The 144,179-nt window shown below is 41.3% G+C and overlaps 3 protein-coding genes across 13 annotated transcripts; 1 reads left to right on the top strand and 2 right to left on the bottom strand.

The window, feature by feature from the left end:
* Positions 1 to 1,773: 1,773 nt before the first annotated feature.
* On the bottom strand, positions 1,774 to 50,100 carry ablim3 (actin binding LIM protein family, member 3). 9 transcript variants are annotated; one of them, XM_074648149.1, is made up of 23 exons: positions 49,667 to 50,100; positions 40,141 to 40,275; positions 26,564 to 26,747; positions 21,422 to 21,537; positions 18,384 to 18,510; positions 18,162 to 18,255; positions 14,438 to 14,525; positions 14,261 to 14,319; positions 14,082 to 14,153; positions 11,840 to 12,001; positions 10,748 to 10,777; positions 10,478 to 10,604; positions 9,694 to 9,789; positions 9,339 to 9,389; positions 6,908 to 7,042; positions 6,633 to 6,703; positions 6,255 to 6,423; positions 5,051 to 5,080; positions 4,621 to 4,676; positions 4,316 to 4,382; positions 4,201 to 4,211; positions 3,988 to 4,068; positions 1,774 to 3,102 (listed from the first exon to the last, which is right to left on the bottom strand). In XM_074648149.1, the coding sequence occupies exons 1-23, from the start codon at positions 49,677 to 49,679 to the stop codon at positions 2,989 to 2,991; spliced, it is 2,088 nt and encodes a 695-aa protein (XP_074504250.1). In that variant the 5' UTR covers positions 49,680 to 50,100; the 3' UTR covers positions 1,774 to 2,988. The 9 variants fall into 9 exon arrangements, with proteins under 9 accessions (XP_074504250.1, XP_074504251.1, XP_074504249.1 ...); XM_074648150.1 differs by having other exon boundaries at positions 6,908 to 7,024; positions 40,141 to 40,278; XM_074648148.1 differs by having other exon boundaries at positions 40,141 to 40,278.
* A 5,034-nt stretch (positions 50,101 to 55,134) lies between these two features.
* On the top strand, positions 55,135 to 77,559 carry sh3tc2 (SH3 domain and tetratricopeptide repeats 2). Of its 3 annotated transcripts, XM_074648160.1 has the most exons (23): positions 55,503 to 55,641; positions 60,436 to 60,550; positions 61,636 to 61,734; positions 63,354 to 63,470; positions 64,070 to 64,197; positions 64,403 to 64,508; positions 65,385 to 65,528; positions 66,433 to 66,634; positions 66,794 to 66,867; positions 68,458 to 68,653; positions 68,889 to 69,025; positions 69,135 to 69,185; positions 69,285 to 69,589; positions 70,075 to 70,269; positions 70,699 to 71,559; positions 71,651 to 71,871; positions 72,634 to 72,800; positions 73,238 to 73,415; positions 73,507 to 73,657; positions 73,899 to 74,021; positions 74,170 to 74,320; positions 75,255 to 75,451; positions 76,450 to 77,559. In XM_074648160.1, exons 2-23 carry the CDS (start codon positions 60,526 to 60,528, stop codon positions 77,161 to 77,163), a joined length of 4,542 nt encoding a protein of 1,513 aa, XP_074504261.1. In that variant the 5' UTR covers positions 55,503 to 55,641; positions 60,436 to 60,525; the 3' UTR covers positions 77,164 to 77,559. The 3 variants fall into 3 exon arrangements, with proteins under 3 accessions (XP_074504260.1, XP_074504261.1, XP_074504259.1); XM_074648159.1 differs by lacking the exon at positions 60,436 to 60,550 and having other exon boundaries at positions 55,135 to 55,641; XM_074648158.1 differs by lacking the exons at positions 55,503 to 55,641; positions 60,436 to 60,550 and adding an exon at positions 60,193 to 60,435.
* A 14,959-nt stretch (positions 77,560 to 92,518) lies between these two features.
* adrb2a (adrenoceptor beta 2, surface a) lies at positions 92,519 to 98,741 on the bottom strand. The gene is made up of 2 exons (XM_074648162.1): positions 98,574 to 98,741; positions 92,519 to 98,272 (listed from the first exon to the last, which is right to left on the bottom strand). Exon 2 carries the CDS (start codon positions 98,270 to 98,272, stop codon positions 97,013 to 97,015), a length of 1,260 nt encoding a protein of 419 aa, XP_074504263.1. The 5' UTR covers positions 98,574 to 98,741; the 3' UTR covers positions 92,519 to 97,012.
* Between the last annotated feature and the right edge of the window lie 45,438 nt (positions 98,742 to 144,179).

The raw sequence follows: 144,179 nt of genomic DNA on the forward strand, positions 1-144,179 counted from the left end.
TGTAAAGAATAATGCAAATTTAAAATTCAAAATCAAATTTAGAATAATGTATTCATGGTCAGATGCTGTGTATTGTATATATATATAAATATATATATATACATATATGTATATGTGTATGTGGTGTGCAGTGTGCGCATGTAGTGCAATATGCAACGTACACATATATATATATATATATATATATGTGTGTGTGTGTGTATGTGTATTGCATGTTGTATTGCATGTGCATATTGTATATTATAAATTGTATATTATCAATAATAATATGCGCATATACGAAAAGATAACTAGTCAATATGATTAAGTTAAATATATAAGTAAGTAATTGGTATCGTGATTAAGTTATATTATAAGTAATGAATTGGTATTCTGGATTGATAACAAATTTATAGTTTGATAAGGATAATTATATCAGTAATTAATTCATATTTCTGTATGACAGAGATAAAAGGTAATTATAGTAGACAAATTTAAGAACATTTAATTAGAGTATATGTATGGCTCAATAAGGAAGCTGGTTAATTATTAATGAATGAGTTATGGAGAAGGGGTGGGATTAAATAAGTTTGTACTTCTTCTTACTCCTTTTCGAATATATAAATCAAGGCATCAAGTGTTTGACAATTTGCTTTTCTTTTGCTTTTCATTGTATGTAAATACTACTTCTTTCTGGTTGTCCACTTGTTGGTATGATCATTCTCTTTTTCTTTATTTTTTTTGTATTCTACATGTTCTAAATACATTTTTAAATGAAATGAAAAGAAGCTTTGTAATTTGAGGTACCAAACTGTGAGAACAGTCTTGAACTACTGCACCATTTGTGTTTGAGTGAAAAATACAAGGATGGTGCAGATAAATAAAAACATAAATAATCAAAACAGCGACTGCTCTGTTTAATACAAATCTGTAAAGTGAGGTTATTAATTTGGCTGCTTGGTGAAAACGAGGCTGACACTGAAGAAAGATCCACGACTATGAAGCTGGACCGGCCCGCCTCCATGCTGCTGCCTGCACATGCTCGACCTGCATTTCCACCAGATCCGTGATGGAGGGTGTCTCAATGCAGGAGAAGCAGTCGCCAGGAGATTCAGCAGTGGCATCGCCTATTTCTTGCTTAAAGTGTTGTCAGAAGTAGATTTGTTTAACATGTTCTAGTAGAAACACAAAATACAAGAATGATCCTGAAAATGAGCACGATATGGGACCTTTAAGAATATGCTAAATACGTTTTCCTGCCAAGTTTAATGGGAAGTCTGTACGGTAAATACACAATTTAGCTAGCGTTAGCTTAGCTTAGAATAAATACTGTAAATAAGGGGAAACAGCTAGCCTGGCTCCGTCCAAATGTCACAAAATACGCCTAGCAGCTTCCCTAAAGCTCACTAATTAACGCGTATTATCTAGTTTGCTTAATTCACAGCCTACAAAACATCAAAATGGTGTAAAAACAACGACGCTGTTTTCCCGGGGTCATGTTCGGCGACGGACCGCATCTTGGCCGGAAGCAGTCTCCCACTGGTTGCCTGGCAACTGGCTGCAGGGCAAAGAAATGGCGGAACTTTGTCTCTTGTGTTTTTGTTCAGATAAAATATGTCAACAGGAGAATTTTTAGAGGTGCTGGTTACCTATGGACAGAGCCAGGTGAGCTTTACCCCGTTTACAGTCTTTATGACAAGCCTTCAAGCTCGCAAATGCGCCAATAATTCGCAAAATGTCAAACTTTAAAAGTGCATGGTTCCCAACGACAAATAAAAAAACATAGACTGAATTTGTTTCAAGTTTAATTTTTAGTGACAAAATCAAAAATAACAGTATTCAAAGGAAGTAAAGTCTTCAACAACCCTGGATCTTTGTCAGTGTGTTAAATACCTTGCAGAGCATTTCATCGTGAGTGAATATAATCTCTGTAGCTACAAAATTATTGGATTATCATTCTAAAAGAATATCAACAATAGTGAATGGATGACTACAGTCCTCATCCTAAAACATTTAGTCATCATTCTATTGCAATGAGCTGGAAAACATGGAACAGGAGGACTGAATTGGTGTTTTTACTCACAGATCCATGTGTTTTACTATTTAATCTACTGGATTGCACATTCTTTTAGGTTACCACACAGCTGCACAGTGAACTGTATCTATTGGTGGTGACCTTTTAACTATTTAACCAGAACATTACATGGAAGTGATCTGCTAATCTGTATATTTGCATTCTCACTTTGGTTTTCATTTGCACACAAATCAATGCAGGTCACAGATACAATTGGAAAAAAAGTTGTGTGTCCACCTCAGATTGTTACTTGTTTCATTCTATATCAATTAGTGTAAACCAGAGTGACACAGTATTTCAGGTGAAAGAGCAAAAACAGGGGAAACAGGTAAACAAAATGCATCCTTATAAACCAAAGCAAAGTGTCGCTGTATGCTCACACACTCAACTCTTTTCATCTAATCATTCACGCTGATAAAGTGTCATAAATGATAGACTGCATCTACATTCTACTCATTCAGATTGCTGGTGCTGCACACTCATAACTAAGAGAGCATAACAAATAAGGCAAAGCCAAAATTCTCCTCTTCTATGTTTTAGTACTGCGGTCTCTGGTCACAGACATCCCCACATGTGGCTTTATAGGGGCACAGTAATGCCTTCCTCCCTCCTTCAGACTTAAGAAAAGCACATCGCTAATGTACTACGGTCTCTATTGCTTACACACCACTCCAGCACACAGCCACAGTTGCACTGGCAGCCACGTAACAGTTTATCAGTCCATCTGTGCATAATATCCCTGTGACCTTTCCTCTCGATATCTCCAGTCCACGCTGGTGTGACCAGGATTTGGTTCGTCTTTACGAGGAGGTCTAGAACAGGTTTCTCAGCCATGGCAGTGAAACTGAGCAGAAGACTACCTATCACTCTCTTCCCCTCCTACAGTCTCTCGCTCTAGTAAATATGGCAGTATTCAACAGACGTCCCATATGTTATTAAAACAGTCGGGCCTGTTTCTTGAGCTCATTTCTCTTCCACAGAGCCAGCCGGTCGAAATCCTCCACAGTCATGCCAAACACTTGGAGGAACTCCTCTGGTGACAGGTGACGCTGAGAACACAAAGGATATAGAGATGAAACACAGTTATCACATTGTCATTTTTTAACAGTACCCAATTAAGTGACACATTCCACTAATATACTATTCTTTTCAAATAGGCCTTAGTTACCATTAAAGATACCAATGTTATAATGACAAACATTATTTTCTTTTGGATTAAAGTCAATATTTTAGGCAAAAAAAACAACTAAATGCATGAATGTATGGCTGCAACTGAAAACAATTTCAATGTTGATGAATCTGTCAATTATTTTGATCGATTAATCGATTATTTGTTTGGTCTATAAATTGTGAAAAATTATAAAAATGTCAATCAGTGTTTCCCAAAGCCCAAGATGACGTCCTCAAATGTCTTGTTTTGTCCACAACTCAAAGATATTCAGTTTACTGTCATAGAGGAGTAAAGAAACCAGAAAATATTCACATTTAAGAATCTGGAATCAGAAAATTTTAATTTTTTTTTCTTAAAAGAATTACTCAAACCGATTAATTGATTATAGTTATAAATAGTTGTAAATTAATTTAATAGTTGAAAACTAACTGATTAGTTGTTTAGTTGTTGCAGCTCTACATGAATGAATAGGAATGTAGCATTTTCAACCAGAATTACATAACCAGCACCGGACCATAATGTACAAACATAATATTGAGGGAAAATATAATTGTACAGTTCAATGAATATAGAGTTTTTTAAATACTAAGAATATTGTACAGAGTTTGGTTGGTGGCTTGTCAGAAGTCTCTTAGGTAGGTGGGATTCTGCTGTGGGTATAGCCTTTGTATTTCTAAAATCCTCTCTACACCATTAGTTTTAAACTAGACCAGGGATAACTTATTCCCAGCACAGTTTTCCTAATAGCCCATTCATAATTTACCTCCAGTCTGGCTCTGTCGGCCTCTTTGGGCAGCCTGTTGCGACCTCTGGTGGTGACGATGAGCGCCTCATAGGGGTAAATCTGCAGAGAGAGAAAGAGGCAGCCATGCTTTATCAAACTTTGGACACCGAGTTACAGTAACACTGGGATTATTTGACATAAAGGCTAACTCACATGGAATGAATTATTCAAATGATTAATTAAAAACCTTACCTTGTACTCTGCTGGGAGGAAAGAAAGAAAATGAAGTCAGTACAACAGAAAAAAACGGTGAATTAATTGCTTCAATCTAATAAGGGGTAGGTGTTTTAAATTCAAATTAAATTACCTCTGCTTCCCCAGTTGACCTCGCTGCCACTGTCATACTGGTACTGGTAGCAGTCTGCACTCTGAGGCTGCAGAGAGGGGACAGAGACTTAAACATCAACAGATACTGGCACATTTTCGCCTGAGATATGTAAACATAATAAGATAAGGGAATAACAACAGCACTAACAATACCCTAATTCCAGTGCCTCGAGGTTAATGACAATTTCACATAACAGATGCAATTTCAAAGATGTTGGACCCATCAGAAATGAGCCCTAGGCCTGAATAATTAATACAGCTAATCACGCTGTGTTGTGGTCTCACCCTCTGGATGCCGTTGCGTCCGTATCCTGGTAGCGAGGCGGACTTACAGACAAAATCTAAAATACAGAAAGCAGTAGTAAATATAACCTTAGTCAAGCCAACAGTTTCTTAAATTTACAATTATTTTCATGTAGTTTGGCATCTGGAAATCATACGATCAATACCAGGTCAGTGCCAGAAGATGGCGCTCATGGCTAACCAAAAAAAATCCTAAAATTCCAGATGTGTGCACACAATGCTGGAGCTTTGTTGATGTAAGGTCACTGAATCCAGCACAAACACATCATTTATGACCCAATACAATCTTCCATTCAAAAGCTAAATATAAAAGATAACATTTCAACAAACCAGAACCCCCTCAGAACTGAGGTGGTCTGCATTAAGCTTAAATCCTGATAGAATATTTCTGAAATATAAATGATAAACTCACCACTATCAGCGCTGTACTGAGATCTGGGAGCTGTGAAATAAAGAGATCATAGTTACAAGACATTTCAATTATTGCCCAAAAAAACCCACAAATGCTGCAGCATTTTAATCTGCCCTGCTCTAAATTTGGATTAAATTCCTCCAAAAATATTCAGGGGGAGATGGCTGTAGAGATTTGACAGCCATCTGTCTAGTTAGAGGCGTTAACAAAGAAACAGAAAAAGGAGCAAGTTGGGTACCCATCAAGCCCTGGGAGGAACACACAACATCAAAGGGGCAACAAGGCAGAAAGAGGCCAGGCAGGACTGGTTCAGGGGAAAAAAATATAAAAACAAAGACACACTGCATGCTCCACCATCTAATCGCAAAACACAGCTTGTATGGTTACAAGCCGCCTTTGTTGCCTTTCAACCGTAGCCAACAGAGTCCCGTTCAGTTGAGTCCCCTCCCATCAGAGAACCAGCTTTAATGAGAGATCTTACTGCTCATAAATAAACCAGGATATGGGACACCAGCTGTGAGAGCGAGAGAGTGAGATAGATACTCAGATAGATGGATGGATAGATAAGAGAGATGAGAGAGAGTTAACAGAGTAGAATATAGAGAGCGATATCAGGAGAGAGAGGAGGAGGAGAAACAAGTGAGGAGACAGAGCGAGGAAGTGAAAAAGAAGGGAACTGTTGGATAGTGATGGAGAAAGGCTGGTGTCTGAACGTCAGGGGCTAAAATAACAGTCCCACTGTGTGATCAGTGAAGCTTGGTCCTTACAAACAGAACCAACTGGTAGCTTCAGGTCCGGCTTTATCACATCTGGCACACCTAGTTGAGCGCTCTTCTCTCGGTAGCTTCAGGATCAGTGTGATCAGACATCCCCACAACAATGACAGGCCACATCTGCTGCTGCTGCTGCTGCTGGCCTACCGCAGGTTCGGCAGCAGCTGTTCAGCTATCTTTCCATCTCAATAAACCGCCCCGCCTGCAGCAGCCTTGACCCTCTCTGACCTGCATCCACAACCTCACTGCCCTCCTGCTCCAAACCCTGATGACAGCAGATACCGAGGATCATAAAAAAGCCCTTGTGGCAGAACATACGACACATCTGGGAGGGCCAAAATACATGGCTGCACAGGCATGAACTCGCAGAAGCAGAAAGCAGATGAGACAAAGAGGGAGATGCATAGATAGGGGGCAGGGTGGATCCTTACATCCGTTGACAGTGTTGTTGTACGCCGTGCTGCCGTAGCCTGTAGTGTTGAGTGTTTCCTTGCTCCCACTACGAGAATTCCTCGCACTGCCCCAGGGGTCGTTGTCATAGGAACCAGATCTGGCTTTCATCTCCTCCTTTAGGATCATCCTCCCGATGCCACTCCCGATCTGAGAGGGAGCGAGGAAAGAGGGCAGAAGGGGGGGTAGAAAAAAAGAAAGTGCTAATTTAATGTACAGTGAATACAAAATGGAGAAAGAGGGAGGAGGAGGAGGATAGTTTAGGCACCATACCATAAGAAGTGCATTATTTATGGGTGTTTCAGAGGAGGTGACTTTCTTCAACATCAGGTTGAGAAAGAAAATAACGAAGCTCTTACTCTTTGAAGACCCTGACTCCAAGTCTCTTCATCTCCTCCTGTCGAGAAGCGTCTTCTCGGCACTCTATAGGCTGGGAGAGAAACCAGATAAAAGAGATCCCCTTGTATGAATATAGAGCTCAGAGTGGAACGCAGTGGGTGAGTGAATAAATATGACAACAACACAGTCACAAAAGGAGCTGTACTACTTCTACGTCCTTGTTTGGTCCAGCCTAAAATAAAAAAAATGCAGCTTACTATGCAGCTAAACTCAGTGAAATGAGACTGTTTCATACCCCGGGGGGAGCTGGTGTACGGGCAGTAGTCAGACTCGGACTGGCTGTATGGCTCAGGAGAGTAGGTGGACAGTCTGGAGGATCTGAGGATGTCCTCGCTGGTCCTGCTTTTGGTGGCTGCGTCCACATGATTGTCTGTGAAGAAACGGAGAGGTTAGGAGAGAGAAAAAACAGACAGAACCAAAGCAATCGTGTTAAAGAAATAGTTTGACATCTTGGGAAATATATTCATTCACTTGTTTCATGTTAAGCTAATCTAACTGTCTCCTGGCTCCAGCCTCGTGGTGTCAATCTTCCCATCTAGCTCTTGACAAGAACAAGAATAAGCTATTTCCCAAGATGTCAGACTATCCCTCTAAGGAGGAAAATGTGTTAATGAATATCACAAAGATGTACAGCCAAGAGTACATTTAGGCTATATATCATCATATCCACCATTCCTGTCAGAAGAGATCAATATTTCAGCCAGCAGCATGAAAATAACCAGCATTAGAGTGAGTTCGGTTACTGCTCGGCCTGAGGCACAGGCCGTCGCTTTGTGAGTGGTGTGAGGCGATGATGTTGATGCCACTCTGCACTAAAGCACAGTCAATGGGAGTCAATGGATGCGACATGCAGCGTACTGTCAGATAGATCGCTCTTCACTCTGTTAGCCATTAGCCATGCCGGCCCCCCGATCCATGATCCATTGAATTCCTATACACATGATACACGACACCGACGGCAGACATTCTCATCTTTGGGACACTTTCAGCTTGACGACACACACACGCACACACACACACATATTCGGAGCAAAGTTTGACAGCAGATTCTGTCAGAGGAAGTATGGCTGTAGAGTATCGACACAGGATGACAAGCACAGACACATACTGTACCCACCCACACACAGACAAGAAGACATATGGAATATCTATCTAGCGACAGTGAGTGATACAGCGAAAGGAGGGAGATACTTACAGTGGCAAGGTCGCCAGGTAAAGTGAAGCAGAAGGTGGAAGGAAGTGAATAAAAGTGATTGGATGCGATAAAAAAGAGGTGAAAAGAAAAGGGAAACATTATTGGAGCGTCTCCAAAGAGAGATGTGACAATGTGAGAGCTTTTTCTACCCATACGGAGAACAGTGACAAAGCCAAAAACACAGGCATCTGATCTTTTCTATACAGGTAGCAAACTTGTTAACTGAGTAGTACATAACAGGCCTTTTATACACACAGCACGTGGCTTTGGATTTACATCAATCCTGTTAAGTGCTGAGGCAAGAGAAAATAATAATCAATAGCTGTTTAGGAGGACATAAAGTATGAGAAGGATCAATGTGACTTAAGTGTGTGCAGAATGTCCGTATTCTAACAAGCTTAAAGGTCTTTGAACTTGCCATTTACTTAGCTTTTCATAAGCAAAAATGTGTCATGGGAACATTATGGCCAGTTATGTACTAATTATAGCTGAGAAACATAGAAGGGTGAAAGTGTCTAAACACGGGTCGACACTAACTACCCCACAAATATCAACACGTACAGTACAGAAGAACATGCAGGACAACAACAAAGATAAACTATCCTCCATCAAGAGGTCTTGTGATTCTCAGCTGAAAAGCATTTTCCGGTGTTGATGTGACAAGCTTGGCTGAAGTGCATTTCAGTTTAATGGCTTGTAAAAAAGGCAAAAATAGCATCTGGTGTTAACCGCGCTGCTGTGTTATTTGACTGAACGACAACATAAATCCACACAATTAGGAAATCAGACTTCCCTCTCACACACTCCCTCTGTTTTCCACCAGAGAAACGAAGAGAACAGCTGTCTCCGGATTCAAACAATTACCATTAAAGTACTGCCTCCTTAAATCCCACACTGACCACTGGTTAACTACTGTAGGTTAGGCTGTGTCTCCACAGCACATATAAATTCCAGTTGTAATACACTTTTCCACTGTGCTTTGTCCCATTGTTCTGCTCTATTCTGGTGAATTGTGTGTCCTCAGAGTCCCATGTACTCAACACTTGTCACGCCTGAGCAGCCTTCACTTCATCCAGGGTCTATTCCATAACCCCATTTTGCAGACGAGAACCTGTCGTGCTGCGTGAGCTGCACGCAGAAGCGGGCATGTGCTTGAAAACATTGCTCTTTTGCATTCAGCCACTTACTAATGCAATAAATCTATCTTTGAAAAGAGCTGCACAAGTCAAACTCTATTTTCCTTTGTGCATTTTTAAACACAGTGTCAATCTTTTCCATTTATCTGGTTTTGTTATCGACGGCTTCAATCTCATTAATGACTGGAGTATCAATACTAATCAATGCTAAATCACATGGGGCCGTTGAAAAACATCAATAGGTGAGTAGAAGCATCTACATCGAGTACTCAAACACAGCATGACTAAACTGACAGGAGGACAGGCAGGCTAAGGCGGGGCCTACTGCACTGTACCCGTTTTCGTATAGATGGGAGGCTTCCTGTAGATGTTGGGGTCCCCTGTGGCTGAGGAGAGAGAGAGGAGATGGAGAGGTGAAACGTGGAGGTGTAAAGGAGGAGAGGGTGTGAGTGTGTGTCGGGATGATCGGAAGGGTCGAGGTGGAGGTAGAAGGGTGTGGTTGTAAAGGAAGGTAAAGACGCAGTATGACGGGGGATAATGTGCCAGAGAAATTATGTGCGGTATAAAAATACGACTTAGTCACATTTTCACACACTCTGATTCCCGCGGAACTTGAAATGAATGATTTGCATTAGTGAATAATGATGTATGAGGTCGTGAGTAGTGCAATGAGGCGATGGGGAGTCCTACCTGGTACATGAAAATGTCTAGGGGGCTGGTTTGTGGTGGGTGTGCTTGACCGCCCATCTTGGCCGTAACAAGGTGAACTCCTGCCACTCTCAGAGCCTGCAGCCAGCCACAGCCAATCACAGCAAAGGAAACATGAGCATGAAGGAAGGCCTCAGCACAAGTTTCATCCATGCAAGGTGAAAACCAAACAGCCTAAACATTCATTCAAATTACAAAGTGATATTGGAATAACTATTCCACTTGTGCAATCACAAAGGTTATTATTGACTTGTCTTCCTGTGACAGTAATTACAGTGTCAAAGCACATGTGTAAGAGTTAAATGAGATGACAGCCAAGGAGCAACTGCAGCATATGAGATAGTCAAACAACTATTTGTTAATACTGTATATAAGAGTGGTGATGACGTTTAAATGAAAATGACAAGCAATTTGATATCTCTTAAAGGAATAGTGCGACATTTTGGGGATAATTTGTTTTCTTTAAGATTTAGATGAGAAGATTGATACCACTCTCATGAAAGAGAGTGGTATCAATCTTCTCATCTCAACATCAGCATGAGAGCAAAAAGGCATATTCCCCAAATTGTTGAACTATTCATTTAAACAACTTTAGTAGAATCATTCCAAAAATTTAAAATGACTCAGCTCAGAAACTCTATTGTGCTTGTTCAAATTGCATTTCACATTAAGAAAAGCACGATTGACTTCATTAAAAAAATAATCAATAGACTGATATTAAACTCTGAGGTTATGGCAGACAACTAGTGAATACCATCTGACTCACCAGGGTAGGCATAGTGCTGAGGAGAGCGAGGCATGATGGGTGACATGCCCTGACGACTAAACGTAGGCGAGTCAATATAACCTGGACTGGAGCACCGCCTCTGCTTTATATCCAGGCTGTCGAAGTCCTGAAAAGATAAACAGAGACAAGGTACAAGTGAGAAAAGGGCAGAGGGCAACAAGTAGACAAATAGCTTAGTGACAGGTCAAAATTACAACAGTTCAACTTGTTTAAACTCGTCTTAAGTGCTCTGCTAGGAAGAATGCTTACCTGAGAATAGGGAGAGAGTGTCCCAAGTGACTGGAGAATCAGTGGAGAGACAAGAGTTAGCGTTTATAACAATATATCACATATCATGTATTTACAGGATCACAAGATGAGACAGTCTTTTCAAATTCAATCTATGCTTTGTTTTATCCTACATGGATGATTGTTGGGGTTTTCTGCATGGGACAAAGTGATGACTAGAAGCCACATCTTTATTTTAATGTCAGTTAAAGGAATAGTTCGGCATTTTGAGAAAAAAGCTTATTCATGTTCTTGCCAAGAGTTTGATGAGAAGGATACCACTCTCATGTCTGTCTAAAGCTTACCAATTAACTATCTATATATATTTGGGTTTATTCATACACAAACCAAAATGTAAAAATGTCAAGTTGTTGTTTGTTTGAACCATTTCTTGGTTTGGCTTTATTAGTGAGCTTTAAAGGTGCTGGTACTGATTTTTTAAACTTTGGACATGGACAGGCTAGCAGTTTCCCCCTGTTCCCAGTCTTTATGCTAAGCTAAGCTAATCGCCTGCTGGCTCTAGCGAAGTGAATAAGTGTATTTCCCAAAAATGTCGAATTGTCAGGCTTTTAGTATGGTGCATAATATGTAAAAAAGAAACTGATATGGATTGTCTGCATGTTGTAAAATCCACCAATCTGAACAAATGCTACAAAATATTCATAAGTACCTCCGGCTCACCATTTTCAAAATTAAATTTCACTGAAAATTCCCAGGATTTTAAAATTAAGTTTGGTTAAAAATCATTTTATCTCAAAGAAGTTGTAAGTAAAAAAAAACATCAATTAACTTGTCAAACTAACAAGTGTTTGCTCTGAAAGCGGTATTTTTAAATCCAATTTTCTATTAAAATTTCAATTTCACATTTGACCAAATCAAAATAATCCATTCAATAAATTTTTCCCAAATAAAAAATGAAAATAATGAGCCCTACAAATACTATATGACTGAGTTGTAATGATGATACACATTTCCTATCAGCACAGCTCCATCTAAAAACTACACAAACGTTTTTCCTGAACACCAACAATGAGACCAATGCTAAGGTTGGCCTGGAGTGTGTAGCAGTAGTACCTCCCCATAGCTGTAAGTTTCTAGCCTGTCATCAGAGGTGTATCTGTGGTAGGGCTGGTATGAGGAGGATATGAGGTCTGGCTGTTGGACCTCGTATATGGCCTTGACCTTTGGCAGGGCAGCTAGGTCCTTATAATCTAGGATCTGATTCTCCACTCTGGCCTGGAGAGAGGACACACACATACACCCACCAAACACAGAGACAACAGCAACAAGACCCAACATCAACCACCATGGACAATGCACAGTAACAAAGTAGAATGGAGACACCACCAGTGACGGTGAGCAGATCATGCAGCGGTAAGAGGAATGAGAAAGAGCTGATGAAGCACACACAAGCCTGCACATGCACACACGTGTGTGCGCTCATCAAAAAGTACACATGTACGCTGCAGAACTTGACAGCAGTGTCAGCCATTGACCTTCAGGAGCTCAGCATGTGCGAGAAAGAGAGTGGAGGAAGCAAAGACAGCTAGAGAGAGAGAGAGAGAGAGAAGACAGTATGGACGACAAGCATGCTTACACTGCACTTCTCCCTCATCCATCACCTTAAACAGAAAGGTCATTGATTATGAGGCGAGAGCAGCGCAGGGCAGGGCTGAGCAGAGAGCGGTGACTCCTGCTTGCATGCAGACAACCCTTGACATGCTAATACCGCCGACATGCAGCAGCAGCACTCAGCAGGCTGCCAAGCAGCACAGTTGGACACGGTTCCATTTCTGGCTGAGGCCTCGTTTTGAAATGGAACGGGTCCAACTCTGCAATGCACAGAGTGACAACCTTCAAATAAACCTGGTATGTTCCCTAATTAGCCTCTCTCTATGTACGTATATACTGTATATGTAGGAAGCACTGATTTGGTGATTTGTCACATCAAAACATGTTTAGGTTTCTAGTTTAAAACTGGAATAAATTTGGTTGGAATATGACAGGACATTTAACCATTTTTTCAAATTTAATTTCACTTTAATATGCCTTGACTTTTTGAAATTTCATTCCCTTTCTTGTGGACAGTATTTAGCTTACAGGTGGGATACCTGCTTTGTAACCTAGAGAGTCTACAGTTATGCTAAGTGGCTCTGTAAGGCTGTACTTACGCGGACGTGCCAAAAACTACAGTTCTTCAAATGGCCACTAGAGGCTGGCTCCAAAAGGGAGTCAATCTCCCTAGACCCCCATGTTAAAATGCCCAACTTCAAAGCAGAAATAAACATGTTAACAGCGTGGTACAAAAAACAGTTTTGGTCTCTATAGCTAATTTCCAGACAGCTGTATGGGGGGTGAATTTTGATTTTTGGATTAGCCGGGAATTCGGCTGTCGTCACTGCCAAGATGGTTACGACCAGAGCCACCTACTTTGAACTTCACAACGGCTCTTCAGAAACCTATAGGAGACTACGTCCATCTTTTGTACAGTCCTATGACTCTATGACAGTAGGTACAGCGGTACTGTGAGTTAAATGCCAACATCAGCATGCTAACATGCTCACAGTGTAAATGTTAACATGCCCCGATGGTGGCTCTAGAAGAAAAGTCAATGGATCACCAAAGTCACCAAAGTGAATATCTGTGAAAAACTTCAGAGGTGGTAGAATATATTGACTTGGTGACATGAATGTCCGTTAAAAATTTTGCACCAATCCATCTTCTAGATGTTGATCTATTTCACTGGACGTTTGATAAAATTTGACCTGATTGTTGGAAACTCAAGGGCTCACCAATGTCATTCAGATTCTTCCTCTGGGGACCATGAATGTCCCATCCATTAAATAGCTGTTGAGAATTTCATTCTGGACCAAAGTGCTGGACCGCCTGACTCTGCCATTCCCAGAGCCACAATGCTAAGGTTGATGAACATTTTTAGTTTTCTCCCAAATTGATCCCAGTTGTAACCTATACGTAACCTAACCTACATGTGTTTTTCAACCTACAAATCAGTATATAATCAGTACTCTCTGGGAGCTGATGACTGAAGATGGTCATCACAGATATAAACCACGTTGTGACAAGAAGATACTTTATAATTTTCTCACTGCTTCTTAACTCGTGCCACATCACTGACAACAGAGGTTAGGGCACAGACAAGTGAACAGGCCAAGGGGAGTGAGCAGCCTCTCAGGTTGGTGCTTAACCATTCAAGCCTCTGGGTAGTGCGTGTGTTTCCGTTGTAAAAAATTGTGCTTTCAGGGTGAGCTCGGTGGCAGTGGCAGCTAAAAGTGAATAAAAGCTGTGGGCTACTCACGCATATAACCCTACTGGGAGAGCCTATGGAGGAGCCCGGTGGGGAGATGGAGGCTTCTGACAGGCGTCTGTGCTGTGAGGTACAAACAGACGAAGACAAAAAGGGGAGCAGAGGACGCACACAGTGAGCAAATTATAGTTCATTTTATCTTAACATTTTCATTTCAAACTCCATCTCACCCTGAGTCTCCTCTCTGCCCTCGCTGCCTGCTTGCATAATGGGTGCCACACCTCGCAACCTGAAGAAGAAGAGAGAGATAAGAGGAGATTGGCTTTGTGTGCTCCCACATGCAATGCGTTGATCTGGATGGGAAAGTGCTCTACTTTATGTGTGTGTGTGTGATGTATCGGCATCACCTGTCAGGTACATTTCCTCTCCCTCTTTGAACATCGTGTTACAGCGGGAGCATCGAGCGCAGGTCGGATGGTAGTGTTTCCCTCCCGCCTGTGAGGAGGAGAGGAGCGAAGAGGAGGTGTGACTGAACATAAATTATCATCATAGTTTCACAGAGCGAGGGCTAATCTACAAATGAGCAGGTCATTATCTCCATATGTTTTCTCCTTGTATATCACCTGGCCACCAATGGCCTCATAATGTACTGATTGCATGGCCTGTAGTTGTTCATCAGCATACAGCAACCACATGATAGCCACCACCTATTATCCCCCACGCCATAATTAGAGCATAAAGATCCCTGTAGGTCTTAAGTGTGTGTGTGTATATGTGTGTGTGTGCAGGACAGAGAGAAAGAGGGAAGTAGGTGGCCATGTTAAGTGAAGGACACAAGAGTGCGATACATGTCCTTGGACGTTCAGAGCGCCCCCGAGGGAGCACATCCAAACAGGTGAAATGGACACATGAAATGATGCAGTGTGATGTCACCGCGTCGGCTCCGTCCATTAATCCAGTCCGGCTCGTGGTCCTGATGTTTCTCACATGCGTCTCTGCGGAGGCTGACGGCCGAGGCGTGGCCCCCGTCCCGTCACCTCTGCCTTCCTGACACGCCATTAGAGAATTTCTATTTATAGAAGCACCGCTGACATGTGGCCGGTGTCGAGGAGACCTGAACCGTTTCATCTGAACACACCCAGCACGTGTGTTTGAGTGTGTGTGTGTGGGTTAGTGTATTATGTCATTTTCTGCTGCATTGACTTTCCCCGCTTTTCAGAAAACTGATACTTCCATGTGATGTGCAGGAAACCAGGTCTCTTTGACGAATGTCTCCAAAGAATTGTTCAGTATGGTTCTTAATCGTATCGAAGCTGCATTTTAACCAATCCCTGATCTCCTTGTCTGTCTCAGGTTACTCTGAAAGGAAAGCCAGGAGAGGATGCAGCACTTCCATCCTGTGCTTTCCGAGCAACAGAGCGTTTACCGTCTCTGGTTGTACGGTATCAGTTCAACAACTGCTGTTACCGCTTCTAATGAGGCCCCCATTTTCTCCGGTGGCATTAATAGGCTGCTATATTTATTGCCGGACTAAGCTGCCGAGGAAGGAAGGAGAGGGAAAGAAGTGACACCAGAGAAAGGAGGTTTTATGCTCCTCTTTCTTTCGCTTCCTGTCTTTATTTCTCCCCTTCTCCATCTCATCTAAACTGCTCATTAAATTAACAACCACCGGCTCTGGAAAGTTGGACTGAAGGGGGGCTCTGTGGAACAAGCCTAATCATCAACACAGACACAAACACAGACAGATCAGTCTGGGTTTTCAATGGAGGAGAGAAGAAGGAGTCAGTGCAGCAAACTCCAAAAAACATTATGATGAAATGTTACTTTACTTACAGATAAGTAATTATCATGTATTGTTATCTGTGCAGCGTTATTTTTGGAGACAAAAACTATGATAAAAAAAAAATTTTCACAACAAAAAACATAAAAAATAAATACAAAAAATAGTTGTTGAAAACAAGAACTATGATGAAATGTCCATTCCATCCATCTGCAACCGCTTATCCCGTTAGGGGTCGCGGGGGGGCTGGAGCCGATCCCAGCCGACATTGGGCGAAGGCAGGGTACACCCTGGACAGGTCGCCAGTCCATCGCAGGGCTGACACATAGAGACAGACAACCATTCACGCTCACATTCACACCTACGGGCAATTTAGAGTCAACAATTAACCTAACCTGCATGTCTTTGGACTGTGGGAGGAAACCGGAGTACCCGGAGAAAACCCACGCTAACACGGGGAGAACATGCAAACTCCACACAGAAGGGTCCCAAGCCGGATTCGAACCTGCAACCCTCTAGCTGTGAGGCGCCAGTGCTAACCACTGCACCACCGTGCAGCCTATGATGAAATGAATAACATTTTTTGGCAACAAATAAAAACTAAGACTAACGACGAATAAGACGGACAAATGGAAGTCTTATTCAACTATATCCCCATGGCATGGTGCTACTTTCTGGCTTTACATTCGTTTGGACTCAGAAACAAGCTTTTGATTTTATTCATGTAAAAACCTCGTTATGAAGCTTACTCCGATATACGTTGTTTTGCGAGATTCCTCATTTCCCAGAATCTCTATAAAGGAGTCGGCGAGTGCAAAGTTAGCTTGACCTATAGAGTCACATTGGCCACATTTTTGGGAAATATGCCAGGTTGAAATACACTGTAATTTTCCTTTAAAGAGAACCCATCATGCTTTTGTGCTTTTCCCCTTTCCTTTAGTGTGTTATATAGTTTTTTTGTGCAGGTAAAAGCTTTAAAGTTACAAACCCCAAAGTCCACGCCAAAGCAGTTACTCTCCCCCACAGATACACTGCTCCTGAACAGCCTGAAACGCCTTGCTTGAAGTCCCACCTTTTCTTCCGTAACACGGTGATGTCACCAAGTAACACATAGCATAACGGCTAGTTTGGCCCGCGCTCAATTAAAGTTGGTTAGAGTGGAGTATGACAAAAATAAAGCGTTTTTTGAACATTAAAGCATGTAAACATGTTCTAGTATAAAACTCTAAATACAAGTATGCACCTGAAAATGAGCATAATAGGTCCTCTTTAAAATCAGGTGCCAGAATGAACACAACATCTGGAATATATTTGTTATTCTCATCCTAAATGAATACTGTATGTTTGGGGAGTTAGTGTTCCTGGATCTGACTTTCTGTGAGTCCAATAGTTGCATCTTAAAGATCATTATGATATCAAATTTTGACAGGAGAAAAGAATGAATGTCATGCGTGCCAGCACACACAAGTGATCAGAGACAGAGAGAGATAGAGGGAAAAGAGAGAGAGAGAGTGAGGGAGTCTCACAGATAAAGGCTGACATGTCCCCATGTCTATAAATAGCCCAGAGAGGCTGACAGTCAGGAACAAAACACTTTACACCAGCCATTCTGACAAGCAAAGGAGCACAGGGACAACAAGGCCCCGCGTGTGTGTGTGTCTGTGCATGTGTCCGACAAAGTTTAGTTCCCTCTCCTCAGGTCCCGACAGATGAAACACATCCTCCAGAGACTCTTCCAAAACATTTAATTAGCATGTGCACTTTATCGCTTTCATTATTTTCAAACCTACTCCCCTCATTATTTTCCCTTCACTTCTTTCCTTCCTCTTCCTCTGCTCTCCTCTCTCCACTGTTGACTCCTTCCTCCATCTCTTTTTAAAGTGCTTCAGCACAACACAAAGCACCCATTTCTGTCACTGCAGAATTTGCTTTCTGTGTCTATCCTTCCCTTCACTCTTTACTCTCTGATCTTTTTATAACTCCTTTTTCCTCTCAGCTGCTTACACGTTGTTACGATTCAATCCAGCTTTTTTGCTTCCTGTTAGTGCAGGTAGGCCCGACTGTGCTGCTAAAACAGTGAAAAAGTGGATACGCACCAAATGTTTGACCAGGCTAACGCACAGCAGCTGAATGTGAAAGTTTTGGTTTAAAATTCTTTATCAGCCTCAAATCTTAAGTCGCTCAGTCCCTGCAGCACAGCGGGGCTTAAACAGAGGCGACTGCTCGATTCTGATAACGCTGATCACACTCAGTCATCATGGTCAACTCCCAATTTGGATTTCTGTATTACTGCAGAATTCTGTGGGGCTAAATCTCCGTTAACATGTGTTGAAATGTGGTCCAGTTCTTACCTCCAGAACCCTTCCACTGATGTATCTGCTGCAGGTTTCACATTTCACCCCGTACTGGGCGTGGTAATCTGCCTCACAGTATGGCACTCCATCCCTGCAACATAGAGAAAAAAAACGGCTGTAGCATGTCTGGAGATAAACTGGTTCTGAAAACTCCAGTATGTCCATTTGCATGTCTCTTCTGAGTGAGACGTGAGAATCACATGCTCTTTGCACACTCACTTGCTGATGTACTCTCCGGTGAGGACCATGTTGCAGGTCCGACATCTGAAGCAGCTGACGTGCCACTGCTTCTCCAGCGCCAGGAGAGACTGACCCTGCTTGATCTCGGCTCTACACCCGGCACAGTCTGGAGAAGGAACGTGTGTGAAAGAAAAAAGGAAGAAGAATGGGAAAAGAGACATGAAGAGGGGAAGAGAAAAGAAGTGGAGAGGAGGAAAAAAGGCAAAGGAAGAGAGAGACAAAGTGAGCTAAGGTATAATTGTACATCTTTAAACACCCGCCGTGCTCAGCCCCTTTGGCACAGCCACCTTCTTAATCAATAGCCGTACTAATGCGGGACATTGCAGAGCTGTGAGGCTTGTTCTCACAACTGTAAGCACTGTTAAACATGATTGAATGCAGGCAGGAAGCAAGTGTCGCTGAAATAGCCTCAGGGCAAAAGCAGATGCATAAAATCCCCCTCACATGAGACATGTATGAATCTCTGTGTCTGTTTCTCCCTTACACACACTAGCATACTAGCTAACACTCCATTTCCATCAGAAGGACGCCCCAGCAGGCGTTATTGACCACCACGAACAGGGCAAAGAAGAAGCAGGACAGCACGGAGGCTACAAATGATGCATGGCTGCAGAGTGACAAAATGCTGGAAAAAAAGGGTCAGCGCTCCATTTGTTTCTATTTGGAAGACGTTTGGCCCAGTTTGACCTTTACTGACCCGGTCTACTGCCCCCTGAGAGAAGCCTGGAGTCACAGGGGACCACTCCACTCTGTCCTGTCAGCCAAGAAGACAAACGGTGTTTTGCAGTAAAAAAAAAAAACTGCAGTGTATTGAGTTGGGTTTCTGCAGTCCAAATAAATCTCAGCTGTCATTTGGTGGTGATAGTGCTATAGAGTCAGGATTTCAGCCCCAGACTGTGGCTGCACACGGCTGATTTACCAAGTCACGATACATTTCCCCTTTTAAGCCACCGACTGAATTTGGTATTAGAACGTCAAAAAAATTATGTAACGGAGCTTGTGATAAGAAATTGTTATGGTTACACAGAAATTAACACTGAATGACTCAGGGAAAAAAACTGCTGTTGTTGCATCACTGGCTGCACCCCAGTCTGAGGGGTTTTCATCAGCTGTCAAAAGCAAAACATGACATCACTAATTGTGGCCTGCGCAACGTGTTTAAACATTTTAACTCAAAGACATCTCTGCAGCAGCTTCCTGCTCTCTGTGATTTAGTGTTTATTCATCCTTTAAAGGAATAGTTTTTGGGAAATACTTAATACGCTTCCTTGATGTGTTCAATGAGAAGATCAATTCCACTCTCATGTCTGTGCCGCTCAATGTGACGTCACTGCACAGCCAGCAGGCGGTTAGCTTAGCTTGGCATAAAGACTAAAAACGGGAACCTGGTTCTGTCGGAAGAACAAAAAAAAAAAAAATAGTCCAGCACATAAGCCCCTGTAAAACCACAAATTGTTGTTTTTATACTTTGTATTTGAGTGGATTAAACAAACAATATAGAACATTTAATTAGTGAGCATTAGAGGAGCTGGTTGGCAGATTTTGTTTCTGTTTGGACAGAGCCGTTTCTCCCCATTTCCACCCAGTTATGTTTGTGTGTATATATATGGGGTGGGGGGCATGTTTGCCTTTCATTGATAGTATATAGTTAAGAGGCAAGTAAATGGTGTAGGAAGAGACTGCAGGGAAATGACATGCAGCAAATCTCCCCGACCGGATTGAACTGGGAATGTTGCAGTTTACATGGCAGCCTACTCCTCTTAACCTCTCCGTCAATGTGAACTCTAGTTGTCATACATTGCAGATTTACTACATTCAACAAATTATTCACCCATAATGACAAATTCGGGGTGTCATCCACTCTGTCTGAAGGTCACAAAATCTGCCTACCATCACCTCTAAAGCTCACCAGTTCATACACTAAATCTTGTTTATTTAATCCGTAAAAGAAGTAGGTGCTGATAGGCAGATTTTGTTACCTTCGGACAGAGCTAGAAACTGTGCTAAACTAAGCTGCCAGCCTGCTGGTGGTAGCTTCATATTAACCAACGAGTCATGAGAGTGGCATCAATCTCTTCATCTAACTCGGCAAGAAAGCGAATAAGCGTGTTTCCAAAACGTTGAACTACTGCGTCAAGGAGACACAAAGAAGGATTAAGTAAAACGTTGATTAAGGTTAGAAAACTACATTTCTCAGGACAAGGGTTTGGTTCATTGATGCGTATACAAGCAAACGTCCACTGATAACACTTTCCACCATGTTATCTAAAGCCTTTTCCCACTAAAATAATCATTTTGTTCAGGCTAAATGGATTTCTACCACTTTTTTGCGCACAAAGCATATATTAGCATTCTTAAATAGTATCAAAACGACAGAGGAACAGGCTGTAAAAGCCAGTGCATTACATTTAGAGTCTGCACTCTGTGTCCCCTCTCATGCACTGCCTCCTCATAAGACAGAATGATGAACACGTACCTGGGGAGCCGTTTGGATTTCACTCTGCTGAATGGAGTGATCTGGGTGGGACAGTTATTCACTGCCTCTCCACCATCTGTTATTACCGCACAGTCAGTGAGCGGCAGCCTGCTGTCTGTATGCCACACTTTGCAAATGATTCACTATCAATCACTATTGCTCTGTTGTGGGAATCCTAATTTGTCATTTTCCTGCTTTATTCTGAAAGTGTGAGGACTATGGATACCTGTCTAATAACACACAGGATATTAATCTCATTATATACTTGTGTTCATGCAGGAATGTGTGACTGATGAAAAAAAAATCATCTATTCTCTGCATGTTTGGCGATGACAGTAATGAATGAATGATGTGTCTGTTTGTGTTGTATAATTCTCAGCTGGCAGATCAGCGCGACAGGTCGGACCACTGATTTGACAGACACTTGATTAGCTAAATGAGCTAAATAGGCCTTGTGGACACATCGTATTAGACTCAGCGCACTGTAAGCGCCCGGTGGCCCTAAGCGGAACGGACGGAGCGAGGCGGACGCCGGACTTACGGCTGGGCCCGTGGATCTTGATCGGTTCATTTGGCTTGACGAGAGTGCGGGAGCAATGCTGGCACACGCAGTCCTTTCCGCTGAACGTCACTCGGTCTCCGATGGGGAAGGGTTTACTGAGGAGGACAAGAAAAGAGAGAGAGAGAGAGAGAGAGAATTAGAAAACAAGCACACAATAGGAGATAAAAATGCCTGCGGTGATTCTGTGTGTTTGCATTACACCAAAGTGTACACACGGAAATAACAAATGGGTGCTGGCAGGAACATGATTGGGTGACAGGCAGGCCGTAATCCTGATGACACAAGCTAAATACAGTCTGACATTCTCTATGAGCCTGAAAATACATTTCCAAACAGTGGAGGCGACGGGTTAATAGGACGTTGATTGTTGCACGAGCACCTGGCTGCTCTGTGATTAAGGAGGCGATAATGTGACGCTGCCACGGGCTTCTAAAAGGCAAACGGTCTCTCTCAGTGAGAATGAAAACTTATTAGGGAGACCGTGCGGAGTGCATACTGATCTTAACCGCCTCTTTCTCTCTCGGTCTGTCCGCCCAGTTCGCTCTGCCTCCCTGCACAGCTGGAGCCACCAGGTCACAGTTTTCGTCACCGCTTTAACACTTAACTATTAAGAAGAGTACACACTAAAACAAGCAGAGTACATGACAGCAAAACGGCGCCTATGAAATTAAATTTACCACGTTATGAATGATGCGCCGTTTTGTCTCTCTTCTGTCGTATCATCGTAGAGACGGATTGATTTCTTTATGACTGGGGAGGATGTGTGAATGAATGGGGAGCTAAAAGGCTTAGGGAAGGCTGTTTAAAAGACATACACGGCAGTAATCCTTTTACTTCCCCGCCGAGGCCTAGAGCCGCAGCCAAGACCCAGAGGGAGGCTAGAGTCTCCAGCAGAGCTCCCAGTCAGCACAGTACATCCGTGTACGCACTTAGAGATGTACAGAGGCAAGCATGTAGAAAGGCTTGTGCAATATATACACGAAGCTGCGGACGTTGTGAGCCCTAGAACGAGTGTTTCTAGGGAGCTGTTTTACAACTGCCACTGTCTAAATACAGTATGTGTGTGTTTGTGTTGAGGGAACTAGCACATACAGTGTTCTAAGTTTGCTTCTTTGTGCTTTTATGTTATTCTAAAAAGGGCAACATGCATACAGAATGGACGGACAAGTGAGCAGAACAGAGACGTTTCATCACACAAATTATTCAACAAAGGGTCTGATTCATTTTTATTTCACCCTTTAGTTCATTCCAACGTGAACCATCTGTTTGTAAACTAAAGAACATTTTTGAATTTAACCGACAGGAGCAAGGAGGGCTACATGATTATGGCCAAAATGATAATCACGATATTTTGATCAATATTAAGATCACAAATATTTATCACGATTATTCATTGACTTTAGGGACAAGATCATTTTTATTGCACTTTCACATTTAAATAAACAGAGCACTGCTTTCTCTTCCATGTCCTACATTTCTGCTAATGTACAAATCTTTGCATCAAAATAAGACTTGTCCTTATTCACAGTGCATCTCCTAGAAGCAAAATAAAATTGTACCAAAACTTTTGGGCTTGGGAGTTATTCGTGTTTTGTCTTAGAACTTTAACCCTTTCACAGTGTGTTTTAATTTCATCAAAGTTTATAGTAACATCTTGATCACCTAAAAATGTCTTATTCAGCGTTCAGTTGTGCTTAGCTCCAACCTCTCGTGTCTCTGTTTGCCGAAAAACCACGATGGAGACGGCTAAAAAGCCAAACTCGAGGCTCCAAAACAGCCATCCACAAACCAATGGGTGACGTCTTGGTGACTAGGTCCACTTCTTATATACAGTCTATGGGCATGACAGCTCCCCAAAAGTAATGCCAAAATGGAGCACACATTTTAAACATCAACATCGCAGTCGATCATGTTCGCTTTATTGTGGGAAACCAAAATCGTGATTAATATTCGATTAATTGTGCAGCCCTATGAGCAAACACACTTAACAGAGAAAACTAGAGAAGTCTGTATTTGACACATGAAGCCTGATATCTAGGTTTGTATCCGTGTCCACTTCCAAGCATAAATCTTGCATGTATAAGCGCCCGAGCATATACGTCCCAGTCTATAGTCCAACTGAAGCGCAGGAAATGCTGCGACGTGATGTGTGTTAGTCTGTGTTTGACCTTGTCTTTACCTGTGTGTTGCGCTCACTCCCTCAAGACACTCTTGCCTTGTCAGCCTTTCTCAGCGCTTTAAAAATTTACTCTGTTTACATATTTAATGCATGTTTTTTTATCCCCCCCACCCACCAACCCCCCTCTTTTTTCCTAAACTGGCCACAGAAGTGAAGCTATTTCTGGCTTTAGCGATGTGCCCTCTGGCTTTGATCGTGGGCGCTTTCTCTAAAAACATCAGCTCGGAGAAGTGAAACTTGCGATCTGCCTTCATTAGAGCTGATGACAAAGAGAAAGAGAAGGATGATGATTAAGAGATAAAGGAAGACGATGGGATGCGGATGGTGATTAAGAGCAGGGAGATGATGACGGTAATGATGATGAGGAGGAGGAGGAGGAGGAGGAGGAGGAGGAGGAGGAGGAGGAGGAGGAGGAGGAGGAGGAGAAGGAAAATACTATGGGAAAAATAGAGGAGGTACAAGAAAGAAAGCAATGTGACAGAGGGCAGACGGAGCAGGAAAGAAGAGATTCACCCGTGGGCTTCTCGCTGTCTCTTCCAGTTGACTCCACACACACACACACACACACACACACACAGACATCCGCGTCACTGCCAGCAGGACTGCTCCACTGACTGTCTCCGGCCAGTTGGTGTCAGTTCAGTTTTTGTGCCGAGGGCTGCTGGGCATGACCGCATGGTTATCAGCCAATGTCAAGCAGATACACAACAACTGACAAACACTAATCTGCTGGAGGGAGGTAAAGGAAGATCACTCTTATGTAAACATTATAACAGAGCGAAACAAGCAGTGAGAAGGGCATTTTTTTTAAGAATGGGGCTTGAGAGAGAAAGAGAAGGGAGAGGGAAAATGGAGTGAAATGGTGAAAATAAAAATGAAAAGGGGGCCGACAGGGATGCTGCTGACTCTTACTTCGTTCAGGAGGAGCTTAACACGAACACTGATGGAGGTCAGAGGAGAGATGGCCTACTTTTACTAAATCTAACAGCGTGAAACACCAGGTCAGCTCTCTTTTTGGAATCGTGTCTCGACTAAGCAAAACGACAGACCGGCGCTTCAGTCTAATCAGACATTTATTGACATTCAGGAGCCGAGATAAGACTGAAGCATGAGCTGAATGGCATTATTAAACCCCCCCCCTATAAAGTCACCTTTGCATTTCTTATTTTGAAAGATGCAACTTGTGTAGGATGATTTGAGGAAGGATTTCATGGTCATGAGGTAGAAAACATACATTTCTTATTCAGCAGCTCCATAATTCATCTCCTGTTCTCTGTCCTCTACAGGCTACTTTCACTCATGAATCAGAACTTTTGCGCTTCATCCCAGTACAGAACAGATACAGACGTGATGAAATAAAAGAAAAAATGGATAAAATACAATATTATGTAGAGTGTTATGCTTAAGTAGCAATGTATACTACTAGGAGTAGGCAATATGGATAAAATCCTTTATCATATATTGTAATATCAATACATATTGTCACATTTTTTCTGGAAAAACATCAGCATGCAAAGAAAAAGTAGCTGTTAATGGATAAAATAATCAGATGGGATGTTTGTTTTTGTAATCCTGCATTTTAAAGCTGTGCTAATAAATATTTTCATATTAATGATGGATGACATGATGCCTATCGTGACAAACTCAGAGAGATATATCACCTAACTGTGCTTCCTCTCAGCTCAGTGATGCTTTTTAGGGTTTTTCCGTTCACTATTTTGGTTTTGCGGCCCATAACTGTACTGTTTTGGTCATCAACATTGTTTCCAGCCACAGCAGGCAGCAGATGGTGGAGTTGGTGGAGAATATTGCACTTACATTTTCTTGGTGGCCAGAATCACGACTCCATATATATATATATATATATCCATATATATACATGGAGTCGTGATTCTGGCTAACTAACACTTAACACTCAAAAACAATAATTAGGCTGAGAGGAAGAGCAGTTGGGTGATAAATCTCTGTGAGTTTGTCACGACAGACATAATTTTATCCATCATTAATATAAAAATATTCGTTAGTACAGCTTTGAAACACAGAATTACAAAAACAAACATCCCGTCTGGTTATTCTGCATTTGTCTGCCAGATGCGAAACTAACAGTTTGTACCATAAAGCAGTCATGCTCATTGATTTGATATTAAAGGACTAATGTTTAACAATTAGGGGGATCTATTGGCATAAATGGAATATCATATTAATAAGTATGTTTTTCTTAGTGTATAATCACCTGAAAGGAGTTGTTGTGTTTCCGTTACCTTAGAATGAGCAGTTTATATTTATATTATATTTATCTATATAGCGAGCGGATACCCTCCCCCGGAGTCTACCATGTTGCAACGCCATGTTTCAACAGTAGCCTAGAACGGACAAACCTAACACTGTTAACTTTTCCTCCTTAGGCCGGAGTCGATAACGTTACTCGCTCCCATTGCCGCCTCTCTCTCTTGCTTCACCACTCACTTCCCACGTACACACACACTCTTAGCACTCTACTAGGACCATCGTGTTTTCGCATCGGCCACTGTAGCAATCCTAAACGCCTGGCACACGGGAGAAGTTGTAATCTGCAACCTCACCACTAGATACCGCCAGATCCCACACACTGTTCCTTTAATGGGTAGCTATTACAGAATGAACACTAAATCATGTGACAGTTGACAATTTTGTATCGTCTTATAGCAACTGGTAGACAGAAACTAGCTGATGAACATAGTGGAGCATTTAGCAGCTTAAGAACCAGGTATCATTCTGTCACTGGTTGGTAGAGTCCAGAAAGCATAAAAGTAGGGTGAATATTGGACTTACTTTTGCCAGGCGTTCAGAAACACGACTCAAATGCAATAATGTTGGTATGTTATTGCCCAACCATACTGTATGTACTAATGCTGTAACCGTCTATATACAGTAGGAGATTGTGTGTGTATGTGTGTATGTACCTGCAGACACTGCAGACGAAGCACTTGGGGTGGTACGTGCGTCCCAGAGCGGAGACCACCTCTCCTGTGATGAAACTGTCACAGCGGTCGCAGCGTGTACCGTACAGACGCTGATAGTCTGCCGTGCAGATGTACTCGCCCTTCTTCTGGAAGAAGCCCGATCGTGCCAGATCACAGTTACACACTGTGGAGAGAGCGGGTGGGAGACAGAGAGAAATCAGGACACTCAAAACACTAAAGCATGTGGATGTCATGTGCTCTTAAAATCAAATTACATAACAAAACACTCAGCAGCATTAAGTGTTTCGTCGAAGTTTTTCTATGTTTCTTGCATTAGACTTTGACAGTCGGAGCACCCTGTTTTCTACCTGTCTGTGTGTGCATGCATGTGTGCTCGTTTGTGGTGTGTGTATGTTTGTCTTCACACTTGACTGCTAGGGAAGTTATTCCGCTCCAGACAGTGGTGAGCCAATTTTCTCTGATGGGAATATAATGATATAATCAGTGGAAAAGTCATTTTGTGCTAAACAATGTGAAGCCAGAGACAAAACAACAGACCGCAAGTTCCCAGCATCATCAGAACATCGACTGCAGGCTCATTAGATACCAATGGGGAAGGCACCGAAATCATTTGCTGTGTATGCACAAGGTGAATTCTCAGTTTGTGTGTGCGTGTCTCTATATTGTGTATCCTAAGCAGACCAATGTATGCTACAGCGCTTTGCCATGTAACTGAGAGTAAATTCCAGTGGGTGTAATAGTATAGCTAAGAGGCGTTTTCACGGATCAGTGGCCAGTGCGGTTGCTGGTCTCTGGTTTCTCTCAGTCTATGCGGTTTACCGACAGGAAGAGCTGACAGTTATTGTAACCTCCGGCTGGAAAAAAATACTATGACCTGAGACACGTGGCACTGATGAAGGTCACATGGTGCTATGTTAAACAAATCCAGATTTTCCGCAATAGAATATATACAAAAAAGTCACTACTTTCAAAAATGTTATTAAGCAAGTGCAGAATTTCTTGAAAGTAGCATCAAGAGAACGTAAACCTTCACCACTATTGAACTTCAGCCTCTGGGCATTATAGGCATGACCCTATGATTACTCCCCTGGCTCTATGATTATACAAGTTACCATGTAACACAACTTCAACCATTATGTAATGGCTCAGCTGGTAATGACACACGCACCAACGGCCAGTTCTGCCCAACAGAATGTCGGAGTGGGGGTCGACGTTTTGGAAATATAAATACCATAGCTTAGCATAAAGACTGGAAACGGGGACACAGCTAGCAAATGGTAAAAAAAAATCTACCTGGCTAATTGTAGATGAGATATATTGATGTTTCCCCCTACTTCTGTCCAAAGGTAACACAATCTGCCGACTACACTTCTAAACTAATTAACATGTTAAATCTTTGATTGCCGTTTTACGGGGGGTTTTGTGCCAGACTATTTCTTGGCTGGGACCAGCTGCCAGGCAATTAGCAGCGACTGGACTGCTAGCTCCTTACCGTACGGACATGAGAGAGTGGTGTCATCTCATCTAACTAAGCGCATTTCCCATAACTATTACTTTAATGCCAATGTCCTGTGTCAAGATCTGCTACAGGACAATAAAAGAAAAAGAAAAAGAAAACCCAACCATCCTGTATTCCCACCAGAAGGTGGTCCAACACAATACACTCTGTACTGAGTGGGGCTGACCCGAATGTTTTGAAGCTTCAACTGTTGCCATGGTAATCGAACTCCAAATCAGTATTTGGATGCTTCGTTTTTTTTTTTTTTTTAATATATAAGTATGTAATAATAATAAATCCCCAAATAGCCTATGAAATAAGGCATAATCCCACATTATCTAGAATATTGCTGTTTGTTATGTGTAGAGGTGCGTGTGTGTGTACAGTAGTGCCACAGCAGCACTGTCCCGAAGCTTGGAATACCTTTGAATATTTCTCACCGAAGTTTCGAAGCCCCAAAAAATTGTATTCAGGACAGCCCTTGTACTGAGTACATAGACTCTCACCTAAATGATTCCTAGATGAATGGACTTGTGGTTTTCTAAGACGTGAAGAGCAGATTCTGAGTGCAGAAAGCCTCAGATCCTCCCGATAAGCCTGCAGCTCATGTGAAACGGGTCATGAATTGGAAACAAGAGCTTTAAACGCCAGCTACTCAGGATGTTAGAGCCAGACAGCAGAGAGACGAATAACCTGAGTACAGTTTGGACTACCGGGAAAAACTCTCGTACCCGGTAGCAGTGGAGCACACATTTACTGTATCGCTAAAAATACAGACAACCTGAAGGAAGTATTCATATTTGACCAAAGCTGTGTGCGTTTTAAAACATCTCAAATTCTTCCCTGAAATTTGTAACTGATCGGTCTGTAGTGGGCTTTTTAAAGAAAATCACATACCATGAAAACATATAGTGTTTGTACACAGAAGCCAAACCACTGACCATTTTCACCGCATGAAGAAATGTAAACATAATCTACGTGGAAAATCATGAGGTTAACAATATCAGGTCCAAGTGACGGTGCTGAAAACTGCTTGTGAATGGAGGTGGATTGTAAATAAAGACATTTTAAACTTAACAACGCATCATTCTGCTCGTGGTGGAACGAAGCACCTCGAATACCAACAACTTGCTGCTAATAAACGGCTTCATCCTGGCAATGCTAGAGACTAAAGGTTGCTGCTACGGGCTAAACGTGGCTTCCATAGTCCCCCATTTTCAGTGTATGCCGGCAGGCTGAGAGTTCACAGACACACACACACATGCACATAAACCCTTCAAAGGGGCTCATTTAATCTCAAGCTGTTTATGAGTGGAGCGTATTGACTTAATGGTGTAATAAAAGATCAATGGGCCCCTCACTTAAAAACAAAACAATCTCGGCTCCCACAGGAGGATGGAGACACATAAATCCATCCCCGATGAGATGGCGCTGTGCGCGTGCAGAGATAGGATGATGAAATGGGACAGTGTGTGTGGCGAGATATGATGATGGAGCTTTATCACGGCAAAAGGTCACTGGCATCAAGGCAAGGCCGCTGCATAAGTGCAGAGGAAAGGGAAGAAAAAGGGGATGCATAAGGAAGACCAGAAGATTTAAAATAGCCTGTTTATAAAAAATGTGTGTGTGTGCATGTGCATGTGCAAACCACATTTCCAGAACCACTGAACAATGGCACAGGCCTTCAAAAAGTGTCCCCGCTGCATTTGAAACCAGACTAACTGAGGCTCTTACCAGAAACCCAAATCACAGGCTATCTTATGCCTTCATGGAAAAAGGGGAATGGGAGAGGAAATATTTCCACATCTACTATGTCATGGGAAACAAATCACTGTCTCTTGAAATGTTCTTTTGCATTAATTTAATAGAATATTTTTAATCTTCTAAAAAGCTAAATTGCAGCAATATACACTGCTATATTTTCCTCGGCCTCTCTCTCTTTCAGAATGATTTGCTTTCCAATCTGCGCCCAGATTGATTTTCAAATGACTGGAATCAGCTCAATTAGCCTAATGCACTTCATTAGCATATGGACGCCTGACCAAATCACAGCCGGCAGACTGGATCTGCTCAGACTGGATTGGATATGCTGGCTGGATGGTTCACCTGTTCTGGCTAATCGTATTGTTTTCTTCTGACTGGACGATTGGCTGGATGCTTCGCAAAGACGTCCCCCTTCCCCAGTTGCCATAGGAGACGTAAACCTTCCACAGTTGCCCTAGAGACAGCTAGGTCCCTGAGTCTGAATGATATGGTGGTGGTGGTGATGGTGGTGGCGGCACATTTGGTTTTGTTGTTGTTGAACTGGAGGCTGTTCAGTTTGAAACCTTCTGTGAAGGCAAAAACATTTCATTTAACCATCACATTACAATCACATTTTCACTTAAATGTGACAAAAACTAAATGGAATCATGTTTAATTTGTTAAGTTCTCACTTTACCAGCAAAGATTGAAATTGAAATTTTTCAAAGCTGGTTAAAGGTACCATACGTCAATAATAAGACCATGTATACTCTAAGTATATTCACATGCAGTTAAGTTTATTACACAGATTGTCCCTTTAACTAAGAAAATATGTCACAACTATAGTCCTCACTACAAGAGACCATCTTAAAGTTCAACAAGATATTCATAGACTAAAACACACACATCATCACTTAAATCTACATTTCAGGCGACTGTCCTTAATGGGTTGAGAAAATTAAAAGTCCGTCAGATTAGCTAAAAAACGTATGATCACAATGCAGAAAAAAGGGCTGTTTTTCTTGCATTTGCACCTGAAACAAGGCTACCTCGATAGACTCAGGTTACATCCACACTAATACATTTTTGTTTTGCAAATACATAATTTTTGCTACATTTATGCCTAGCGTTCACACTACTCCGGCATTTTCGAGCCCCTAAAACGGAGACGTTTGAAAATGCTGCTGACCCCATTGTGGTTTTATAACTCCGGTGTTGCGCTTTAGTCTGAAAACGATGACGCAGACACCCACGTTCGCTTCCTGATTGGGTCTTCTCAGTCATGAACGTGTCCTTCCCTGAATCGTCACGCCCCATCACGAGAACCTTTTTCCAGAAGAAAACAAATGACATCTGCCTTGACCACCAGTGGTTAATTTCAACATGGATAACGAGTTACAAGCATTGCTGACCATGTTGTCTATGTTAGCAGCTGTTGAGCAGGAGGCAAGCTATTATTTGAGCACTTTGCATCAATTCCCGTGTACAGCGCTGCTTCCTGTTTACACCGGCACATGCATGCCCAGTGTAAGTCAATGATCATGTAATATGCGTTTTCAGGTGTGGTAGTGTGGACGGAGATCAATTCTGAAACGGCTATAGAACTCTTGTCTGGACGGAGATCGTTTTCATCTTAAAACACCGTTTTAAAACAAAAACGTATCAGTGAGGATGTAGCCTCAAAGGTAAATGCAATTTATAGATGTTGGACCTTTCTTCAAACCTCCCTATTAGAGCTTCAATTTTCAAAGACTATTTGCGAGCAGGCCCTCTACTTTTCAAGATCTCTCATTTTAGCTGTAACCATTAAGCAGAAGTTTCAAACTTCTTCCTCCACATGTTGTAGTTGCCAGCACACAGTGGGTGGAGCTGGGTCGGAGCTTGGTGTCTCTTCTGCCGCAGAGACGTGGCTTAGCTTGGCTCCGGGAAGAAAGGCTTTGGTTACAGCCGCACAACCAGCTCCACATGGTGTGGACACCCACCCATAAAAACAACAGCCCAATACAACCAACGCAGAACCAGCTTGGTTTGTCTCACTGTCCTACGTATAGCCTGAGGGCATTTTAGACTGTTACTACTCGTGGGAAAGTGCACACAGTTTGAGTGGAAAATCATAATTATGTAGAATTCCCAAGTTTTGTTTATTATATGGGAACTTTGTATTATTTCATGGAGTCAGAATTGTCATCACTTAGCTAACTAAACTAATCATAATCAGCTTTGCACGACTACATCAAAGACTCAATTTCATCTATTTGCACATTTTATGATCTTCCCTGAATGGGGCTCTAATGAGGAGAGCTAAAAGATGCTGCTTCTCTCCTTCATATTGCTCTTTTTTGGCAACGCAGGAAGCTAGCGTCTAGATCATAAGTCTAGTGATTAGAGGTTAGCATGTAGGCCGGTGTCTGCAGCTGTGGTCATTAGAACCGCACTGATTAGGCACCCACAGGGGGTCCGCGTGATTGGGTATTTATCTCCAGCCAACAGACGCAATTAAAATTCCCTTCTCAAAGTCGGCCCAGGCCGGAACCCCAAAATAGTGCTGACAACCCCGCCTCCTCCCCTTCTCTTTCTCTGTCTTTCCGTTTCAAGACTGCATCCAAATCTTTGTGGCTCTGAGCACAAGGTCTCCACTTTATCTCAATTTGCACCCTCTTTTCTCTCTACAGGACTGCACCTCCGTGCAACCTTCCCTTTATTTCAGAGTCTCCCCTCTCTCACTGTGACTCTTCCCTGAGAGCTCATTATGCTACTGTTAGGTCTTCCTAATGTGCTATTAAGTAAATGGACATGCTTTGTACAGTACTTCAAAGTAGCCCCGCTGCACATTCTAATTGTTTTAGCACTGCTTTCCACGTTATGCTAATTTCCGAGGCTTTTTTTTTCCAAATGATAGGGGCAGCCACAGTTAAGCAGAGAGGCATGTATGTAGTGGGGCAGTGACAAGTTACAGCAGGGGAGCTACTCACCTATTCACCCCCACATCTGTGCTACCGACATGGTGCCCAGGCCTCTCTGCCCTCCCCCTATCCCCTGGATCTGAGCCCCTCTGACAGGAGGAAACACTTTAAGAGTAAATAATGTGTTTTCTCAAGTTGTGCCAAATCACAGGGTGGGAGAGGAGGCGGTCAGACAGACAGACAGGAAGAGGAGCGAGACAAAAGTCTACAAACACACTAGCAGCTTTGTGAGGCTGTGCTCGGGCATGGTGCTTTCAGCTAAATGCTCACAATGACAACGCTAACATTCTGATACTAAGCAGATTAATCATATCATTATTTAAATTTAGCATGTCAACCGATTCAACTGTTATCAGCTCATTAAATGTGCGTTATCACTCGCTATAAGCATCATAGATGTGAATCATTAGGGGCCTATTACGCTATCACTATGCTGTAAAGTGAAAGCGAGGTTGAAAAGCAACACGTACGTTCTAACACGTCGTAAAACTGCATGAAAGGTTACGTTGTGAACACAAACAGCTTCTTAAGGTTTAGGCAACAAAACCATTTAGTTTAGTTTTGGGAAAACCACAGTGTTTTGGCCTAAAATAACTAAGTTTTAAATGTGATATTGAAACTTAATGCTTGTGAACACTGGATAGGAACTTCGGTCCCCTGTCCCCGACCTCCACCCCATAAGCATGATGCAGAGTGCATTCAGAGTATTGACATATTTTAACCTGATGTTTTAACCTGATGATGGCAATAGATGAAAAGTCAGCAGATCACCAAAGTTATTATAAATCATCCTCTGGGGAACATGAATGTCCGTATAAAATTTTGTGACAAGCCATTCAATAGTTGTTGAGACATTGTACTATGTACCAAAATATCAACTTGCTGGTAGTCTCGCATAGCCAGACCTATCCCCACAGCACAGTGTAAGCACTAAAGAAAGTTCTGGCTCCACACATTATCATTCTGGTATTAGGGGAGAAAAACACTTGTTCGTATTTCTTTAAACCTATCACAATTGTCTTGGGCGTCACTAAGATCAGGATGCAGTGACGCTGTCCTTGCAAAATAGATAGCAAAGATAGCGGAAGGGGAGGAGAATGCCGCGTGAAATACGCAACCAGGCTTATACCCACAGTCTACATCCGGTGAGTCAGACTAACTTGCTGGTGGTACAAGCTGAAAAGTCGGGGATCAACGTCTGTACAAAAATTGGTGTCCATCCATCATTTTGATATTTCACTGAAGGAAAGAATCGCGAAAATCATTGTATTTCATCCTCTAGAGACCTTGAATATATGTACCAAATTTCATGGCAACCCACCTCAGTTTTAGGATATTTCACTCATAACCAAAACTGTCAACCCCATGATGGCGCTAGAGGAAAAGTGAGGCTATCACCAAAGTCCACAGTATTCATCCTCTGTGGACGGTGAGTGTCTGGACAAAATATAATGGCAAACCAGCCAATAGTAGTATTATTTCTATCTGGACCAAAGCGGCCGACTGACCGACTGACATTGCCATCCCTAGAGCCGCTAACTAGCGTGGCTATAAAAAAGAAAACCAGTAACAGAAAACAGACGGAGATGTGGTTTATAGAAAAGGGCAAGAGGGGAAAGAGAGAGAGAGAGAAAGGCAGCTAAAGGCTAAAGCAGAGAGAAATCGTGCATGAGTGACAGGGTTCCCCGAGCATTTGGCTGCGGTAGTTGATGGAGACAGATGGTTGCCCAGTGGAGTCCCTTCATACCAGCAGACCAGTCCTGCTGCTGAGGCCTTCAGCTGTTAACCCTCTGAGGGCTGATAAGACAACCAGCGGAGGGGAAAATAGGTGTCTCACACACACACACACACACACACACACACACAGGGATAACCAAACTGTTGGGTAAGATGGGGCCTCGTGATAAGCAATAAAAAAGCTCTACAGCTACAGCTCCATGTACAGATGTACTGGTTTAGTGAGTGTTTGTCTGACACAGCAGGGTTTGTCGCTTAATGATCCTCTTTATTATTCAGAAATCACTCCTTCACTGAGCCAGACACTTGCACACTTTAGCAGCTCCACTTCAACGTGGCGCACACACACAGTTTTACACACACATACACTTTTAAAGACAATAGGCAGGGCGTCAGTGAGTGAAAATCCCTCAAGACGGCTTTCGCTTGAGAGAGACAAGCGGAGGAATAATCCCCGTCATCTATCCCGGATCCTGGAGAGTCGTCGGGGAAAAGCGCTGCCACGCTCCCTTCTCCCTCCGCCGGAATCTCTCCCTAGCAACCAGGCTTTGGCGTGGTGATTGGACCAGCGTACCAGCGGTTGCTATAGCTACAGGAAGCTCCCCTTCCCTGTAACCCCCCACTTTTTTTTCTGTGCTGTGTCTCTTTTTCTATAACCTCTCTTTCTTTTTTCTCTTTATTCCTCTTGCTGTTTGTCTTCTCCTCTCCCTCCTTCCTCTCCGTTACGTTGCTCTCTGTCTCAGTCTGTCCCTCGCCTTCAGAGAACACAGCGGCGGTACAGTACAGTAGGTCGATGTTATTAACACAGGGGTTGAGTGATGGGGGCTAATGGCATCCAAAGGGAGGCTGAACTGACTGAAAAAGGTCCGCAGAGAAAAAGACAAAGATGCTGCAATTTCACGAGAGCCCTGGTGAGAACAGCGGCTATAAATGGAGCGATAGCAGAGCAGTCGAGTATTTATCTGACCTGTCTGTGTAAATCTGCTATTCCCTTTGGCGCTGTTTTATGAGAACAATCTGTTTTGCCTCCGAAAATAAATAACTACTGGGAGTAGCCTGGCAGTTTATGTGCGAATGTGTCTGTGTTTGCATCCGTCTCTGTCTGCAGTTCGTATATTTGTTTCTGTGCTTCTGTGTTCTCTGTTAGTCTGCACGGCAAACACATTTTGCCTTTGCCTGTGATTTGTGTTAGCTTTGCGCTCGTGCCACTGATGGGCCCCGCTGTTTCTGTTGGAATCCAAGAGTGCCAATTATGCTTCGGAGGCAAGGATAAATGTGGTCACTATGTCATTAGGCCAGTATGCACGAGTCAGCCCGTCTGTCGGTAATACAACACCACATCATCCATACTGTACAGCCCGCTGCTACACTGAGAAGTGACACACACAAAAACACACATACACCCCGACCGCCTTCTCTATGTCTGGAGTTGATGCATCAATCTGTGAGCTGGCTTCTGTCCTCAGCATTTTCCACAGACGTCTTTCTAGAGCTGATTGCGTGGCTGCCTCTTCGTGCTATAATCAGCTGCTGTATAATGGGTTTAAATGAGAGGTTAAATGCACATGATTGGTGATCTGTTCTCCTTCTGACTAATGCATGAGAGAGGAATTATGATAATGTGTCGTAAGGAAGGTAAAGTGGCTTGATAAAGGGTGGGGAAAGACAGGGGGAGGATAAAATGATGGACGGGATGGATGTACTGTATATCTACATTGTAAATTAATGTGTGTGCGCTCACAAAGTAACTCTGCGGGTGTCTGACTGTTTAAGACCGTATGATTGGGATCTATCCAGTGGGGCTCAGTCAGCCCTTTTGAGGAAAAAGGAGACATAAGTCTCAGGAGAAGGAGGAAAAAAGGGGGAAATAACTAAGATTTTATGTCATGGTTTTCCAGTGTAAATGAATGGACTGAGGCACACACAATATCATTTGTCAAGGTCAATAACCTGAGCACACATGCTGATTCTCTGAGAAGAAAAAAATTGCCCCACAAAGAACTGAATCAAATGTTGAAACACACCCCCCAGTCACATAGTTCATAAACACGTCCGACAGATAAGGCAATTGGCAGCTGACAGCGGATTGTCACTCTGGCGCAATGGTATAATACAGTTTAGCCATTAGCCTCCAAATCGCACGCCCCGCATGCCAATGTCATCCTGTCCCAAGATGAGAAATTGATTTCATGCTTGGGTGCCTGTCATCAGGAAAGAAAGGGAGAAAGCGAGAGAAAGGAACAGAGGGTGAGGGAGAAAAAACTGAAAGAAAAAGCAACAGATAGATGGAAGAAAATATAGAAATTCAATCTTAAATCCTGCTATTGCGTTCTCACGCGTTCAGGCTCGGTAAATATACATGGGGGAACTAATGAAAAGCAGAGAATAGAGACACAAACAATAGAGAATAGATTGTTTGTGAAGTTCAAAAGAACATGCAACATGTTTGTGAGTGAGGAGGGGTTATAGATACTGAACAATAAAAGCTTTAGAAAACTGCTGGCTCTGCAGAGGCCCATACAGGAGAGCATATTATAGGCAGGGATGTGGCCGCACAATAGTGCCCCATTGCCTCATGGGATGAGGAGAGCTCTCTGGAACATGAGAGGGGAGGGCTGTCTGATGGGTGTATTTAACATGATGCTCATCAGTGACAGTTTTCCATTACTGTACCACTGCTGCGAGGGAGAGGGAAATGAAAAAGGAGGAAGAACAAGTGAGAATCAGATTGGTATTACACTCAAGTGATGATGTAATGTTTAGGCAACACAAACAGCACCCCCATCCCCCCCACCCCACCTCTTCTTCTCTTTTTTTTCTGTTCGCTTCCTGTGTTCACCCCCCTTTTTTCTCTGGGGCACAGAATCGAGCCTTCCGATTGGTTAATAGCACCATAGAGATGCTGAGAATATCCACCAACCAGGGCCCGGGTGCCCCTTTACACCGTTGCCACAGCAACCCCTCACAACCACAGTGAGCGTGCACGCATGTATGGATGAGCACGCTGGTACGGTTGAGTGCATGTGTGTGTATGTGTGCACTCTATATATGTGTTTTTGAGTGTGTGTTTGTGTGTGACGGCTGCATGTACGGGAACATGTAACAACAGCCCTCCGATGAATAGCCTTCAGTGAGTTTATCTACTGTAAAGCTCTGGGCTGTGAAGTGCAGCTCACACAGTAATAAACACAACTTACTCTTCTCCTCAACAACAGCCGAAAAAGTAAAAAAACTGACGGTGTTGTGGACTTATTCCACTGTTTTTTTTTTGTATCCATCCATCCATCCATCTTCAACCGCTTATCCGGGATCGGGTCGCGGGGGCAACAGCTCCAGCAGGGGACCCCAAACTTCCCTTTCCCGGGCCACATTAACCAGCTCTGACTGGGGGATCCCGAGGCGTTCCCAGGCCAGAGTAGAGATATAATCTCTCCATCTAGTCCTGGGTCTTCCCCGTGGTCTCCTCCCAGCTGGTCGTGCCTGGAACACCTCCCAAGGGAGGCGCCCAGGAGGCATCCGTGCTAGATGCCCGAACCACCTCAACTGGCTCCTTTCCACTCTATTCTTCAAAACAGATACTCAAACAGAAACTCCTGCTAGCCATTAAGACCAAGAATTTTGGTTTTGTGTAGAGGTTCGACAGAAAAGAGTTTAAAAAAAAAAAGGAAAAAAATAAAAACATGTTTACTGTTGTGTAATATTTACCTAGCTCCATTTTTGTAGATATTTTTGTAGATATTTTTTGTATATGTTTATGGAACTGAATGATTTATTAAGATGGACATTTGAATGATGATGACTAACAACCCCTATGTTCACCATCCAATGTAACGGAGTGACCTCATGTTTATTGTGTTATAAAATGGAAAAAAATAAAGTATGAAAAAGATAAATGGGGCAGCAGTAGCTCAGTCCGTGCTTGCCCACTGCTCCTAATACGCTAGGATGGGTTAAATGCAGAAGCTTAATTTCACTGTGTACTGTGCTATGAACAATGTGTGATAATAAAAGTTGATTACATTTACATGACAAATTGTGCCTATTTGGGGAAATATGAAATCTCGATTAAACTGAAATTATTTAAATAACTATTAAATTATTCTATTGGCGGTGACAATTTGATGCAGAATAGAAGATTTAAACTTTCAAATTCTAAATGTTAACTCTGCTTCAGCCTTGTTTTCTTATTTCCATGGAGTAAATAAGTATGATGTTTACAGAGAACAGTGCCACATCTGGCCTGTTTTCACTAATGCAAATGCAAGTGGTCCAGTCATATACTGATGCATTTCTCACAACCTGTCTATTTAACGTACTGCAAGGTTTTACTTTATAAATGTTTAGTGTACTGTATTTAGATCAGAGATCCATAATTCTTCGGCCTTACACAACTAAGACAGTGCGACATAATGTCAACATAACTCATAACCCATGAGAAATATGATGGCTGGTGAACAAACTGGGGAGAGATTTGTCTCAGGTGTCAATTATGCCAAATTAGCTCATAATTATGCAAAAAAACAAGTGTGATTAGAAAGATGACTGTTGAGTACACATTTCTCCTTAATCTATCTGTCTGCTTTTTTTCAAACTCATCTGCAAATGACTGAAAGTAACCATGACTGACTGTCTTTGCTTTAGAAATGGCATTATTAACATAAAACTGAGTACACTTGCTCGGGGCTGTACAGTAGCATGACAAATACAATTCCTCGGTTCTTTGATTTCTGATTTGCACATGCACAAATACTTGACTGTCATAAACCCCTTTCAGACCTGCATTTAATTCTACAAATGTAGAGAAGTTGTTTTTTGCAATCTTTCTTAGCCAAAGCAAAAAAACATCCCATTCATCAGATCATCAGTATCCTAAATGTTATACTTTCATTAACTTGCTTGCTTGCAGCATGAAACTCCAGAAACATGTTTCGCCTGCATAGTCAACAACGTGTGAGCAAATAGGAACAATATATGGCCTAAATTCTACTATTCTACTAAACTATTTCTTGGCTGGGCGTGTATGTCCCAAAATGTCAAACTATTCCTTTAAATAAATAAACAAATTCCTTTTAAAACATCACAAAACACATGTCGCACTATCCCTGTTGTAAGAGGATGTGAGATGATGTCACCGCAGTATCTATTGTAGGTCACCAGTGCTCACCTATAGCACTGCAAAGCTATAGTTGACACAGTCTCATTAGACCACAGCGTACAACAGAAGGAGAAAATCCTCTCAAAGTTGGCAGCGCAATAACAAGCTACCTTAGCAGGAGCCTAAGTCCCCTGCAAGGCACCTCTGATCCGTTCCAATCCCCACCGTGGGCTAATAGTAGCACTCAGCATGTACACTAGGAGATGGATGAAGAGTGAGTGTGTATGTGTCAGCGTGTGTGTGTGTGTGGAAGGTAAGGATGTGACCAAGATAGATGTCTTGTTTCTAGTCTACTACTGGAATATGAGTCCCATCTTATTTAACTTTAACAACATTTATGACCAGGACCAACACGCCTGGAGACTTGGAAAGACACCACCTGTTTGTGTGATCACCACAGCTGTTGGTCTACTCTAATGCTTGCTGTGTTGTGTGTTGTTATTAGGGATCCATGTCTTACCGGTGCAGGTGAAACACTTGACGTGAAAGTGGATGTCTTGTACTCGTACCACCTCTCCTTTGCATACTTCCCGACAACGCTGGCACCGGATTGGTCCTGAACTTCGCTCGCCGCCCGCAGAGGCTTGGTGATAAGCTGCTGAAGACAAAAAAGACACAGATTTAATATTCCATTACTTATGTGTTCAACTTAACCATTTTGCCAGATGAATTGACTGTTTGCTAAGCCCCCCTTAGTTACTGTTGACTGTCAAGCTTCCTATTCTCGCACAGCACGTAGTTTACAATGATAATGGTGGTGATTAGTGGTAATAAGTTCTTTCTGATAGTGGTAGACAAAGGCAAGCTTCTCATTTCTAACAGGTGTACTGTTTCCCTGTCGATATGTGTTTCCCCCTACCTAAACCTAAAACCAACCCTTATCCCCAACCCTATTCACCGAGGGGGGCGCTGTCATTTTAACAGGAGGGAAACGCTATTTGACGTAGGAACAGACTTCACCATAACACTTAGCAACTTTTTGCTAGATGCAATGACAACTCTTGGTGCCACATTTTATAGTTAGCTAGCTAATAAAGCTTTGTTTTAAATGAGAACTCACGAAAAAAAAAAAATCTTAAACGTGCACTTCATGGCTAACTTTACATACAGTGACGTATTACTGTACACACACACACACACACACACACACACACAATTTATAGACTGTGGCTAAAGCTAACAGGTCCCAGTCAAAAGGTCAGCATGCTAACGGCAAAGAAACATCATCGTTCTCGTATTAAACGTTAAGTGTGATATGAGAAAAAGTAAGGTCTGGCTATAATGGCTTTGTGAGAAATACTACACACAGTGGATATGCTAGTCATGAATGGGGCTTATTTGTAACACAATCCATAACTTTGGGTAATGATGTAGAATGAAATGTAACGTTAGCCTACCCGGCATTGGAAGTAATGCTGGGTTAGGTTAGTTACTACTGTGGGTAGAAGGCTAGTAACTGGCTAGCGGCTACTTAGCTGGACATGCTAACGTCTGCAGCATGCGTTAGAGCCGAGCAGACAGACACATTGTTTAACCCATTCCTTACACCTTTTCTCTAGTCTTGTTGTTTTTTGAGAGTTTTAAAAGGAAAGGAAGAAAAGAAACCACTATCCAAACTCTCTATGCATTGAGTATCGCCTACTAGAGCCCCATGTGCACCGCTTCGACATGCAGAGAAATACAAAGTTTGCCTTGCTTATTAACAGGTGCTAAGTTATGATTGTACACAACTAGTTTCACCTGCTAGTTACTGTATAGAATGGAATTAAAATTGACTGATCCTGTAGCCTGAAACCAATATAGCCTATCGCCTATTAATTCAATTAGATTATGGCATTGTCAATCACATAGATGTGACCCCACAAAACAAACATGTCTATTTCCAGCCACAGCAAATGTACCATCCACTTTAATGGACATAATTACATTGTATTAATTCAAAACCATAATGGATTTCAGCATTAAGTTCAACAAAACTGCTTTTCATATTCAAAAGTTTCTCCTCTGAATGCCGCAAATCCACAGAACTGGGTCTCTGAGTAGCCTCCACTACACTACAGACTGTACTGTGTGCAGTTCTCACAATGAGATCAGTGTGTAGCTCTGTCAACACTTGTTCTGAAAATGTGCGGTCTGACACCTATGTAAGCTGGGTAAGCTCCAGGCTTTCTCTCCCACTGTCTCCATTTCTCACACACTCAGACGGGCTGACACACACACACACACACACACTGCTGCGTCAGGTTAGAAAGTGGATGGATCCTCTTACCTCATTATGCATTAGCTTACATGTCTGACTCCTGCAAGCCCGATAGCTGTTTAACATTGTCAGGAAAGCAAGTTCTCACAGCCTTAACGGTAAAATGCTCTCACAAGCAAAAAGGTCAAAATGATAGATTAATCTTAAATGAGTGAGGAAATGAATTTATAAGACCTCTTAGGCTATTAGAGGCTCTTTATTAAAGGTCCATCCTCTCCTCTTGGCTGTACAGAGATATTCTCTTGCATCCACAACCAGCCTCCCAATACTATAAGACTGTGCCAGAACAGCTGGGTTCGCAGTCGCTTATTTTGCTCCATCTTCCTTAAGGAGCATGTGAGTGGTCCTACACTCTGTGGAAGGGGTATAATGGCAGGGTAACCAGCTGGCTTTAATGTCTACCTGAGTAGCTGACTGAAGGACTTTGCTGCTTCAGTCAGAGCAGCACCAGCATATGGGCTGGCGTGACAGAGCTCGCTGATTCCATTTCGCTGGATGAATCCCGAAAGACCCGCAGCACTTAAAAAAAGTCTAACAGCCTTGCATGCTTCGTAGCCTGAGCACCTTTTGCACGCTCAAGAATTCCATGACACTATATATGCATATGTAGGCTACAGTATGTGCACACATACATATGGGTGCAACTACAGAATGAATGCATGGCTGTGGTTTATTTATTCTGTTCGGGACAGGAGTGTGGGCACTGGAAATATGCAATCCTGATTAAATCCCACTCCCAATTTCCCACACTCAAGTCTCTGTTAGTTCATTGTTTCCCTCACAATGCTGGCAGCACCACTGGGACCCACTACCCTGCCTGATAAGTGCCCAGCCACTGGTTCAAAAATAATGACCCGGCAAAGGGAGGCAGTCTTTTTTTGTCGTTGAACCAAATGAGCAACACTGACCCCATCAGGTGTTGATGAGAGATAATGGGAACTAATGGCAGTACATGTAAACCTGTGCCAACATCTACTGAAAACACACAGGGCATTTGTTTACAATGCTGACCTTCTGAAATATGGCCAAAACAAACCTCTGGCACAGGATAACCTCCTCTGCTTTCACATCCCAGCCTGGCAAAAAGGTGAATAAAAGAAACAATGAGTGCTGAATCAATGCTGAATGAAGATTATCATACCTAAATAAAACACGCAGAAGTGGGGCAAATTCCTGCATATTTTCAACAAGTATGTTTTAATGAATGAGATGCTTATTGTTGTGCATGCCAAAGAAACCGCACCTACGCAGAGAATCCAGGTACACAATCAGCTCAGGAGCTGAAACGTTACGTAACTCCATCTAATTGTGTCACTGAACACAGCCACGCTCTCCCCGTCTAAACCTATTATAGAGCTCTCTCGAACAACCCTCAGTCCTCTCCCATGCTGAGGTGTTGAGTCACTCCTCTAATGATAGCCACAGGACTACAGGTGTAATCCACTGATTCCAAATCAGTGGCGAGTGCCCCCGGGAGAAAAAAGCCTACAGCAGACAGGTGATGAAAACAGGGCCAGGGTCAGAGAGGCCGACAGCATCCCCAGGGACCGAGCGGCTGCTGCTATTTCTGCCCCTGACCTGACATCCCCGGGGAAGAACACGCTGGGAGCTCAGTCACAAGGGATGCTGGGAGATCAGTGGTGACGAGTGAGCGGAGTGGAGAGTGGGGCAAAGAATCAAAGAGAAGCAAAACAAAGACAACGTGGATTCAGGATAAATTATTAAAGGAACAATGCATTGTTTACTCTGTGGTTAGTTATATACCCATGCTTATTCGTTGTATCAGCTTATCAGGGATGACTTTAAATCAGCATCCAGTGTACACAGACCATAAACCTAAGCCAAACAAATCTAAGTCAACCACACTAAGCCACTTACATGTTCATGATACCTATCTATAGCGGAAATTTTCATGATGTCAACAATCCAGAGTATAATAATTCTGCTGCTAAGGCTAAATATGAATAGGACTATAACAAAGATGTGACTTCCGTGAAGAAAAGTTTAGAATAGGTGTTCTACTCAGTTTTGCAATAGCTCAGTGGCGCTTGGTAATCCAGTAGTAGTGTATTGAACGTAGTGTTGTCATGATACTGGAATTTATAACTTCGATACAATACCTTGAAAAATATCAATATTCCATAAAATGTTCGATCAAATTTGAGATTTTTACTAAAAGATAAATAGCAGTGTGGGTCAACTCGCTGTCGGAGAGAAGAGACAGCAGATAGTGCAGCTGGTACCTGTATCGATACTTCGGAAAATTAGAATTGAAACCATTTCAAATATTCAGTATCGATATGTATCGATACTTCGACATTTTTGACAACAGTAATCGCACGAAACCTTCACAAGTTGCACACATCTTGTCCACATTATTAGTTTTTCAAATTAAAATTCCTTGGATTTTTCTGAGCCAAAAATGAAATCCTATAATAGAACAGATCTGAAGTTCTTCAGTGGTGGTAGCCACACACACATCTTCAGTTGTCACCAAACCAACCAGCAATGCTAAAAGCTGAAGCCACTTCAGAGTCCAGAAGTACACCAATATGTAGTCCGGCTAATGGCAGCAGGATGCCAGCTTCAAGAAATCACTGTAAGTGATTGTGACTGGGATAAACCCCAACTCTTTAAATACTGTCAAATATTTCAGACCATGGGGTCTCAATAGCTAATATCACTTATTTGTTTTGGTGGCAAGTTTGAAGCATATTGTTTCATTAACAATCCCATAATAACCTCAGATCCATCTAGAGCTCAGCCATTGAAAATAAGGATTACTTGCTTCAGAAATTGAGGAACGCCAAATTCACACCAGAGCAGTGGCAGTGGCAGAGTGCGGAGTGCCGAGTGCGGAGTGCGGCCTGCGGCGAGCTGCCATACAATGTCTATGACAAGCTGCAGTGGCCGCTCCCGAGCTCAGAGAGCTGCGGCCGTTTGATTCTGCGGCGAAGTGCGACCAAACAAAAGTTGGGAAAAGTTTAACTTTTAGCGGCAAAGTGTGGCCAGAGAGGACCGGCAGCCAATCAGTGAACAGATCCTGTGACTCCTGTGACATGTTGACCTATGTTACAAAGAGTTTCTTCCCGCCTGAAAGACATGAATACACCTCCCGGCGTGTAATGTAATTATTGTGGCGAGCCGCAGTTCGCCACTGCCTAGTGTGATTTCGGCATAAGGAGTTAACCCAAATCCAAGCTTTAAAACATCGCTTCAGGTACCAAATAAAAAGAATCATGCCACTGTTTCTACATTCATGTTTTTCTACAGGTTAAAATACAGTGGAACTATCTGGTTAAAGTGTATCTAGCTAAGACAAAACTTCTTTGTATTTTAGAGTAACATACTCTGTGTACTATATATTGTCACAACAAGGCAACACCAAGCCTTTCCTGTCTGTAATCTAACACAGCCAATGATCAGGTGTCTCCTGCCATCCCCCATCCACCCTCTCTTTATCTCCCTTCGTCTCTGCCAGGACCTTGGCCAGGAACATTCATCAGAGCAATGATGGCGTCCAGTGATATCACAAACATACTGTCACTCTATGGAGAGAGAGAGAGAGAGAGAGAGAGAGAGAGAGAGAGAGAGAGAGAGAGAGAGAGAGAGAGAGAGAGAGGTCAGACTGCTACTGACAGTCTGAATGATCACTCAATCCCACCAGAAGCCAAGGTCATGGAGACAGAAACGTTGAAGACACAACACACAATGTAACCACCAGTGGTGTAGCTCTGAGCTGAATGAGTCTTGTTTTTATTCTATTCATTAAAATAAAAAAAGAGCTTAGAGCTAACAGATTAAATGGCAACTGAATGTTTCCATGCAGTCTCCAATGTCCTTTCCACAAGGGCTTTAACTGTTCTACACAAATCAAACTGAATACCAGTGTACGTAGTAACCACAATGACTGTAGCTGCAAATGAACAAGAAAAATATGCCTCATTTTATGTCGAACTGTAAATACATACTAGTTGTGCATGACTGTGTACTATGAATATTCATGTGTGCATCTGTGTTTGCATCTGCGCATCTTCGTCTCCCACCTTTGTTCTTTGTGTTATTGAACTAAAGCGTCTGGCAGGAGGAGTGATGAATGGCGTTTGGCTCCGGTTTGGACTGCTCACCAGATGAGGCAGAAGAGGAGGAATCATATATGATGTAGCCTCCCTGAGAAATATCCATCATTTAATGTAGTGCTGCCCTGTGTATCTATACATTTATTTATCTTTTCCCTTCTAGACGCGAGGCCCAAAGAGGACACCGTCTGTCAGTGGGTCATTGGAACAGTCTGTCTTTTCATACACTTTGGTCCAGAAAAAGTGTGACATGGATATTAATGATTCCCGTAGGAGGATTTCTTATGATTTATGGCTTTATGATGGTGAAAGGCAAAATGTCATAGAGAGTCTATGACATTTTGCCTTTCACCATCATAAAGCTAAAACTTCCCTTTGACAAAATGCTTTGATCCATGACAAGATACCTTGATCTCCATGAACTTAGCTACACATACTGGGGCCGGCGAAGAATAAATCCTTGCGCTATCGGCGATCCACTCTTTATTTTCTTCTATTGCCGCCATCAAGTCAAAGCAATCTTTTAAAGAATGACAATGAGTTCAGTTCAAAGAATTTCTACTCAGTCATTGATGCCAGAGCTGGCGCTGAAGCGGACTAAATCAGGTTTACAGCAAATCAGGTTGTTTCAAGACTTTTCTTGAAACAAGTGTTATTCCTTGACACAAGAGGATCAATCTGCTTGATTTTACCGGTATTGTCACATCTTTAGAAAGTTCTTCTTCTGTGCTGTGAGTATTTCCCAGTGAAACAGAACATTTGAGCGGTGTACAGTTACAGAGAGGGATTTAAACAAAATCCTTTGCATTTAATTGGACCGCTAAAAAGTGGGCGGGCTTAGAACATAGTGCAAGATGGAGCCTCCACACACACCTCCCTTGTTGTTGGCTAATTAGCACTAAAACAGTGCAGCTGAAGCTGATAGGAATGTCATTAGCTTTGCAGGTATTTGGCCATTTACCAGTATTGGACAATCAGGGAGGCTATAATGTCATAGTATAAGTCTTTAGGAGTCACAGTTTTGCAACCATGAACATCTACAATATTTTGTGCCAATCCATCAAGTAGATGTTGAGATATTTTACAAGAAAAGTGAAAGGTTTTGACCAACTGATGGCACTAGATGAAAAGTCAGAGGATCACCAAAGTCATTTGGATGCATCCTCTGGGTACAATGAATATCTGTAGCAAACTGCATAGCAATCCATCCCATAGTTGTTGAGATATTTCAGTCTGGACCTGGAAGTGGTAGACTGACCGACAGCTAAAGATACTACACATGAGACTAAAGCTCAGCGAATTGGACAACACTTCAATGGAGATTGCAACTATAGCTGGCGTTGATTTCCACACTTATCATGCATTCAAACCATATGTCTTAATCATTAGGTTGCATGACACGCAGACACGCGTTTTGAAGTTAAGACGCCCAAATGGGAATGCCTTTCGGGCGTTTTTTCGCCTGATACTTGAGAACTCTCTGCTACAATGGAGAGAAAGAGAGGGAGGGAGGTGTCAGTGCTGTCTGTCTGTGATGAATGGCTCTGCAGATCCCTTCAGGTCCCCGAGCTCAATGATCACTATATTGATCAACATGTGTTTTATCGCTCCCCTGAAACACACACACACACACACACACTGCATCTTTCTACATTTTTGCAAAACTGCGTCTTTACTCTGTGGACATGTTTCATAGTGTGCTTATATCTTAAGAATGTAAAACCAAGGTCCTCTCCACCAGAAACTATAACCTGCTACACTCACAGTCTCTGCCTCAGCTGCCAGCCAGGCGGAAAATAGGAGTCCGACCACACACACACACACACACAAAACCCAGTGACCATGAGAGATAGAAGGCCCAGAAGATGAAGACAGACAGTCAGAGCTGTGTGTAATTACTCCGTGTGTGTCGATGGCCTCTGGGTTATCACACCCAATGCAGCGGAAAACACTGCACACAACCCAGCCTAACAGGCCCATTCATGTCCAAAACCTTGAGAGTGTTGAGAGAGGAGGGGAGCATATGTTTGACTGACTGGAGGGGGTGGGAGCGAGGAGAGGAGAGGAAAGCAGAGAAGATGGTCTTTCCTCAGCTCTGATGCCTGCTGTGTTTTTTATGCCTAAAGCCAGACACATGTCACGACATCATCTGCCTGCTGTGACACACACACACGCGCGGTTAAATGCAGACATAAACAGGTTCACACACACACACTTACAACTGCAAAGGTTGACGTGTGTGTGCATTTCCTGTTTAAGCACATGCTTTGAGCTTTGTGACAGCTCCTCCACATGCTCCGTGGCGCTCCTCCCCCCTCTGTGTCAGCTGAGAGAAGCATTTTTTGAAGCTTAACAAAAGAAATTCTACACATTTTCTCAGGGTGCGAGGAGTGGCGACACCACTCCCGGCACGCACGGCACCGGTGGAACTGGCAGTCAGGCGAAGAAGCCATGGTACCAGAGAGGTTAAGAGCACTGGATGAATAATGCAGTGGCACACAATGACAGGCTAGATTATGAATGATGCAGTAACGCCCGGTTTGCTCCTGTATAGACACGGGAGGACAGGAAGACACCATCAGTTGCACCTGGTGGCACATCTACTGGTCCTCACTGACAGCTATAAGGGGACAAACTTATAAAAAAGTCTTTATGAATCAACCAGTGATAAACTTGTAAACAACAAAGTGGAGAGGCGAGCACATGCTCACACAGCTGACCAGCCTAGCCCTACAGGGGGAAAAGCCCTGATTCAGCTGACAGAGGATCAGGGTCACAGTCAGCTGATACAAGGTCAGCTTAGCATCATGGCAGGCCCCGGGCCGGTCTGGGGTATAAGCATGACAAGAAGCCCTCAGGCTGTCAGACTCATTTGTCATGTGCTGCAAACTCCAACAGCAGTCAGGTCAGAAAACCTCTCTCCAGCTCCAAGGTGGTTTTCCTGCTCCTGCAACGGATGAGTTAGAAGACAGGTGGGCTTTTACAAACGAACAGCTCAAAGAACTGGGTGGTCTCCCAAGAGAGGTCAAAGGGTACTGCTGGGTGGTGGGCGAAGAGGACGAGGAAGGAGAGACGAAGATGAAAGGCAGACATTGGGACTGACCAAGCAACAGCTGTGGATGAAGAATTCCCAAAATGCCCCTCTATGGATGAACTCAGGGCAAAGGCTACTTTGACCTCCAGATATACTTAGCCCTCCTATCCTCTCTGAACCTGCTCCATGTCTGTAACAGCCAGGGGCTTGGTTCACACTGTGAGCAGAGGCATGTTTCACATCATCTTTATCATTATTATTCCTGGATGTACATCAGCAATTACAATGAAATAATAATAATATTATGGCATATTGAGGTGAAGTGAAAATTACATTCCTTAATTTATGTTGCTACTTTCTCTTCCATCTCATATATAGACTAGTATTGTTAAATGGTAGTTCTTCTCTCACATATGACATGTAATATTATGGCATATTGAATGAAATGTAACATTATGGCATATTGAGGTGAAGTGAAATGACATTCCTTATTTATGTTGGCTACTTTCTCTTCTATCTCATATAGACTAGTATTGTTAAATGGTAGTTCTTCTTTCACATATTGTCCTTTGCGCTTCAAGTGGAGAGATAAAGCGCGCAAGAATGGACTTACCACTGGAACTCATGATGCCAAAATGTTGCTCCTATCTAAAACAAAGCGTCTCCGTCGAGAATAATCCCATAAAGCAAGAAGAAATCCTTCACGGAGCAGTTTTACTCCTCCTCTCCAAATTGTATAATTAAAAATCCAGTGAATGTTAAATGATGCTCTTTATCACTCTCCGCCACTGCTTCCAGTCCAATTTGTGAGGAGGTTGACAGAACCAGAGAGATGCGTAAAAATCAAATTGTAAGAGAAAAGAATAAATAAAGCGAGGATATATTTCCAGTGGTTGTAAAAATCCAGAAAAAAAGCTCTTGTTGTTGCTGTGTGTGAATGTCGGCTGTGTTGTTGTTTTTTCTCCAGTTATAACAACACGATGCTGATCAGTCTGTTTCCACCTTCACATTTTCGCTCCTGGATGATTCCAGCTCCGCCGCGCGCTCTCCCTGCTGCTGTCACCGCGCGCCTCTCACACGCTCCACACAGACACAGCACACCTATTCCGGCCTTCACTTTCAAAATAAAACTCATAAAGCGAGTCTTCTGCGTTTTTCTGTCTTTGCTAAGCGTTCGAATTACAGCAAAAATAATTAAATAAATACCCCTTAATTCATACGTAATTTGTGAAACACCTTAATCTAAGGTGTTAGACGTGGTTGCCAGAGATACCTTAATTTGTCCATTAATTTGAAAAGGCAAAAAAAAACAATACTCATTAAAACACAAAAAAATGCCTTTTTAGAAGCCCTTCATTAAAGGGACTGTTTATAACTTTCAGAAATGCTTGTTAACAGCGACACCTGTGGCCGTTAATTCAACGAAAATCAGCGTTGGGTTCGCGCTTGCTCGCTCTCTACATAGACATGAACGAGCATCGCTCAAAACAATATCACTCTATATTTCACCTGCTTGGCAGTAAACATCCATGTAGTTTGTGTTGGAGTCTGATGGTACGCGTCCACAGGGAGTCTGAACAGCATAGCCACACGCGAGCGCGCGTATGCGAGCGCGCGTATGCGAGCGCGCGTATGCGAGCGCGCGCATGGGAAACCGACCCGGTAGATTTATACATGTAAAAAGTTACGAACAGTCCCTTTAACCATTCATATAGATTTTAAGAGGCACATCACTTTCATACATGATTTTCCTTCCTTTAATTTGATATATTTGAAAAAAATAATCATCAGTTTCAGGGATCCCCAAAAGTCCTAAACCAAAACTCCTTAAAATATTTTAATTTCAAAAATTGAATTTAATAGGCCTATTCATAACTATGTTTTATTTTATGTATAATCACCTGAAACTAAGAATCGTTGTGTTTTCGTTAGCTTAGAATGAACCCTTCATATCTACACAGGGAGCGGGTCCTCTTCACGGAGTCCACCATGTTGCTTCGCCATGTTTCTACAGTAGCCCAGATCGGACAAACCAAACACTGACTCTATAGCGAGAGCCTTTCGACTTCTACTTTACCCAAAGGCCACCGTAGTTTTCTGTCACACTATACGAAAGGGAGGAGTGAGTGGAGGGGTATTCAGTTGGTTGCAATCTGCAACCACACCACTAGACACTTTAAACATAAATTGTGTATATTTTAAGGGCAACTTGCTTTCAGTTAATTTAAACACATTAGTTTGAAACATTTGGCCATCCATTCATTATTCATTTAAAGTGTTATTAAAGTAGGCTATATTCTCAAAAGGCCCAAAATAAACCTCCCAAAACACCCCATTCAAATTCTGCAGATTTAAAAGAGGCGCATGACATTCCTGGGCTAAATTATCAGTGAAATTAAATTCATTGTTAACACTAATGATGTTTCTTTCTCTTACACGCCAAATCTGCATTAAACACCAGCTCAATCTATTTGACGGATTTAATTTGTGAAATTGTAGCTTGAATATGTTCGTCCATCCAATAGGCTGCACTCCAATCTTTCTCATAGCTCACTGTAGCCATAATATGTCCTTGTATAAAAGTGTCAATAATCTGCATACTTGATGTCACTTGGATCTGGAGGCCAACACATTTGTATGATTTTATTGTGAAAGTGTAGTTGCCTTATTTCCGATATTGCTCTGCCTCTCTATGTGTGACTTGACTGCTCTCTCTCTCTCTCTGTCTCTCTGTGTCTCTCTCTCTCTCTTTCTCCTGGTTAAGCGACGTCACTGTGGGCTGCTGTGAAGGCTTTGGGGACACTACAGCCTACAGCACACTGCAAGAAGTGATAAGTGTTCAAAAGTCATTAGTCTCGGTCTTAATTCATTTTCCACACGAGGTGACATAGAGATCATCACTGTCTGAAGCATTTTAAATTCATTCAATAATTAGTTAAGCAGTGTCATTTGAAACTGGGCAATATGGATCACTATTAGTAACTTTTGAAGAAAAATACTTGAAACAAATTGATTTAAAGATAATGGAGAGCCTTTGTGAAAGTGAGACTTGTTGGTGTTTTTAGCAGTGCTATAGGCTCACTGGGGCTTGTTGCTAAAACTGTTATGACACCGCCCTCTTCTGGAAAGTCCACGTAAACAGATTAGTTAATTGGATTATTGACGGTGGAGCTGTTGTTGAGGAGAGGGGGTTAAATAGTGAAGCTGTTTACCATGCTGAGTTTGGTTGTAGAATCTCACAGTCATTATATGAACTGGTCCGTCAAGTTATGCCAGACACAGTCTGAGTTGGTTTGACATTGCATGATTAATAGATAGCAGAGCTGCTGTGTGTTTGCATTCAATAGGTTCAGCGGTATCAATGTGGAAAGATCTCCATCTAATGGTGAAACACCCATCCGCTGTTTAAACAATCATTAGTCAAGTCAAATCATGTTTTAAAGAACTTGAAATTGCAACAAAAGTCAATGACCCTACAAATTAAAAGACTACAACACTACAGACAGAACAACAGGCAAATGGACCTGAAAACAAGAAAATATATTACAATTTAAATAAACAGTTGGAAAAATGTGGTCTGCCCATGGCACTATGTGTGTGATGTGTTTTTATTAAAGTAACCAACTGCCTTGTCCCGTGTCCTGAGGAAGCCCTGGACAATGAGGGGATGTGAGAGGCGCCTCTTTCTCTCTCTCTTTGCCCTGCACAGTCTTACCTCTTTGGTTCTGCAGCTCAACGGTTGCACAAGATGTTCCCTTTTGTCCTTTAATCTGCTTTACTTCCTTCACTCAGTTTGATTCTCAGTTTCAACAGGGAGCTTTGTAAAAACTATAGTGTGGATTTCACCGAAAGAGAAATGGATTACAAATGTTTAAAAGACAATTCCTTCCTTTATTATAGGGAGAGAGCAAAAGTTTGTACCGTGTAACCTCAGTGTCCTAGTTTTGAATCATCTTCTTTGTTCTTCCATCCAATCACTGTCTGGCAAACCTAAGGCTGTATGTATCAGATTTTGTTTTAATCTAATTAATTCTGAATAATGCTTGGATGGTAAATCATAAATAACACATATATATATATTTTATATTTTATACTGTATGTAGGACTGTCAATTGATAAAAATATTTAATCATGATTATCTGATTGTCTATAGTTAATCGCGATTAATTGCAAATTAATTACACATTTTTTTATCTGTTCAAAATGTACCTTAAAGGGAGATTTGTCAATTTAATACTCTTATCAACATGGAAGTGGGCCAATATGCTTGCTTTATGCAAATGTGCGTATACATCCATTATTGGAAATTAATTAACAACACAAAACAATGACAAATACTGTCTAGAAACCCTCACAGGTACTGCATTTAGCATAAAACAATATGCTCCAATCGTAACATGGCAAACTGCAGCCCAACAGGCAACAACAGCTGTCAGTGTGTCAGTGTACTGACTTGACTATGACTTGCCCAAAACTGCATGTGATTATCATAAAGTGGGCATGTCTGTAAAGGGGAGACTCGTTGGTACCCATAAAACCCATTTTCATTCACGTATCTTGAGGTCAGAGGTCAAGGAATCCCTTGAAAATGCCCATGCCAGTTTTTCCTCGCCAAAATTTAGCGCAAATTTGGAGCGTTATTTAACCTCCTTCGCGACAAGCTAATATGACATGGTTGGTACCTAGCTTTAAAACTGAGCCCGCTACAAGGTAAAAATCCCAAGTTGCGTTAATGCGTTAAAGAAATTAGTGTCATTAAAACAACTCAACTTTGACAGCCCTAACTGCATGTACTACAGTATGTTTACTGACCTGGCCCATAATCAAACCTGATTATGATCAGTATGGATAATGATTTACTTAAATGAACCATCTTAATCAGGGTGTGTGTTTGTTTATCTCTGTGAGTGGGTGTGACACTATGTAGGTGGGTGCCCTGACGTGTGCCGGTTGCTGATTGTGCTCCTGTCTGTCAGTCCTGCGTTTGTCCTCCAAACTGATGGGGCAGAAAAACAGGAAGCTGGCCTTCCTGCTGCACTGAAGGCAGCGGGGCAGGAGGCGTCAGGTCAACAACACAGTGTTGTCGACCGTCCGCGAAGGCACCGGTGCCCCCTGATCGACAGTAAATGCAAACATTGCTGGAATAAACCTGTTGACATCACTCTGCACCTTCTGATGGCATGACCAGCAGTGTAAAAAAAGCAACACTGAGCACAAAAACCACGTGACGGAGATCATGTTTTAATGTGTTGCCACATTGTGCGGCCTAATCATCCACTCAGTGTTTTTCTGTCGGAGGTAACGTGTCTTTTGTTTGTCACTCTCAGGCCATGTGTCCACTATCAGTAGCACCGATCAGAAGTATGCTGCATTCTTCACTAACCCTCACAATCCTTGCCCTTTGTCCAACCACATGGCCAGGGGGAAAGTACACACACACACACAATCTACCATCCACCCTGTAACGCTACGCTGACATCTCCACCCGTTCCTGTCTATTTCTAATTTGTTGCTGTTCAATACACCCACATACCCTCTCTTTCTCTGCCTCACACACACACACTTTTGCAAGCCGAGCAGAATAAATGGCCTGTGTCCTGCAGCCTTGCATAGCCAATTGCATGATCACATGTGCGGCGCAGGGCTGATATTCTGAGTTCAGGGTGACTTTGTCATGGTGCGCTGGGGGTGGGGGGCTGTGGATACACAATCAGTTCCAGAGTTTATATTTAACTAAGCAGGCAAAAAAAAACACACAGGAAACCAAAGCAACGCTGGCCTGGGGATTATTATCTCCCCAAACACAGATAGGGATGGACGTGACCCAGAAAGTGAAAGAGTGTCAATGTTAGGGGGGAGGTCGCTGGTAAATACTTCACATTACAGCACACTTAGAGGTATGTTGACAGACTGTGTGTTGGCATGTAGGGCAGGAACTGTGAAGGCACCTCTGGAATGAGGGTGAGTGATTTGTCAGGTATGGACGCAGAAATTGTACAGCTGATTGTTGTTTGTGCCTTGATTCTGTGGGTGTGTGCCAAAACCAAAACTGGTGTGACTAGTGTTGTAGAATGAGGAAACAGACACTAAATGGGAAGTGGTGTCACATAGACGCTAGGGTTTAATGATAGATTAAAATGCAATTATAACCTGACCTCTTTTCACTGGTTAAGCCTCCTTTTAGGCTCTCCAAATTTTGACAGAGCGAGGAAGAGTGTGTGTGTACGGGGATAGGGGTGAGTGAGAGAGAGAGAGAAGGGGGAGGCTTTGCCCTTGTTGTCCCAAAGAAATCATGGGAGGAGTTAACACAGCAAAACTTCCTCAGTCAGTCAGTGACATGCTGTCTGGGATAGCTTCTCTCACACAGACACACACGCTCACACACTCTCGCTGACTTAACACACGCTCTGACTTTCTTTTCTCCTCTCCTGTGCTTTTTGGGATTGACAGTGGAGAGCAACAGCAGTTTGGGCGGCTGCTGTCATCAGATGCAATTCACCGGTTAAATGGTGAATCCACACACACATACATATTCTTCCACGCACATGAAGAATGAAATGAGAGGGGAGAGCTGGCAGGAACACAGAGGTAAGAGTTGGTTTTTATTCTACTTTTAATATGTTGTCTAACTTTCTTCTGTTTAGCAGGTTTAACACTGCACTTTGTACTTGGATTGCCACATGGACCATAAAGTTGCTGTCAGTCAGGGTATAGGATGGACAGTCAATCTGTCATACAGTGATTGTAACTCTGTATTCTGTTCACTAGTGGCTTGATAATGAATGTAAATGTTTCCAAAGTCTTCTGAGGAGCAGAAAAATGAACTTGCACGTGATCATCTGAAGTCTTCTTGTGCCTCCATTCTATTCATTTTACTTCCACAATGTTTGTTTCAGTGTTGTTCAAATGCCGCTATGCAACAGTGTGGGAATCTCCCTGCAGGGAGCTCTGTCCTAGACACACAGGCATGTGAGTGAGCTAACAGGGGGTTAGTCTAAACTTAGAGTCCATAACCCCCTGTCTCATATTACTCTCCTCTAACTGCTAACTCTCGTACCACATTTTCCAAATCTACAACCCCGGTTGTACACATACACATACACAGCCACAAACACCTCAAACAACCCCCTGCTTGTCATGTATCTGAACACTGCTGACACCATGTGTTTCTCATTAGGTTGCATGCCATTGTCACGGACCGCCGAGTGTCACAATTGCAGTCTGGGCTTTTGCTGTGGTCTCAGACGGAGCTAATCGCAAATTAATCGCACATTTTTTATCAGTTCAAAATGTACCTTAAAGGGAGATTTGTCAAGTATTTAATGCTCTTATCAACATGGGAGTGGGCAAATATGCTTCCTTTATGCAAATGTATGTATATATCTATTATTGGAAATCAATTAACAACACAAAACAATGACAAATATTATCCAGAAACCCTCACAGGCACTGCATTTAGCATACAAAATATGCTCAAATCATAACAGGCAAACTGCAGCCCAACAGGCAACAACAGCTGCCAGTGTGTCAGTGTGCTGACTTGACTATGACTTGCCCCAAACTGCATGTGATTATCATAAAGTGGGCATGTCTGTAAAGGGGAGACTCGTGGGTACCCATAGAACCCATTTACTTTCACATATCTTGAGGTCAGAGGTCAAGGGACCCCTTTGAAAATGGCCATGCCAGTTTTTCCTTGCCAAAATTTAGCATAAGTTTAGAGCGTTATTTAGCCTCCTTCGCGACATGCTAGTATGACATGGTTGGTACCAATGGATTCCATAGGTTTCCTACTTTCATATGATACCATCACATCATATATAATCTTCCCTCTAGCTTTAAAACTAGTACTTTAAAACTTGGTTTCAGACTGTGTGGTCATTTATGGTAGCCTATGTGGTCATTCAGTGGGCTCACCAACCCCTGTCATTACAGGCGGAGAATCATGTGTTTGTGGCTTTAATCATATGTATATAGTGCTTATATGACACGTTAGTAATGCTGTTCACAGTGCGCAGTCATTCAGAGGAGGATGACCTTCCAGCTGACAGGAAACTAAAGCTAGTTCAACAGGTGTTCAGTAAAAGAGGGTATTGAGACTTCTTGTATTCCCATTGCATTGTTCTTACTGACAGTCTCTGTATGTTTTAAAGTGACTGTCACTGGAAACAACCGCTGCCCCTTGTGCAGCATTTCGGTGCAAACAAAAGGCCTAGCATGTGACCGCACATATCGGCCTTGAGCAGGCTGTGTTTATTAGATTAGACAGAATCTGTTGCACTTTGAGAGACAAGCAGGGGACTCTAAAGAGTGTCAGGATATGCCCCGACACGCCTTCTGCCCTGTTTACAGCTTTCTGCCTCACAAGATGAACACACACACACACACACACACACACACACAGATTCAATCATGACCCAGTCAGCCGCCACGTAAACAAGATGAAGAGACCGGTCTCGGATGAGGATGTTAGCCTCTTTGTCTCCAGCAGTGGAACGATCAGGGCACAAAGGAGGAAGATACTTTATCATTTTGTTTTCCGTGGTCAGCGATTTCATGCTTTGACAGAAGTCACATAATGCATCACTCACGGAGCATCTCTCCTTTTGTAGTATTACACCAAATTGTTTTCATCACCGTGGCATCAACTTGAAGTTTAAAGGTTTTGTCTCGTAGAGACTCAGAGATCAATGAGTTTTTTTTCCTACAGTATGTTAGATAAGCATGAAAAAAGTCAAATTCTCCCAAAAATGAAGAAGTTATAGGCAAGATGTGGGTATTTATTAGGCAGGGGGGGTCTAATGAAAGATGCTATCTACTTGCATTATGAAAAAGGTAGGTATCTAGGGTTTTCGGGGTGTGACTCATATAAGGTTCCTACAGTTCAGGACATCTAATCCTCTGCTTCTTCAATTCTGCTTCTATCCATCCATCCATTATCTGTAAACGCTTATCCTATTCGGGGTCGCGGGGGTGCTGGAGCCGATCCCAGCTGACATTGGGCGAAGGCGGGGTACACCCTGGACAGGTGGCCAGACTATTACAGAGAGACAGACAACCATTCACGCTCACATTCACACCTACGGGCAATTTAGAGTCAACAATTAATCTAGACTGCGTGTCTTTGGACTGTGGGAGGAAACTGGAGAAAAATTCTGCTTCTATTCTTTCTTTAATTGTTTGGCAACACTTTATTTTCGGCATTAACCACTATAGTTACCCTTAGCGTCACTTAAGATTTAGGCAACAAAACCACTATAGTTAGGTTTAGGAAAGAAAAACATGGTTTGTCTTAAAACTACTGTGTTCGTACAGTGAAAATGACACTGAACGTTGTGAACAGGGGACACAAATGAACAGCTGATTGTAACGTGATCCACGGGACACGAACAGCGATCTCTGGGATGGACCCACGGTGTGTCTCTTTCGCTCTTTAAACTAGGTCACAACACTCCAGGTGCACTTTCAATGAGTGTTAACTGTTGCCGTGGATGGGTTTACATTATAGTAAATGAAAGCCCGGGGCGTCTCATACCGGCGCTGAAGGGTGCCGTGTGTGGCGGTACTGAACGCCGACAGCTGCGACAAAGCCTCGGTATTTAACACCCTGGGAATGAGAACGGGCTGGAGAGTCAGTCCACCATTGAGACCACTGAACCCTATAAGTTTACATTTAGCTAAGCATAGAGCTTCAGTCTGACATCCTCTGAATAAAAAGGGTCTCCTCTACTTTCAAATATACAGTTAATTCATGTCTAAAGTGGCTCATTCATGCAAATTCCATTTCCTTTTAAATTAATAAATTCAGTTTGCAGGGCAGTGGGAGATGTGTTCTCTAAAATGCCATTAAAAAGTAGTGTATAATTATTCAAAACAAACATTTTCTCTTATTTGATCATTTCAAGCCCAATAATATTCCGATACTGATCCTTTACAGACATAGACAAAGTTTAAATATTTCCATGTTAAAGGCACTATGTTAGAGTAAAGTTTGATTGATTTAGGATTTTATTTACATCTCGTGATCCATCTCAATCATTTTCTTAACCCTATTACTCTAACCCTGTAACCTACATACTTATCATTGAGGTCATGGTATTCTCAGTACCTTATCATTAGAGCTGTTTAATGATATAGTAGCTGTCTTAAATATGTCTATCAACTCATTCTTCGCATCCTATTGAGAACTTTGTCAATTAAAGAGGAGGGGATTTGTGTTCCACTTGGCTGCTATCTAGGTTGTTATGCTTATCATTATGACACACCCTGATAAGGAACGCCACACCCGACACACTTTTCAAATCTGGCACCATCGGGGCATATCATTACCGCCTGAGAGGACACATTGTGACGGAGCATTACTGGCCAATTACGTCTGTTTACCTCCATCAAACTAGAGGCCCCCTGTCTACACTCTGTGTAGCTATAGTAGAGAACCGTTCTGCATTACAAGCTACTTCCTTCTCAGATGGTATAAAGGGTCACATGAGGTCAATGGTTCTGACCTTCACATGACGGCACATTTTGATGAATACACATCCCTCTTAACGTGATAGTGAAGCCGTGAACAATCAAAGCATTCATGGACTCACCATCCAATCTCCATTTTGGATCTCTTCTTCATGGTGACCTTACGGTGTAGGTTTCGTCCTGGTGCACTCATGTCTTCTCATATGTCAGCTACCCATCTGATGGCAGAGAGAAGAGTTGTGGATAAACTGATCCTCGATCTGTGCCACTGGGCTACTCTCACCTACCCCCCCTCTCGCTGTGACCTTGCAGCCCGTCCCTGTGTGGCATTGCCTTACAGCGGCTCAGCAATCTCCCAGCAACACACACATTGTCTTTGTGCAACACATTCTGTGCATATTTTCACTGGCACACATAGAGAACACACAGGGAAACTCTTGCTGAGGCCTTTCCCCCCTACACACACACACACACACACACTCATACCAATCGCAGAGAGTGCTTTGTGCATTCACCGACGGACTGGGCAGCTACTGAAGAGAGAGAGAAAGAGAGGGAGGCTTGGTGGGAGGAGGGAGATGGAGACAGCAAGAGACAGAGGGAGCAGACCCAGACAGATAGAGAGAAGAAGAGATATAAGATGGGACACATCCAGCAAACACTAAACTGGTGGAAAAAGACGTGAGCAGGACAGGACAGGAAAGGCATCACAGAAATAGGAAGGGAAACGGGGCTTGTCCCACAGAGAGGAAGGAGAGTTGTTGTTAAAGTGGCTGGGGGGGACTGATGGGATGGCATTGATCTCTGGGAGCTGCCGGCTCCTGGGCCAGATGGCGTCTTGTTGCTGCAGACCGCTGCTCAACTCCTCCTGCTGTGGACCGCTCATCAAAGTGTGCCTCTCCTCCTTCACAGGTCTGTCCCAGCCCGCTCTCTGCTGCTACTGCTGCTACTGTACCGTCATGAGATTCAGATAGACAGTGAGCATATAGCTCTATATACAACATGGGTAACACACTTAGCCAAGAAGGTAAAAAAGGGCATGGTGTGTGTTTCTGTGCCGTAGCAGCATGACTCGTGTGCTCGTGTTGACTCAAGCAGTCCCGTTGGTGCTAACTGTGCTCTGTGTTGTAGGATGGGAAAGAATGGGCTGTTGTCCTCTCCGGCCCTCATGTCATGTTGCATTGTGTTGCTATAGTTGTGCGCCCCATTGTCTCGTTGTGAATGCTTTGCATCCATATAATACTGTTCTGCTGTGTTTTTTTGCACTGACAAAGCATGTGGACAATGAAGAGAAGTGGCATTTTAATCCAAAACGATGACTTTTTTTGTGTTACCCTTTGGTTAACAGTATGTTCCTTTTTCATTTTAAATGGTGTGTGACTGTACTGTCTGAAAACATGTGACCGCCGCGCTGACATAAAAGTGGAGGAGTCAGCTGTGTGAGGTCTTCCTGATGTCAGTGCAGCTGTGTGTTTTCAACGTTATTGTATCCCCCCCAAACCCAAACCCTGATAACCCCTCCCTCACACTAACCAGGCTGGAACTTGAACGTTATATCTCTTTTGTTTGTTTAATACGTACAAAAAACTAAGTATATAAATCACAATACGCTGTTTTACGGCTGCTTATTTGTTTCTTTCTTGGCCAGGAGCAGTAACTTGATGGAGTCTCCTCCGCTGGTTGCCTGACAACTGCTCCCAGCCAAGAAATAGTCCGGCCCATAACCTCCAGAAATTCGCGAATTGCTGTTTTTACACTTTGATTTTCATAGTATAACATGTTCATTTGTGAGGCTTGTTTTTTTAGGTTCAGAGAGAGCTAGGCTAGCTGTTTCCCCGTTTCCAGTCTTTATGCTAAGCTAAGTTAACCGGCTGCTGACACCAGCTACACATTTACCATACAGACCTTTAGAGAATGGTATCAATCTTATCGTCTAACTCTTGGAAAACAAGCAAATACGTGTATTGCTCAAAATGACAAACTATTCCCTTTAAGATGCATTGAAATTGTATTTAAACTGTATTAAAACCTTGCAGTAATTGATTAAAAGGGAACAGAGAGGGGTTTTTTTTACGTTCATGTTCATGAACTGATTTGTTTCCCTACTTACAGACATCTCTCCTGCTGAGCTGGATGCTCTTTGGAGGGAACCACCATATACTCTTGGGGATACAAATGAACACTTCTCAGGAAATGACATCATGACTCAAGGTAGACTATTGTGCACTGAAAACACCTTAATGAATCTGAAATAATGTTGTTATAGAGTCCTCTATTAGTTTGGAGTTCAAACGTGAGGCTCATTTGAGTTGTGCTGCTGTATGAGTCGTCACAAACTGAGGAAGTGTTTGGGGACATCCTCTCCATGCACAATGGAACAAACCAGGGGAAGCCCGTCACACCACTATATACTGCAATGCCCAGCGTTTCATCTGGCTCATATTTATAGGTTTCGAAACTATTAAGATCCTGTTAATGTGGTGAGATAAAGATCAGTTACTACCTACACTAAGTCAGTGATTCCTACAACTAAATTGTAATGGATACATAGTTAAAATGGAGAGCTAAAAGTTTTGGATAAATGGTGAAAAAGCTTAAAGAACTGAATAAATGTCTGAAGCGTCCAAGTCAGCTGGACTTGGACAAAAAATCGGCTCTTACATTTTGGTCCAGACCGGCCCACACACACCACCCATCTTCGCGCTCCCCTATGCATCCCAACTGGGATACTCCCTAAAAGCACTGAAGCCGTGCAATGAGTTAAGAGGGAATCAAGGAAGGTTTAATAGAGAGGAAACATGATAAATACCTTCAACAAGCAGCGTTGCAAAATTGTATAGCCTACTCCAATGTGATGAACAGGGCTTTCCACAAGGATATGGATTTGTAGTCTGTAGAGCATGTGGGGGCAGAATTGATACAGACAGATCTCAATCATCATCAGCCCAGTGCCAAAAGGCAAGTCCGTCCACCAGGAAAGTGCCCGGATGGTCAGTCCAGCTCCGTGTAGAGTAGTATGAATGCTAACTTGACCAAATCAATCTAAATTGACAGTGCAGTTTTGTGGCTTATGGACAAAATACATCTCTGACTGTCTCTTACCGTATGAACCGTCGCCGCCTCTCAGGTCATCAGGTCATCAGGCTGCTAATTGTTCACAGAAAACTGCAAACTATACATAGAGAAGCAGCATTTAGTTACTGTGCACCACAGAGCTTGAACTAAACTACCATAGGATATTAGACTTTGACCACCATTAACTACAGGTTAAAATGTTTATGTTCTGCACCGTTTTTGACTGAACCTTAAATACTCATCTTACCCTCCTATATGCTGTATTTGTGTCTCTCTTCATAACTTTTTTAATTTCCTTTAAAGAGGCTTCTGTTCTTTTAATTTGCATTTTAATGTTTTTATTCTGCACAAATGCTACACAGATAAACTTGCATTGCCGTGCCTAACAACATCCACTTAGGTTAGGAACCACTGCCCTAATTCATCTGTTCAACCTGCAGCACACTGACCACAGATGTGTTTTCTTAGTGATTGCCATCTTGTCATCTGGTAACAACAACAGTTAAATCTCCATGGCAGTCTGGGACTTGCAGTGTAATTGCAGCTTACTTTGAACGGCCTTTTTGATGACCCTTTTGATAAAACGTTTTCTACTACACACCTGTCTGTCACACTAAAACCCTACAACATGCTGTTTAGGATACACCGGCTTAACTGACACTGGGTTGAGTTTTCTAACTTGCTATAGGGTGCATAGTCATATATGCTTGATCCAGCAGCTGCTTTTCTGATTTTGTTTCCTCTTCCATGTACAGGTGAGGAGGAGGATGGTCCCGTGTTGGAGTCAGGTGAAGGAGATGACAGCTACTGGAAGAAGAAAGAGGCCTTCTTCAGAGGAAGCACTATGTCACTGGGAGAGAAATTCTCCTCAGGTACATTTAAAGATGCTTTTCGGTGTAGACTTATAGTATGTTGCAACTGAAATACTAGCTTCAACATTAGCCAGTCTAAACTAGTTATATTTCATACGCAGACGCATTCCCCATGCGTCATATTTATGCATACTGATGAGGCACATTTCCCTACTAATGTTTTACTCACTCAGCAGTCTCGCTCCATCCATCACATTCCCCCAGGTTCTTCCTCTCAAATGGATTTAAATGGCCACACTGAGAGTCCAGTAAGAGGCCTAATAGCTTTGTTATTCCTCCGAGGACTGGCTTCACAGAGCGTCTCGCTGAAATATGAGCTCTCGTGGAAAATCTTTAATGAACTCTTGAAAGTTTTGCGTCTCTCTCGAGATATTTTCCCTTTTTACTCAATGGCTACAGACAGAAAAATACATCAGTTTATTTGTGTGATGAATTAGCAAACACATTATTTGTTTATTCCTTTAATTCTGATAGACAATGGATGTTCTTGTAAGCAATTTTTTTCTTCTTCTAAGTCTAATTGCATTGAATTTGTTTGTATTATTCCACGAGAAGAAACAATCTAATCTAAGAGTGATCGATTACACTCTTTTGCGTAGAAATTGAGCTGCAGTTCACGGGGCGGAGGCGCTCCAGCGAGGAGCCTGACCAGGCCCTACAGGAGGCGCTGCGCACCCGACTCCGAGTGGTGGAGAGCCACAGCCAAGATGTCATCCAGCTCTTTAAAGTGAGTGACACTCAGACCTGACAATGCAGACATTACAGGGGCATTACTGCACTACTCAAACCTTCTGTTATCGTAACGAAGACTAAGGTGCATTATGATATGATAAGAGGTCTTATAATGCAATATGATGCATCATTCTGTATATGTATTGTGCACTTAATGGATGATTGTTCTGCTATTGTAACATGACACTTTGTTTCTGCAGGACCTGTCTGCACGTCTGGTGTCTGTCCACGCTGAGAAGGACAGCTTCGTGCTCACATTCAAGACTGTGGAGGAAATCTGGAAGTTTTCAACTTACCTAGCATTAGGTAAGCAACTACCACCATTCTATATCTTAAAGGCCATATTTAACATAAACACATCACTTTCTTCCAACATGAAAAACTCTTTGTGTTAGGTTGGAAAAAGCAAACACTTGAATCAGAATCTGATGGCGGTTGTTGGGTTGTTTGTAGGAGGCCCCACGGTACGATATTATTACGAAACTTAAGTCATGATACGATCTTATTGCGATTTTAAACATTTTGCGACATGCTGAGTATTTGGATGTGATATATTGCGATATATTACCTTTTTTCAACTACAAATTATGCAGTTTGCCAACATCTGTTTTATTTAGTACGATACAGCTTTCACCCTGTTCATCTCAGAGTTTTTATTCACATATCTTGAGGTCAGAGGTCAAGCGACCCCTTTGAAAATGGCCATGACAGTTTTTCCTGGCCAAAATCTTGCGTAACTTTGGAGCATTATTTAGCGTTCTTCATAACAAGCTAACATGACATGGTTGGAACCAATTCCTTAGGTTTTGTAGAGTTCATATGATACCAGGATCTTCACTCTAGCTTTAAGACTGAGGCCCCTACAACCTCTGAAAGAATAGTGGTCGGATTGTTAAAAGGTCAATAGTTTACATAATAAAATATCGATACTTGACGTCTGTGTATCGATATAATATTGTCACGCAAAATATCGCGATAATATGCTGTATCAATTTTTTCCCCCACACAGTCTTAAAGGAGCAAAAGTTAAACTCTGAGAAAATACTACTGAATTTATTGTACTACATCTTATTATCATCATAGTGGTATAACAAGGTTTTGTTATTGAGTATGCAGTGATATTAGCATAAATAGCCTAATATCAGTAGTATTTGTATCTGAGTAGCATGTGCTCTATTTAAGGCTACGTGGCTCGCTGCCTGGAGAACTTCCTGTGTGATCAGTCCATCTGGCTGGACCCAGAGCTGCTCAGCGACCTGCAGATCAACGTAACAGTGGACGAGGAACATCTGGCCACCCTCTACCTCGGACTTGTTCTCCAGGAGGGTCAGTAATGTTGCGCTCTGTCATTTTATGGAAAGTCAGTGACCTTTTTATGAGCAGTTTGATTACTAACACGGATGTTAAGAGAGGGAAAAGTGAGGAATGAACTCCAATTCATGAATCTTTTAGTCAAAACCTGTGCTTTCTTCCAGACTCTAAACTGAACAGTATCCTTTGCCGTTTGGAAACTATAGTCTCACTTTGAAAGCTCTTACAATATTTGACGTATTTCTTGTCAGAACTATATTGAATCTTGTCACTGTAATTATATACTTAATCCCTTTGATCCCAATTAACAGTACGAAAGCCTCACAGAACTTTGGACAAATATAGCAATGGACGCTTTGTCATTCTACCTTATGTGCCTCACAGTGTACAGCCAGTGTCTAAAGTATTATAATGATTTCTATTTATGGCCACTACCCTTTTTTGTATTGTACAAGTGAATGAAGTTAAAACTGGACATCAGTGAAATTTAGCAATTTGCTAACTGTCTTTTATACATTATAAAATAAGTCTGCTAAAGCATAACCATGATTCTTCTTCCCTACAAGAATGTGTATTGATTTCCTCCGGCCTGGTCTACACAAACGTTACTTTCTCCTGAACATTTCCCCGAGGCAAAAAGCTTCACGGAAATGTATAATAAAACTGCAGTGCTGGCAAATAGTGATGAGAATTACAATTAACTTAATAGGGGGAGGATATAAAACATCCATCATTTTCCAGTGACTGAATTAGGGCGCACTATAAGCTGTAGCACGTTTGCTGATCTTTAACTTAAATGTGGTGACTTTTAACAACATGAAAACACTTGTGTCTGGATCACACGCTTATTTGTACAGTCTGTATATGTTTGTGAGGGGGTTTATAGAGGTTGAAACTAATAAACCCATCTCTTTTGCAGGATCCTTCTTTGCTAAGGCGCTATTCACGAGAACTAATCAGGATGAGTACGATGAAGAGCAGCTGTCGTTCCAAAAGAACGACCTGCTGATGGTGAAGGACACCGGGCAGGACGACATGTGGGAGGCCACCATGCTGTCCACTGGAAACCACGGCCTGGTACCAGTCAACGCCATGCAGCCGCTGCCTTACCCCTTCTATCAGTGAGTCACTCTGGGTTCCTCAAATGAGCCACTTCTGTCACAAATCCCTTGATTTACACTGTGATTAACACGTTTTCTGGTCAAGACTTTTAGCTGAATGAGCAAAGCTGTGCTACAGATGTGTGCACATGAGTTAAACTTGACTTCCTGTTTGGTCAGATGGTTCCTGAGGAAGTACCCAGGCAGCGTGGGATGCTCGCCAACAGAAAAGGAACAATTTGAACATTCAATCGGTAAAAATATTCTGCATATTTTCACACATAAAACATACTGTACAGTGTAGACAGTATACTGAACTCAGGTGCAGATACTTAAAACCAACTCCTCCACTGATCTGACCATGGGAGGCTGAGATGAACTGGCTGAAAAGCAGCTCAGACGCAGCAGTTTTCAATGAAAAAGCATTAAATCAGGAGTCTCTGGGGACCAAATCAGAGTCAATATTGGATTTGAATTTATCAGGAGGACACAAACATGACTGAATGAATGCTAATGTTACTCAATGTCTGCTAGATGTGTCAATAGGCATCTGTTTGGGAACATGTTGTCCATTCTTTATAAGGACATACAAATGAAATGTTGTCTTTACAACTTGTTGCCCCCAAGTGGCCAGTGGGGGTTGTAGTAGTGATTGTTTTTGAAGGAATTTCACTACTTCTCCAAAGTCAGACATACTCATGTGTCTGCGTCCGCATGCAGTCTGATGGAGCATATGCTGAGGTCAGCTTAACATAGTTCAATTGCTGGATTTTTATTGCACGAGATCAAGTAGAAGTTCCTCAAAAAAGTTGAGAAATAGGCCTAGATTGTAACTTAACCACATAATGAGCCTCATGCAGCAACATTCTCTTAAATCTCTCTTATATGTTCTCTTAATTTTCTGTTGAGAAAATATAAGAGATGTCAACTCCAGATGCACCAAACGTTCTTTCTATATCTGCTCTTACCCAGCTGTGCTGAATGAGAAATCCCACTTGATCATAAATTGGAGGCGTGTGGCCGATTGTTAATTAGCATAGGTAACGCCCCTTAAACACTATATAAGGGCAGTTATTTGCATAGGTAACGCTCACTAAACACTCCATAACGGCAGCTCTTGTGCCATGTAAAAATACCGTACTAGAATTGGAGAGATGCCACAAAACAGGCTGTAAGAAGAAGAACTTCATTATAATTATATTATAATTACTCTGAAACATATAATAGTCTAAATTTGATTATACTCCGTTTTTTTTTTTATGTTCCTCAAATTTATAACTTTTGTTTCCTTGCGTTGGACAAGTCATGGACTGTGAAAACAAGATGTTTTTTCTTATCTTGGTAAGAGTGCTCTCGACCACTAGTAACATTTTGTCTTACGTAAGAGCAGAGCGAAGATAAGAAAACATTGGTGAATCCCAGAAATCAGTGGCTACTAACAAAATAGGAACAAATAGAAACAAAAATAAGATGAAATTTGTTCTTCTATCACTTCTTGCATGAGGCCCATTGTGTTTATGAAGTCAACCATTTTACTGTGTACATACAAAGACAGAGGATAACATCAAACTTTCCCACTTCCTATTTTCCGGAACACACAGCAGTGCACAGACACAGTGGATCAATACTAATATGCTTAAGCATTATAGTGGTACCTCCAACCTGTATGCACTTGTGAAAAGCATTTCAACTTTATCATTTATATCCTGTCAATTCTTTGGCAGGATATAAAAATACATACAAAGGTATAAAGATGTACTGTGTCATCATATTCATCATCAGACAATGTGCTTACATACTGACCTTGAAACTCCTCGTCCTGTTCTCCTCACCAAATCTCTCAGTGACGGGTTCCTGTGTAGCGGTGGTCGACTACAGTCCAGTGAGCCCGGATGAGCTTCAGCTGAGTCAGGGTGACGTTGTGGAGATCCAGGGTCTACTGGTCCGAGGCCTGGACGTGTTCATAGGGACACACATGTCCACGGGTCATACTGGTTTCATACACAAGGCCCACGTCAAGCCTCTGGACACCAAACCCCTGTAAGAAAGTCATTTTGTTTTAGTTGTATAATGCATGGCATGGCTTGAACTCACTGGTCTGATGATGTTGTGCGTCAAAGCCCTTAATCTTAAAGCCACGTTAGTCGCCTCTTGTTTATAGTCTTGTGCTGATCTTTTATGAAATCCTGTTTAGTGAAGCTATCTGCAGTCTGGACGGGGGTGGACGGGGTGAGGGGGCAGAAGTGATAATGCTGCCTTTGTTTCCCTCGCACAGAGACAAATGCTTGGTCTTTCTGACCGAGGAGGAGAGGGCCATTCTGGCTCAGGTTAATCCCTGTAGCTCTGAGCCGAGTGACAGCGGCCTGCTGGATAGACTCTTCGCGTCTGACATCCGCTCTGTGTACAGGCTAGGTAAGTAAAGCTCAGTTTGTTTCCCAAAAGAGAGGTACCGTTAGTGAAAAATGTTTCCATCTCTACCCCCAACTGGACGATTAAATGGATTTTCCTTGTGTGTTTTCAGACAGACTGGACGAGTCTGACTTCAAGTACATCAGAACTCGGCCAAAACATGGTAATGCTTTATAGTGTATTGAGGAAATCAGCTCAGCTTAATGCACTAAAACAGCTTGAAGAATTAAATGTGTCTCTCGACTTTCTGTCTTCCTCCCAGATCATAAGGTCCTTCCGAGTGCCCGTCAGAGCCTCATTTCAGAGAGAAGCGCCGGGACGCCCTCATTCTTCTCCTCTCCTCGCACATCTGTCTCGCAATCCTCCACTCGCTTGTCCCTCTATCAATCCCACAATCCTCTGCCGCGCGAGGGAGAGCGCCTGTCCTTCACTCTGGACGATACGTTCAGAGAGCTGGACGAGTTCCGGGAAGACCCGCCGCTCTTCTTGGAGGAGAACAGCTGGGAGGGGGAGGACTCGGAGTTCAGTGACCCCACGTTGACCCTGCTCAACCAGGAACACTTCCAGGTCCGCACAGCCCCAGTTTATTCACTGATTTATTTATTACAGGGCCGAGCACAGAAGCACAGCTAGCAGGCATTCTTGTTTCTTTCTGGTTGTCTATTTTATGTCTATGGCAGCTGATAGAAGCAGTGTTTTTTATGAAAATTGTTACCTAAAGAAGAAATGTAGGTTCACATTTTCAGGTATAAAACAATCTAGACTTATTGGCAGAGATGCAAAAACAAGTTTACAGTTCATTAATTTAGCTGCTGTTTTGTACAGTACTCCAATCGCCACCAGATATGAAAAGACAGATCTTTGGCATGGCTTTTACTGTATTTTGACTTATCAACACGATTCTGATCGCTAAAAGCATTTGGTTGTAATATGTAAATTAATTTGGCAATATTTTGTATTTGTGTCTGTACCATTACCTCTTTTTTCCAAACACACAGCCTACAGACAATCAAGAGGCTCTTTTTCATTCTTTTCTTTGTTATAACTTTCAGGAGGACTTCTTGCCCCTGTACGACCTGCAGTACTCCTTCCTGTGGGTGACCTTCAGTGGGAAGACTGAGGATGAGCTATTGGGGCACCTAGAGAGTGTCAGGGAGAGCGCCAAGAGGATGGGATTGCACTGGGCACGTCGACGGGCATGCTTCCTCCTGGGAAGACTCTGTGCCCGCAAGCTAAAGCTCTCCCAGGTTTGTGCTTCATCTCTAGCATTAAAGGAACAGTGTGTAACATTTCGGGGGGGCTCTATTGGCAGAAATTGAATATAATATTAATAAGTATGTTTTCTTTAGTGTATAATCCCCTGAAAATAAGAATAGTTGTATTTTTGTTACCTTAGAATGAGCTTGTTTCTACAGTAGCCCAGAACGGACAAAGCAAACACTGGCCATTCGTGTTTTCATGTTTTTACGTTTTCACGCCGGCCACCGTAGTTCTCCTACACGCTTTACCACTAGATGCTGCCAGTTCTTACACTCTGCACTTTTAATATGTGTTGTAGATATGTTAGTATGCTCTATTCCTCCCTGAAGAGACAATTTAAGGCAAGTGAGTCTGTAACAACACACCACAACATACAGAACATTATCATTCGTATCTATGTTTCCTCCTGTCCTCAGGCCCGTGTGTACTATGAGGAAGCTCTCAGTGTTCAAGTGGACAGTTTCTCTGACATGCCGCTCCTCGTTGCGCTCTTCACAAACCTCACCGCCGTCTACCTGAAGCAGCGTATGACAGACAAACTGCCCCAGACTCTGGAGAAGGCCAGCGCCCTGCTTCTCTGTCTCCCCTGCCACACCTTCACCTCCATGGACGAGTTCGAACTGCTGCAGCTGCTCCTGAGGAGGTCGGTGGTGACGGCGGACAAACACCTGGAGGCTCGCATCTGCTATCTCGCCTCCACCCTCTTCCTGCTTCGCAAGAAGACCGATGACGCCCTCCCCTTTATCGAGCGACTCCAGTTCCTCTCTGTGACTCTCTCTGCCGCCGAGGGGCGTCCCATAGTTCCTCTGGACCTCAACTGGCTCCTGAGCTGGCTCTATCATCGTAAATACATGCCTTACTTAGCGCTGGCCTCTCTGAGCCTGGATTCAAGGCAAGACCACTCCCTCCACGACGCTTTCCAGAGGATTGAGTTGTTCATCAGGAACTCTGTTCGCCTGAACCCGTGCTGGAGGGAAGGAACCTCCCTGCTTCCCGCCCAGATTGTGATTTACCTCCAGCAGGCCCTGCTTATAGCTGAGCAAGAGGAGGACCTGAAGACCCAGAGGGACCTGTGTCAGGGCCTGGCCACAGTCTACCAGCAGTATGATGCTCTAGATAAGGCGGTGCACTGTGCTCAACGAGCTGTGGAGACAGGAGGTCACATCCATGAGGAGGAGGGCTTTGAGGCCTCTGTGCAGCTCGGGTGGCTGCTGGTGTTGGCGGGCCAGGCTGAGAGGGCCCAGAGTGTCCTACAGCCACTGCTCACATCTCTCCAGGTACAGCAAACATTCACCTGGATAAATGCACATCAGGGATAGTATAAACACCACTGTTCCTCTATACGAATATCTTGTGTAATCTCTCCAGGGCACTGACGGTCCCACGCAAAGAGGAGTGATCCACAACCTCTTGGCGTTGTGTCTGAGGCGACAGCGTCGCATCCCGGAGGCGGGCTGGCATCTCCACTCCGCCTTGGTGATCTCCAGGGAAAGTGGAAACCAGAGGAACCAGGCCCTGGCACTGGCCAACCTGGGCTGCCTGGCACTGGATGCGGGGGCATCTTTGGTGGCAGAACGCTTCCTGGGCAGGTCAGATATCAGTCTTATCGTTTTCCCCATAGACTGCATAGATAGAGGGAGGACGCGTATCCTCTTCCTCCCTATGTACAAAAGGAAACCAAAATATCCCAGATACAGGAGCTGCCAGCTTGAGATTTTGACGTAATTTGGAGTCTGTGCAGTATTAATTGGAGGGCATGGAGCCGCAGTATCGAGGTCCCGCCCACACATCTGCCCTGAGACAATCACAAGCCGAGCACGGCCGCAGCTTGCTAGCAGTAACCACCTAGCTGCTATGTTAGCACCACAGTAGATGTTTGGCTAGAAAGACACAATCATTAACCATAACATCTCTGTAACTGAATTTATGATTAAACTGACACATTCTATTACACAGACTCATGATGGTTATGGAAAGTTAAAGTTACTCGTACAACTCCCGAGCCTCCGGCTGCGACTACTTTACTCAGAGCAGCTGTCAATCATGACGTCTCACCCCAGCATCAAATAACTTATTAAAACCAAACCTATCAGAAAAATGAACACTTGAACATACATCAACGTGATGAGAACGACCTAAAACAGGTCCCTCTTCGGGAAAAATGTATTTGACGTGGATTTATGACCTATACTGCAGCCAGCCACCAGGGGGCAATCAAGACGTTTTGGCTTCACTTTTGGGGAGCTGTCATGTCATCCATCTTTATATACAGTCTATGGTTTTCCCCAAGGGAACTTAATGTAAAAAGAGTTTTCAAAGACTTAATTTTGTGATGGTGATTGTATTCCCAGATCCCTGCACATTTTTATGGAGCTCTCGGAAAGCCCCACAGATGAGGAGCATGTCCAGACCTACCTTTGGCTGGGTCGGAGCTACAAGGACAGGAGGAAGAATCAGGACAGCAGGACGTGTTACGAAATGGGGCTACTAATCGCTCTACATGCCAAAAACTTACACAGTGAGTACAAGTTAACATATTAAAGGAATAGTTTGTCATTTGGCCCTTAATACCCTTGTTTGCTTTCTTGCCAGAAGTTGAACGAGAAGATTGATACCACTCTCATTTCCTTATTTTAATTTTTTTAACATAAATACATGAGAGATATGATATGTGCTGTGACATTTTACAGTTGAAAACTAAACTTTTCACTGGCCCTGGTGGACAAATTATGTAATGGCAATAATGTTTCAAAACAATCCCAAATATATCATAATTCTACTGTAATTTCTTATTTATAGGCCAATACCAATATATCTGTGAAAAGCTAAAATTGGCTAATAATATCAGCTAGAACAGTGTACAGTAAAGGTCAGATTTTATATAGTTCTTATTCAATATCATAGTGTATTTAGTGTCAGGAGCAACAGGTGACATATTGCTGTGTTTTCTCATAGGTCAGATGGTGGTGGCCAAGGTGCTGAGTCGTCAGTACTCTAACATGCTGCTGTTCGGCCAGAGTGTCGTCTACTATGAGCACTGTGTGTCGGTGTCCAGAGAGCTGAAGGACAAGAAGCTGGAAGGGAAGTATCTGGAAATCCTTAGCAGCATCTACCTCTCACTCAACACTGAAAGGTCAGTTTGTGCCTCTCCTTCCCACTCACTATCCATCTTTTCCATAAAATCTATGGTTTGTGACCAAAACAGTCTCAATTCTGGATTGCAGATCATCTCGTAAATCTCTGGACTACACCAAGCAGAGCCTGAGGATTTCTATTGACCTGGGCAAGAGAGAGGAAGAGTCAGAGACCTGGCTGCAGGTGGGACGCATCTATTACCTCATCTACGAGGACGAGCTCGCTGACATGTACCTGCAGGTGAGGAGGAGGGACATCTGTTTTCATTCGCTTTTTCCTTGTTCTACCACAAAGCTAGCATTCATTGTGTGTGGGCGCTCCTCATTCCTGATCAGCAACTTTATCACCAGCCGTCAGTGTTTCAGTTTCACCATGTTTTTAGATGTTTAAATAAAATGTAACACTCCCCTGACAATCATACATATAGATTAGTTTCACATTCTAACGTTAGATATGATTGACAATATCATTTTATAAATAGGCAGCGGTGAAGACAGCCCTGAGGATGAACGATCATCACTTTGCCATGAGCATCTACGAGGAGGCGGGAGACGTCTACTTTAAAGGCGTCAGGAACCGGATGGCCTCGGTGCCTTTCTTCAGGGTAAGAGGATGAAAAAAACAAAGCTGCAATGTCAAGATGAAGTATTTTCCCTGATAAACTGTAGTACGTTTTTATTTTGATTCCGTTATTTTTTAATTCTCTGCACCAATGATCTCACTTAACGAAAATCATGCATGTTTGTTTTCAGGATGGCAGCCTGCCGTTTGCGCGGAGCATCAAGGACGTCCATTCAGAGTTCCGTTTGTTGAGTAAACTGACGGAGCTGTTAATGGACCAGGGAGAGCAGGAGGAGGCTCTGCAGTACGCCACGCTGGCTGTTGAGATCGCCAGCAAAACAGGTGCAGAGTACAAGCCATGGATGTATAAAGAGAACTGGTTACAGCGTTGGAGGCGGGGCCCCGTTCACTCCTATGAAAGTTGTTCAGTGGCGCGTGATACCAAAATGGCTCGACTTCTGCCTGGAAAAGCGCCCGATCTTCCGCATCATACAAGCATAGCCCATAGTAGAATCTGTGCCTTATCTACGGAAGCCCTAAACGGACATGGTTCAAACAGTATTTTAATGCCGTTATCTCAAGATCTCTTTATCACAAGAAAAACAAAAGGTTGTTTTCTTTTATTACATTCATTATAATGTTTGGATCAAATCAGCCGAAGGTAAATGCATTCAAACGGCTCAGATCGAGCTGACAGACTGGGTGTGTACATCCATGGCTGACAGTGATGGACTTGGGGAAGTTAGCGGAAGGATACAAGTGTGACTACGTCCAGTTTTCAAAATAAGGTGTTGACAAGTGTACATAAATTACGTAAATAAGTTTAAATAGATCATATTCACAATCAGTATATAAAACATGTTATCTGTGTACCTTTATAAAGAAAAAAGAAAATTCCAAAGGGAAATGTCATTATTCTATTCTGACAAGGACTGATACTGTCAGCCATGGATGTAAACATCCATGCCTTCAGCTTGATTTACCACATGGCCTTTACCGTTGGCTGATTTGACCCAAACATTATAAGTAATAAAAGAAAACAACACTTTTGTTTTCTTGTGATAACGAGATCTTGAGATAACAAAGCTTGTTTTCTCGAGATAATGACAGTTATCTTGTGATCTCGAGATAACAGCATTAAAAAAATGTTTGAATCATGTCGGTTTAGGGCTTCCGTAGTTAACTTTTAATGACAATGTAAAGCCAGTAGTAACGACCGTAGCGTAGCTGCTTTAGAACTACTTTGTTAACGGAGACCGTTGATGTTTTTCCTCAGGTGTGAATGTGAATGAGAGGACAGCCTACCACCGGCTGGCTACCGTCTACTACAGCCTGCAGCAGTATGAGATGGCAGAGAACTACTACCTCAAGTCCCTGACCCTCTGCTCGCCCGTCCTAGAGGGCCCAATGGAGGCACGCTACTACACCAAGGTGTACTGCCGACTCGGCAATCTCACTCTACACAAACTGAAGGTACAGGAGCCAAATATATGTCTGGGTTTGCATTTACACAAGCATACAGTAGGTTTCTGAAATAAACATTCAACTCAAATCTCCATCTTAAAGACACAATGTTGAGTTTTTCCTTGTCACCAAAATTAAACACACAAGGTTTGAACCTGCAACCACTTAAAAATCAATTGACTGGTCTTTTAATAGATGGAATAACTTGAGGAATAAACAAAATCTTATTTACCTTAGTTATAAATGTTTTGTGACAGGGTGCCCTCATTGCTTGAGCTCTCTCCCCTCATTTCCTGTCATCTCTTTCATGTCGATGCTCTAATAAAGGCATGACATTTTTTTTAAATTAGACTTTCCAAAACACTTAATGACACTGATTAATACGAAAGCGTAATGCATTCACTGTAGAAAATAATATTTGCAGAAAAACAGAGCAGTTTTTTTATCCATGAAAACTTTTCTCAGAATTACCGAGAACATGATCTCGTTAATTCAGAAAAACAGGGCAAATGTTTTTGTCTTAAGTGAATGCATTAGATTAAGGTTCATTGTTGGTAATTTTTGTAAACAGGAGACGGTTAAATGGTCTTACATTTTCAATTATGATCAGATGTGAAACACAAAATGCATTATTTTTCTCAAGTCAAACTTTTAGTCACACTTTATGTTACTAAAAATTCACCAAGAACATTTAAGATTACAACCTTTAACAAATAAATTAGTTTAATATTCAACTTCTAAAATCTTATTCTATTTTCCTTTTATATAAAAAACAAAACAAAAAAAGAACAAATAAATAAAGGCACACATTTTCACAATGTAGTAAAACATTTCTACTTCTTTCAAATGTAGTTTTCCTTATTTCATGCATGTTCCAGTCAAAATCATATATTAAAGATATAGAATAATCACATGATTGCACAGTGAACCTTGATTTTCACTAGCCTTCAAGTGTGAAGATACTAGATGAGACGTGTTCTGACCTCAGCTTTGTGCTCTCCCTTCAGGACTCTTTTGATGCGGTGGGCTACTTCCACTTGGCTCTGGCGGCGGCCCTGGAGGACCCAGCTAACCCCGAGGCTCTGTACGTGGTGTACATGAAGCTGGCCGAGATCCACGGCAACCACATGCCCGACGCTCAGCTGTGCCAAGAATACAGAGACAAAGCCCAGAGTCTGAAGGGAGTTCTGGCTGGAGAGGAAGGCGCTGCTGTCGGAGAGGATGTGAACGCAGGGCCTGGCCAAAATATGGAAGAGAGAGAAAGTTTGGCTCAGAGAAACGTCACTTTCACTTCACCTGAAAACGAAAAATGCGAAGATAACTTGAGAACGTGCATAATCCATGGTGACACAGAGGATAGATGTACAGACACTAATATTGGAGATAATCACAACATGCATCTTGATGCAGATGTGGACGCCTTTGGGTTTGAGACAGAAACCATCGCCAGTCAGGACAGTAATTTCACGGAGTCCTTTGATACAGCCAAGGAGCAGATGTCAGACTCCAGCAGTTCCACTGACACTTTACAGACTCACCACAATCAAACAGACGGGAAGGACTTTGATACCGACCACAGCGTTCTCAGTCATCATCACAAAAGTGACAACACTGACGCCCAAAACACACCCACAGACAAACAAAACACCCCCACTAAAGAAATAGACACGTATGCAGATGATGAGTACAATCAGTCTTATACTACCGAATCACACTGTTAGCATTGACGCTGATAAAGCTGTAAGTGTGGATGACTAGAGAGACAAACACTTAGATGACGTCTACACATAGTCTCCCAGTGGCACTTTATCTTCTTCACTGACATTTCCTCCGTCTGGTCACATGTTTCTTGACCAGCTCCAACGTTCCAGCCATATGGCACTTATTGTAGGAAAGATAATGTCAATACTGTTAACTTTTCAGAAAGTTAGTGACTCTAAAGCATGTGCCTTTTGTATAATATATTCTGGGGTTATTATACAGTGCATTGTGCCTGTAATGTATGTTTTCTAATTATGTTTTTGTATCTCTGGAAGATATGACTCAAACATAAAGAATGGTATTTTGTATGGTGAATGTTTATTTATGCTGTTGTTTATTAAAATATGGGAGAAATACGGTGGCTTTGAGGTGCAAAACACAGCAACATTGGACCAAACATGAACAAATCAGAACACAATGAATCAGTAGAAACTTTAGGGAAAACACAATTGCATGTACATAAAAAAAACAATATATTATTGTCGCCGGCCTCCTCGCCGACGACATCCATGTTGTCAGGTTGTCCATACATACGTCCGGTTCATTCTTGTGAATGCAATATCTACAAATTTGGCACAAACGTACACTTAGACTGAAGGATGAACTGTTTCGAATTTGGTGGTCAAAGGTCAAAGGTCAAGGGCTCTGTGACTTCTGTCCCATTCTCGTGATATCTCGGGAATGACTTGAAGGAATTTCTTCAAATTAACACAAACGTCCACTTGGACTCAAGGATGAACGGATCAGAATTTGTTGGTCAAAGGTCACTGTTGCCATAACTCAAGAATTAATTTGCCAATTACGACAATTTCCCAGAAATGTCTAACAGGATAAACACACACAGTGTGTTTTTTAGACTGCACTGTTGAGGGAACTCATGAGGCTTCAGCAGAAAAAAACAGATTCCATCTCAGGTGACTGCTGAAGACATGATCAACCTCATTTACGAGGAGATCAAAAGTACTCAGAGAACGGTGACGAGTTACTGAGATGCATACAGACGGTCCACCGCTACACCTTGAACTCTGCTCATGTCTCACTAATATTACTCTGATGGTGTAGAGAGAAACCGTCAAACTAAAGCTTCTGATTTGTTTCTCTTTGAAGCCTTTGGGAGTTTGAGCTGGAGGGATATGATGACAATGATGTCAGGCCTCTGAGTATGAAAAGGGAAGTGTTGCAGTGTGTAGTGTAGTAAAGAGGACGTATTCAGAGCCTTTACTTCAGGAAATACCACAAAGCAAAAGTATTCAATTACAAGTAAAGAATGCTACATTTAAAGTTTTATCAAAGTAATATCAGCTAAATGTGTATCATAGTATCATAAGTAAAAGTACTCATTATCCAGAAGGGCCTTTTCCAAAATGTTCTTTTAGGTAACGCCTCATTTTACAGACCCACAATTTCCTAATAATTTCCTAGGAATTCTGCAGGAAATAACTGGATACTGGATAATAATTGGAAACTTAAGTTTCCATATATGCTGAACTATTTGCTTGCCTTGAGGCAAATTTCACATTTTTGCTTTTCCAGATGGCCTGCTGTGCCCTGACTACAAGACTCTCTAGATTACACTAGCAATTAGTTGGAATAATTAAATGGAGGTGTGCCAACTGAACAATGTTTCTGTTCTATTGCTATATAATATTTAGCACCTAATTCTTTTCAGGAAACTTCTTGGAAATTATTAGAAAATTATTATGAAATGACAGTATAACAAAGTGTTACATAATTGTATAACTATACAGAACTTGAATACAGTAGTAGGCTAAATTTACTTAATTACTTTCCAGCTCTGGGGAAGATTGGTCTTTTTTCCAAACACATACAAAAAAATCCCTAAATGCAAACTACCACTGCGCCATTAGAGGCACATATCCTCCAAAAAAATGCAGTTTTACCAAGAAACCCAGGTGTGACTGTGTTTAACTGAATGTGAAGCAGATTATTACTCTTCTCTTCACTGCTTAAATGAAGGTTAAAAAGCTATACATCAACAATAAATCATCTTTTGAGACAAACTCACAGGTGATGTAGTAGTTGACGTTCCTCTTGAACTCCAGGCCCATGTAGTTGGGGCTGAACTTCTGGAATTTGATGGTGAACTTGATGTCCTTCTTGGGCTTGTTACAGTTGACAAGGACATCAGGATTGAGGACTGTGGTGCCGCTCTCCACCAGGTGCAGCTTGTTTGTGCAATTGTTTCTGTTGTGTTTCAACAGGAAACACCAAAATAAAACAGGATTAATACACATTTGGTGCGTTATTGTGAATTTGTGGCACTAGGACAGTGTTGCATGTGACTCAAAGTAAACTACAGTATCCATGTTCATCATAGTGACGGCACATGCCACCCAGTGCTACGGTGTGGCTCATTGAATCAAGATTATCCTGCTGAACAAAACGTGTAAGTATCATAAATGGGTGTTTGCCGCAGAGCTTATTTTCTAATAATCCAAAACCCAATGGAAAAATCCCATTGGCTTTTTGTTGAGGGAACCAGGGCGATGCTAACTGCCTGGTTGGCCTATACGTCACCCCTGGAGCACTCTATAAAGAAGAAAACACAAAGACTTTTGATAAACTGATGTATGATAATCAGAGAGAGAGAGCGAAGCAGGTTGGCTTCTTGCCATTTAAAAAAATAAATAATATTAATTTATTTGTAATTGCATGGTGGTGATTGTTTTGGGCTGCTGTGGTGCTACAGGGACAATGCTGCTTCAGCCTTGGTTTCACACTTTATTATAAAAGCCTTAGAGCGCATCATGGCAAGGATGGCATCATCAACAGCACAACCATCCACAAGGGGCTCACTGATTTTGAGTCACTTTCAAATGTTTCCAATAAGTGTCTTCCCACATGTATCACAGAAAATTGGAGGGGACTGGAATTTCTTTCCACAGTACACATTAAACAGAAATAACACCACTGTTTGTAATTCTGTAAATCGGTTTGGACAGTAATGCTGTGTCTTGAAAGCACCACAAGAGAGAGCTATCAGGTTGATTTTGTGCCTTGCTGTAAAAAAAATGTTGTTCCTCAGTTCAGCCAGAGGTGGGCAGTGAAAGACAATTCAAACAGCAGCTGCAGCTTGTATTGCACCAGCTGCTACAACAGCTTTCAACAGGTGAGAGAGAGAGAGAAAATATTTCCGTCATCTGCCTGGCAGTGGCAGCAATCCAAGCTGAGCATAATGGAGAGTGTCCTCTCAGTCACATTTTGGGCTCGGGTTCACTTAAAGTCCAATAATGACGTCTATTAGTGCAGGAAGGACACTGTGAGTAAGAAACAGGTGTGGATTTTATATTAAAATACTTTTCCTGACAGGATGAGTTAAAAATACACACAAAATACACACCGTAATATCTAGTGGTTTGGTCAGTACACGTGGTGCTACTTGAATTTAACCACACTTTCTGAGAGAATGGCATGCCTAATGGCATTTCTTGAATTACAGTAAGAGGATATTAACTAGCGGAACAGGCACAATGGAAAATGGCAGAGAAAAAGCAAGCAACTAACCAACAGTGAGAGTTCAGGCAAGGCCAAACTAAGAGAAACTGGTTGTTAAAAAAGCAACGAGCCAAAGGAAGGAATGTTTGCATACATGGCTCGCATGCTGAATAATGTAACAGGGCTTCTTCCTCCTTCCCCCCCAACAGGCATGAGTTTAGCACGAGTTCAAAACACTTCCAATTGTGCCAAAACAAGCATTGAATTGTTCTTCCTTTTAAAGTATTGCCAGGGTTACATTCAAATGATCTTCAGGGACTTTTGCTTAACACATGTTCCGCTCTACACTTCATTAAATGTGTGGAACTACAGAAGCTGATTGATATCAACAGCAGACAAACACAAAGTGGAATAATCTAATGGGATCCAAAGACTTTCCGGCAAACAATGTGTGAACGCCTGAGTGCATAAAATGTATTTCTTATTGTTTATTCGGCATATACGAGAGTGAAGGTTAAAATACCAAACAAAATAAATTGCTTTTTAACTGGTCTTCTAAGCCTGAAACAAGTATAGTTTTAAACAATATGATTACAGCTCATGTAGCAAGTGACTTTATGAAAAGTTTCTCTGATGATATACTCTTTCTTATGATTTCCTTCTAAAACAAGAGGATTGTCAATGATTTTTAGTCCTAGATGACATTCTCAGATTGAGAGAGAACAATTTAAGAAGACAACAACACCTATTAGAAACTCATGGAGCCATAAACTAAAAGGGGAATATAACTGGTCTCAAGAACATTTAGGAATATGCTGTAGTGTTTAAACTACTATACAGCAGCTGTGCCCTTACAAAAAAGCAGTATACTTCATGCTTATTTTATAAAGTGTACTTAATTAAAGTTCTATTATATATTAATTACTTATTTATTTATTTACTTTATGTATACTTCTTCTTCTTAGTCCTCTTGGGAGCATAGGGCGTCCACCATGGATCTCCACCTCACTCTCTTCTGTGCAGTGGTCTTTGCTTCTTGCCAGGAGGTCCCGATCTTGTTTAACTCGTCAAGCATAGACCGTCTCCAGTTGTTTTTTGGTCTCCCTGGCTTCCTCTTTCCTTGTGGGTTGTAGTCCAGAGATTGTCTTGTTATGTTTGTTTCTTGTTTTCTGAGTGTATGCCCGATCCATCTCCACTTTCTCCTTTTGATCTCCTTTTGAGTATACTTCATGCTTATTTTATAAAGTGTACTTAATTAAAGTTCTATTATATATTAATTAGACTTATTTATTTATTTACTTCATGTATACTAGTATCAATGTATTAGTATACTTATAAGCGTACAGCTTTAATACTTCTTGGGATTAAATTGGCTCACTTTTTCATTTATAAAAGTATACTTCTAAGTGTACTTTATGTGTAAGAATAGTAAACTTTGAGTATACAACCAGTTTACATTTAAGTCTCATCTTGTACTGCAACTATACTATAAGTATACAGATAGTTTACTAGTTTTATACTTGTAAGTGCACTACTTCAATACTTCTTGGGACTAAATAGGCCCACTTTTTAGTTTATAAAGTATACTTTAAGTGTAAGTATTGTACTGAGTTTTATACTGGTAGCCCACTTTATAGTTTATGAAAGTGCACTTTAAAGTATATTCAGTAAACTACTAGTTAAATAGTTTTTATACTACAAGTATACTAACTTATACTTCTATAAGTGTAAGCCAAGTATACTTAGACTTTTCTGTATACCTGTCAGTATGATCCAAGTATACTTAAGTATATTTTGTTAAATATATCTTTGATAAGTACATAAAAAGTAAACTGAAAGTATATTCTCTTATTTCAAGTGTAAAAGAAATATACTAATAGCACACATCATCCATCTGACCTGGTTGGGAATAAGCATTTCTTCTCTGTCGTGAAGGAGCCGCTGAACTACAAGAACACTCAGCCAGACTCTCTGGAAAAATACAAATAAATAATGAGTCAGAAGCTCATAATCACCTCTTTTGTCCATATTGAACAACAGTAACTCAGGTGGTTGAGTAGGTTAAAGTAAGATAAAAAAAAGGTTAGTTGGACAACTAATCTTTGTTCATTTAATATTACTCAATAATTCAAACAAGTTTAGATGATAACATATATTGCTTTCTCTAATTCATATTAAAAAGCTCAAACTCAATGTTATCGTCCAGTGAACAACAGCAGTTCAGGTTGTGGAGTGAGATAAAAGGAGTGAACAAAAATGATGATTAATAAAACAGACAAATCATCTATGAATTACAAAATAAGTCACGTTCTTGAGCTGCTGCTCAGGTGGTGGAGTAAGAGGAAAGAACAAAAAACAATGATTAGTAAAACAGTCAAATTGTGAGGGCTGTTGGTTAGGACCCAGATGCAGACACAGACACAGCTGGATGGTGGTTGAAAAGCAGGTGGATTTATTATAATAAAAGGTGGTGAGGGTGCTGGAGAAGGCAGGGGACAGGCAGGCTGCTGAGCAGGGTGGAGTGGCTGGAGGAATGAGCTGAGGCGGCGTGAGGATGGCTCGATGGGAGGCTGGCACTGGAATCCAGAACACAGGAGAACACAATGTTAATACTACAAGCACAAGGAAACACAAGAATAACTCTGGTAATTATAATACAGAGCGGCCGAGAGAATACCAACTGGTAGGCAGAACAATCTGGCGAGGACTGGCAGGAAAGCTGGTGTTCTTGTACTGTGGGTTGATTAGGTGATTGTTGACAGGTGCAGAGTGCAGAGTGGAGAGTGAGACCAGGTGCCTGATGAGGAAGCCGCGCCCCTGCCACACCCACAGGCAGGGGAGGGGGAGACCCAGGGGAAGCAGAACACCGGAAAACTACTGGAGTCAAGGCCAGAGCCGTGACACAAATAATGTTAAGTGATATTATATGAATAAATAGGTTACAAGTCAGAAGCTCACGCTCACTTGCTTCGTCCGAGTAAGAGGAAAGAACACCATGTAATGGTTAATAAAACAGTCATACTATAAATGATAAACTAAAAAGTGATATCATGACTAGGTCACAAGTCAGAAGCTCATACTCACTTTCTTCGTCCGGAGTAAAGAGCAGCAGCTCAGGTGGTGCAGTAAGATAAGGGAAGAGAAAGACAAGAAAATAGTAAGCATAATAATTCATCTTTGAATTATTGACTAAGTAATATATTATGGACAAACAGGTGCACACAATAACATACATTACTTTCTCTGTCTCTATATTAGAGACTATTCTAAGTCACTTTCTTCATGTCAGATATTTGTACTTACCTTCTTCGGCCATATGAAGTGAATGGCCGTAGTTTAGTTTAAATCCAGGGTTGGTGGGTTGATCTCCAGGTTCTTCTATTTCTATTTAATGCCACTGACCTCTAGCAGGCCAGTGTGCAACTGATTTGTGTATACTTCTTAAGGAACACATTTTTTTTGTAGTTGTTTTGAAGCTTTTTCACAATCTCTCTCTCTCTCTCTCCCTCTCCCTCTCCCTCCCCCCCCCCGCAGTTCTGTTGCTGCTATATATATATAAATGTTGTTTCCTGCATTGAGGTAACAAATGACCAAAGAAAGGAAAAAATAGAAAGAAATACATTTTTCACCCCTGTAGCTCTTGTTGGAGTGAAACTGAGTAAACACTTTTAAGCCAACAATATCAGGGTCCATTTGCTTATTTATATTATAATAAATACAGTTATTATAGTTGGACCCATTGATCATTTTTGAAGAAGTAACCATTTAAGAATTACTTTCATGGTATTTCTGCATTATCAGTTTGAAAACATTACCAGAAAAGACATCAGAAAGAGAGTGAGCTCTCGAGACCGACCAAGCCTTCAGGACAACTAAGAAGTTGTCCTTTTAGGGAACTTTGGCCCTGCTTCTGTCAGAGTCATGGTCACTGCACACCAGTGGCGGCTGGTGGATTTTTTTTTGGGTAGGGCCAATCAATTTCAACAAACGCCGGTCTGTTGTTTTATGCTGAGTCCAGGAGGTTGATCTGGGCCCAGTTGTTTCACCAGGAGTTTCTCCGCCAAAGTCCTTCTCTCAAACGGGTCTTGGAGGAGAGATTTGATCGAGTTAGGGATGAGTCTTGCAAGAGTAACGCTACTAGTGCTTGGCTGTTCCATTGTCATGCCGTTAAAATGGGCTGTGAGAGAAGAGAAGTGGAGAGAAGCGAGAGACGAGAAGACAAGATCACGCGAGAACTGACATGAGCCCTGACGAGAACAGAGAGAGACACACGTGAACGTGCGCGCGCACACCATGGGCCAAATCAGTTTGGCCCTCCCGGAAGTCTTTTTTACGGCGCTGATTGGATGAATTGTATGTCATTCATGCTTGTAATCATATATCTTTAATCAGTGATTGGCTGTACTGCTTATTAGACCCGCCTTCCTTGGGCCAAATCCATTTGGCCCCAGAAAGTGCACGTGCAGCAGAGCAGCTGAGAGGTGCACTAGCAGAGAGTTCAAGGAGGAAAGCAGATATTTGGCGCAGTTATCCTATTTTACAAATATTACGGGTATATTCCATAGGTCAAAAACACACATATTGACAATTTTTATAATTTTTATAATTTTTATAATTTATAATTTTATAATTTTTTTTTTTTTTTTTTTTGGTGGCTCAAGGTGGGTGGGGCCAGGCCCCGTGGCCCTCTATTGGCCGGCCGCCACTGCTGCACACCATCAAAACATCCAGGGTTTTTAAAGAATTACTCACACGACAATTCAAAGTCTGAAAAAAGAAGATATACTGTAGAACTCATTTTGTTCCACTTGCATCCAAGACTTCGAGAATTATTTGTCTGGTTCCCACACAGTGTGAAGTTTATTACTTAATTATATTATTATTCCTTTCACGTTGTGGTTATTAATGGACTTTACCAATAATGACTCAATTTGTCATAAAAAAAAACGCTTTGTATGCAGTCCATTTAAACTGTATAAGCTTAACGTCTTCTAGAGAAACAGATGATTTTGATGTCAATCCTCTTATCAGATACAAAAAAGAGAAATGATAGTGTTTCAAAAACTTCCACAACATCTCTGCAGTCATCTGGAATTATAGAGTCAAATGGTAACATCATAGACTGTACTGTATATAAGAAGTGGAAGACGTCACCCATTGGTTTGTGGACTACCGTTTTGAAGCCTTTGGCAGAGTTCGGCATTTTGGCCGCCGCCAACTTGGTATTTGGCCATCGCCATCTCGTTTTTTTGCAACCAGAAGTGACACGAGAGGGTGGAGCTAAGTAAAAACCGAACACTGAATAAGACATTTTCAGGCGACCAAAACAGTTATAATTAACTTTCGGACAACGCCATGGTAGCGACCTGTCAATCACAAGGTAGCCACGCCCTAAAGCATACCCTGCTTTATGGTCTATTTGACTCTAAATGGGACCATAATTTACCAAATGAACATCATGCTGTATTGAAGAAGACTTGAAACTAATGATTGAGACCATAAACTCATTTTTACAAAGTTCACTGAGGTAATAAATCAAGTGAGAAGTAGAGTAATTTTCTCATAGACTTCTAGAGGAGTCGTCCCCTGCTTGCTTCATTTATCAGACCGGAGGTAGCCCACTGGGTAACTTGTTGGTATATTCCAGTTTAAGTTAAAGGTCATAGCTGATAGATGCAGCACAGGCAGGGAGGACCCAAAAGCAGACTCAGAGACTGGCAGATTCTGTAAAGATGCTTTATTAGTGCAAAAAAGACTGAGAGTCCAAAAGGCGGAGAGGAACAGTAGGCAGATTACAGACAAACAAAAGCAGCAACAAAGACCATCCGATAAAGAACAAAGGAACTGGTCTGGTATGTGCAGTGAGTGACTAACTAAATGGGGAAGTGAGAACAGGTGAGGTCTGGTGACTGCAGGGCTAACGGGGGACAGGTGAAACTAATCAGGTCGGGGCTGACAATCAAAACTGGCGGGAAAACACCCAAAGGCAGGAAGTGAAGTGAGCTGAAACAAGAGGAGAGGTGAGTAACGCAATAAAACAGGAAACATGAATGAATGACATGAATCAAACAAAGGAAAACAACCTGGAGGCAGCTAAGTATCACAGCAAACTGAAACATGATCCACGCTGTCAGTGTCTTCTTGTGACCTCAAGGTGAGTATATAGCCTATAGCAGCTCATGATGAACGTTTGGCCAGCATGAATAACTCTGGTTTCACTCTATCTGTACATATTTTTATTAGAGGAGGTTCATGTTGACTGGAACTGTCTCCTCTCACTGGTCATGACCTAAACATGAAGTTGTAAATGCCTGAGATAATATATTGCTCTGATATCAGGCCTTTCCAGTTCCTTGCACTTGAACTGGTTTGAACATAGTTTTCTTTGTACTTCATGCACAACACGAAAGTTGTCACTCTTTTCCTTTCATGCACAATTTGGTTATTAATGCAAAACATAAAAATAATAAATACATGTTGTTTTTTTTGCCATGACATAAGGAAACTGTTAATATCAAACAGTCCATTCCCCTGATAAAGCAGCAGCAACTGACATACAGTAGATCTAATGAAACGCACTGCCCATGCTAAGTATTTACTATTGGCCTGACATGTGTTTTAAATACAATTCATAGCTTCCATTTCATATGCAGAGCTCCTTTGTTGAATCAGGGTTTACTCTTGTATACTTCTTTGCCACCAGACATAAAGCATAAGCCCATAAAACCACACAAACACACACACAAGCACACACACACACAATCGTTGGCATATCACTATATCTTCTAACACCTTATTAGGCATCTATTTACTCAACTGACAAGCATCTTTGTGTCTCATTTAGTAAACACTGTTAGTCTGTCAGGGAGGCCTGACAAGTCTGGCTGCGACGGGTTGGAACAAGGAATTTCCACTCTTCTTAGTACACTAAAAAAATGTGACAGTGATTCCTTCCTGTGTTTGTGTTTCTTCTGGGTGATTTAAAACCTGTGAGGTTTCCAGTTACTTAAAAACAGGAACGTTTCCTAGTTGAAGCCACCCATTTATGCACATCCACCAGTGAGTGACAGCCTGACTTTCGTCAAACTGCTGCCATATATCAATATTTTAACAGTCTCGCTGATGAGTGTAAGACAGGTAGGGTGATGCTTGAGAAATACGTCAGTTCTTGAAGCTCAGAACACACCGTACCATACAACACTTCTCATCTCCCTCCAAGACTTTGTATTTAAACCAAACATGACTATTCTGCAGTGTTACATAAGGCTTCAGAAAGGTGCTAAAAGTAATAAGCCATCAACAAATGCAATTGCTTACCATTAAGAATACAATATACGGGAGCTGGCCCAGAGTCAGATTGATTACTTGGAAGCAAATTATGACTGTTATTTTGTCAGATAATTGAGCCATTAGGAGACAGACAGGCACATTTTAAATGGTGTTATTACACTGCATCCTCCTTGGCCTGTGTCCATGTGCCGATTTATTTAAATTTACACCACAAGTAATCCACAATAAGCACTAAGAGGAAGAAAAAGATTAATAAAACTAGAAATATGATGAAGCTGACACTTGAAATTAAGTAGTACAACACTCCCTGTTGACTGTAAGCAGTTAAGTTATTGTGTGTGACCACCCCAGTTAGAAAACTTTCTTGACCATGTGTAACCCAAAGCCAGAATGCATTTTTCATCATAGAAAACCACCAACAGATGTATGCAGTTTGTGGCCAGTCTGCTCAGAGGAGCTGCTCTGTACACACTGTACACAAGTGCACTGGGCAGCCTCTGTGTTATTCTCCTTTGGTGTCTGGGAGAACAACTCAGAAGCTACTTGAGCCTTATAGTCTCACACTTAACTCACAAAGAATAAAGCAGCAGACACAAGAAAGTAAGAGAGAAGAAGAAACATCACAAAAACAGGAGATTAAAGGCACCGCACCTCACATGTTTCTTTGAAAACTGTGTGAACTTATTTTCTGATAAGTGACCCAGCATAGACTATATATAAGAAGTAGACGTAGTCATCATGACGTCACCCATTGGTTTATGGATCTTGGTATTTTGCAACCAGAAATGACACAAGAGGGTGGAGCTAAGCACAACCAAACACTGAATAAGACAATTTTACGCAACCAAAATATTAATATTAACTTTCATGAGCTGAAAACACACTGTGAAAGGGTTAAAGTTGTAAGACTAAAACACGGACAATTCCCAGACCGGACAACGCCATGGTAACAACCTGTCAATCACAAGGTAGCCACGCCCTAAAGCATCCCCAGCTTTATGGTCTATTTGACTCTAAATGGGACCATAATTTACTAAATGAACATCATGCTGTATTGAAGAAGACTTGAAACTAGTGATTGGGACCATAAACTCATGTTTACAATGTTTACTGAGGTAATAAATCAAGTGAGAAGTAGGCTCATTTTCTCATAGACTTCTATACAATCAGACTTCTTTTTGCAACCAGAGGAGTCGCCCCCTGCTGGCTGTTAGAGAGAATGCAAGTTTAAGGCACTTGTGCATTGGCTTCACTTTTCAGACCTGTGACCAAGCCAACGAGTTTGCTAACTGTCAGTTAGCAAACTCGTTGGCTCAGAAAGCTTTTTTTCTCTTGAATAACTCTTTATTGAATTAAATGATGAACAGAGAAAACAGAAAGAAGATTAAGAGCTGTTGTGACTAACTAGCATGTTCCCAGCTTGCTAATGTGGTAAACTACAAGTAGTCCCTACCCACGTCATCAAAACTACAACACTGCCTTGGAGTAGATTTATTCAGTTGTGCGACTTCCTGGTGTGACTGGGCCTACAGAAGTAGTAGAAGAAGAGGAGTTGAAAAACACATGTGGGCTGCTGTGCCATTATTTATGCTCTCGTTTCCCAGAGAGCTTTTACAGCATCATTCAGTATTGACCCTTGACCCCTACATCCTATAGCCTACTGGGTTCACATCACTAATGTCACATCCATCTCACTGACATATTGGTATTTTGCCAATTGATTTGCACTGCGTGTCATGTGAACATGGATTTGTTGTTTTTTAACTGTGATCTATTTCGTTGCTAAAGGCTCCATTATTTTATAGAGGGAAAAGAGCTGACGCTGCACAATCCAGACTCAAGGTTTGACTCTTACACAACAGCATTAGTCAACTGTCAAGCAAAATATTCTTTTATATATTGAGCGTATACATATGGCTGCAGATAGGAACCAAAAATGAGTTTGACACAGTGATGAATGATGAAATTTTACAGGATAACTGTACTCAGTTATTGGAATATCATGTTTGAGAAGTTTTATTGCATTTTCTTTGGCCTTGAAAACAGAATGAAGCACATGTTTTGAGGTCATGTTTGCTTTTATAACCTCAGGTCGGGTGGAGCTAGTTTTTCAGATGTGGACAAGCTATGATTTGAGATGCGCGCAGACATCCACACGTTCTCAAATATACACACACACACACAAACACACACATGCTAGTAAGGCCCTTGGGAGCGAGGGGTCTGCAGACATTGTGGTGCCTTGGTCGCCGTCACCAAAGTGCCAGGGGACTTATCGATCTATCAGAGACAACGTTTTCACATGCTCACACCCTAAATGCATCACTACCTATCATTAAAATATCAGAGAAAACAGTCATTCAGTACCAAAACAGCCCCTTCTTTCCTGAGAATTTTCCCTCTCCGGTGCTTTTACTGTGACTCAGACAACATGGTAGGTCTAGATATGGGAAAATTGCCTTTTTATCTTGCTCTGAAGGATCTGAGTCCTTGAAGCCTGATGATAGATATTACCATGCATGGACTTATATTTGAAAGCCTGAGCCGATTGTTGGCAAAATAAGTAAGGTATGATTTCTTTAAGTTTCTCTGACGGTATTGAAAATTGGCCATGAAGCTCCAGAGAACACGTGTCAGATCTCACAGATTTATGTCTGCACACATCCCTGTGGATCGCCCTGAGTGTACGTCTAAACCCCTGACAGACACGGAGCATTTGACAAGACTTTAACTGAAATTGCAATCTGACGCTGGAGGGGGAAACTTGAGATTTAAAGGATTAGAGGGTGACAGGCTGGTGGATGCATATACACCGAATATGCCTCCACATAACTGAAATACAACTGCAGGAGGAAGGCATGAATGATGAGTTGATGAATAGACATATTATATAATCATAAGTAGGTCTAAGGCTGATTCTTCAGAGTTTACAGTAGTTCACAAGTCACAGCATGGCTTTCTGTAATTGACTGTTCACAAAGCCCCGCCCCCCATTGTTACTGTTGCTATGCCTGTCAATCTACTATCTCATTAGGCAGTTTACAATGATAACTGCTTCCTACTTCTAGCACACAACCACCAATTTTGTTGGCTAATTACTACTCTTTCTAGCAGGTTTTATCAGCTGAAGCTAGCTAATTAAGCCAATGTCAGCTCCATGAGTTGGTTTTAACGGCTGTCTCGCTGGCTGACTTTTTAATGTTTTCAGCTGATTCATTTAAAAAAATATACCCTATAAACCCTATAAAATGGTCAATAATATTGACTGGATAGTTACATACATGGTATTGTGCTTAAAGACTGAGGCAAAAGCTAAAAGGTCCACGTAGAAGGAAATGAAGAACAGCATTGTTTTTGTGAGCTTCTAAGTATACGTATGATTAAAGAACCAGGTTCTTTAGTGTATAATTACCTGGTAATAAGAATTGTTATGTTTTCGTTACCTTAGAATGAGCCGTTTATATCTATATAGGGAGCAGGTCCTCTCTCCACGGAGTCCGCCATGTTGCACCGCCATGTTTCAACAGTAAGTCCAGAACGGACAAACCAAACATTGTTAACTTTTCTTGCTTGGGAGTCGATAACGTTACTTGCTCCCCTCGTGGCCGCTCTCTCTCTCTTGCTTCACCACTCACTTCCCACGTACACACACACTCTATGCACTGACTCTGCTCCAAATGGCTCTAGAGAGGGCCATTCACGTTTTCACGTCGGCCACCGTAGCTCTCCAACATGCTTGGCAGACAGGAGAGGCTTCAGTTGGTTGCAATCTTTTCACCTCACTGCTAGATACCGCCAGATCCTACACACTGTTCCTTTAACACAATAGACATATATTATACATATTAGCATATTAAAAACTCATTATTTCTCGCAAGTCAGAGAATAATAGAAATAACAATTCACAATATTTTTTCCGCTCTTGTCAGTATGTACAGTAAACTTTGTGTGAAAGATAAAGAGCTGGAGAGGGCAACAGATATAACGGAGGATATGTTCCATAAAATATGACATGCATGTTGCTAAATGTAAGTAATGAAATTCCAATGTATTAAGTGATTTAAAAAACCTGTTAGATATGTAGTTCTGGTCGTGGTTTTCTGCATTCCTAACCTTGATAACTGTAGGTTATTCTTCATTCAGCAAAGGAACATATTTAATGCTTGAAAGAAACATGAAAAATGGTTTCCAGTCTGGGTAAGTGCCAAACATCATTTTTATGGCTCTATATATCTCCACTGTCCTCCTCCCTTTGAGGAGGAGGACTATAAGGGATAGAATTAGGGGCTCTGTTTAATCTATGGTTATTTCTTTGAGCATTGGGCAGACATGCAGTTTCAAATGAAGAGTGGAACAATTTTTCATAATATCCCCAATCCAATCCTGTCCATCATTCCATCTGGACCACATGCTGATGACTGGTGTTCCCATACTGAAATAGATTAAACTGCTGTCAGTGTGCAGGCCTGATTATTGGCTCATAACTTATTGTTCAAATTCTTTGTAGTGTATTGTTAGAATCTACCACTCACTGTTGTGAAATTAAATGACACATCAATGAGGATATGACTTTGCAACATGTACATCATTTATTTCAATACAAATGTTACAGCACATACACTTGCTTTTTTTCATAAATACCACAGGACTCCACATGTTGTAACATTAATTGTTCATTACAAACAGTGACGAAAACTTGTGCGAAAACAAACATTTAGTAAACATTCAGCTGAGTGATGACTTTTTTCACTCGAAAAAGAAAAAGTTCACATGTAACAGGTTTATTTTTCATATGACGGCTAAAGCGATATTCAACTTTCATAGAAAAATCACATTCACGTACATTAATTTATCAGAGCAGTCCACCTTCAAATGTCTGTGCTGAGATTCTGCAGTTTCTCACGACTCTTTATTTTGAGGACTTCCACACAAACATTATGGTACATTGTCATATCATGGTCATTGTTTAAAGTTCATAAACTTGAACGTAGATTCAAATTGTTCAAAAAATTCTACAAATGTCTCATGAAAGTGCTATACAGTGCTGCTTTAAGTTAGCGAATGACCTAATCTATCATGGGGAGCTGGTCATTGGGGGGGGGGGGGGGGGGGGTAAAGTGACTTTTATTAAATAATGGATCAGTAAGGGCAGCATTAACATTAGAACACCTGAGCCTTGACAATATTAACCCATTTGTGCCCAAACACTATGTTATTATGATTAGGAAAAATGTCACAACATTTGTTCTGATTAGTCAAAAGTCTCGAAATTTGGTACAGACATACTTTGGGCAAGTATCTAACAGTACATCTTTGACATTTTTAGATCACATGACAAACCACAATTTCATTAATAGTCAAAAGCAGGATTTTTGAAAAATTAGGAAAAACGCTAACGTTGTGTTCAATAAATGTTTTTATACTGCATATGTCTGCATATCTTTGATATTCAACTTGTTATGTAACGGATAATGTACAGCGAGCCGGTCATTGTTGTGAAATTAAACCCGACAGGGCGATGTGGTGGACCCTGACATGAAGTATCACCCTGAAGGTTTTTTTTCCACAACAATGACCCATTAGCTGAACAGTATCCTGCTTATTCCACGGCTACTTCCTTAAGAAATCAATCATTTTGACAAAACTGCGCCATAGTAATGTTCTATTATACATAGCAATGGTCTGTTATATATTGCAATGGCCTGTTGTACATAGCAACAGTCTGTTATAAAGAAATAACAGACCGTTGATTGACCAATCAGAGTTGAGTATTCAACAATGCCTTGTAATAAGAGTTCATAGATACCAAATATACTTGATTGTGCTTCTTGTAATTTCTGGGATACATTATCATACTAAATGTAGTTTTTGGACACATGGGACTACTTTTTTTTTCCTAAAATATAATGAAATATATAGAAAAAGTCCCATGTGCCCAAAGACTAGATATAGAATGATGAGGAACAACTCACTCTTCTGCCAAACGGTTTGACCAATTTAGAATTTTTTTTTCACATTTGTGTTTAGGATAAAGGAAATAAAAAATATAAAAAAGAATTTGAGCAGGCACAAATGGGTTAAAATGTAGAAAATATTAGATTATTTTACGCTGAAAATATACATGCCATATTGTAATATATCCTCAAAGACTTGTCTTTAACCCAGAATCCTCTTTTAAAATAACCCTTTGTGTTTGCAGAGCTGGTATAACCCTACCAGTAGATAAGGTAATCTAGGACCAAACTCCATTGGGAGAACTGATTGTTCATTGTATGCATCAGTAGACAAACCATCAGCTTTACTTGGAATGTTGTAGCATCAACTAATCAGTCAAGACTCATTGCACATAACTGCGTCGTGTCCTCCAGCCTGAGGAGGCGAAGACATGAATTACATTCCTTATTATACAATCGTATTGATGAAACAGTAACCATTAATAACTGTGAGACAGCTGAGGTGCAAGGAGAGGCCACTGCCAGGAGGGAGCAGTATGGATGTAGAGTTCACAACCTGCTCCACTTGGTCGAAAACAGATCAGCACACAAACACATCACCACAATTATATATAGAGCAGACATGCAAACGATCACTGGCGAAGTGCTTTGACAAATTTAAATGTTTTAAATACAGACCTTTTTTTAATCCAGCAATGACTCAATTTAGGGTCAATGCGTCAATTAATTGTGAGTGAATAAATACAATAATATCAAAAATCTTGGTCTAGAATCTTTATCTGTTTTGTACATCCTGTAGAGTGAAAATGTAAAAAAAAACTGGAGATTATTTGTTATGACATTCAACCTCTGCATTTACTTTGCTGTAAATCCTGGAAAAAGACAAACAGGAAAAAGATCAACACGCTGGAAAGTTTTTCACATGGCAAACTCTGACGTAAGATGACGCCGCACTTACGTCTATTCCTAAAGTCTGTGACAACAGTGCTGACCAAACCTAGCGATACAGTACATATGGATTCCTCTGAGGGAACAAAGTTCACAGTTTTGACGGTGTCAGTCAGCTGACCAGAGGCAACGCTACATGCACTACAACACAGGTCACTGACACCGATTTAGACTGGCAGAGAACCCCTGCTCCCCCTCCCACTTTCGGTAGCCACATTTAGCATGCTGTACACTTTGATCAGGACACGTAGATCGCCTGGGGGATAGGGGGTTACACCTGCAACACCTATCATCTAGTGTGGGAAAAGTGGGTGAATTCTAGCCCCTGCATGCGAAGTGCTCATTTTCCATTATTGCTTGCTTACGTCAAAAAGCAAAATTCCCAAAAGCCGTGTGTTCTTAAGTCGGGAGATAAGAAAGAGAGTCTCATTTCAAGTTATCACATCTCATCATGCAAATTGGGACTTGTATACTTTTTGATGTACTAATCTATGTCAGTGTTCCCTAAGAGGGAGTTATCTGATGCTCCAGCTAAACGCCAGAGATAATGGATTTATTCGTGTTTATTGGGCTGGGCTCAGCTGGGTTTCCTGGAGACTGCACAAGTAGACTGACTGAAACAACTGCTGCTCAGTGGACTCCTGAGTGTCTTATCCAAATGTTAGAGCGATCTCATAGAGATCCAGACATCCGTTTACAGCGAGCGAGGAGACTCTGGGAAATGTCAGCGAGCAGTGACAAAGGTGCACTGCTCTGCTCGGGACTGTTTTTCTCATCTCCGTCTGTTGGCCTCCGAGAGCAGTCGCGGGCCTGGAACTTTGTTATCACTCGGCTATTTCGACGCACTGTTTGTTATTGTGTGTGTGGTTTGTACCCTTGTGTGCCATGACTAAGGAAACGGCTTCTCCGGTTTCAGTAAACGCACGACATGCTGAAACACAGCAACAACACATTTTGATAAACAAACAGGGCTTGGGCAACAAAAGGGACGACTGCTGTTGTAGCTACCGGCACATAGAAGGGACATGAAAGACTCATAGTATGCCATAATGTACCAAATACTGGTTTGCATGTTGCACAAATGGACTGAATGCAAGATATGACTGTGCAGGCCGACTACTGCAGGCTGTGCAGTAGAAAACTTACAAAAAAGTGCATTTATTCATATAACAGCTGCAGGCTTTAAAGGTCAGGATTAACCACATTAATGCCACCTGCTTTGCACTGAAAGATATTAGATATCTTTAGGTCTGATAACGGAATCCGGCTGATACAACGTATACAAACTTGCAAGTTTTCGAGGATGGCCCCCCAGGCGTTTCTCAGCTTACACCAGTGAGATACAGATAAGTTCTTATCTCTGGTGCTATCTGCTGGCACCAGAAACATCCGCGCAGCAGGCTGTAAAGCAGTAGAGCAGGAAACGGCCTCACCACATTGTTGAGAAATGAGGAGAGGAGAGAGAGAGAGACAGGTTCTGCCCCACCTGCTGATCGTCTTTCACACTGAGACAATCCATCAAAAAATTAAAAAAAAATAAAAGAAATGAAGCCAATTTATAATTCTGCTCGATTTGGAATGTATTTCTTCAAACAAAGCACCAAAAGAGGCATCAAGTTTGATCCTTCCTCCATCCTCATCCATTTTCTGATGGAAATAAGAACTCGCTATTGGCGTGCCCGAATGGAATTTTCAGCCTCCAACAACATTAATTGACTTTGAATTTCAAAAACATTTTTATGCTAACAAATTGTGGGATCTTTTGCCAAGAACTCCTAGACAAAAAACATGCCCACAAATCCAATCTGAGCCGGATAATTAGCAATTATATAATGCACAGTCCATATATTAGAGTAGATAAACAGCTGAGATGCTGCCCTAGTGTGACTCCTGTGGACAGTGAGTTAATGTGAAATAGTCAGTTAAGAAACAAGTGATGAGGTAGATGGGGGTTAAACATGAGAAATGTAACAAAAGAAAAAAGTGATCTACCTACAGTATTCATTCACTGTGTTGAAAGAGGAAGAGAGATTCTTTCCTCAGCTGATTATGATAGTTCCTGTAAAGAAGTCTCTCTACCAGTCAGTCTGACTGACCTTACCTTCATTAGTCAATGGGAAAAAGTTTATGATCAGTGTAAACATGTCCAGGGGCTCCAAGCTTAAAGGATGGTCGTTACAGTCGTTAGGCCTTTCTTGCAATTCCCGTTGGGGTCCACATCTGCTCTGTCCAAACCGCTGCAGACCCCCGCTCCCTTCCCCAGACACCCATCATTAGTGTCACTGTCCTCCAAGCTGCCCTTACTCCTCCCTTGCTGCTCGCTCTGCCAGCTGTTCCTGCTGTACACGTATCCGTTCACGGGCCCAGGGTTGCTCAGGCGGATCCTCTTCATGCAGAGGATTTCCTTGAAGGCATACCTGAACTCGGGACTCCGGCAGTAAATGAGCGGGTTGAAGGCAGAGTTTGCGTAACCTATCCAGTTGAGTATCCTGAAGGTGAGGTCAATACCCTCCACCTTCCATATGGCCACCACCACGTTCAGCAGAAAGAAGGGCAGCCAGCACAGGGTGAAGATCCCCATGATGATGCCCAGCGTCTTTAGGGCTTTGTGTTCCCGCAGGCAGAACTTGGCCTTCTTGTGGCTGCGCCCGTTGTTGGCCTCCAGAGATTTGAGGTTGCCGTTGTCGCTGTTGTGGAAACGTCCAACGCTTTGGTCAATCTTCTTCAGTTGGCGCTTAGCCTCCTGGAAAACGCGGCTGTAGACGAAAACCATGATGACCAAAGGGATGTAGAAGGAGATGATTGAGGAGGTGATGGCGTACGCCATGTTGGTGTCGAACTCGCAGCAGTTGCTGTTCTCGAGGCAATCCTCAGCTTCCTTATCACTTGATATCCACCACTTCATGTGGATGGGCAGGAAAGATATCAAGGCGGCGATCACCCACACCAGCACGACCACGATGCGAGCCTTGCACTTGGTCAGCATCGACTGGTAGCGGAAGGGGGAGGTGATGGCCAAATAGCGGTCGATGGCTATGACGCAGAGGGTCTCGATGCTCGCGGTCACGCAGAGCACGTCGGTCGCGGTCCAGAACTCGCACCAGAAGCTGCCAAAGTGCCAGGTCTTGAAGATGATGTAGCAGGCGCCGAAAGGAATCACGACGAGACCCATGACCAGGTCGGCGCAGGCCAGAGACGTGATGAAACAGTTGGTGACATTCTGGAGACGCTGGAAGCGGGCGATCGCCGTTATGACCAGGATGTTGCCAAAGACAATGACCAGGACGAGTAAGGACATGATTATGCCCAGCAGGATCATCATCACCTCGCTGAAACCCTCCTCATTCTCAGCTGGGTCTGAGGACGAGTTGATCATCCCCGCACTCACATTGAGGTACACTGGGAGGGTTGTACTTCCCATCTGAAGAGACCACATGGAGATAACACACACACACACACACACATAGAGGTGAAGATCACAATTGAAATGTAAAAATGTCCCGATAAGAACAGAAGAATAAACAGTGTTCATAGAAATGATATGCATGAAAACAACTGGCACTAAATAAATTGTGCTCATGTGTCTGTTGTTGGTTATATTCCCACAAAAAAAGGAGAACAGAAATTACAGCACCCAACAAAACAAATTTATTACGTCCTGCTTCAGCAAGTACAGCTTAAAAAACATGCTAAACAATCCAAGCAAAAATAAAAGTACAAACCTCCACAGGTAGTTGTCTTGTTTCCTGCCTCCCATACAAAGTAGAATTGCAGTTAGTTCCTTCACTGTCACATGTCCTCCTTCTACTGTCTGTTTTTCCTTAATCTCCGTGTGTCTCACTCACTCAGTCCCTCAGTTGAGCTCAGTGTTTCTTCTCATGTGTCTCCCAGGCTTTTTGTCAGAGCCCTTATAGCATGCAGTGATGACATCATGGTCAGTGCTCAGCCAATCAGACAGCCAGCCTGCAGAGGCTGCCGAGAGCTCCCGAGAGTTTGAACACATTGTCCCTGCTGCTTCTGCCGTTGCTGCAGGGCTGCATGAGACAAAAGCTGCAAACACAGACTTTTCTGACTTTTATTTTATTTATTAAACATATGCAAACCATATCTTAAAAGCCCAAAACATTATTTTTTAGAATGCAAGCATTGATTTTAAAGTTTAGAGAAAACATTTAGTTCAGTCCAAGCAATGAGGTTTTACAGCTTTTTTTAGTCTGGATCATATCAAAAACAGGTGAAGCCTTTGACTCTTTGTAGGAGAAAGTTGGACACACGTGGTCCAACTGGTATGATGCAGCGAGGGTAGGCAGAACGTTTTTTGCATCATGGGGCTAAAATTCTATAATAACTTTCAGGCTTTAAAAAATCTAGCACCTGACAGGAGACTTTGGTCAATCACAGGTCATTTCAGAGAGAGAGCGTTCCTATTGGCTGTTCATTCAATGGAGGCAGCTGTCAATCACTCGCAAACTCCGATCAAAAGGTCAAACTAAGCAGCGCTGATCAAATATTAATTAAATGAGAAAGTTTGCTTCGGTTGGTGGGCGGTGCTTGGTATTTCCTCGACTGATCTCAACATGACTGCCGGGTCACAAACCTTCTCATTTTACAGTTAAACAGTACATTACATGACGTTTCTGAAAACATTTGAGGGAAAAAATATGTATTACAGTAACAGAATATTGATTCATATTTGATCAGCGCTGCCTAGTTTGACCGTTTGATCGGAGTTTGCGAGTGATTGACAGCTGCTCAGAGACGACAGGCTCCAGCTCGGCTCTGATTGGTTGTTTTCCTCAGGTCTGTGAAATCTTGCAGATGCCATGAGGACACAGAGGCACATGATTTTTTTTCAGATTACCTGTCACATGCACTACTGTCAGAATATAGTGACCATTTTATAGAAATAACTTTTTTTGAAATAATATTTGCTCCAATTCTACCCACTGCTGCTTTAACTTCAGTGTAAACTCTATGATTTATTGAGAGGTTTGACTATTGCTTTGTCCTGACTAAACCTTAGAGCTTTTCCTGTCACAAAGCTTTAACATTAAAATGTAGACTGCAGCATACAGTTAAAATTGAGAATGGTTGAGTCCTTGCAGATACAGATCATGAAATCCAAATCATATGTTCACGTAATACTACAACGATGAATATCTCAAGGTTAGACTGCAGAAAACTCCCTCCTATTTCTGGAATCAATCTGCCCCGCAGAGTTTACCCTGCAGGAAACAAACTTACTCTCACGCTATACCGCATCAAAACAAAAAAAAGTCTTTAGGATTCAGGGCAAATTTGCATTTCTGTACCGACTATGCAAAGAGTGTAACATGTAGCTATTCATTGGAAGGTCTCTTTATTGGAATATTGAGATAGAATACATAATACTGTCTATGTATGAGCTAAACAAACAGAGCTCAGTGTTGGAACCGAAATCCTCCCAGTGACAGATAAAAAAGGCAGAGGGATGAGAACAGATCAGACACTGTGGGGTGTAAATGTTTTTTCACTGCTTCAGTTTGTGCCTCAGCTCTGCTTGTACTGAGTCAGCATGATACACTTACACTAAATAACTAGCTTGTCACTATGAGTATATAGACATAAACTTTTGTATAAAAGTGGCCTATAAGCTGAATGCGTATTTAAAGAGTTAGCAGGTAAAGACCCACATCATCCTATTTAAAGGGACGGTGTGTAGGATTTCGCGGCATCTAGTGGTGTGGTTGCAGATTGCAACCAACTGAGTACCGCAGTTTAACAAGCGTATCGGAGAACTACGGTGGTCTTCAGGTAACGAAAAGATGCGAAAGGCTCTCTCTAAAACCAGTGTTTGGTTTGTCCGTTCGGTCCTATGGTGGACTCCATGAAGAGGACCCGCTCCCTATGTAGATATGAAGGGCTCATTCTAAGCTAACGAAAACGCACCAATTCTTAGTTTCAGGTGATTATACACTAATGAAAACATAGTTGTGAATATTATATTCCATTTCTGATAATAGATCCCCCCAAATGATACACACTGTTCCATTAAAGTGAAAGCCCTGATAACTTAGAGATCGTTTTGGACTCGGGGAGGCACTGGGGAACTAAACTGCCGGTGGAAACATACGCAAATGGTTTTCACAGATTTATTCTGTGAATGTTTTGCAGACACACTGGACAAGAAGTCAAGCATACTCCCCTAGTTCTGACTCCACACAACTATCCAGAAATCGAACAGGCATGCGCTGTAGACGGAGAATTTTCCATTCAATACTTACTGCATTTCTGCCCTTGTCTTGTGCTCAGATCTGTCTTTGCTGCTCACTGCAGTAAAATGATCAATGCTCTATCACAAATCCGTCGTCAATAGATAAACACATTTTTATTTCAGGCTTGTTGTGCAATAATTTTGGTGGAGCTCTCTCTGACGATAATCACGAGCCGAGGCAATTCAGTTGAAATACTGTATACGGTGGGAGGTCGGACTAGGTTAGTGAACAATATAATAATTATGATAGAGCATGGATCATAAATAGGCCTGTGAGATAAGTAGGTGTATTTGGATCTTTATGCAAGTGTGTTTGTGTGCTTGTATGTCTATAAAACAATAAATCTCAAGTGCATGCCTTACCTCCTGCTATGATTTCTCATATTGCTTAAAGCCTTAAAGAATTTTACCTTATGTTGCCCCCCTAGTGGAGGTCCATCCATTCAGCTCTTTAATCCACGGCAAATCTCACTCATTTCAAGGCAGATTACCATAAAATGTGCTATAGATATTCATTGCACCCACAGAGAGATTTATACTGATTTTGGTGACCCTCTGACCTTTTGTATAAATTAAACATGTTGTTGCATGACAGCTTATCTTGGCAGGTTTCCATTAACATGGATATTCATGATCTCAGAATGAATTCAGATGTTTTGATGACCTCCTATCCTTTCATTGGGCTGAAATATCCATTTGTAATGTCAAAGTCTTATGCACACACTGCCCTACATCTCCTCTCACTAAAGGATAAATCATATTTGTTTTGAACACTCATTGAACTTAAGTTTTGCATCTATAATGTCACTGCCCCTAAGGTTAACACCCACCTTATCTCAACCTACAGAACAATCCCAACATGTTTAGCCTCAATCCTGATAAGGTCAGTATGTTATCTACAATCCTCCACTTACAGTATGGATTGTGATGTATAATGAAAATTGGACCCCTTGCAAGCTCAGTTGTACTTATTATTATTAAAAGCTACTATGAGGAACTTTTATTTTATGTTGATTTTGGCGGTCACTGTGGACAAAAATGGTAGTGTTTCCGAGCCCTTCAGAAAACCTTTAATTTTACAGCAGCATGGTCTGACAGTCTGCCCTATGCTGTCCTGGTTCTCCCGTGCCTCCTTTCCCTCCAGCGGGCCCAGCAATACGGCCTGGGCCTCAAACAGTGTGGTGTCTGTGTTGGCTCCCAGCATAGCAGCGAGGTGAAGCTCTGCTCCTGGCCGGAGGAGGAGCCTGCTGCTGGGAGTGGAGCTCTCCACCTGATTTCTTTGATCCGGTCTGTTTGTTATTTTGTCCAATTCCCGCTCAAGGAGAAGTGCTGTTGTGCAATCTGAATATCCGTATACTCAAAGAAATACAGGCGAATCTCAAAGATCTATTAATCATAATCAGAGCCTGTCATGACAAAAACAAGGACCTTTAGTGGACATAAATGAAGTTGCTAGCTTGCCCCAACAGGAATACATTGCAGCCCGTGAGCGGCTGCCGTTTGCAGTGCTCTCCCTCAATACTGAACCAGTTTTATAAATTGTTGTCCCTATTAGTCAGTTAGACACAAAAACATGGGAAAGTAGGGTGCGGCTTGAAAAATACCAGAGTTACCCTTTAATATTCAATTCTTGGCACAAACCTCAGTCAACTTCTACACTTGTTAAACTTCACACCGATTTACTCTGGCTTCAAGCTACGTACCCTAAATGTAATGTAAATTGAATTTCTGTTTTGGAAAGTGGGGGTCTACTTGTGTGATTCATCATGGCTGGTTTCCTCAGTCTGTGACATCTGTCTTCCTGTATCCTGTCACTCCCAGCCAGTTCACATTTGGATAACCCTGCAACTGTCTTGGATCATGTCCCCAGTTGGATACTGTACACTGCTCTGTTTAGTCAAACACTGTCCCAATAAATCTATCTCCCCTCCACACCACCTCCCACTGGATTCCCAATTTACTTCTTCACAGAAAGTTGTGATGTTGACCTGATGACCCAACATGCACCTCCCTCACCTCCTCCCACTATATTTTTCCTGTAATCTGTGAGGAACAATACCTGGAGGCATTGTTCCTCTGGGGAAAGCTCTCAGGAGCGTGAGAGGAAATGGGAGAGTCTAATGACTTTCGCTCACTTGTTTGTCTTAAATGGGAATTTATATTACTGGCATTACATTTGCCTTGTTTATCAAAATAAACACAACCAAAGAAACACCTATTCGGTTTCTTGCTGAGAGTTAGATGAGAAGATTGATACCACTCTATCGATCTTCTCATCTAACTCTCAACAATAAACTGAATAGTATTTCCCAAAAATGTTGAACAATTCATTTAAAACTGTGACAGGCAGCAGAGTTAATTGAACACTTCTAGACGGCGTTGAACACCTGCCCCGGAGCCACATCACTCATTACGAGTGAACAATTTAATTAAATATCAACACGGAAAAATCAACACTCATTAACAGTGGAATATTTGTCTGTCTGACAGATGCTTAAGTCCACACCATTAGAGTTGGAAAAATGTATATGCAAATTCTCTATAAGTAATATATTGTGTTTCCATCAATACATTACACTGACTTACATTTATTTCCTGGAGACTTACCCTAACCCTAACCGCTACCTGCCGAATCTTAACCCTAAAGCTGGACATATACTGTATGATTTTAGCCCGTTTCTGCCCCAAATTTTGAGCCGCACCACTTATTTTAGAGTCCGACTGAATTTCAACTTAGTCGGTGCGTCGTTTGTCGTGCAGTGTACAGGTGGAACCGAGGAACGATTAACTCCTCCCAACCCGCCGTCGGAAAGTCGGATGAATTTCTGATACGTCAGAAATTTTGATCGGCCGTCCGCAGGCTCTCACACAGTTAAAGCAGAGCCATGAGCCGATTTCCCAACGTCAGCGCAGATGATCAAGGCAGCATGTTTCTGCCTTGTTAGCACTGTGACCCCTACAGACCTCTACTGGCAAACAAACTTTACCTGCCTCGGAGCTTTCAAAACAATCTTTATTGACAACTGTCAAACAGCCAGAACGGTCCACAGGGGCTGACTGGCCCTGTTGTTTCTATTTTACACGTACAGTGTGGGCACTCAGGTCGTGGTTGATGACCATACAGTGTGAGCACATAAATCGTGAGCTTTGGCTTTACATCGCAAACAATCTACTCGTAAAGTAGGAGTATGAATTACATAACAACATTTCTAAAATTGTACAGTGTATGCTCAACTTAACCCTAATTGTAATCATAACCTAAACCTTATCTTACCCTAACCTTAAGCCAAGTCTTCACCCTAAAATGTAATGATTTACGGTTTGGGGACATGCATTTTGTCTCCAAAAGGAAGGCAAGTCCCCACAATGTGACTGTGTAAACAGATTTATGTCCCCATAACATGAGTAATACACACACATATACACACACACACACACACACACACACATGGTTTTAATTGTACATACATACATACACATACATACAAATACATAAAAATATATGAAAATATATGTGTGTGTTATCAAAAGTGCTCTACCTTCATGTTATGCTGTTGGTGCACGTTTCATAAGCCATCATTTCTCACTCCTACAATTTTCATACAGGAGACACATAGACAAAACAAATGAAAACATCAAAAATTAACTTTGAATTGAATGTGATGATGCGGAAAAACTAAAACAAAAATCCTGTGGTGCTGACTATCCAGCCGAGTCTAATCCATTCAATCTCTGTCTAATTTAAGGAATTCTTGTCAGGCCAATCATGTCCGTATTTAATTCATTGGAACAAAGACATTCCCCTTGGGATTAATCCAGAGCCTGGTCCTGTGGTAAAGACCCCCTGGGGGACTGTGGGTGAGGTCCACCCAAACACTAATGTGTGAGCATCAAAGACCAAAACTCCTATACTGTTTTCACTGCCATGCAACTACAGAGGCAGACTGTGTTCTTGTTGCCAGTGGATAGCATCCAAGTTGGTATTACGTGTTGTTGCGATAAACAGAAACAGTAAGAACAAAGCTAGTTTGTATATTTCCAATGGATCAGACCATATATAGACTAAGCCGTTGCTGACGCGAGTCATTGTTCACTCAGTTTGCCCCTGATAAAGTTCAGACGGAGGAAGAGGTTGTAAAAACACTTCACTGTACTGTTCAACAACTTTTGGGCTGTGGCTTCCAGACAAAGCTGAACATATACAAATAAAAAAAATTTGGTTATGCGGGTCTACACATAAAGTATATCACACAGGGTGCTGTCGGGTTTTAGAGAGCGAACATAATCACACTCTCATAAATGTGTGAGGCTTCAGTTTATTTCCCCCACGCTCTCTTCTAGTTATTTTTCCAAGTAGGAATTTCCCTACATTTCATCATCACAAATCAACAAACATTTCCCTGAATGGCATGAATGGTTATGAAAATAATCTCGATGCCAAAGGGACAGTAAACTGTACTGTAGTCAATGATAGAGAGCAGAATGGTTTCCCAAGGCCTTTCTCTGCTTGGCAGAAAAATGACTGGTCTCATGAGAGTCATTTTATGTGCCTTATTGATCATAACACACAAAGCGAAACACTCAAAGAGGGTATTAGACCTATTATTAGACATGTTCATGAAGGTCAAAAGTTGAATGCTGGGATTGACCCAATGTCCGATTCGGTTAACCAAAATTTCCTGCTGGTAAAACAGGGATTCCGCCTTAATTCAGGGACTTAAGGCAGGATTTATAGTGCATATTAGGTAGTTAAGGCCTGAGCTGAATTATTACCTTTGTTTAACCCTATGGGGAGATAAGTAATACATTACAGTACAGTCCTTGTGAGGATTTAATTAGTGTGTACAAATCTGTACCATTCAGCAAAAAAAGTCCCTGTAGACCTCCGGTCAGCACAGAGGGGAATTACAATCCATCTTTGCTTAAAGCTGCAGTGGGTAGAAATGGAGCAAATATGATTAAAAAAAGTTATTTTTATAAAACGTTCACTATATCCTGAGAGTAGTGCATGAGACAGGTAATCTGAAAAAATCACATGCCTCAGAGCAGAGCTGGAGCCTTGCTGTCTCTGAGCAGCTGTCAATTACTCGCAAACTCTGATCAAACGGTCAAACTAGGCAGCACTGATCAAATATGAATCAATATTCTGTTACTGTAATGCCTATTTCTCTCCTCAAATGTTTTCAGAAACATCTTGTAGTGTACTGTTTAGCTGTAAAATGAGAAAGTTTGTGACCCAGCAGCCATGTTGAGATCAGTTGAAGAAATACCAAGCACCGCCCACCAGCCGGAGCAAACCTTCTCATTTTACAGCTAAACAGTACACTACAAGATGTTTCTGAAAACATTTGAGGAGAGAAATAGGCATTACAGTAACAGAATATTGATTCATATTTGATCAGCGCTGCCTAGTTTGAGCGTTTGATCAGAGTTTGCGAGTGATTGACAGCTGCCTCAGTTGAATGAACAGCCAATAGGAACGCCCTCTCTCTGAAATGACCTGTGATTGGTCAAAGATTCCCGTCTCGGGCTAGATTTTTTAAAGCCTGAAAACAGATCCATGAGGAGGAGCAGAAGTCTAGTTATTTCTCAGAACACTTGAATTACAATATGCTGAAAGGTTATTATGGATTTTTTGACCAATGATGACAAAAACATTCTGCCTACTCTCGCTTTAAAAAATACCAGTGATTCAACCCTAAACTACTTTAATACAAATAAAAAGAAAAATTGAAACCTTCCTTTCTCAGTTCAAGAAATGTCTATAGCATCCTATGATGTTTAGGTCTTGGTGCCATTTGAATCCTGATTATTATGCTGTCTCATTTATTGTTAATGGCTATAGGTGTCGGTGAAAGTCAGGCGATGGCGGTACAGTAAATAGAGGTATAAATAAATGAACAGCTACCATGTTGTCTCCCAAACAGATTTGAATGAAAGTGATGGACCAATCTTGGAGCTGCCAATGATAATAATCATCTACATGAATTGTTCAACACCAGTTAGTATTCATGGAATGGAAATAAGTAATTTTCTCTTCGCACTCTCTGACCATACACTGTGTGCTCTATCATTGATCCTACGGAAAATTGATTTATAATTTCTCACCTGTTGTAACCTACCTTTTCAACACATAATTTGCTCTGCTATATTAAGAACTCTTATATCTTCAGGAGTGTATAAATCTGCATAACTGAGACAAATGGGGAATTGGGCTGACCCATGAAATTACAGTCCTTTGTTCTTCCCTCTTCTACAGTGATTAATGTGAGAATAAACAGGAGCAGGGGGTCATTTCTTTCTCTTTGCCACTTAAGGAAGCGACTCCATCCTCTAACGACTCCCTGTCTGTTCTCCGTTACTCCCTGTTACAGTGATTAACTACAGAAAAAGTCAACTTTTGACCCGTTAGATGTGAGAACAACTATCTCTGGTTTTGTTATTCGCCACAACTTTGGCAGATACATTCAACTTAGCTGCAGTCTCGAATGGTTTCTGTCCAGAAAATGACTTTAGTCTAAGCTAAAGTCACTTATTAGATTATTACTTGAGTAAAAGTCTTAAAGTATCTGATATTTACTATACTCAAGTATCAAAAAATTTACTTAAGTATTGAATGTAAAAGTAGAAGTAAATGCTGTTAATAAAAAAAAAGCAAGGGTTTTGAGATTTATGAAGTTTATTCCTCTTAACATACACCACCTTAAAAATGGAGGCTATTACACTTGAAGGTCTTCAAGTATTTAAAGAACAAAATCCAGTTTTTCCTTCCCCTGTAGTCACAAATAGCATGATCTGACATGCAGCCTGCCTGGACATGAGCAGAAATAGAAAATTAACTACGGCTTTGAGAGCACTTTGTTTGCACTTGCCCTGCCAAACATGTGAATGATGTCACTTGCAAGCTCGGACCACTGATGCGCCAAACCTGCTTGCTTGCAATAGTAACAAAGACGTTTAGGGGAAATGTGTCGGAGTAAGAGCATACATTTTTTTTTTAGAAAATGTAGTGGAGTAAAAGTGAAAGTTGACAGAAATATAAAAACTCAAGTAAAGTACAGATACTCCCAAAAAATACTTAAGTACTGTAATAAAGCATTATTAATTCGTTACATTACAACACTGCTTTCCGCGGAGTGGGGAATGAGACGTATTCACAAGAAGCGTTTACTGTGAAAGAGAGAGGGACAGAGCACAGCAGCTGTGTTGGGATCTTTACGGTTCAATGATAAGACTCAAAGCGGAGGGCTTACATCCTCTGGCGGTGTGTAAACTGAAAACAGATGAATAGAATCATGCAACACCTGCTCAGTCATTTATCACTCATTTATCACTTGTTTGTCAAGAATGTACCACCCTTCCACACACACATGTATCTGTGGCATTTAAGATGCCACCATCAGCCTCCTTCTCTCTGCTGGTATTTCGTTTATAGCCTCAAATGATTAAAACTGGACTGCACTGACAGACCACAACAGCCCCAGGAAATGTGACAAATGAAAAAGCAACATTAACTTTGAGAGTTTTGACCCAACATTATCTTTTGATTTATTGTTATTGATTTATTGTTATTGAGTTATTGTTATGGCTTGGCTCTGAGGCCACAACAAATGAGGAAGCAACCACGCAGGGAGTAACTACAAACAAAGATTTATTTAACAAAAAATTTAATGATGTTAACAAGGGTAACATAACTACACTGTAAAAAAAAAGAAGTGTAAAATAACGGAAATTTTCCGGCAGCAGGGGCGGCAGAAAATGTCTGTTAAAAAATGGAAAAATACCGTCCGTTAATTAACATAAATAAACTGTAAAAAACAGTAATTATCTTTATATAATAAGCCTTTATTACTGTAATATTACAAGAAATATTTTACTTTTAACACATATTTATTGTTAGAATAGTCATACACCTTAAATCTAAGACCATTTACATATAAATCACAAATGAAACATGTAATTTTACGTTGTAAAAGCCCAAATTGACATTAACGCTCAGAAGTTTTGCAAAGAAATCTGTATTTTTATAAGAAATATTTTTAGAATTCCATGAAATCCTTTTCTTCTAACATAAATTAATTGTTAAAATAGAGTCATAAACATCTAAAAAACAGAATAATTATCTTTAAAAATGATCACAAAAAGCTTAAATACAGATAATTACTATTGTGATTACAACAAATACTGTAAATCTAAGACTATTTACATATAAATTACAAATGAAACATGTAATTTTTAAAAAAAAATTCTGTCATTTTGAAATACAGACAAACAATGTTAAATTTCTTGAAAAAAACTGTAAAAAAAATTTGTTTTTTTTACAGTGTATGAATGTTAACAAGGTAAACTAATAGGAAACACAGGCTGCCAGGTCTACTTAAAAAATTGTTAACCAGAACTACACAACAAAACCAAGCTGGCATAGCACCCGGTGGCACCGGGAGAATGACGTCCGTCGACCATGAGGATGGGGCGGCTGTTATAGTCAGCGAAACAGTGGCCAGCTGTTATGAGATAAAGATCTACAGAGATATTTACAGGCTAAGTGAGGTTATATGAGCATTAACTTGGTGATAAGTAATGCATATATGATATGCGCACACTGACTCTATGGGCTGTTGTCTTATTTAGCAAGAAGTGAATCTGTGGTCTCTCCTATCAGCAGGCCCTATTATCGGGCGAGTTAAGTGCATCCAGAGGTCATGTTGCAGCCACTTATGTGATACGAGCAACACATACCGAGAAAAGCATGACAGCTCAAAACATGTTGAAGCTTCACCCAAAATCGAGGCACTTTAGGAGGACACTCTATCCCACAGGCCAGGCCAGATGTCAAAATCTAAGATGATTTACAGTGTACCTGTCATACTTTCTATTATTCTGTGATCTACAGTGAGCTGCAACGTATCACACTGTTCTACTTTTCTGGACATGATTATAGTGAAGTAGAGCCACATATTTGCTTTGATACGAAGACCAGATGGACTCAGTTATGCAGAACAAAATGAGTTCCACTCTTTTTCAGCATTCATGCAAAGTGCACGTTCAGTTTTTGTATTTTTTGAGGGGTATCCCTGACTAATGTGCATCAAAAAACAATGTTGATCACTTTGTCATTAAGCCAACATTTATAATCAGTGTCATATAAGTTATCATTCTTATATAACAAAATGTCCCTTCACTTGATTTATTACAAAATGCTGCATTGCTTTTGTGTCGATAACCAAAGCCCCACTTGGTTCACTTGGTCATACTGTATGGAAATTTAAATGCAAGGCCTCATAATTGCATTTTTTTCAGGATCTGTTCAGTGCCATCTTTGCAGTAAAGGTAGCCTATATACAGTACAGGCTATGACTTTCATTCCAGCGAAGCATGAAATTGGCCACAGACTGCAGGCAATCCGCTCATTTCTTTCAAATGAATAGTAATGTGTCAAAAGAAGCATGAAATTCATTCATGACAAATGTGAAATTAATATGAATTGAGAAATTATATAATAAATGTAATACATTGTGAGGTTAATTCTTGATGAGCCGTAATCGTTATGTAGCATAGTAAGTCATTGATCAAATTGATTAAAAAGAAAGTCTTTGACGCCGTTATGTTATGCAAGTTACATACTTTAATGGGTCTGACTGAATCATAAACGAGTTTTCTGCCATTTAAAGAAGAAACCAAAGAGGAAAATGATGTGAACTGTGTTATTGTATCTTGGATCAGCCGAAGCGTTATGTATACTGCACGTTCAAAAACATCCACCGAATCGAAATGTGATTTTCTAATCAGATTTTAAGCAGTTGCACCAAAGAGTTTTTTGAGGATAATATATTCTTTTCACTCAAAGCTCCTAAAGAAGCTGTTGTAATACATTAGTATTTCTCTGACTGATGCATAGCAATTACCATTATTGGGTAATATATCAAACATTTGAACAGCATGGAAATAATAAGAATAACATAAATTCAGAATAAGGAGGACTATATAACGGTAATCCTCTCTGAGGGGTTGTTGTTTCTTTTCTGCGGCTTTGCTGTTGAGTTATGGATATACAGTATAATGATGACTTTTTACAGATGCTTTAACAACTCAATGAAAGATGTTAGCCTTGTGAAAAGAGATGTTTATTCCCTTGTTGCACCACTGGCCAGTTTGGCAAATATTTGTTACATGTAGCAAGACACTCACTATAAGAAAACACATAATTCATGTAACACATAGGATGTCATGCACACAGACCTAACACAAACACATGCACAGATACACACTAACTGGCCTATACACTCAGATGTACAAACACTCGTAGGCGTCTTCCTGTGCAGCTCTTTTTATTTCCTCCAAACTTTATCTGATATTTCAAAAGTACTAAAGTTTCGCAGTTGCACTTCTTTCACTATATGGAAGAACAAGTCTGATCTTAAGGTTAATAGAAAAACTCAATTTATACCCAGGGGAATATTCTCATCGAGTACTGTGAGGAATCCTCGTCTGATCTGTTGTCAGTACTGACAATTTTTCCACTTTGTCTTTACACAATGAGCCACTGCTGCCAGTGAGTCACGCTCCTATCTAGCATTCAGATCAAAATGCATGACCAGGTCCTGCCATCCAAAAAATATATATGGCCTACTCAATAGTTGCTGACATTGAAAAATCATAAATTTGGTTGCTTATGAACCGTAAAGCCTGAGGTCATTCAAAAGCTGGAGGTATCATGCATCAGTGCAGATTGAAATCAGGCCAACAGCTTACAGTTTGCCTTTGAGGGGATGTCCTGAGGATAACTGAAGCTATCGATGTGATTAAACTTCTCTGACAGACCAGGAAGTTCTGATGAGAGGTCGTGTGAAGGGCAAAGAAACTTAGGCCCAATTCCAAACCACCCCCTACACCATCTCCCTACCCACTTCCACTCCGTTTGTGCATTCCCACGGAGGGTCAGCCAATATTAAGTGCCATCCAAAACCAATCAGCAGGGAGTGAAAGTGGGTTATCAAACCCTCCAACAGCGAGTCTACATTGATGCCGACTTAACCAGCTGCCTTTACTGACGATGTGCAATGCCGTTTTGTGTTCGTCATGGAACACACTCCAATGTCAGCTCCGTGCGATGACCGGTACAAACATTTACTCGTAAACTGCTCAAACTACAACACACATTTAATTCATTCTACTTTTTTTTTTTTGCCATACAGACGTTATCAAGTTAAAGTAAATAGATTGTATTTAGGATCAAATATACCGTTGTCTAGTCTAGAAAATGGTAGACATGTTCATCAGATTATAAAGTGTTGTATATTTATATTTCATTTATTTGTACCCCTACCAGCAGCTATAATCCCATCATGTATCATCTTCAATTGTATTGTATTATCTTCAACAATCTTCAAGTGTGCAATACTGATTTTACAGTACAATAATTTAGTGCAATAATTCAGCTGTGCAATAGTCTGATTTACTCTGGCATTAACACTGCATTTATTTATGCAGCACATTTAAACTAACATTTGTATTTATTTATACTAAACTACTATATTCTGATTCTGATATTTATTTATTTATAGTTTCCTTGCCGGAGGGAAGTCTGTCCCGAAGTGGTCGCTGTATTTATACCCTACAACCTTAAGAAGGGTGCCTGATTGAGCTGTGAGTGTGACAACAAACGGAGTTCACAGGGTGTAGGGACCGGTTCAGGTTAGGGACTGTACACAAATTATTGGGTTAAGGAGGAGGCTGAACTTTGTGTTTCACTTTATATTAGCAAGGCCCTCTCGAGTGTTAATGATTTTTTCTTGTGACCCTCCCCCTGAGTAAGAGAAAAATTGTAACATACTATATATAATATAATAATAATAATAATAATAATAATAATAATAATAATAATAATAATAATAATAATAATTATTATTATTATTATTATTATTATTATTATAATAATTATAATTATAATTATTATTATAATTATAATAATTATAATAATATATTATAATAATTATAATATCTCATAATAATACATAAATAAAGCACTAAATCTGTCACATTCATTTCACTATTAATAAACAAAAGTGCATTAAGAAGATGTTGCAAACTTAAAGCGAGACGATGTTACCTGTGAAAAGAAGATATAACACATTCTTCCTCTTTAACTTTAAAGTGGAATTCACAAGCGATAAAATGCACCCTTCCTCAGTTCAGTACATTCAACGTTTTTTGCTGCTACAGCCTTTTTTGGTCGGATGAGACCAGTAGCTTACGGTGGCTATTGCTAGCAAACTTCAATTAGATATTGCTGTTTATACAATATGGCTCTGTGCCTGTGCTAGTGTTATGCTACGCTTTAGTATTTACTATTATCCCCCAATTGACCCTTGTTGCTAACATGGCCGCTGTTTTGCAAAAGTTATATAGTCTCTCTTTAATCAAATAAAATATCAATCTGGATGAAAAAAAGTTGAAAGACTCTCTCTTGCTCTCCCAGAACATTTTTACAGCCCTTCAAGAGAAAGAAAAAAATAATAACCCTCTCCCATTTCTGACCCTCCACAACCCTTAATTAATTTTCATACAGTCCCTTACAGATGTACAAGTTTAGAGTTAGTGCTATATATATTTAGGCATTAGGTGAATGATGAGTGCCTGAGTGATTTGACTGTCAGTCATACCGTAAATGCTACATGTTAATGCTGAAGGTAATTCCTAACAACATAAACAGAGAAACAAATCAATCTCCCCATCACCACCATGATGTTTTTAATCATTTTCAGATTTACCTATTGACTGTGGACATGGTCACAGGGCCAGAAGGTCACAGGGCCAGAAGGTCACAGGCCCAGTGAAATGAACATCACTGTCACACTTTGTCACTGTTTTTTTCCAGGGACGGTTAAGGACACTCAGTCTGGTGACTGGTCAACTGTGAATCCACTCAGAACAATCATCCTAACATAACATCGAGAGAGATGTTATCTCTGATAGCAGAAAGATTGTAAAACTAGCCGAGTGACCAGGTTATTTGCATTCTAGTGTTGGGATGCAAGTCAAAAGTGCTGTCATCACAAAACCATCTGTTGTGTGTTTGTGCATCTTGCTGTGTCTATATACTGCAGATGGGAGTGAGAATGAATTTACATCTTGGTGCAGTGTTGACTGTTGATGCTCGTGTGTCAGCAATGTACGTTCATGCTCAAAGCAGCCGTGAGAGACGGTCCCGACTCTGCAGGTCAACGACCTCATACTGCCTTTGAGCTGCCAATAAAAGTAGCCTCACTTCAGCGACCCCGTCCGAGTAATGCCATGGAGATAAATGTAACGTAGCTGTTCTCCCAGTGATGAACGTCTGTAATCTTGGCCTGAGAAGGATGGGACGAGCCTGCAGGATGAAGCTAATTAGAGGTCATTACCACGATAATGACTTTATGGCACAATAACAGAGCCTTGTACAAAAATCACAGGTTAAACAGGAAAGGGCTTGTGTACTCTGATCTTTTTTTACACTGCTGAGGGCAGTCGCCCATTCTGGTAAATTTATATTTCAGTAATATTTCCTGTCTGAAAAAAGACACAGCTTTTTTTGTTTCCTTGCCAATTTACTCAGAACACGTAGAAGAAAACAGCAGCATGTTGTCTTCCTCATCATAGATACCATCAATTAATCTTTGACCCGTTTCTGCAGAAAGACTCAAACATGCACACCGAGACACACACAAACAAAGATTAAGAGAAGGCCACTGCATTTATTTTGTTATATTATGAACAAAAAGATAGTCTGTGCCATAATGAAAGAATATATGAGGGAAAAAAGTGATGCTTTGCAGCCAGCCAGCATATTAGCTCTCCAGAAAGATTAGTGTAGAGTGTAGCTGGAAGGCCTCTAATGTGGAAATATCCTTGTTAGACCACCTTATAACTCCGATTTAATGCCAGCTTAATGGTGGAACTGATGAAGTTTTGATTTTTCTGTAAAGATGTCAAACCAAAGACAAGGAGCGTAAACCTTCCGAGCCGCCTGCGTCCCAATTCACTACTTAATGAACGGAGAAGAGCGGGAGATAAAACTGATGAGTGTCCTATTTAACGTTTGTAAAAGGCTGTGCAACTGCTATCTCATGTAGCTTAATTTTAACAAAATAACACTGTAATCATTTACAAGTTTGGTCCAGGAAGGTGACACTTTCTCTGCTTTGTTATGTGGGAGCAAGAGAGAGATTAGTTATACTCCATATCCTGTGTGTTTTGTCTAAAAAATGACAATAAGGAAAACATCCCCACTTCCTCAGATACTATTCATGACCTTTTCCCTTCCCTCCTTTCTCCATTTCCTGTCTGTCACGCCCATCTACACACATGCTTCTACTTACCTCATCTGCTCTACAATTACCTGGGCCCACCTCCTCACCTGCATTTCATTGTCTCGTCAGTCACTCACTACATCCTCCACTTCTTTTGTTCCTTTGTCAAATCCTCATCATTGCTATGCAGTTCCTTGTTACCTGTCTGCTACCTGTCTCATACCTGTCTGTTACACTGCCATTTGGACTCTTGATCTCTGTAAAGCTAAGTTCACACTACAAGACTTTCAAAGTCATCAGATCGCAGTACTGTTCACACTACACAACCTGCCGTCTTGTTATCGGGAGTCTTGAATTCGTTATGGTTTTCACACTACATGACTGACCAACGACAGGGGGTCAAACACTACAAGATCTTTCATTTTGTCACCAAAACATGCGAGAAATACACGGTAAATGACGTGATACCATATGCGAGACACATTGCTGATGTTACAAAATAGCCTTTTTCCACCAGTTTACATTTATTCCTCTATGTGCAACAACAACTTTGCTCCGTGTTGCAAATGCAACACATACATTAAGTTCCTATTGTTACAGGCGACCCCTCTTTCACCAGGTTTACCCTCCCGTGTGTCGTGCTCTCATTGGCTGTAGCTCGTGGCCTGAGTCCCTGACAGGTCCAAATATTTTGCATGCTAGATATATGGATTGTGTCTGCAAGGCATCCGCAAGCATCAGCGAGCATCGGCGAGCCTCTCGGCTTGTGTCTTTGAGCAGTTCACACATGACGCTCGAGCGCCGATGTGCGAGCAGCAGTTTGCCTCTGATCTGGGTCTTTTGTCGGGGAGCTCCAAAAACTGTTGGTGAGCAGAAAATTAGGGCTTAAGTCGTGTAGTGTGAACTAGCTATAAGCTTTTCGAAGATAAATCATTGAATTCATCCTGCTGCTTCTTCAACTGTCTGCATTTGGGTCGAATCCCTGATCCCTGCATCGCCAAATATGACAGCCTTAGAACAATTCAGTGGCTAACAATAGAGGAAACAGAAATGACAGTCATTTGACACGACAATGACAAAGTCAATTGTATTACTGAGACAGTAATACAATTGTTTTCCTCTTATTCACCATAAACACGTTGCACTAGTCTTTTCTAATACATCGAGGAAGTAAATGGATTGTATTGTTGTCTTCAAAATGTTGATATGTCTGTGACAAACAAACAAAAAAAGTTCAGTTTATGCATTTCCAACATACTTACTTAAAAAATTGATAATAAAACTTATTATATTATTATGCAGTATATATGTCATATGTGCAGTTGAAAAAGAGCTTTTAAAAAGCCCCTTTAACAAACTAAATTTCACAGCAATTCGTACAACAGCTAAGATAGTCAAGCTCTTTCATTTTGAACCAAAGTGGTAAAGCGACACTGCCGTGCCTAGAGCCATGCTGCTGGCATGGCTGATGAAAATTGGCTTAATACAATGGAATAAAAGAAGAGGAAGTGTGGAGGGGTACATGGTGTGTATGTGTATGATCACCCTTCTGAACAGCAGAACATTGTGTGTTGAGTTGCAGAGTGAAAATCAGATAGGACATACAAGTTTGATGGTGTACATTTGCATTTTGATATTTTTCTGACCCGTATCTTTAGGGTTCAATGTACTGTACAGTCTGATCCTAATCCCAACCTGATCTCATGGGAAGGCGTATATTAACAGCATGACATTTTTAGGACATTTCGCCTGTCATGATAACACATTTAAGGCTTTTTACGTGTCCATTAAACGCCACAACATTATCGTGAAATGCTTGCGGTTATGTTTATGAAACAAAACTACGGTAACTGCCGCAGTTACATTTAGGCAATAAAACCACTTGGTTAGGTTGAGGAAAAACCTCATGGTTGGGCTTAAAAAAAGTACTTAAACTAAGTAAAATACGTTGGTAAACAATGTAACGTAAGTAAGGCAAACACGTCTCAAACATAACGTAACTTCAAAATAACTCGGCAACACTTTTTGGCCACGAACATCTGCCACTTTTTACTCTACGTCACCAGCTCTGAGCGTAGCTTACGGATGTGTTTACATAGAAGTCAATACAGACTGGCGTGAAATGACACACCGATAGCGAGAACGGCCTTGTTATTGCACGTGAAATGACTTACAAATTGCCATGCCATTCATACGCTATTTGTTGAGACCAGGCTGCCTAAACCATACAATGTCACTTTATAAGTTCTCAAAAATGTAAAAAAACAAACAAATGTAAATCGATCATATCATTGAACAAACTCTATGATGGCACGCTCAGGAAGTGTTGATGCTAATTTTAGGCTGCTAAACCGTCTCACTGGGAGGTGTTCTTTATTTTTTCTGCTTCGCCTTCACTTTTTGTTCCTCTTTTCTGCTGCCAGGAGACACACTGTTCAGCACTTATCAGATACCACCCAGAGGAAGAGGCAAATTGAGGTTGCATAACCACTTAGGAGTCACGAATGAGGTCAGTGACTTGCTGCTGTAGCTTTGGCTAGAGTCAATCACCCATGTTTTGTTGAACACTGCAGATCCAAGTCTTTCATGAAACGATGAATGATAATAGACGGGTCAGTGCATCATAAAAGTTAAAACCATATTAAGAATGTGCGCTATGTTGAGCATGCTGGGCATTTCCCATCAACATGAGAACACCAGATGTATATTGAGGTAAGTTTCAGGGTTTGAAGTCTGTTATACACAAACTCCCCCAAAAAATATGTCAGTTTATTGGCAGGTTGCTTTACAACATGGCATACTAGTGCTCAAAGTTGGCCGGTACTCACTTGTACGCAGTACCGGAACTTATTTAACTCATTGGCGTACCGTGACTTTTTCCTGCGTACCGCAACTTCTCACAAGCTGCCGGTACTCTTCTCTGCCCTCTCCATATCAGGTTCTCTGGGAGATTCAGAACTGCGCAGCGCCAGGGTTTTTGCGCCTCACCTCATAAGCCGTATGACATAAAAACTATGTAGGAAGCATCTACGAACCGACGCACGGCATGGCGAGGGTGCTGTAAATTTATCGATACAATGTTCACGTCCTTTTTGTAAAACAATTAGTGAACTTTTCGTCAGAACATTTTTTGTCAACAAATATAATTAATGAAAAAATAGTTAAAAGTTTTCTGAATCTGCTCTTTTGATTTATAGAATATGATTTTACAGGATAAATATTTCCAGAAGAATTAAATGTTCAGACGAAGGTTGTGATAAATAATAAAAATCATTTAATTAGTAATAATAATGGTCCAAAATGATGTAAAATTGCATAGTTTTCAGTCATAAACCTTCAACTTTTGTCGAGGGAGGACCCCCAAACCCCATATCTCCTGGTATTTTATATTTACTGTAGGAAATTCAGAATGTGTTTCTTTATCCTGGTGCATAATATGTAGGAGCATCCTGACTGGGACTCTGCTCCTAAAACCTGAATGAAGAGCTCACACACCTCAGCTCCGCATGCATACATGCCTCTCTGGCTGGCTGCTGACACAGTATAACATGCTTAAAGAAATAATGAATAAATAGGAATAAGTTGCAAGAGATTGCTGATACCGGTTGATAACGGGAGTACCGGCACATATTTTTTTCCACTTCAAGCACTGTGGAATACCACAGTAATACACACAAGGGAGAAGTTGGCCTTCAGGGCTTTCTGCTAGAGAGGATTTATTTTAACTCAAACCACGATCTTTTCCTAAACCTAACCAAGTATGTTTGTTGCCTAAACATAAGGAGATTTCTGGCAGAAAGCCCTGAAGGCAAACTTCTCCCATGTGCCAGTAACACGCTGACCTCACTAGCAAAGCTCCAGCTGTCTTGAATTTTCTCAAACCTCAAAATAGAATTCACAAGAGTTTTATTGGGCAATACAACCCCATAAAACTGCAGTTAAATGATCTCAATTCACTTATTAATAGAACATCAGATATTTGTAACATTTGCTAATATTAACAGCTTTAAATTGTCTGGTTGTCTGGGCAGCATGGGATGCAGGATTGTCTTAAAGGCATACTTATTTGCACAACTGTGTGAAATTACCTTCAGATACCTACAACATCACAGATCCCTATATCCAGTAAATGTGTTAATCAATGGGGTTGAGAGAACCGATTCACTTCTTGCATCCTCATCAATAATTCTTGACGGTGTTTTGCCACCATATCAGTCTTCCCTATAATCTACACATGTTGTTACACTCTGCTGATCACATGAAAATATCCTCTCTCATGACTTCCACGGTCAGAGCCCAGGGCCAGAGAGAGGACTGTGTCCTCATAGCTGATGAAGATTTAATGAGTTGCTCAAGGACCCTTAAGCAGAATTTATGTACGCTGTTACGAGGGCGGATTGGCCCTCTCCTGACTCCCAAGTCTTTTTTAAAATTCTACTTACATTTTATCGATCAAATGACCATATATACACATATAGTGTATTTAAATGGACAGCCAGTTCAAGTGATGTACTCTGTCTAACTATTCATATACATGAGAAGGTCTTAAAGGAAATTGCTAAGAAGAAGATGAATAATTGTCTGTGCCTGAGAACTTTTAAACAGATAGTTCTCATTGTCACTGGTATGGAGGGCTATGAGGGCCAGAATAAGTATCTATAGTTTTAAATGTCTAATATAAAGAGACTAAGAGTCTACATCCTTGCAAGCGGCTCTGTGAGGTTGTACTTAGGCACTGTGGTGCTAATGTTTTTACCTTGCACGGCAGCATCACACGATCGTGCGAGAATCGCAATCACATGAAAATCCATCTTGTCAGGCGTAAAGATTGATTGACAGATGGTTCATCCAATCACCTGCCCTTTTCCAAACAGTTTCCAATGACGGCTTCTCGGATGGTTCTGTGTAGCAAACTATCTGGCGTTTCAGAGTACTAATGTTCACCAACGTAGTGTAATGTGTTGGTATGCTAACATTTTCTAATAAGCACTAAATACAAAATACAGCTGAGGCTGATGGGAATGTCATTAGTTTGGCAAGTCGTAAAAAAAAGGTGGCGCTAGATGAAAAACAAATGGCATGCGCGGTTTTAAAAATAATGCCACCCCAAAATGTATGCCACGTCATTGGCTTTCACTTCGTTATGGGGCGGGTGTTTGGCAAGCAAGTTTGATTGAAGTTGTGCCACACTGCTTTGCCTTTAAGGGAGCAAAACTCCTCTCTCTGTAACGACAGACAAAAAAGCACCGAAGCTTTTCAGTGGAACACAGCCCGGTCTCATTGCTAGGTCGTCAAATACACAGTGTTGTGCATGAACGCACTAAAAGAGCGCGTTCATTGAATGTACTCATATTTTTGGTGAATGGTGTACAGTATGTACTGTATCCTTTTGCAACCAATGAGTGTGAATGTGAGTGTCGTTAGCTCTAGGGACAGTGACGCTCACACAATGTGTGGCCGGCATGCCGGCATGGCAGTGCAATCAAAGAAGCGAGACCATGGATGTATAAAGAGAACTGCATACAGCGTTGTAGATGAGTTGCTCAGTGGCGCATGAAGCCAAAATGGCTCAACTGCTGAGTGATAAAGTATCCGGATCATCTGGCAATCTTCCATAAGTAATCTTCCCGCAGTAGCGTTTCCTTTAACCCCGCCTCCCAACCCTCGCTCCAGCCTCGGACTGAGGCTCATTCACATGAACAGAGGAAGGGAAATAACTCTGGATTCGGCTATTAGTGCATTTTACAACTTTTAGGACCTAACCATCTAAATAAGGGCTATTCAAGTGTTCATACTGGGAAGTTGATTCACCTCCAAAAAAATGATCTGCTGATTTACAGATGTCTCTTTCCCAATGTAAGTCTATGGGAAAAAGTCTTGGGCCCAATGGCATCAAGTGCTTCAAAGCCCAGCGGTCTTCCTGGGGGCTTGGCAGAGACAGACATCAGCCACTGTCTATTCAATCCCCACCTTCAATGTCTCAAAAGTCACCTGGCTTTTTAATGTAAACCCATCCATGGCAATATAGACGCTCTCAGAGCTGCTCTGTCCTTGTAGGGAGGAGCCGAGGTCGGGGTGGACGCATGGCCACCTCTAAACATCCCTTTGCAAACCTAGTTAAAAATTCCTAGAACCGCCACTGGTCAGGGGGTCACCAAAGTTCTCACAATTGACAGTAATCCCTAGTGATGCATTTTCCATGCAACCAAAACTATTTCCACACCAATATAAAGTAACAAGGAAGCATCAGATGGTGACATGAAAGGTGAGAACAACAGGGAAACTAAACTTTTTCAAGAGAGGTCAGAATGAATGAATCACATTTCATTTGAACTGAGCTGCAATGAACACGGCCAACTGGGAAATGCGAGGAAAATCTGAGTGCACATCATGTGTTTTTCATAACTGTGTTCCCTCTCAGATAACTTTTGAGTTACTTCTCTGCAGGTTGCATGTCATAAACTTTCCATTCTTGTATATGATAACAACAGTGATATCTAATAGCTTTAGTCCTGTCACAATCTCTTTCTGTTTCGGAAGGCAGAACTGTTGACACAGTGTGTGTCCTTCCTGTTTGTAAGCTTCTCATTTCCTCGTCTCTTCTCTATTGCTTCTACAGTTTTGCATGACTGGTCTGTTGGCCAGCCACGTGCATGTTCCCTGGTATTAGAAAACAGAACTGAAAATCCTGTCTTTGGGGTGTAGCTATAATGTATGCGTGCAAATGTGTGTGCATGTGAGAAACACAAAGACAGTTTGGGAGAAAAGAAAAGAATGGAGGAGGGCTCATATAACACATGTCATGTCAGCATCTGTTCTTGAGCTCCTTGAGAAAGGGGATGAATATCTGTCACAGATATATTGATAGTTTGGTGAATATTTGGTACCACTTCAATCTGTATTTCACCATTTCTCTGTCCTATACGGTAGCTTCTGGTTTGCACACTGACCACAGTATTGATTGTTCTCCTTGTTTGGAGAGAGATAGGGAACAGCCAGAGTCCAGAGCCGGCATTAAATCTTGACTGCAGCGAACAGCCAACAGCCTGGGTAATTGGAAACCTCATTTAGCAGAATGGTGACGTACAACAGTTAGTAGAAACGCCGATGTGCTCAGGAGTCGGAAATATTCACACATGGGCACGCATGATATGCCAAGACACACACACACGGTTGTAAATCTTCCCCCATGGATCACAGTTAGCTGCTAATGTTAGCTCTGGTGAGGCTGTCACCAGGACCCGTTTTAAAAATGGCAACTTCCCCAAAGTCAGTCAGTCAGTCAGTCTTATCCTTCACACAAATAGCAAGTAATGACAGTTGTGAAAGTGCATGCTATTAGTGAGCGTGCAAGCAAAAGAGGAAACTTTTATGTGGCATATTTCATCATGAGGGAAATACATGGTGCTTCGCAGAAACCCAGATCACAGAAACATTAGACAAACAGAAATCTGTGCATCTATGAGGGTGCCAAGATATTTGGGATGCATCGCTAGAAAAAGGTATTTATTGGTATTTTTACATCCCCCAATGACAATGTGGTTCAATAAATAGGAGTCACGAACGGAGAGATGCACAACTCAGTAACACACTATGGAAACCACTGCATGCGGCTGTCATAGGGTCAATAACCCAAGGACATAATGTACTTCAAAAAAGAGTAAAGTTGTTTGAAAAGAATTGTGAGCTAAGCTGTACGTCACACAGCTAGCATTAACGCAGTAGCTCAAACTAGTAGCTGTCAGATGACACTGCCTACGGCATGTCATGTTACCGTTCCAACATACAGATTTAAAATGTGACTGTGTCTAAAGCAACCTCTGAATTGGAACTTTCTTTAGACACTCAACTTTTCATTTTTGACAAAGGATTGTTTATGGCAGCCTAAATCTTCTGAGAATAAAATAATTTATCAAAATATCAATACTCAAACATCCTCAACTCCCACCCACTCTCGCTCCAAATACTAACTCAAGTTATTTGCAGTCAGCAGACAGTAATAAATACACTACATGAACAGGACTAATAAAACTGCCACTGCACTGTCTATATGACTACGTTTACATGCACCAACTATTCTGTTTTTTACCTTTATTCTGAAAGAGATGATATTCCTGCTAAGCTGTTTACATGGATAATGAACGTGAATATTTCACTAGTATTCTTGTTTACATGCAGCCATGCATACTCTGATTAACATAAAACGTCCCCTTGAGTCAGCCAGCTACCTAGTTGTCTTTTCCGTATTCTTACCATCATCATCATCTGGTCCATTTAAGGAGCTGAGGGCATCCTCATCACCGGGGCCGGAGAATCCCACGTCGACGCCATTCTCTGCTGTGTTTGACAGGGGACGATGCCCTAACATGTCGTTTATCACGTCAAACTATAGAAAAGCGTAAGGAACCGCTTGTGCCATTTTGCTTCTTTGTGTCAAATTTTTTTTTCAAAGTTTTCCACCGGTTGCGGACTTGTTGGACCATGCGAACACAGGTTATGATATTTGCTCACATCCAAAAACCCATTGATATCCAAGTCTTTCATAATGTTTAAAATTACGCGTGTTTCTCCTTCTTTTTTTTGGGGCAAACTGCAAACTATTGGCTAGTTGGTTTGTGTACAACACTAGAGCTGGATGTAAATGGTCAAAACTGCCGTGAAAACCCTAATCGAGAGGCATATTTGGAATGCGCTGCATACATGTCCAAAGACTATTGTTATATCCCACATGTCTTAATCTGAAAATGCTCTGTTTGGAATAAGGCTAAGAATATCCAAACAGAATATTCTGCTTACATGACTCGTATTAAATTCACTATATTGTCATATCCGGAATATTTGCGGAATATGAGCGTGCACATAAACATAGTCAATGACATAGAAGCCAGGTATACACTTCACTGTCTGCACATTTTTGAGGTGTGGATATGCTACAGTTCATTACATGCTGGTTGTTACAGTCATTTGCCCAAATTATGACACTAAGAGTAATTTTACCATGAAGCTGGTATACTGTTTACCAGACCACAGCTGGGCTTCGCCATCATCAAAAAGCACCATATCAAGAGTACAACTTTCTCAGACATTACATTGCCACCCCTGTGTACAAGGAAGTTGTTAAAAATCCCACGTTCAGTACGCCGTGCAGTGTGTGACATACACTTTGATGAAGTAAGCTGTTCTCCAAATCCCACCTCTAAATAACCAGTCCAGTACTGGTCCCGAGGGACTCTGTAGATTAAATGCACACTTTAGCTCATCCTGCTGACCTCAGAAAAAACGGAAATTAATTTACACAAAGAGAAATCCCTATGCAATCACTGCGGACAAGGCCGAACAAACTGAGCTACAACTAATTACAAGCAACCCTGCTGTGACCTTCGCTATGCTGTGTTTGGTCCCTCTGATTTTCGTCTGCTGCACAGGCTGAGATCGGCCTGATTGAAGATTTGTCCAGCGAGGAACAGTGGAGTCCTCTGGTTTTACCCATTGAGAGGTAGACTATCATTCATTACACCGCACTGACGTGATCAATACTGCTCTATGAGACAGTACTTTAATACAAATAGTATAAATATCATGGCCTTTCATATCCTCCCCTCTCCCATCACAACACTCATCTTTCCTCATTACACACGGTGCCTGCATGAGTTTGGACTTTTCAGTGACTGGTTAGAGCATTCATCTTAATCATTAGCTGTTTTACAAATGAGCAGCTAGTGTTCTTTAAGATTTAGAGTGGGTTTGTATGAACAGGTGTTAGTTACTTTAGATGTTAACACAAATATATAGCGAGAGAATATATAGAGACATGAGGAATGCCAACATCAGTGCTTCTTATAGGAAATTAACGTGTACGAATGGCACCCAAAACAATACATGACATGACGCAATAATAATGTGTTAAAGCAAATTCGTTTTAACGCCACTTTTTTTCCCCTTAACACATTAACGCAACTTGCGATTTTTAGGTTGTACCGGGCTCACAGCTAGAGTGAAGCTAGAGTGAAAATACTGGCATCATATGAAATTATCCCTTGACCTGTGACCTCAAGATATGTGAATGAAAATGGGTTCTATGGGTACCCACGAGTCTCCCATTTACAGGCATGCCCACCTTATGATAATCATATGCAGTTTGGAGCAAGTCATAGTCAAGTCAGCACACTGACACACTGACAGCTGTTGTTGCCTGTTGGGTTTGAGTTTGCCATGTTGTGATTTGAGCATATTTTGTATACTAAATGCAGTACCTGTGAGGGTTTCTGGACAATATTTGTCATTGTTTTGTGTTGTTAATTGATTTCCAATAATAAATATATGCATACATTTGCATAAAGCAAGCATATTTGCCTACTCCCATGTTGATAAGAGTATTAAATACTTGACAAATATTCCTTTATGTTACATTTTGAACAGATAAGAAATGTGCGATTTTCGATTAATCGTGATTAGTCATGGACTATCATGCGATTAATTGCGATTAAATATTTTAATCGATTGACAGCCCTAAAAAAAAAACTTAGATACCTATAATGTAGATACTGCCAAAGGTAATGTCATGTGGGAAGCATTGCAGGATAGTTACACAACTTATTAGTGGTTGTCAGAGGTCGAATTGTTCATTGAAGCAAGTTCTTCAAGTGAATCTTTCTCAAATTAGAACACACTATCCAAACACACACAACTGTCATTCACTGACTGGAAGACAAAATGATGATGACAAACCTGTGGAATGTAAACATTGTGAAAAGCTGCACTTGTACGCTTCCTTAACCGTGTTTTACAAGTTTGAACATTCAGTTCCAGGATTGCAAACTTTATTTTACAAGCTGGGCAAAAAAAATGTGTGAAATGCATCGGGGTGTGTGTCTGTCTGCGTGTTCACAGCCAACCATCACAAATGGCTCAATAATTCTGTCAATCATCTGACAGCGCTGTAAACCAGCTGTTGCACACAAGTCTTCACAGAACCAGGTAAAATGATCTGTTCAACATAAAGATAAATCTGCACAAACCCTATAGCATAATAACATTGACGATTTAGTCATGTTAGCATGACTAAGATATATTTAGCTTGTGTCACCAGTTCACCAGTATGTTGCTGTAAGTAAAGCTAAATTTACTTTAAGACATATAGAAATATATCTTAGCTACAATGTAGACCAATGCCTAAACGCTTTTGATTAAATTTGTGATTCATGTCATTTTCATGTTGAGCAATCTCTGTGGGTTTTTTGTTGTTGTTTTTTTACTTCACAGTCTGAGAGTTAGTGATCTTAACTGCTCTATTCTAGGTAAAATCCAATTTGTATTCTTCTGTGAGTGTGAACATAATAAAAAAATCTTCGACATGCATCTTTGTCTGTAGGTTCCACTTGTCTGTCACGTACTGTCACAGCAGATACGTGTCAACACTTGGAAACTTGTCACGGTCCAGCTGTGCCTCTCCCTCATTCCTAGTGTGTGTTTGGTCCCCTGCTTGTTCTCTGTCTCTGTGTGTTCGTCTGGGCATGGCACTCCATCTCACTCCTGCTGCCAATCAACCTGCACGACTGAGACCAATCCTCTCATCAAGCTCCTGCAGTATATCTACCCCGGCTCTACATTCCAGTCTTCACCAGATCGTTTGCCAACATGGTACTAACACAACAGCAAGATTCTTGTTTCAGTCAGTTAAATCCTCGTGTTTGCCTGAACTAATTTGTATTTACCTGTGCGGCAGGTCCATTCTCTGCCTGCCATTCCCAGCTACCTTGCCAGTCTGCTTCCCAGCCGATAGCTCAGCAATCTCAGGCTGCCCCGCTCCACCGCATCCTGGGATAAACTCTCACAACTCCTTCCACAAATAAAGCTGCTTGTGAACTTTTGCAAACCTCCAAAATCCATAAGTCCAAAATCCGCTCTACATAACTACGGTACCCATCAGTCAGTGTAAATGTTATGGTTGCCTGTATCTGCACAGGTTAGTGTTAAAAAAGTCTGAATATCACGGCCAGTGATGAATACCACCAAAACTGACAATTCTCTTAAAGCATAACAAACTAAAGGTCAGACACTAACAGGTCAACATTGTATGTGAGCTATTATAGTGCGAATGGTGTTCACCCTGTTCACCCCGTCTTTCGCATCAGTTTTTCCATAACCTTATTTCCTTTAGGCGACGGTCAGTTCCTCGACCCACCCTCTTCTCTTGTTTTCTGGCCTTCACCATTCACACCCCCAACAGGTCACAGTTCCTGTCTGGTCAGACATTGTGAATGAGAAATACCTCTACTCCCTCTGATTTACACTTCCCTGTGGGGACGGAACTGCACGAGATGGACAACATAGATAATCTTGTAAATCGTGAGACAATACGGTAGGTTAACTCTAACACAATCTCTATATCAATATATTTATTTTTTGCTTGAAGTAATTTCACAAAACAAAAACAAGCAAACCCCGTGACACTGCTGCATTGAACCTTATCTGAATGAACGTTTGCACCTAGCCAGCTTGGTTTAATTCATCCAAGCCAAAAGACTTTGGTAAATCCGAACCAAAACACGTTTACTCCTTTAGTTCAAGTTGAGAGGTTTTATCGCTGCTACAGGCATCAGAGGCCCAAACTACCTAATTAGCAAATCAAAATGAGTGAACACGCAACAAGATGTACTGACGCAGACAGAACTCGTAGGTTCCTGGAAACCTGAGAATTACAGTAAGAGCTGTGGCAAACTGTACTTTCTTCAGGCCTGATCACAATGCATGTAATCAATTTGACACCATTACACACCATGTTTCACACTTCCAATGCAAAGCACTGTTCAGTGGAAAGCAAAGATCGAAATCAGCTGTAACTTTGCTTGCATCAGATATGGTGGATTACAATCACAGTTATATAGTCAATTTCACGCTTGAGTAGAAGCATGTACACAAGAAGTACAGAGAATATATGTAAATCAAACCACCAATAGTGTCTTAACATGTAGCCACATTATTGATTCAGGCATATGATAACATAATTTTATCTAAAATGGGAGAAAACAGACTACATGGCTTCTGATGTTAAGACAATATATCACTAAGCATCTCATTTATGTATAGTTATGGAGCTTCAGGGACAGTAGTTACAGACTTTCATCGTATCCTGACAGACAAGAATTACATTTGATTATCTTCTTGCGCCCATATAAATCATGCTTATTATCTTCAACTCGTCCCGATGAATCAGAAAGACTAATTGTACGGAGGGCTCAGCGAAGCAGCCAATCAAATGGCCTCGCCTCCTCCAGTACTGTACAATTTGTTTCAGATATCGTTAACCTTTTCTCTTGTTTCACAGCAAATGTCACAGCGTGGCGATTGATAATGATTCAGGAAACACTCGGTCAATACCTGTGAAGACTGATAGCATCTGAACCTTCTTACATAGGAAGCGGTTATTACAAGTCAAGACGAATAGAAGTTTTTTAAAGCTTGTCAGAAATTTTGTTAAATATAGTCAGTTATGCTATCAATTTTTTTGATGGGTAATTTATGTTGTAATATATATATGGTGTATATATATATTAGTGTTTTCATGTTACATTTTACACTAAATAATTGTATGGTTACCATGAAAACAATTCAAATGAAAAGTATTTTAAGCTGTGCAAACAGGTGGTTTAATCAGTTTACTTCTCTAATTTTGATAACATTTTCAATCCAGGACATGATGAATAATATAATAATAGAGTGGTTGACAGATCTCTCTCCTCTGCTTTTGCTTAGAGCATGTGCATGTGTGAGCAACATGGATGTATAAAGAGAACTGGATACTGCGTTGTAGGCGGGCTCCCGTTCATTCCTATAAAGGTTGCTCAGTGTTGCATGAAGCCAAAATGGCTAAACTGCCGAGTGATAAAGTACCCGGATCTTCCGGCGATCTTCCGCATCCATTGGGCCCATAGAGCAGGCGCACTAGCGTTTCCTTCAACTCCACCTCCCAGCCCTCAATCCAGCCTCGGACTGGGGCTCATTCACATGAACAGCGGCGCAAAAATAACTCTGGATTCAGCTATTAGTGCTTTTTACAACTTTTGGGACTTAATGATTTAAATAAGGGCTATTCAAGTGTTCATACTGGGAAGTTGATTTACCTAAAAAAATATATATGCTGATTTACAGACGTCTCTTTCCCAATGTAAGTCTATGGGGAAAAAAGGTATTTTTGAGCCCAATGGCATCACGTGACAGACCCGGCAGTTGTAATTCCACGGTTTGGCCACTACCAAAAGTTGATGCTAGAATGGTCCGGAGGAACGCTGGCTCGTTCTGCGCATTCACTTCCGATATGCATACTTGCCAACCTTGAGATCTCAAAAATTTAAATTGATTTAAAAATCAAAGCAGTGGGTTTGAGTTCCAGAGACTTCGTTTCCTGCCTTGTAGTGGCTTCTAAAGAATGAAAATAATAAAATAATAAGTGCAATGGCTAATATTCATCAGCTTTTATTCATTCATTTAATTTTTTTGCAATGGCTTGAGTATTTCTTTCTTTTAGTACTCTCCATTTCCCTCTCCTTCTCTCACCCACTGAAGGCCCTTTCAGTTATTTCCAATGGCTTGCATTGCACCAACGGCTTTGCTATGATGCTGTGATGTGCGATGCATGCAGCTAAAACTGCGCCGCGGTGTCGCGAGCAGCTCTCCTCTGCCGGGAAAAGACATTTGGGTGGAAACAGTAGGGCTTATGGCTTATTCATGCTGTAAAGTGCCAGGAACAAGTTGAGATAACTGATGTGAAAAATTGCCATAAATCGGGAGAAATGCGGGAGAATTGTGACCCCAGCATACTTGCCAACCCTCCTGATTTTCCCGGGAGACTCTCGTTTTTCATTGCCCTCTCCCGGTTTCCTCCCGGTGACGACAAGGGATGTGACAAGGCATTGAGTTGGGATGAGAACGTTTTGGCTGCCTCGCTACAGTTGCTATGATTCGAGTCGTTATGCGAGGGAGGGGGTTTAGCATAATGTCAATTCTAAGAAATGTAAGAACGAACTAATGGGAGAGGACAAAAATGAAGCAGATAATTGGTACATTAGTTGAGTAAATTAAAATACTTATGATATTCAGAGTATTTGAGAGTAGAGTAGAGTCTTCCTTTAAGCCAGGTCCCCTCTGTCACTCTCTCTAACCCTATCCTTTTTTCCACAAGGGCCAAGAGGAAGCCGGCCCACAGGCCTTTCAGCAGATGGAAATAACCTTTCCAGATTGTCCCCGCTTAGCTGGAGATATAATTATCACAGAAGCCCTGGCTGTTAGTGGAAGTGCTCAACTGGCCCCTGAATACCTTGCCAGGTCCCTCTGTGACGCTGGTTTCCCATGGCCGCCCATCATTACCGGGACTCACAAACCTTGAACAGGAAAGAAAAGAAATGCTGCTCACAGAGTGAGTGGGGGGGTTGGTCATAATGGTCATCCTACATGATGGCAGAAGGTCTGCTGCTGATTAGGGTCTGGTCAGAGTAGTGAATCACTCTGCTCTACTAGTTTTCTTTGGTAATGCTGATTCACCGCTATGACCCTGAATCACACTCATTGACAGGAAGAAAAGAAAGTTCATAGCAAAAGACGAGATATACTATTGCACCCTGGACCTGGAGGTGAACTTGGCAGCTGGTTCAAAGCATGACAAAGACACAGGCAGCTGGATGTGCAGGTTTTATTGAAGTCTCTGGTCACAGGGTTCCTAAATGAGATTTGTTCAGGGAATTCATGCATAGAGGGTCTGAGTGAGGGGTGAAGAAAAGTTCTTTAGCTGAGGAGTGAAAGGGGCACTGTTAAGAGAGGAAAAACTAAGAGAAGGAAAGAGATGCAGGGGGGCAAATGCCGTACATTCATTTCCTGGAGGCAGAGTGACTATGATGTGCCAATCAGCTGGTTAAAAGGAAGGGGAACTTCTTGTGTTGGGGAATTCATGGCGGGCAGCGCTAAAGGTCGGCTGATGCATACATGTTCCTGTCGTGTGGAGTTATTAAGAACTAGGGATAAGACACATTTCCAGGCATCTACCCACAGAGAAATTGATGCCTCTGGCGCTGTACATTTGCACTGATGAGTTTGGATTGCACAGAAAGAGCACACTATGTACATTCAACACAAAGAAACTTTTCACTCCTCTCATTAAAAAGAAAAGTGACACAGTTTGCAGAACATCTGTCAGCATGCTGCTTGTGTACATTCAATGCAAGCTCTTATGTATTGATATAATATGACTTAAAACCACAAACTGACACTGAAATTGCCCATTCAACTTTTGTGCTCCATGGTTGCAGAGTCGAGGGTTTTGAAATTTGAGGCGAGGCTCAAGGCAAGTGCTGCACGTGAAGCTGGCTGAGAGCTTCATTTAAATTCACAAACACACAGGTGTGGGCCAGCTGATGCAAGCTCTGCACACATGCTTGGCTCCTGGTCAGGTGTTGGTATGTCTAACGTCTCTGCATGCCTGCATTTGAGTGGCGTGTACAGCGCCTTATCTCCCTGTCCCCGGGCACATGACACCAGTTCGTCACTGGCAGACGCCATATGCGTTCCGATGAAATGAAACCTTGTAGCCCTGAGTGTTCCTGATAGCTGGAGGTTCAGAGAAGGACAGCAGAGGGTCAAAATTACTCCCAGACACACTATTTATACCGTAGGTTACTTCCCTACGTATCACATGACAGTACTTAAAGGTTCTCTATACAGTACGGAATCCAGAGCATTAATATAGCAGCAAACAAATATTTGTAAAGTTAAGATATAGAGGAGTAATGTCTACCTGAGCAGAGAATGAAGTCACTCTCTCTCTGTGTGTGTTGTAACCAGAGCTTTTCTGTGCTTTGTTGACATCGCTAGGCCGGCTGTGCGTGCCTTTTAGTGAATATTCGTGTATGTGAGCGTGACCCACTGGCTAGCTCATGGCCCCCGCTCTGCACTGCGCTCATACAGTGGTTATAGCTGATAACGAAGTCCGGACCAACGGCGCCATTGCAGAAGTGTAGAGCCTAACCTCCAGTTCCTCCAGGTTAACACTGTTAGCTCTTTCAGCAGTGTTGCGGTTGTTTGCACTGTTCGTGCTATTAGCACTGTTAGCTGCAAGCCGCCGGCTCGGCTGTCGCCATGTGTTGGCAATAGAAATGTTCCCAATCTTGCATTGAGCACCTTCAAGAAAATAACAATCACTGAGATAAAAATGTAGACATACATTATGTTTTTTTGTGATTTTTTGCACTTTGAAGAGGATATGCAATGCTCATTTAGTAGCCTACCTTAAGTAAGTTTAACATGATTTTGACAAGTTTTAAACAGTTTAAATAATAATTATTATATAAAATAAAATAATAACTATATATAATAATAGAGAATTACAAAAGCATTCAAGACAAGTCCCAGGTTTTTATGTTATTAGGTTTAAATTTATAACTGTGGTGAAAAATAAATAGCTAACAGCTACTCTCACTGACTGAAATGTATTTCGTTCTGAATACATTTCTAAAACCAATTCATTAGCTCTCGGTTCCTTATTCATCAACAAACAACAATAATGAAAAGGTCAAGAAATGTAAATAGAAATGCATATTTATATGCTTTTCTACAACATTAATGGTCTGACTTCAGCAGTCTTACATCAGTGTTTTACGGACAAAAATATACCCATCAGTCAGCAGCGTGTCTGAAGGCTGCGCTCCAGTATTTATGACCTGGAACACTATGTGAGTAGCCAGCAGGCAGGAATAGGAAGGTGTGAACAGGTCTGGCTGGTTTGAGTTCCCGCTGTCTGAAACCAAACAGTGAACTACTAAAACAAAAGCTTTTCACGTTCAGGTTCATCTCCAAAACATTCAACTTTGTACAACTGTATGTAGGCCATATGAACTATAGGGGCCTGCGTACATTCTGTACATATTTAGCATGCAGTGTGTGTAGACATGTGATAACAATCAAGATATTTTAAACATGAAGCCACTCTTCTATCCATAAACAATTGCAGTTCCTAAGGTACAACTTTGAGTTTAAAGGAAAGCTGAATTAGAGAGTTCGATTTAATGACGGCGCCGACTATGAACGTATGCCTGAGTGAAGCTCTCAAATTGGAGAGTGCTCTGGTAATTGCGTTAGAGGGATGCTCTTTTCCCACACGTTATCTTACTTCCTGCAGGTGTCAAGCAAGGCAGCCTTAAATTGCTCACATTTCTTCGAATAACAAGCGGAGCCAAGAACTGTGAGAACTACAAAAACAAATGTCAACCTCGAAACTTAGTGCAAGACGTGTTCATCTTTACAGACCTGAGTCATGAAAAGAAAGTTACTTTAATGTGGGTGTTTTATTCCCCAACAGCCGCTAGTGTTTCAGAGAGATGTTTAATGATGGGAACATGCAGCCTCTGGCTAGTCGGTTTCTCCCGCACTCATTATTATTGACACAGTACAAACAGTAAAGTAATGAATGCAAACACAGATACCTTGTTTTGAGTTTAATAACATAAAACAGTGTGAGGTGAAAACCAGACAGAAAGGTTTCAGTTATTATTTTTTGACTCGCACATGGGAGAATATCTGAGTTAAAATACCACCCGATTCGACTGTTATTGGGCCATTAAATAGGCATTATCAGTCACTATAAGCACCATAGATGTGGGTCATTAGGGGCCTACTACGCCTACTACATTGTAAAAGTGAAAGTGAAACTTAAAAGCAACACGTTCTAACATGTTTTAAAACTGAATGAAATGTCACCTTTTGAACATAAACAAAAAGTCGTCTTTAGGTTTAGGCAATAAAACTACAACTTCCTTAGGTTTCGACAAAAAAAAACTTTGTCAAGTTAAGGGAAAAACGTGTTTTGGGTTAAAATAACTTTGAATATTTGACAACAACACACTGTTGGTTCCACATGGGATGCAAACTCCAGTTTCCTGGGTGAAAACCCTGTGTTGTGTGTCCCATCCTGACTCCTGCTTCTGCTCCTGTCATAATAACTACAGTGACTAGAAGCAGTTGTTGTCTTCTTTTATGCCTTCTTTCAGTGATCTACCATGTGAATAGATGATAAAACCTACTAGTGGGTGTAGTAGGCCCCTTGTGACCTACATCTATGGGGCTTAAAGCGACTGATAACACCTATTTAATAGCCTGACGACAGTCTAATTGGCTGAAAATACAGACAGTCTCTCACATTAAAATCAGTAAAATCATAATACTGTAGACAGTCAAGCCCGTTCGCACGAAAAAATAATATGAATGTCATCATAATACGCAAGGCACTTAGCGAGTAATAAGAACGCCTTTGTTATTTCTACGCCATGTAAACGCTCCGCATAAATATGCTACGATCAGAGCTAGTGACGTAAACTAAAAGATCACTTATGGTGGGCGGGTGGGGATTTGGATGGGTCCAACAAACATACGACTTTTAACCAGGAAACTGGTGTTTTGTTTTATAAGTTACATAAGTGACGTTTGTCACGTTTTTTAGTAACGTTTGTGTTTTCCGTAGTTATGTTATGTTGTTTCCGTAAGTATTTTACTTAGTTTGCGTACTTATGTTTATGTCAATGTGTATGTTTGGACTGCTGTTGGGATCCCGCCTGTGTTACTGCTGTGGGGGAAAACAAGCTTTTCTAAAAGCTATTTCTTTTAATGGATTTGCACATTCGTTTGTGGATGAGGATGACTCACTCCTTTTCTTTTTCACTCACCTTTATTGCTGCTCCGCCTGGTTGCCATGCCCACATAGATGCACACAGAGACTGCGGGGTTAGGACAAGACGAGCTCTGGCCTTGTCGTCCCTTCACTTAGGGGGGAAGCTAAAATGACAAAAGAGCAACAATTAAAGACTCCATGGGCAGAGTAGACACTCAGCAGAGAGTTTGGAAAAGCTTTCCTTAAAAGGAAAGGTAATATTCTTTTAACATACTGCCAGCCAGTAGTAGGAGGACAAGGAAAACAACATGATTCACCATCCTGCTCCCTAACGACTTCCAAAATGTCTCAATGTGTAGAGTTGTAGGCTGTGTAAAGCTCAGTTTGAGCTTGACTCCTTCTTCTTCTTCTTTCCACCAAAGACGTGATCAAAGCCAAGCATCACTTTCATTTCCAAGTCATGGCCCAAGATAGTAACAATAAACAGATCTCCTATTTTGGGCGCAGACACAAAACATTGGCTATACCTTGTAGGTAACCATGGAGTTCCTGTGCTGCCGTGGTCCTCCACACGTTTTACTCAACACAATCAGAAACACAGAGAGCAAAAGGATTTAACTACACCACCCGACCATTGATGTACTGAATTACTTGTGATCTTCTAATAATGCTAATGATTGAAATTCTTATTTATAATTGTATATACCTTACATATTTTAGTATTATTATCCTATTAAAACACATTTAGCATGTGTTGCAGCACTATGCTGTTTTAGGCCTTAAGGCCTTTAAACTCCGGGGGGGTGTGTAGAATAAACGACACAAAAATGCAAAATACTCGTCTGCGAATAATATTTGTCTAGGGCTTTCTTTAAATGCAAAGCAGGTCCTCTGATTGCCAGTCTCTCTGATAACGGTAAACACTGAAAGACAAGCAAGACTCTCCAGTTGTAGAATGCATTTTTTACAAAGTTTCTTTTTTAGATAGTGTTTCATAACACAAAAAGTACAACCAGCACTGCTTTCTCGTGTAGCGTTGAAAGCATTGGGATGACACATGATTGTCAAGCAAGATTGGGCAGAATACTCTGAAATTCCAATGTACTGTAAATACAAACAATATATAAGTCCAGTTCCTGAGAAAATGTTAAATAACAACTGCATTAAGTTGACAGTTCCAGTAAAGCTTCTGCAGAGTGTGGGTGGCCTGGCCTCGTGGCAATTTGAACACAAAACTGCCATAGAAATATGGAGTCGGAGAGAGTTTTTCACTATTCATTTGAGTGAGTTAGTGGCTCACTTTGACCCGTGAACTGAAGCTACTCGTCGAGTGGTTTGGCCTTTCTTTATTCCAAAAATCAAAAGCTGCAGGGCAACTGGAGCCACGACCTGAACACAAGCAACCTATTTATCTAAGAGATAGGAGCCTGACTGTCTTCTGATCGCCTTGCTTTGTAAAAAAAAAAAAAAAAAAAAGGTTAGAAGTCCATCCAAGGCATCGATCAATATCCAAATCTAGATTTAGAACTTCTTTGGTTGAGCATTGAATTAGCTTTCTGTTTCTGTAGCTCTCTTTTGTGTATAGCATAATGGCCCTGGAGCTGCTTCACATTAAAATCCTTCTACAAATGTCTCCTTGCTTCCTGCCTCTCTGTTAAGGTAACCCATGACACACAGTATAATGCAATTCTAAGTAGTTCAGGTTGCGTCATCATCTCAAGAAAGCAAAAGCTTACATTTCCTTTGACATATACCAAAGTCAGACCGGACGGTGGAACTGACTTCTGGCAGACTTCCGGCAAGTTTAGACATCGAGGTCTTACTCGTTTCTCTATAAAAGTCTGGTCTACATCTATATTTGGACATTTTTCAGTGCTTTGCAGTGCCACTTTGAAACATTGCATGACGCTCAATTCTGTGCAGAACAGACGTCATTGGAGCTCAGACAAAGCATGGTAAGTGGGACCTTATCAGAAAGGCCATGGACCAATCTGATGAATAGTAACTAACGTAGGAGTTATTAAAACATTTCAAACGACAGCAACACTTGCAGGTTTAGTCATTGTTTGATTTCAAATCCAATGTTGGAGTACCGAGACAAAACAATAGAAAATGTGTCACCCTCCAATACTGCACTGTTGATTCACTCAGTGATGGTTTAACCGTGCTGTTGAAGGATACAGTGGATAGCAGGCATTCATTTACAGGATCATTTTGGTTCATTATAACCTGTGTCTCATTTTTGTAGTTTTGGCAACACTATTTGCTTAAAGAGGATGTAGACCACAGTTAAGTATGCATTTGGTGCCAGCCTTCAGTTTTAAACATCGCCAGCTCTGATATCAGAGCTTTAAAATGACAACCAGTGGACTGGGTTCTCCATAGCATCTTGGTAGTCCTGTGCTACATACTGTATATGCATACCCCTTTCTATGCAAATGAGCCTCTATGCAAAAACAGTCCAGTTCACAAAGATCAGCGCTATAAACAAATAAACAAATTATTTCTTCCCTCTCCCTCCACAAAAAAGGGCAAATTGTTGCTGTGTCTGCGCTGTAATATCAGCAGCGCAGTCTCTTTTGTGAATCGGCCCTTGAGATATCGGTTGCAAGTGTTGCGGAATTCGTCAGTCCATTCTTTGTGAACTCAGTGTTCATTTTGAGACAATATATTGCAATTTTATAATGGGCAACCTTTGGGTCTGAAAAGTGAAGCCAATGAGTTGCCTTATACTTGCATTATTTCTAATAGCCAACAGGGGGCGACTCCTCTGGTTGCAAAAAGACTCCTGATTGTAAAGTCTATAAGAAAATGACCCTACTTCTCACTTGATTTATTACCTCGGTAAACATGTTTACATGAGTAAACATGAGTTTATGGTCTCAATCACTAGTTTCAAGTCTTCTTCAACATAGCATAATGTTCATTTAGTAAATGATGGTCATATTTAGAGTCAAATAGACCATAAAGCAGGGTATTCATTAATCTTTATTTAACCAGGTTAGACCCATTGAGATTAAAATCTCTTTTTCAAGAGCGACCTGGCAGCAGTACAACAGTTTCATATACACACATTAAAAAAAAAACAATAGATCAGCTCAAAGGTGCCATACCGTAAAACTGCAGGGAAGCCATATAATCCTATTTCAATCAAAACCAGTACAATTTTCGATAGAGTCCGTTTTTATAGATTTCACCATGCCTTTAAATTCATTTAGAGTGACTAGCTCCTGGAGTTTAAGTTCATTTTGCAGGCCATTCCATGCAAATGGTGCAGAAAACATAAAGGCCTTCTTTCCCAACTCAGTCCGAACTCTGGGAACATTCATAAGCATAGTGTCCTGAGGCCGTAACCCATAATCGCCATGTTTTCTGGTTAGAAAGACAGATAAATAACAGGGGAGTTTACTCAGAATGGCCTTACAGATAAAAACATACCAATGGCTAAGCCGACATATTGACAGAACAGGCCAATGTACTTTGGAGTACAATATACAGTGATGAGTGAGGGCTCTATAGTTTGTAACAAACCTTAAAGCGCCGTGATATACAATATCCAACATATGGAGACAATGGACTGATGCATTCATGTAAAGCAGATCAACATAGTCAAGAACAGGCAAGAACATCGCTTCAATCAGTTTTCCAGTTTACCAGTTTTTAGGGCGTGGCTACCTTGTGATTGACAGGTCGCTACCACGGCATTGTCCGGTGTGGGTGAATAATTCTCTGTAATATGAATCGCCTAAAAATGTCTTATTCAGCGTCCGGTCGTACTTAACTCCACCCTCTCATGTCACTTCTGGTTGCAAAAATACAAGATGAGTGAGGGAGGCTTCAAAACGGCAGTCCACAAGCCAGTGGCTCACATCCCGGTCCACTTCTTATAAACAGCCTCCTATGTTATCAGCCTAACAGATTATATAGTGTATGTGCAGGAGAGAAGCATGAGCTAGAAGGAGGCCGGAGGTGAGAGATAGAGGCAGACAGAGAGGATCTGTTTTATGGTTCAGATAAACACAGTCATGTGTTATTAACGATGAGGAGCTGTTTCATTACACTGCCTGGCTGTCACTTTACATCAAATATGATCAATGTGACCTTGCTGCTTGGACCAGCTTTGTGCTGAGAGTGCTGTACTATGTGCTGCTGAGCACCACTTAATGAAAATGCACTGAAACGTTTTGCACTCATACACTCATAATGCCAAAGTTGCTTTTGTACATCAAGAGGACTGTGTGATTTCTCTGCACATGATGACTTTAATCTGCCCTTGTACTCTCTGAATAAACACTCATTTCAGGCAGCCATACATTTGTGTTTAACAGCCTTGGCACTAATCCAGTTTAAGTATTTGCAACCTGTTGTTTCTGTCTAACTTCTCCAGTTGAATATGAATGACTTCAGCTACCTGAAATCTTTGAAACTGAGAAATGAGTGTTGGATTTGTGAAGTTGTTTCACCTCTTTTATGTTGATGTTGACTTCATGTGATAATGTTTTACTGAAGTGGTGAAGTAAGCTTAACATTAGCATAGCATTAGTGAACAGGTGTGACCTCAGAACGCAGCTGTTATCTTGGATCACGCAAGTTACAATGAATTAAGGGTGACAAGTTTTCATGGCAGAAAAAGCAACAAAATGTCTGGAAACTTTTTAAACTGCTCCAAATGTAATACATATCTGGCGGTCTATCTAGGTGTAGGCCTATCACTTCTACAGTTGTATTTGGGGTGTGCAGTATAGCTGCTTAGCAAAAGTTTCCTTCGACATGCATTGGGTGTTTCACTAGAAGTATTCACCAAAATTGTTTCTCACATTTGAACCCAGGTAATAAATAATATTCTCTGAGTTAATAGTCTAACAGCTCAATGCCTCACCAGAAGCAGTAGCCTACTAAACAATGAATGTTTTCTGTCTCAAACTGCTCTGTTTTATCTACCAGTATCATGTGTGCAGGTAATCATCAATGGCTTAGCTTAACCTTCTTAAAAGGATAGTTTGGATGTTTTGAAGTAGGGTATGAGGTACTTATCCATAGCCAGTGTATTACAGTTTGATGACGATCGGCATACCCCGAGTTTGGAGAAACAGACAGGAGTACCAGAGCAAAGCAATGTACTGCTGTGGACATTGGCCGCAGCAAAACTATAGTAGAAGATATTACAATTTCCAAAACTGTATATTATAGTTATTAATCCAAGTAACGCTACGTTACTGCATTACCAGAATGCAATTTGGTTTTTTTTTGTGCCAGGTAGGCTTATTTTTATATATTATTAGTCATTATTAAAGACCATGCACAAAAAAGCATTACAAAATTAATCTCAAAATGTAGCGAAAGTAATATAGAAACATAACGAGTAACATAACTTATTACTTTTTATACCAAGTAATAAGAAAAGTAGCCTAATATTATTACTTGTAAAAGGAGTAATAATTAATAAAAGTAATAAAAACTTATTTTTTACACTTCCTGAACTTGCCCAACACTGGTCATAGTGGCATATTACATATTTTGAAATTTAATTTGAACCCCAAAATAAATTTAGCAGTAAAAGTTAGTAGCTATAACCTGGTTGCTATTTATGAAGTACCGTTAAGCTTTGGAGTACTGCTGGCTGGCTGCCACAGCATGCCTCCACACTACAGAAAAATGTTAGGGTAATTCAAGCCACAAACCACGACCACTGCTCTTGTAAAGGGAAGCATTGTCTTTCCAACATTACACACCTTCTAACTATATTAACGCCTCTACCGTTAGCTAATTCCTACACAGGCAGCTTTTATGATAGGAGAGGTTAGTAAAACTTGTTTGAAGAAAACTTTTTTGTCGGTCACCTAACATTTTAAATGTATTTTTAAAATGTTTATACACCTTTTAAAATACATATTTATACAGTAACTTATTGAAGAGAGGGGCATTCAGACATCTCAGTTTGTTTCAAACCCACTTCACTTCAGACGGATATTAAGCAAGGAATGATAGGCTTCGGTTTTTCCACCAAGGTTTTGTGCCAAGATGGCAAGCGATAAATAATGCAGCTTTTAAATTCTGAATTTAACTGAAAGATGCATTAGCAGAATCTCTAATATTTGCGTTGTGTTCCGGAAGAGAGCTGATATAATTATAGAATCTGATTTCTCTCCATCTCCGCCATCATCTCTGACGTGTTGTTTACGAAATAGGAATCAAAGGGATAATAGACGAGCATCCACCTGCTCACTCACCTGCATATAAATGGGAATATTTAGCGAAGACAAAACTGCATCTCAAAGTGAGTGGGAGAGACAACAAAGAGGTTGAATGTTCCAGGCCTCTTTCTCTTCTTCCCACTCATCTTTTCATTAATTATAACCACTAAATAGACAGATTTTTTACAATTAGTTTTTACAATTTATGAGTTGTCCACTGTTAAAGCCAATATACAAAAGTCCTGAAGGGTGTTTTTTTTACTGCTTAAGCTTATATTCTATATTTATTCTCTATTTGTGTCACAGAGACGCAAAATGATGGTGTGTTGGGTGAAGGCTGCAGAATATTACACTAAATTACTGCTGATTCTGTCTGATGCTTTTTTGTTTTTGAAGCACAAATTACATGGGATGTAAGCCTCTCCCTGACAGCGGTTGCTATAGCAGCAAGATCACAGAGGCACAAGTAGAGCAGACTTTGTATAACCAAAGGAAAATGAATAAAGGAACATGGCCCGTCTGTATAAGACACCGAAACACCCAGATCAACTATGTAAAGAACCAGAGTATGCAACATTTTACCATGATGCTTCAAAAATGGTTTACGTTCTTAACTTGCATGACATGGGTCTTAAAACATGTAACCTTGTTTGGTATGCTGTTGGCCTCTAAGCAGTAGGCCTGAATCTATGATATATTTTGATGTTGCACTGTTGTGCAGGTCTATACTGTTCAACTGAGTAAATGAGCACAGCTCAGAAAATACTTTAAGTAATAGAAAGTGGAGATAAAAATGGGGAGAAAATACAAACAAGCAATTTATTATGTACCAGATCCCTGATAAGAAAGTAAAAAGGGAAAAACATTTTAAAATCCTTTTTTTCTTCTTCTTCGTTTTTGTATCTGTTTGTCACCTGTTTCTCCAAACACTAATAATTTATTTTGAATTCAACCTTGAAATAACAAGTCCTCTTTGTACTGTTGTGATGTAAAACAAAAACAAAAAAAGGTTTATCTGGATGTACTGCCATAAAACATTTGCATGTCTCAGCTATGAGACATGCAAAAACATGCAAATAAGAAAATGCAAATAAGCTATTCATTATGTACAGGATTCCTGATAAGAAAGTAAAAAAGGAAAACGATTATAAAATCCATGTTTTTCTTTCTTTCTTCTTCGTTTTTTGTCTGCTTGACCTGTTTTCCCAAACAAGAATAATTTAATTTAAATTCAGTCTTGAAATAATGAGTCTTCTCTAGCTGTTGTGGTGTTATTATTTTTATTACTATTATTATTATTATTACTATTATTATTAATTTAATCTATACAGCACACTTTAAAAATACAGCGAAATCGCATGGTGCTTCACACATAGGGCAAAACAATCAAAATTCAACGTAACATGTCTTAGCTATGAGACATGCTAAAAACTAAACTGAGATAAAACACTCAAAATGACTAGTATAGCGCTGGAAAATCATTAGAAAAAGATGTATGAATCAAAAAGAAGAAGACTAATATAAGGGAGACAAAACGTTTATTGTGATGGATTACTTATCTAAGGCGAGTCTCAAATAGTTGGAAGTTGATTTTCTTACCATAACTAGAGTAAATGTTCACAGACAATATGAAATAAATGTGATTTGTAGTTAGAGGGCTTCAGCGCACAAGTCTAGGGAAGGCACATATATTTTCAAAGGCTGTTAAACGAGGTAAACATGCCGGTGGGTCTTTATATATGGGAATAGCAATAGCAGATTAAAGTGGTTAGCTCAAGCACTAAAACTTCATACAACCACATCACAGCTCACCAAATATGCACCATTATTAAAATGATTTATGATACACAGCACTGCTTTATTAAACATATTCACAACACTCATTCAAAAATAATTCACTGTAAGAGAGGAACATTGTTATGTGCTGCCCAACAGTGACATCACTTATTCACTAGAATCCTGATACTTAAAATAACTTCTCAGCTGGCAACCATCTTACAAGTTGTTTTCATTTGTTTGCATATTGCTAAGACAGATCAGTCTGACACTGTATGTTCTGAGTAACTCTTCCAGGTTTCAAAAATTGTATCACATATACATATTTTGACTAGTCATACGTAGTTTTTTGCCCTCAAAATGACACCTCCTCTGTACAAATACACATCTACAGCCAGGCAGTTAACTGGATGTAACTCAAGTTCTCTGAGAATGAGCAGACAAGGGTCTTGGCTGAAAACCAGACAAGTAGATATTCAACCACCTGCATAAAACAGGGCTGTGTAAGGCCATATCATCCATCACTAGTCGAAAGAGGACCAGCACAACATAGCAACAAAACAGCTGTTTCATCCTGATTCTGTGGAACAACTGCATCATTGCAAAGGAGAAAGGGGGAGGGTAACGCATAGTGGGCAGCCTCCAGGTCTGATAAGTGAAGCCAATGAGGAAGTGCCTTAAACCTGCATTCTTTCTAATAGCCTGCAGGGGGCGACTCCTCTGGTTGAACAAATAATTCCGATTGTATAGAAGTCCTATACAACAACTACTGACCCTACTTCTCACTTAATTTATTACCTCAGCAAACATTGTAAACATGAGTTTATGGTCTCAATCACTAGTTTCAAATCTTCTTCAATACAGCATGAAGTTCATTTAGTAAATTATGGTCCCATTTAGAACCAAATAGACCATAAAGCAGGGGATGCTTTAGGGCGTGGCTACATTGTGATTGACAGGTCGCTACCACGGCGTTGTCTGGTCTCACAGTGGGTTTTCAGTTCATGAAAATTAATTCTAACATTTTGGTCACCTAAAAATGTCTTATTCAACGTTCGGTTGTACTTAGCTCCACCCCCTCGTGTCACTTCTGGTTGCAAAAAACCAAGATGGCGACGGCCAAAATGACAAACTTGACGCTTCAAAACAGCAGTCCACAAACCAAT

The sequence above is a fragment of the Sebastes fasciatus genome, chromosome 10 (assembly GCF_043250625.1).
Source record: "Sebastes fasciatus isolate fSebFas1 chromosome 10, fSebFas1.pri, whole genome shotgun sequence".
In the NCBI taxonomy this organism is placed as follows: domain Eukaryota; kingdom Metazoa; phylum Chordata; class Actinopteri; order Perciformes; family Sebastidae; genus Sebastes; species Sebastes fasciatus.

Excerpts from the sequence above, each read along its gene's own strand:
- sh3tc2 (XM_074648158.1), top strand. The coding sequence starts at position 60,315 with ATGGCATTGATCTCTGGGAGCTGCCGGCTCCTGGGCCAGATGGCGTCT. Across the intron at positions 60,436-61,635 it reads GTGCCTCTCCTCCTTCACAG|ACATCTCTCCTGCTGAGCTG; the intron begins GTCTGTCCCAGC and ends CCCTACTTACAG. Across the intron at positions 74,321-75,254 it reads TGAGATCGCCAGCAAAACAG|GTGTGAATGTGAATGAGAGG; the intron begins GTGCAGAGTACA and ends GTTTTTCCTCAG.
- adrb2a (XM_074648162.1), bottom strand. The coding sequence starts at position 98,272 with ATGGGAAGTACAACCCTCCCAGTGTACCTCAATGTGAGTGCGGGGATG.
- ablim3 (XM_074648148.1), bottom strand. Across the intron at positions 26,748-40,140 it reads CAAGTGTTTCACCTGCACCG|TGTGTAACTGTGATCTGGCA; the intron begins GTAAGACATGGA and ends CTCTCTCCACAG. Across the intron at positions 12,002-14,081 it reads CTCCCAGTAGGGTTATATGC|GCCAGAGTGGAGAATCAGAT; the intron begins GTGAGTAGCCCA and ends TCCTCTCTCCAG.